The 144179-nt window shown below is 43.2% G+C and overlaps 1 protein-coding gene across 6 annotated transcripts; it reads right to left on the minus strand.

Annotated features, from left to right (window-relative positions):
• Positions 1 to 21200: 21200 nt before the first annotated feature.
• CLCN5 (Cl-/H+ antiporter 5) lies at positions 21201 to 119116 on the minus strand. 6 transcript variants are annotated; one of them, XM_088444260.1, is made up of 16 exons: positions 118991 to 119116; positions 118271 to 118344; positions 118101 to 118163; positions 114198 to 114215; positions 111530 to 111686; positions 102700 to 102845; positions 100645 to 100744; positions 81125 to 81312; positions 75266 to 75388; positions 70457 to 70663; positions 69379 to 69459; positions 65134 to 65676; positions 53250 to 53436; positions 34756 to 35154; positions 27659 to 27875; positions 21201 to 22221 (listed from the first exon to the last, which is right to left on the minus strand). In XM_088444260.1, the coding sequence occupies exons 5-16, from the start codon at positions 111672 to 111674 to the stop codon at positions 22131 to 22133; spliced, it is 2427 nt and encodes an 808-aa protein (XP_088300386.1). In that variant the 5' UTR covers positions 111675 to 111686; positions 114198 to 114215; positions 118101 to 118163; positions 118271 to 118344; positions 118991 to 119116; the 3' UTR covers positions 21201 to 22130. The 6 variants fall into 6 exon arrangements, with proteins under 6 accessions (XP_088300386.1, XP_088300385.1, XP_088300382.1 ...); XM_088444259.1 differs by lacking the exon at positions 118101 to 118163; XM_088444256.1 differs by lacking the exon at positions 114198 to 114215.
• Between the last annotated feature and the right edge of the window lie 25063 nt (positions 119117 to 144179).

Genomic DNA, 144179 nt, shown 5'->3' on the forward strand with positions numbered 1-144179 from the left:
ATTAGGTATACATTAAAATGGTTGGTGCAAATAGCACCAATACAGCGAAATATCGAGCAAAAAAGTGATATAAAGTGAAATTGTGATGAGTGTTAATATATCTTTTTTTATTTTTTAATAAAATAAAGAAAAACCCGCCGTGTTAATCTGATATTGTTCTGGTATGCCGTTAAATTAAACAATCGTATTATCACAATATTGGTGAACAGAAATGCTATATGGATGGAATATACAGTGGACATACAGTGTTCGTAAATTGGGAGATATATGGACGCACCAGTATGGGAATCAACTTTAAATGAAGGGGGCACCCTTCTATTCAATAGTATCACACACGTTAATAAGGTTCCAATATAAAATCTCCTAAATGGTAGTATTGTTGTGGTTCACCACAACTGGTCCTTAAGTCACCCTATAAATATCACAAATACACCTGGTCTATCTCACAATTTATTCTTATATTGATAATTCATTGGATCCCTATGACATACCAAAAAGTGTATGTATTATATATACTGTATATCAACTAGGGGTGTGCACCGGCCACTTTTCGTGTTTTGTGTTTTGGTTTTGGATCTGGATCTTTCTTCGTGTTTTGGATCTGGATTGGTTTTGCCAAAACCACCCTTCCGTGTTTTGGGTTCTGGGTTTTGTGTTTTGGATCTGTATTTTTTTTTTAAAAAGCATAAAAACAGCTTAAATCACAGAATTTGTTGGTTTCTCTGCTCCTATGCTATTATTAACCTCAATAACCTTAATTTCCACTCATTTCCAGTCTATTCTGAACACCTCACACCTCACAATAGTGTTTTCATGTCCAAAAGGTTGCACCGAGGTAGCTGGATGACTATGCTAAGCGACACGAGTGGGCGGCACAAACACGTGACCCATCTAGGAGTGACACTGCAGTGGCAGACAGGATGGCAGTTAGAAAAACTAGGCCCCAAACTGTACATAATGCAAAGAAAAAAAAGAAGTGCAAGATGGAATTGTCCTTGGGCCCTCCCACCCACCCTTATGTTGTATAAACAGGACATGCACACTTTAACAAATCAATCATTTCAGCGCCAGGGTCTGCCACACAACTGTGGCTGAAATGATTGGTTCGTTTGGGCCCCCACAAAACAAGCTGGCAATTAATGTGTCCCTGCACAAACTGGCTCTACGGAGGCAAGATGTCATCCTCATCCTCCTCATCCACCGATTCCTCACCCTCTTCAGTGTGTACATCCTCATCCTCACAAAGTATTAACTCGTCCCCACTTGAATCCACCACCACAGGTCCCTCTGTACCTTCTGGAGGCTGGTCTCCCTGGAAGAGCTGATAATTCATTTTGATGAACATCATCTTCTCCACATTCTGTGGAAGCAACCTCCCACGCCTTTCGCTGACAAGGTTCCCGGCTGCACTAAACACTCTTTCGGAGTACACACTGGAGGGGGGGCAACTCAGGTAAAATAGAGCCAGCTTGTACAGGGGCCTCCAAATTGCCTCTTTTTCCTGCCAGTACAGGTATGGACTGTCTGACATGCCTACTTGGATGCTGTCACCGATGTAATCCTCCACCATTCTGTCAATGGTGACAGTATCATATGCAGTGACAGTAGACATGTCAGAAATTGTTGCCAGGTCCTTCAGTCCGGACCAGATGTCCAAACTTGGTCCTGCCTGCCCTGCATCACCGCCAGCGGGTTGCTTAGGATACCTAAGTTTTTTCCTGGCAGCCCCAGTTGCGGGAGAAAATGAAGAAGGAGCCGTTGACGTGTCACGTTCCGCTTCAGCTGACAGTGTGTTCACCAGCAGGTCTTTGCACCTCTGCAGGCTTGTGTCGGCCGGAAAGAGAGACACCACATAGGCTTTAAACCTAGGATCAAGCACGGTGGCCAAAATGTAGTGGTCTGATTTCAACAGATTGACCACCCTGGAATCCTGGCAAAGCGAATGAAGGGCTTCATCCATAAGTCCCACATGCCGAGCGGAATCGCTCCGTCTTAGCTCCTCCTTCACTTTCTCCAGCTGCTTCTGCAAAAGCCTGATGAGGGGAATGACCTGACTCAAGCTGGCTGTGTCTGAACTGACTTCACGTGTGGCAAGTTCGAAGGGCTGGAGAACCTTGCACAACACGGAAATCATTCTCCACTGCGCTTGAGTCAGGTGCATACCCCCTCCTTTGCCTATGTCATAGGTGGATGTATAGGCTTGTATGGCCTTTTGCTGCTCCTCCATCCTCTGAAGCATATAGAGGGTTGAGTTCCACCGCGTCACAACCTCTTGCTTCAGGTGATGGCGGGGCAGGTTCAAGAGTGTTTGCTGGCGCTCCAGTCTTCGGCACGCAGTCGCTGAATGGCGAAAGTGGCCAGAAATTTTTCGGGCCACCCAAAGCGTCTCCTGCACGCCCCTGTCGCTTTTCAGAAAATTCTGCACCACCAAGTTTATTGTGTGAGCAAAACATGGGACGTGCTGGAATTTGCCCAGATGTAATGCCCGCACAATATTGGTGGCGTTGTCAGATATCACAAATCCCCAGGAGAGTCTAAGTGGGGTAAGCCACTGGGCGATGATTTCCCTCAGTTTCTCTAAGAGGTTGTCGGCGGTGTGCCTCTTACTGAAACCGGTGATAACGAGCTGGCGTTTCTGAGATGCTGCTACTGGTGACGCTGCTGCTGTTGCTGCGTAAGGTGATACATCTACCCAGTGGGCTGTCACAGTCATATAGTCCTTAGTCTGCCCTGTTCCACTTGTCCACATGTCCGTGGTTAAGTGGACATTGTGTACAACGGCATTTTTCAGGACACTGAGGACACTTTTTCTGACGTTTCTGTACAGTCTCGGTATCGCCTGCCTAGTGAAGTGGAATCTAGACGGGATTTGGAACCAGGGACACACTACCTCCATCAATTGTCTAAATCCCACTGCACTAATGGCGGATACCGGACGCACGTCTAACACCAACATAGCAGTCAAGGCCTCAGTTATACGTTTTGCTTCAGGATGACTGCTGTCGTACTTCATCCTCCTCGCTAAGGACTGTTGGAGGGTCAATTGTTTAGTAAAAGTAGTGGTGTTCCTACTTCCTCTCTGGGATGATGAACGACTCCCAGCAGCAGCAACAGCAGCAGCGGCAGCAGTAGGCGTAGCAATGCAGGATCCTCCGGAGGAATCCCGGATAGGAGAGTCAGTCATGCCAGTGACATGGCCTGCAGGACTACTTCCGATCCTGACTAAGGAGGAAATTGACGAGGAGGGAGTTGACGGTGTGGTTTGCAGGCGCTTGGATACAACAGGACAACGAGATTTAGGTGTCCCTGGACTGCTTACGGTCTTAGCCAAAGTTTCTGAACTTGACAGTAACTTTTTATGAACGCGCTGCAGGTGCCGTATAAGGGAGGATGTTCCTAGGTGGTTGACGTCCCTACCCCTACTTATTTCACCTTTACATATGGTACATATGGCAAGACAGTTGTTGTCCGGATTTGGATAGAAATATTGCCAGACCAAAGAGGTGGAATGTTTGGTCTTCTGCCCAGGCATGACCGTGATGGGCTTTTTCATCCCACGGACAACAACTGTCTCCCCCGGAGCCTGATTTAAACAAACCACATCACCATCAGAATCCTCCTCGCCAACTTCCTCCTCAGCGCCAGCTACACCAGTATCCTCATCCTGTTGTACTTCAACAGTGACATCTTCAATTTGCATATCAGCAAGTGGACTGTGGGTGCTCCTTTCAGCACTTGCAGGGGGCATGCAAATGGTGGAAAGAGCCACCTCTTCCCGTCCAGTGCTGGGAAGGTCAGGCATCGCAACCACCACCACACTTGGACTCTCCTTGGGGATTTGTGATATCTTCTTAGAAAGCACAGTTCTTCGCTGTGCTTTTGCCAGCTTAACTCTTTTGATTTTTTTAGTGGGAGGAGGGCTTCCATCGTCATGTGAAGCTGAACCACTAGTCATGAACATACTAGGGATCGACCTTAGCCGTTCCTTGCCACTCCGTGTCGTAAATGGCATATTGGCAAGTTTACGTTTCTCTTCAGCTGATTTAAATGTCTTTTTCAAGGTCATTTTCCTGAACTTTGCCATTTGGGATTGTATGTGCCCTCTACTATGACATTGGGCATCGGCCTTGGCAGACGACGTTGATGGCATGTTATCGTCTATGTCATGACTAGTGGCAGCAGCTTCAGCACTAGGAGGAAGTGGTTCTTGATCTTTCTCTATTTTATTTTTATCGGAGAAAGTTTGGTCCTCCATTTATGTTATATCGATTTGATATATACGTGCGGCTAAACACAGAAAATAATTTTTTTTTTGGTTTGGACTGGAGTGTACTTTGGGGGTTACAGCACCCTTTAATGGTCAAGCCAGCCGGCCCTTTACTTATGACACAGGCGCACGCTTGGCACTACTTTGTTGATGCACGTGCGGCTACTGCGCACACAATTCACAAACACAGAAAATAATTTTTTTTTGGTTTGGACTGGAGTGTACTTTCGGGGGTTACAGCACCCTTTAATGGTCAAGCCAGCCGGCCCTTTACTTATGACACAGGCGCACGCTTGGCACTACTTTGTTGATGCACGTGCGGCTACTGCGCACACAATTCACAAACACAGAAAATAATTTTTTTTTTGGTTTGGACTGGAGTGTACTTTGGGGGTTACAGCACCCTTTAACGGTCAAGCCAGCCGGCCCTTTACTTATGACACAGGCGCACGCTTGGCACTACTTTGTTGATGCACGTGCGGCTACTGCGCACACAATTCACAAACACAGAAAATAATTTTTTTTTGGTTTGGACTGGAGTGTACTTTCGGGGGTTACAGCACCCTTTAACGGTCAAGCCAGCCGGCCCTTTACTTATGACACAGGCGCACGCTTGGCACTACTTTGTTGATGCACGTGCGGCTACTGCGCACACAATTCACAAACACAGAAAATAATTTTTTTTTTGGTTTGGACTGGAGTGTACTTTGGGGGTTACAGCACCCTTTAACGGTCAAGCCAGCCGGCCCTTTACTTATGACACAGGCGCACGCTTGGCACTACTTTGTTGATGCACGTGCGGCTACTGCGCACACAATTCACAAACACAGAAAATATATTATTTTTTTAGCACTTGGGGGGAGCACCCCTGATGGACAGAGCACCCCCTGGACAACACTACAGCACTCCTTTAGGACTGGGACACTGCACAGGACTTTGGAGTGGACACAGCCCCTATGGAGAACTGACTGCACAACACAGTCCAGCCAGCCCCTATGGACTTTGAAGTAGTGGACACAGCCCCTATTAACAACAGCAGCACAGCACAACACAGCCAGCCCCTATGGACTTTGAAGTAGTGGACAACAGCAGCACTACACTACACTATACTACACAGCCCTAACTCCCACCCTCCCTCTTCACTGTCCACAGCCGAGTGAGAAAATGGCGCCGACGCGGGTACCTTATATAGGATCCAAAACCCGCGAGACTCGGAAGGCGGGATGATGACGTTTTGCCTCGATTTCAGATCCGAGTCAGGCGGGAAAAGTCGAGCCTGACTCGGATCGGACTCGGATCGGGGGGGCTCGGGGGGGTTCGGATTTCAGAAATCCGAACCCGCTCACCCCTAATATCAACCCACCATTAGATCAGTACATCCGCATATTGTGGTATTAATAATATATTAATCGATGATACCATTCATCAATAAGGTATCGATTTTAGGGTGTCTCATCCACAAGATTGTTAGAAGGAAAGAATTCGATGTTTATAATTCACCGTTAAATTTATGCATAATCACTTCATGATAATAGTAATTGAATCTAGTAATATGATTCTTCATTGATTATATGATATTTAATCAATGATTTATTCATGGAACAATGTTTACTATTTATTCAATATAAATTGTTCAAACATTGCTTCTCCTCTCCATTAGATCATAATATATTATAATAGTGAACGCATTCATATTTATTATTCAATCCCCTAAACTCAGATACATAGGATGACTATTCATAACTGGTTTTATATGATGTTTGTAGGATTGCAGGTGCATGCAGCAGGGGGATTTTTCACATTTTTTAAAAGTGCACTTTAGAGACACAAAAATATGGTAGCGCCCATTTTCAAGTACCCCAAATGTGACTGGATTATTTATTTTCCACAAAAAATACTGTTTTGTCTCATTCTTCATCACATTTATAAATATGCTTCTAGAAAGCTTTTATTACAACTTAAGGACACAAAGTGCTTTTATTAGGGCTAATAGTACACATCTGTAATGATTTCCAGTGTCAGTGCGTCTTATTTTGGGGTACAGACTGATTCCCCCAATCTATTCAGTACTTTCCACCCATTATGCATTCACCTATTTGCGTTTTTACCTGTTCTGTAATTGAATAGGGCGAATCGTGGGGACGCGCATGCTGCGAATTTGTGTCTCAAACAGGCAAATGCGGCGGAAAGTACAATAGGCAAAAAATTTCCGACTTTTCACGTCTAATTGAATACAGGCCTATGCAGTAGCGGAGCCTGCGCCTATATGCTAGAATCAGCCCTCCCCCTGGTGTATGAGCCTGCATTTGACTGTGCAGGACTGAGAAGCCCACTTTGAGCATCCTCAGAAACTGTAATAATTAGGACGGAGTGCATTTCATATGCAAGGAGTTACAGCAAACACATGAGCCTGTGGGTGTCGGCCTCTAGACAAGAAGGGGCTAGTTGTTTAGTGAGGTAGTGTTGTTGGGTTGGGTTAGGTTTGGTTAGCCTATAGGATTGGCAGAGGGTGGGTCAGTGCTATTACAGAGTTGCTGCTTGGCAGCCATTTTATAGAAATTTCTCTGGTCGGCTGTTTGAGCAGGTGCTGTGCTAGTGACAGGTGCTGTGCTAGTGACCGGAAAACTTTACTTTATGTAACTTATACTTCTATTTATTATCTCTACCTACTTCTATTTCTTCTCTCTGTCTTGTCATCTCCTTCTCTCTGCCCCTCTGCATGTTTTCACTGTTCTTATACCCTGTATTCTGCCTTTTTCTTTTCCCATTTATTTATATATCTGCCTCAATTTCAGTCCTGTCTTCCTTCTTCCCATTGTATAAATATATTTAAGTATCCTCACTGAGGTGATCACTGGTGGTAAACACTCTGTCATGTATAATAGTACAGAATATACACATTGTGTAGTGATAATAACATTGAGCTGTACACACTGCCATGTATGGTAGTGCAGTATATACACAGTGTGTAGTAATAATAACATTGAGGTGTACACACTGCTGTGTATATTGTTACAGAATATACACAATGTGTAGTGATAACATTGTGCTGTACACACTGCCATGTATAGTAGTGCAGTATATACACAGTGTGTAGTAATAATAACATTGAGGTGTACACACTGCTGTGTATATTGTTACAGAATATACACAATGTGTAGTGATAACATTGTGCTGTACACACTGCCATGTATAATAGTGCAGTATATACACAGTGTGTAGTGATAATAACATTTAGCTGTACACTCTGCCATGTATAATAGTACAGTATATATACACAATGTGTAGTGATAATAACATTTAGCTGTACACTCTGCCATGTATAATAGTACAGTATATATACACAATGTGTAGTGATAATAACATTGAGGTGTACACACTGCTGTGTATAGTGCAGAATATACACAGTGTGTAGTGATAACACTGAGCTGTACACACTGCCATGTATAATAGTACAGAATATACACAGTGTGTAGTGATAACATTGAGCTGTACAGACTGCCATATACACAGTGTGTAGTGATAACATTGAGGTGTGCATTCTGCTGTGTATAGTAGTGCAAAGTATACACAGTGGGTAGTGATAACATAGAGGTGTACACACTACTATGTATAATGGTACATAGTATACACAGTGTGTAGTGATTACATTGAGGTATGCATACTGCTGTGTATTATAGTAGAGTATACACATTATAAATACACACTTGCGCACTCACACTGAAGGAAGGCTGCTTAATACCGAAGTGATAAACACCAGATCACAAGATACAAATTCTTAAAAAATAAAAAGGTCCAAGCGCTCTACCTTAAAAAGGTACACCACAACCCAGATGTAACGGGTAAGGATAAAAGGTACACCACAACCCAGAATTAACGGGTAAGGATTAATACATATAGTTTCAAAGATACAAATATAAGATCTTTGATATATAAGATCTTTGATATATAGTCACGTTTTTCATAGGAAGATAATTTCCTCCGGATAGTGATGTCACCAATACTTCAATATGATCCAGAAAGTCATAAAGTAATCCAAACTTGAATCCTCCAAAAAGCAGTTTTCAATACTATGTGTCCCTTTGATATTCTATTGACGTCATAAAAAATATAAGGGGAACACATCCATAGTGTTAAGCAGTAAATAATTTATTGCAACATAAAATACACATGATAAATGGCTGCATACCATTTAAGTCCTTTTTGGAAAAGGTACAAATCAATACATATAGGGGAACTTTTCATTAGCTCCCCCTACTGAGCTGTACCAAAATACTCCACCAATGCGTTTCAACCTATAGTTCTTTTTCTAGGTGTGTTTGTATATCAGACCAGGATCAGGTCTTTATAGGAATTCAAGTCTCCACCCATTTCCTGTCTAGTCTGCGGACATAGGTATAAATAAAAATAAACCTCTACACATCCAAAGTACTAATATATAAACTCACCGCTAGTTAGGTCCCCTTTTGTTAGTGATAATCATCACTTCCTGTAACTCGAGGACGCTTCCTGCGTGCCTAGTAATGGAACGCATACTGCCGGCCACGTGACTAACATTACGGCAAAGCCACGGACATGAAGTGGTGGCGGGGGACTCGGTGTGTGCGCAACGCCATGGAGCACATGACGCAAACCACATGACCACTAGGTCTAACATTACGGCAAAGTACTGGACAAGTCAGGGGGTACGTCTGCGTTCCAGCACTTGTCCGTCCACCGGAAATAACTACCCTGGGGACATCATTGTATAACATGATAAAAATGCAAAATAGGTAATTCTCTACTATAATTAGTATATAGCAAACGGCTTTGGTATTCTAAACAATAAATATAAAACTGCATATCAATTATAATAAAAGTGCATATATGTATGTAAACAGTAATAAGATTTATAAAATAACCAGCATTAAAACACAATATAAAAATAATTTTAAATCATGTTATTATATGAATCAAAACCATTTACCATTTAAAAATGTTAAAAACTATAAAAACCACTTTAGTTCGAAATCTGTATTTAAACCCCACGGCTGTAGTGTTTTGATTTCGTATATGGATTTCGTTTCTGCCTTCGCTAAAAAAAATGTATCAGTACCTTTTGTACGCCAATTGCCTTCAATCTTTATAATCCCTATAATGCTTTTGAAATTTTTGAGGTAATGGTTGGCAACACCTTTTTTAATATTCCGCAGGTGTTCTGCCTATCTGTTTCGGAATCTCCTTGTGGTTTTTCAAATAAATTGGAGGCCACAAACACACAAACATTCGATAAAATAAATACAATTGGTACTGTTGCACGTAATAAAATCTTAAATTTTTAAAACATTTGTCTAGTGGCATAAGATGTGATTTCTTAAATTTTTATGGCTTGATTGCTAGGAGAAATACATACATTACAGGACCCACAGCGGAATATCGAATACTGTGGTAAAATGTCTCAAAAATGGGATCTTATAGAACATATTGCATATAGTTTTTTATATATAGTTATTTATATAGCTATCGGTATATTGATAACACTGAGGTGAGCGCTCTGTATAAGAGCACTGAGTATACACAGTGTATAGTTATAACACTGCTCTGTATAGTAGTACTGAGTTAACATGATATATAGTTGTAACACTGAGGTGTGCACACTGCTCTGTATGATGGTACTGAGTATAAAAATGCACATTGTATAGTTACACCACTAAGGTAAGATACACTGCTCTGTATAATAGTGCTGAGTATAGACAGGGTATAGTTATTACACTGATGATGAGCACACTGCTCTGTATGATATTACTGAGTATGCACAGTGTATAGTGATAACACTGATGATGAACACAACACTCTCTACACAGCGCACTCCGTATAGTGATACTCAGTATGCACGGTTTGTAGTTATAACACTGAGGTGAGAACTGATGGCGAGCACACCGCTCTGTATGGTAATACTAAGTATACACGGATAATGGTCACACACAGGGCTATGTGTGTGTTTATAATTAATTTCTTTAGCTCCTCCCCCACTACTTTTCTCGGATAATTGCACTGGTCACACCACACCGTATAATACACTTTGACCCCGTTGGCAGTAGTGGTAACCGCAGCCCACCCCCTTACGATATTCCATGAAGGGAGCCCTAATACTGCTACAAATGCGGGCAATATTCTTACACTCCTTTGTAGGATAGTGCAAGGTCTACAATAGCTGGTCCTGTTGTTCTTTTGGTTTCTGTTTCTCTTTCAGAGGCTGCGGTTCCAGAGAATGGTGCTCCCGCTCGGGATGGAGATATAGCTGCAGTTTCTGGACATAGCGAACAGATGGTCAGCTCTGATGAGACAACTTTTGCAGATTCAGTGGCGTACTTGGTCAAAGCGACGGAGAAGGCATAAGCCTAGCAGCCATAGTTTTTCCGTATTGGAGGACCTGGATGAAGCCGTACATTGTTCTAATAGTCTATTTCGGGCCAGTCATACCCCTGGTGTTAGAACATGCTTGCCTATGCCTTGTCGCATTTTGATTAGTTGCATTTTTGCGATTTGGCCCTGCTAGCCTAGTTAGATCAGCGATTTTTGCCCTTCTGCTGTACAGCATATTATCAAGCCAGCATGGAGTGGCTAGCATATCAGTCCTTAGCTCCCAGGACCATGCAATTTATCAGGTTGCTTGGTGGGCATGGCGTTGCATTTTGGCCCATGGAGGGAGCCGAGGTAAGACCAGTTGAAAGCTTATTCTTGCTTTTGCGTTGAGCTTCTTTGCATTGGGACAGGTCCAGTGCTATAGTGGTAATGATATTAGCAGGCCTGTCCCAATTTTTTCTGGGTCTTCAGCCTGGAGGACCTTTCAAAGTGTTTCTTGGTCAAGAGAGCTTTGAAGGGGGTGGGACAAGTTGGTCCCTGCTCCTCCTGTTGGTCAGCACCCACTCTATTTGCGTCTTCCTGCATGGTTATTACAAGTTTTTTCGGCAGTTTTTCGGTTTTAGAGTCCAGATGCAGCTGCATTGACTATTGCGTCGGGTTTTTTCCGTTGATCACAGTTAGGCCATGAGCTGAGGAAAGTCTAGTGCTTAAAAACGTACCTTAGACTTCGGTAAAAATTTTGCTTTACATCCTAACTTGAGGACTAGCTACTCGTCATATTTGGGGGTCCTGAGGAATTTTGTTTTACCACTAGTTTATAACTTTGGCTGCATGCCGGCTGGTGGACGTTTTGTGTTTTGCCTCAGGTCAAGTTAGGATCACCCCTCCCCGCCCTCCCTCTCTCTCCCTGTATTAGGCTTCTGTCTTTGCTATTTTCTTTCCTATTTGTGTTTTTGTTGTGTATTTATTTAATATACAGAATTTATTCCAGTTTTGGAGAGGGTTGGATGGTTTAGGGTTTTTGGAGTGTTCCATTTCAGCTCATTTGGGGACGATCATTGCCATGTGCCCCCTATTGCAGAGTTTTGTGGTTTTATATAATTCCACAGCAGGTCTAGAGAACTGGTTTTGTTTCCTGGGACCCTGTAGGTGGTCAGAAGATGGATAAACCTGGCTGTGAGTTGGAGAACTGGTTTTGTCTCCTGGGACCCTGTAGGTGGTCAGAAGATGGATAAACCTGGCTGTGAGTTGCAGTGTCCAGGGTTTTGGAGGAGTGGTCCTTTTACATGCTTTGATTAGGTCCACTGATTTCCTCTTTAAGGATGGATGGTGCATTGGAATGGAGTTATTGAGGAGTTAGTTAGAAGAAGTCAAGGTGTTGTAGATTAGGGTATGGTGGCGGTGCGGTTCTTAGCTGGGAACCGCTGTTGGCGGGAGAGAACGGTAGCAGTCGCCATCTGTCTTTGGAGCTTGAGGTGCTCTCCCTTCCAATACATGGCTTAGGCTGATTTTACCCTACTGGGGTCAGCGGCAACCACCTAACCAGGTGGGCCTCACGTCGTGTCATTGGGGTGGGAGGTGGATACCTTGGGCGTGGTAATGGGCTGGCTGCTCGCCTCCCATTTAGACGATCGATGTGAGTATGCAGTTGATCTTGCATTGTGGGGCCGTTCTTTCTGCGCCACCATACTTTGTCTGTCTTTCTTTCTTATTCTATTAGTTAGTTCAGTTATACATTAAATAGTTTAATTAGTTTAAAATTAAATAAAGCTGACCTTCCTTTCCCCTTATATAAGTCTCTGTGTCATTATTTCATTATGACTATGGTTGATGATTTACCCTGCACGGTTAGGAGAGACCACTCATCAGGCGATGAGGAGTTTATGCTTGGTGTGTCCTTAGAAGCCACCATCTCCATGCTACGAGTATGTGAGTGATTGAGGGATCTATTTACTAAACAGTGTTAGGAGACAGAGGGAAAAGTGATAAGATGCCAGCCAATCAGCTCCTAACTGCCATCTCACAGGCTGTGTTTGAAAAATGACAGTTGATAGCTGATTGGCTGGCACCTTATCACTTTTCACTCTGTCTCCTAACACTGCTTAGTAAATAGACCCCTAAGTGTCTGAGTTGACAACCTGTTCAGCGAAATGCCTGTGACACTCTCATAACACACCCATAAAATGGGCCATCTTTGTGCATCTGTACAGACACCTCCTAGTCACTGCCCAGCACATATCTGGTACATTTCTGGTACCATGCGTCTCAACCGCAACTACGGGTCTCATGTCCAAGGGGGGGGGGGGGGGCGATGATATTTACTTGGTTATTCTTAGAAATATAATAGTCTTAAGTCTATTGGAGTTTTTGTCCAGTTGAATTCTCAGGAACACCTTCAGCAGTGCTCGTGCAGCTAATTACTATTACATGGAAGTTGCATATGAAAAAAAAAGCTAGTGCTCAGCTGCCAGTCATATCCATACATTAGATGTTTGATGTACATAGGTAATATATTACAATACATCAGGGTGGTGAATTTAGTTAAAGTGACAACTAGGCCTCATTACAAGATTTGCTGGACTGGGGGCTATTTCACTGCCAAGTAGGCCCATAGTAATCATGATTTCCATTTGTTTTCTTTGCTTTGTTTTAGAGCATTACTAGTAAAAGTACACAATTTATCCCAGGTCACCTCCGCCTGTGTCCTGCCCCCGCCCACTCTCTCTCCCCCATCACTCCCTCTTTGCTGCTTTATCCCATTCCGCCCATCCCCCCTACCCCATGCTTGGCCCTGCCAGCCCCCCTCATCTCACTTGCATACTTAGCCCATTCCTGGCGGCCGGCTGGGTCCTCCTCTAAGGCTAGGTTTGTCCAGTCTCCCTCGCAGTAAGAGTCACTGAGACACGGGATCTGGCTCCTACAGCAGAAGCATGTTGGAAACGGGACAGATTTTACAGAATTATATTGATAAGGCTCTGAAGTGACTTTTGGAATAGAACCCGGTACACAACCGTACGGCTTTAAAGCTGGGTACACACTATGCGATCCGTCTTACTATATATCGTTCCGGCACAGATTGGAGCTATATATTGTGCAGATTGTATTGTGTGCACGTCCGATCGCACATGCAATGAACAAGGCTATGCTGCTAAATGCCACATGGACTGATCTATTGCACAATCATACACAGAATCATGCAGTGTGTACGGCCAGCGTAATACAGTATATCAGTCCATCATATCCTGCCGTTGCTACGTACTCACATCGTATAGTGTGCACCCAGCCCTTAAGTTCAATGAATGCTAATTGATAGAAACCAGTAGGGGAATATATAGAGGATAAGACCCCTTCTATATTTCTCTGATGCTGTCCACCTACTATAGGACAAAATATGTAGGAATTTGAACACTAAACACACCTCTTTGATGCTAGTTTAACATCACTTGGACTAAACAGACATATTCACTTTTCTTTTTTTGGACTCTGAAACTTGTTCTGGCGTACATTCCAGGACCTACCAAAGAGATTATCCAGTGCAGGATTGCTATTTCTAACTTATACAGATAAGCATTTGATTTACTTTCTCCTTGTATGTTTTTACATCTGCAGATGAAGATGAAAAGAAAAATGTTGGGCAAGGTGGCAGACAAGCACTAAAAAACATCTACAGCCATGGCCAAAGTTTGCTGCTTTAGTGTTGTTAGACCTTTTTGTCAGATATTACTATGGTACACTGAAGTAAAATTACAAATATTTCATAAGTGTCAGAGGCTTTTATTGACAATTACATTAAGTTTATGCAAAGAGTCAATATTTGCAGTGTTGACCCTTCTTTTTCAAGACCTCTTCAATTCACTCTGGCATGTTGTCAATCAACTTCTCAGCCACTTACTGACTGATGGCCGCCCATTCTTGCCTAATCAATGCTTGGAGTTTGCCAGAATTTGTGGGTTTTTGTTTGTCCAAACGCCTCAATGGGATTAAGGTCTGGGGAGTTTCCTGGCCATGGACCCAAAATTTTGATGTTTTGTTCCCCCGAGCCACTTAGTTATCACTTTTGCCTTATTACAATACAAAGAGTGATCTATATAGATTGCACAAAATCACCACAGCAGCCTGTGAATAACCAAGAGCTTTCACCTTAATAGTCCTCAAAACAAAGACCAAAACAAATAATATGTATTCACGATGCTCCTGACGAAGGTGTGTAGACACACGGAAACGCGTTGAGCAAATACAGCTGGACTTGTGGCATCTGACTTTCCAAGCCAAACTCTTCTCACCCTGAGCAGACCAAACATCCAGACCTTATACGGTTCACCACCCTCTCTAATAGGATTCCGGTTACCACACAAACCGGCACGAAGCCCTTATCGGGAACCACGTCTATCCACTGTGACTGCAAAGCACCCGCTCCCAAGTGAGTGTATAGCCAAGCCGGCCGGCGGCTCCGTCAGCAGCTACACAATACCTGACACTGAACAGAGCAACACCACTGAGAGATCCCGTGTTGAAAGGGAGAAAGTTCTCTATTCAATAACGGGCACATGAAGGTATATGCTGCAGCCACTGGGATATATACACAGCAATATACGTGGAATTTTGACTTTTTTGATCTGCAGATCACAGACTGACGTACCAGCCAGGAATCGGGTGAGCTTACTGCATGTTGCAGAAACTTAGCAACAATATACCAAACTGTTGCACATTTTTAAACAAATTGCCACAGATACAGCATATCCAAATATAAGAGGAACACTTGTTTTTCACGTGATACTAACCTAATCGGGAAAATAGACTACACCCATCAAATCTTTTTCTTTTTTTCCGATATTAACTATATGTTTTATATATACATGTCTGTATTTTTACAGTAGGGACAAATATATGTTCCATACAGGTATTATATATTTGTATGAGATTGTTTGATTAAAATATTTTTAAATTTTATACTCAAGTATGATTTATAATATATACATCAAGTGTGATTAATTGAGCGCAGCCAATTTTGTTTCTATTAGCTTTTGAAGTAATTGCACAATTTCTTCTTTTTGGCAGCAGCCTTTCTTTACACTTCAGATCATTTAGGAAGCGCTATTTTCTACAGTTTTTTCCTTTGTATTCACGATGGCGCCTATAGTGTGTCCTTAACAATTCTAGGTTAATCACCCAAAGTGATAAATTGATGATGAGTCTTTACAGAGTAATCGTGATAAATACACTTCTTCCTAAAAGACTCCTTTCAGATTGAAGTCAGCTTGAAATGAAACACAAGAGAATCGCAAATAATAGTGCAACACTGTCTGAGTATCTCAATTAAATAGTTTAAGAATGCACTCACAGGCATAGAAAAAAAAGGCATATATCCACCACATTGAAGATTTTTCCTTGATGTGGACTTGCTTCTAAAGCAGTGTTGGCTAACCTTGACACTCCAGCTGTTATGGAACTACATAACCCAGCATGCACTGCTACAGTTTTGCTATTAGGGCATGCTAAAACTGTGGCAGGACATGCTGGGATATATAGTTCCACAACAGCTGGAGTGTCAAGGTTAGCCAACACTGTTCTAAAGTGATTCAACTCAGGAATTTCTACTTTATCAGATGAAGCTCTTGAATATAAGCACATGAAATCGCAAGACACACAGGGCCTGAATCAGACCCGCTCGCGAGCGGGTCGATGGTGCCCTAGTGCGCATGCGCACAACGGAGGGAGCTCCGTCGTGCGCATGTGCGAGACCCGAATAGCGACGGCCAAGCAGTCGCTATTGGTCTCGCACCAAAGGGGGCGTGCTGTCGATGGTGATTGACAGCACGCCCCCTTTGGGGGGCGTGGCTGCCCAGACGGAGACGTTCCCATGGGAAAGCCTACTGTCTGGGTCCGGCCCCACTGACATCACTAGTGATGTCAGTGGGAGTGCTTTTGGCTGATAGAGCCAAAAGCACTCCTGGGCTTGCGGCAGCGAGACCCTACCGCAGGGTCTCGTCGCAAGCCTGATGGTCTTGACCATCTTTTTGGCCACTCACATAAGCTGTGGGTGGACACCCACAGCTATGCGAGCGGCCGGGAGGCCGCTCCAATAATAGGTAGGATGGCCCTGATTCAGAGCGAGCGCTCTTGTCAGAGCGTCCGGCTCTGAACAGGGGCCGGCTCCTTGTCTCACACTTTCCAGATAAATCCCAGTCATGTCCTTAGCAGTCCTTCAGTAAAAGTCACCAGCCTAAATTCATTTCGGACACAGGAGTCCTTCATCAGAGGCATGGTGACACTGCAATAGAGAACCCCTTAAATACCCACCCTAAACATCACTGAGTTGTATCAGCTGATCCAGTTAAGTTCCGGAAATGACTCTACAATCCAGGATCTTGTGGAACGCATGTTTCTGCAGTCCTGCGTTTCAAAAGGGAGCTAGACACAGAGAGTGTATCCCAGCAGCCGGAAGTGACGTTCCGCACTCCCGACCACGTGACTTCCTTGTTTGCCTTCCACAGTGCGGGTCATGTGTTTATAGTGTTCATGTTTAACAGTCTGGACTTCTATTAATCAGCAGTATGGCTCACTAAATGATATATAGTCCAAATTACATAGAAAAGAGAGGAACAAATTTCATAAATTTAAAACATTAAAAGACAGAATAATAATAATTATAAAAATCATTTGAGCTAAAAGTCTCCATTCATGCCATTTGGCACCAAGGTTTTCTTTTTTAAAACAAAATATTTTATTGGAGGACATTGTAAATTTTCATAAAAAGACAAACAAACAAAACATTGTCTTGAATATGAAATGGATCGAAAAACATTCAAATGTGGAAAAATGACCCTTCTTGACCACAAAGTCTCCAACACATTTTGGGCGTAGCAGGAAATATGGAATGGAGTTTAGTAGTGACTAAATACCAACGGGTATATACTTTATAGTAAGTTTCGCGTATTGAAACACTTATAGAGGCTTTGGCAGTACGTAATCTAATTTCTTCCCATTGATCATCATCTAAAATCACAGCAAGATCAGATTCCCATAGTAATTCATGTGATTCGCGCGGAGGACGATCAGGGCCCAAAACTGAATCGTAAATTGTTGAAATATTCCCTCTCCTCCCAAATGAATATAAACACAGACGTTCAAATGAGGTAGGTTTGTGCTATGAAGAAGATTTGGAGCAGATAAAACTAATAATTCGAAAATATTGGAAGAAACAAGGAGGGGAAGTTTAGGCGATCTTGGTAGTCCTGGAATGAGGAAGGAGCAAAATCGCCTTTGATATGGATAAATCTGTCTACACCTCGAGCCCGCCATGGAGCTGCCATATTTCTATCACACCCTGAAGGGAATTGTGGATGGTCCCATATTGGGGTGAGCGGGGACGGATAGGGAGAGATGTCATAAGTGAAGCGTACTTTGTCCCATAGCTGGAGAAAAATTTGATAGTAGGGACAGAGTACACGGACGCCAGCCTAAAATTTTTGGGAAGCCAAACCAAAGTATTAAGCATACCATATTGAGTCAAGGAATTCTCAATATCAACCCATTTTTTAACTCCTGGGTCAGAATATGATTAAGATGACATGCTTCATAATAGGGTGTGTATAATAGGGAGTCCCAAGCCCCCCGTGATTGTACTTTTGCTAAGAATTGATCTCTTGATATGCCCATACAAATCTGTTACAGGCGCCAAGGTTATTAAATTGTAAATCCACCGCATCTCATACTGAGATAATCTAGTATCTATATTATTTTGTTTCCAGGTACGATTGATTTGTTCTATGGCCCAAAATGATTGGATATTACACTCCTTATACTGAAGTTTATTTTTGAAATGTGCTGAGACAGTATGAGAATCAAGTCCTTTTCTTATATTGTAGATGTGTTCAGATAGACGGGTCTTAAAATTCCTCCCTGTCTTCCCAACATATAGTAAACCACATCTACATTCTAGGGCATATACTACATTTTTCGAGTTGCAAGTAAGGAATTGTTTTGTAAGGTAAGTTTTACCCTTTACTGTAAATTCTTTTATCTTACTTGCACCTTTTGTTGACCTACACATAAGACAAAGGCCACACCTGTGAAAACCATGACTCCTTGTGCTCAAGCTTTTCCCATCTACCAAACTACTCCTCACTAATTTGTTTTTAAGGGAAGGTGCCTTTCTATATATAAAAATTGGATGGTCTTGTAATTGCACTGTGTGTCTTGCAATTTCATGTGCTTATATTCAAGAGCTTCATCTGATAAAGTAGAAATTCCTGAGTTGAATCACTTTAGAAGCAAGTCCACATCAAGGAAAAATCTTCAATGTGGTGGATATATGCCTTTTTTTATTCTATCCTTGCGAGTGCATTCTTAAACTATTTAATTGTGATACTCAGACAGTGTTGCACTATTATTTGCGATTCTCTTGTGTTTCATTTCAAGCTGACTTCAATCTGAAAGGAGTCTTTTAGGAAGAAAAGTGTATTTATCACGATTACTCTGAAGAGACTCATCATCAAGTTATAATTTTGGGTGATTAAATATAGAATTGTTAAGGACACACTATAAGCGCCATCGTGAATACACTTTTGCCTTATGGCAAGGTGTTCCATCATGCTGGAAAAGGCATTGTCCGTCGCCAAACTTTTCTTGGATGGTTGGGAGAAGTTGCTCTTGGAGGATGTTTTGGTACCCATTCTGTATTCATGGTTGTGTTCTTAGGCAAAATTGTGAGTAACCCCACTCCCTTGGCTGAGACGCAACCCCACACATGAATGGTCTCAGGATGCTTTATTGTTGGCATAACACAGGACTGATGGTAGCGCTCACCTTTCCTTCTCCGGACAAGCGTTTTTCCAGATCTGAAAGGGGATTCATCAGCAGTCCAATCCCAGAATATCAGTCTGTCCCTGATGTTTTTCCTGGAGAGAAGTGGCTTCTTTGCTGCCCTTCTTGACACCAGGCCATCCTCCAAAAGTCTTCGCCTCACTGTGCATGAAGATGCACTCACACTTGCCTGCTGCCATTCCTTAGCAAGCAGGCAGTGCCCTCGATCCTGCAGCTGAATCATCTTTAGGAGACTGTCCTGGCGCTTGCTGGACGTTCTTGGGTGCCCTGAAGCTTTCTTCACAACTAATGAACCTCTCTCCTTGAAGTTCTTGATAATCCGATAAATGGTTGATTTAGGTGCAATCTTACTAGCAGCAATACCCTTGCCTGTGAAGCCCTTTTTATGCAAAACAATGATGACTGTTCGGGTTTCCTTGAAGGTAACCAAGGTTAACAGAGGAAGAACAAAGATTTTAAGCTCCATCCTCCTTTTAAAGCTTCCAGTCTGTTATTCTAATTCAATCAGTATGACAGAGTGATCTCCAGCCAATACCTCGTCAGAACACTCACCTGTGTTAATGAGAGAATCACTGACATGATTGTCAGCTGGGCCTTTTGTGGCAGGGCTGAAATGCAGTGGAAATGTTTTTGGGATTAAGGGCCTGATTCAGACCCGTTTGCTAAAATGCGTTCGCAAATCCCGCGATCGCTAGCAAGACATTAGCACGCCCACTGTCTTGCCGTGCGATTGCGGTATGTATTTAGATGCCCACCAGCCTGTCACAAGACGCCCACTTTCCCTTAGTAACATGTAATTTCCAGGAAGTGTATTAAACAATCAGTAACATCAGACGCATACGCAGCACTTGTGGCTGACCATACCCTACCGCAAGCACTGCGAGTGCTGCTGTGTGCAAATCAGCCATGTGACGTGTGTGAACTATGCGTCTTAATTATGCACGCCCCTGAAATGTCATTCAGATGCAGACACGCCTGAGTTCGCACCACCACACCTCCGTTACCATCGACCACCCCGTCACCACCCACAAACGGCACATCCTGTCACTCATGCTTGCAGAGCGTCTGTGTACAGGGTGCGATCGCTTCCTGATCGCATGACCTAGTTCGCGCATGCACACTGCGTCTTATATGCATGCACAGATTGCAAACATCGGCAGGCTACGTGCGAACGCAGCCTAGCGAACGGGTCTGAATCAGGCCATAAATTCATTGTCATGGCAAAGAGGGACATTGCAATTCGTCTGATCACTCTTCATAACATTCTGGAGTATATGCAAATTGGCATCATAAAAACTGAAGCAGCAGACTTTGTGAAAACCAATACTTGTGTTATTCTCAGAACTTTTGGCCGTGGCTGAATTTGGTGTGCAGATTGACACACATTTAGTACTTTAACATTGTGGACCTAATCCTCACCCCATCATCTTATTGAGATAGTGTGATTCCAACCTCAGCAATATGAGGAACATTTGAAGAGTTATGGCTTCCAGTTGATCTCTGCACAACAAAGTCTGTAAAGCTGACAGATACTGTAAGCATAACTTTGTGTCTTTCTGGTACGTGTTTATTTAGCATGCTGCATATGTTGGAGTCGGATTAATTTAATCTAAACCCTACACTATTGGGTGCTCTTTCACTTTATATCTATCTCTATCTAGGTTTATCTCCACTACCTTTATCATTAGGATCTAAAAACTGTTTGATTTTTATTTTGCAGCCTTATCCCAACAGAACACTAAAAATCACAGTGTAAACTATGTTTGCATGTTACAAAAGTTTTATTCAGCGACACAAAAGTTGGTTGGTGTGAAGAACTGAAACAGGTTGGTGTGAACAAAAGGAGCATTCAAATAAAAAAGAAAAGGGGGGGGATTATGCTTTACTTCATATAAGGTTAATTAAATATAACCCTTTATTTGTTTAACCTTGTTTGATAAGAAAATACAAATTGCAAATTTGAATACAGTCTCCTAAAGATAAGAATTAGACAGTGTTACTTAAATAAGAATTTGCATGTGGAATACTGTAGTTTCAATCTGCACATTTCAAACCAATCTAGATATTCAAGGAAGATACATAATGAAAGATTTCCTGGTACAAAAGTGTATATAGTGCTGGTTTAAATCAACGTGAAATACATACCAATTTATCCAAAATAATTAGTTTTGTATACTGCACAATTCATTATGACAGTAAAATAAGGCTGAGTAAGTGGTATTGACATGATAAATAAAATTACTTTCTTGGCACAGAATATTTTATAATCCTTACCAAAGTTCTCCATTACTCCATACAGTGATATTAGCTGACCTTTACAGACAGGTAAATATGTAGAATATATATGCATTCTTCTTTTTAATTAAAAGTATATTGTCTACCAAAATACCATTTGCTGTTATGACTTTACAGCTCTTTCCAAATAAGATTATTATTAAAGGTGCATCAACTCAGAAGACAGATGCACAAATACTGCAGCAAAACAGCACAGGTCTCAGTCAATGCAGAAAAGGGCAGGTGATAACATCCGTAAGGACCCGCACAGGTATCATCAGCAGATCCGCCAACAAGGTGCCAGTAGCTCCAATACATGAAGCAAGACATCTCTTCACAGTCTGAAGGTGTAAGATACACCATAAAGTTATGATTATGGCTTCACAGGATTTATAGCATATAATACATGAATAAATGTTCAGTTAAACAATATAGAGTCTGGATCTTGGTTGGCCATCTGTGCTATGTGCTTGAGGACGTCCTTCTTTGTTATAATGCCCAACAATCTCCTGGAAAGGAACAGATATAGACCTGTTAAAATCAGCAAACAGTTCTCACATTCACTACAGCTGTCTCACGGCTAACTAACCCAACTATAACTTCTAAGAAATTATTTTAATTCAATGGGTTGTGTGTATGAAATGCATGGTCTCCCACCTACACAGGAACTATCATTGGTCATAAATTACAGGCCAGAGTATGTGTTCCGGACATTTGCTATTTTTCATTTTAAACCTATAAAACAAAAACATGTTCTAATAGTCCAACCTCCACATATTATTTCATAATATATTGATGAAAAACAAGCAGCTTATATATAACAGTAAGTTTTGTGACACTGCGCCAAGCATTAAAGGGACAGTTTTGTTGCATTGTGCCATTTAAGATTTAGGAGTTTGCCTCCAGCTATTTCTGTTTTCAGAGCAAGAATTTGTTAATTTATTTAGGATGTGTCATTACTACTTGGTGGACTCTCTTAATGCAAATTATGAAATGACAGTTATTCAGAGATTCCTTGTAAAACGCTGTAATAAATAAAAATGGGAAGCGTTGTACCAAAACTCATATCCATCCTAAGTGCCATACAACTTGAACATGATCCTACTAGAACAAAATATAGTAAGTATTCTGGGCCCATGTGCTAGGATGGAAAGCAGCACTAGGCTAAAATAGCTGGGTCAGTCACACTATAAAGGAGAAAACCATAGTCTGCGATCATCCTGTCATACTGGGAACCAGATCCAGCCTGCTCAGTGAGGGGCTAGGGCCTCCAAAATCATGAAGACATTTTTTTTAAAAATCCCATCTGCCCAAAGACTGCCATTTATACTAAAAATATTTAATACTGAAACACATGAGCTGCTGGTAATGGGATAACAGAAAATAAAATAATCTAAACAAGCAAAATTAACAAACCAGTATCTCAAATATATTGCTATGGAGTCCCTAAGTCTCATCCCCATTTATACAAATATACAGAATTATATTTATTGTACATCATTTTTTTTTACTGAAACACATAAATCACCATTGTAGTTCACTTGCACAGTTGTAAACCAGTTGAAAATAATATAAAATCCAACCCTAACTACTCCATTGGTATTTAAAACATATTAAAAATTATTCGCTCCAAGCCCTGACACACACTGAGCATACAGAATTCACCAGGGCAATCTTTGGCCTCTCAGCCAGTTACAAAATGTTTCCCAAGCTAGCCACTGGTAATTGGCTAGCATGTGAAAAGCCACTTATGATTGGCTGATGGTGAAAACTTGCCCAGGTCAATACAGTTTACAATAATTGGTGGTGGAGTAATTACAAGCAGTTCACATAGCCAGTCTGTTCCAATCCCACAGAAGAGCTACTGTAGCACAAATTGCTGAAAAAGTTAATGCTATGATAGAAAGATGTCAGAACACACAGTGCATTGTGGCTTGCTGCATATGGGGCTGTGTAGCCGCAAACCAGTCAGAGTGCCCATGCTGTCGCCTGTACACCGGGGAAGAAATGGTATGGCACTCTGGTTGATGTTGCCCAAACAAAGACTTGTTTATTTAGAATAAATACAAAGTTTCAGGCATCTCCAGGGGTCTTTCTGAAGTCTGCACGAGAAAGAGCTCTGAAGATGCCCGAAATGTTGTGTCTATGCTAAAAAAACAAACTTATGTTAAAGTAACTTCAAACAGATTTTACCCTTAAGTCAATATTTTATGTACAAAAAGGAAGTAGTAACAGAAAAGTTACGGATGAGGTGCTACCATGCATAGTGTGTATCCAATAACGTAGTGAGCAGCTGTATAATTTCGATAGTACTCTGTATGTCTTGAAGCCGATAATGTTGGGCGGCAAGTTATAGAATACTTATAACCCCTTTCAGATATACAACCTGTGAAATTTCCTGCTCAGACCCGGGAATTTCTCCTGTGCAAATTCCCGGGTATTTGGTTGAGACCCCTCTTTCACACTACAGTGTCTACCCGGGAAATTCCCAGGTAGACCCCTTTCAGAAAAGAGCAAGGTTTTTCTGCTTACCTGCCTCTTCTCTGCCGTCAGCTCCTCCTAGCCTATCCCCTCTCTGGCTGATGATGATGTCATTCAGCTGCCGGAAGCCGGCCAATCATAATGCAGATTTTTTTTTTTATTATTATTTTTTTAAATTTCTTTTAATTCCCTGGTGGTCCAGTGGGAGTGCGGGTGGCCCGCTATGGCTGGGACCAGTCAGTGGTCTCCAGCACAGGTGTTCCCGGCGTCCGGCTGGGGTCCTGTGTCGTTGACACAGCGACCGGCGTGGCGGGCGGCCCGCTGCGGTAGAGACCTGCCGGTGGGTGCCCCCACTGTCCGGCTGGGGTTCTTTGTACACAGCCGGCCGGTGCTGGGGGTGATGACCAGCAGCGCTGAGCGTCCTTCTCCATGTAAAAGCTGCTTGGTGCTGCCCGGGAGTAGTAAAATCCCGGGTAGTACCATTCAGACAGAAGCAGGGTAATTTCCCGGGAAAAACCCTGGTCGATTGAAGGGGCGGCTACACGGGAACGTGTTCCCGGGTAGGTACCTTTCAGACAGACATGGCTACCCGGGAATTTGGCTGAGGCAGGCCAAATTCCCGGGAATCTCGAGATGTCTGAAAGGGGTATTACTGACACTCTCTACATCCCAGATTAATGAGAATTGTACATCAGAATATATGCTGGAACACTATGTGATATGCATGAATTGCATTGCTGCTGTGAGTACCTATTCTAAACCAAAAGTATATTATTATTTATTATCCACTGATGAGATATGTATAACATATGTTTAAATATTTTATGATATGCATGAACAATATTGTTGCTTAGAGTATGCATCTCACATTATTAACTTGTTACTGGTAATAGTGGGTGCTGGGAGATCACAAACCAGTACATTGGGATGATATATTGACTAATGTATAATCAATTATTTTGCTGATATTTTAAGATAATCATTCCATCACCTAACTTACTTAGGAATATAGATATCGCTCTACCTACTGGATAGGACTACTGCCTAAATCACTGAGTATTGACACTCAGAGAATTATAGTATAGATAATCAATATTTCTGCTACTTTATCACTTACTACTTTTGATTTCATGTTATTTGTCTTAGTGTTAATTACTTTTAAATGCAATTAATAAAAGGTACATTTTATTATTCTGTCTAAGTGTGCCCCCAAAAAGATGAGAGTTCCCTTTTTTCTTTTTGACTATAGCGCTTGCACTCTCTGGGGAGCATCCGCACACGAGTTACTGTTATCTGAGGATAACTACATTGCTGCTAAAAGTGGGTTATACAATATTGTTTTGCACAAATCTGTGTTATTTATTTTTCTTTCCACCTGTGCTTGGGTATCCCCAACTTACCCTTTCCCCCATTATACTCATATGCACAAAACGATAAAAAAGCACATATAAAGTGTATATGTAAAACTATATCTCCAGACTGATAAAGAATAAAATTAGAAGGTAAAAGTCACCACATAAATTAATGGTAGAAGTTTCCGGCAATTTAGTAGTATTGGGAGCATGCATCCGGAATAAAGTCCATAATCACAAGTGGTCTTTTGGTGTTTTATGAAGAAATATATCCAGCATCTATATATTTATATTTGCTTTTTATTGTTTTGTGCATATGAATCCTTTCGAGATTAAATTCTGTATTATGTGATTTATGTTTTATAGTTATCATTTAGAGCGCTGTTTTTTTCTGTTGTTTAAATATTTTATTTACACTTTATTAGTTTAATGGAGAAGGGGTCCACTGTACCGAGTCCATTGGGTGGAAACGTAGGCATCCACAGACCAGGGTTGCTGGGAAAAGCCAAATCACTTTCAGCACAGGGCTGGTAGTTGTTATAGGGGGGGAGGGAGGATTGAATGTTTCTTATGCCCAGCCCCACTTAGACTCCAGCTCTGTGATGACCAGGTTGCTTTCCACTGTTATAGAGTGAATGTCCGAGTTTTTCTAGCCTGATGCTGGCATATATTTTAGTAGTTGGCCACCACATTCACTGTTGCCCTGTTTTAGTGGAAACAAGAATAGGCTGTATATTGCTGGTGATGGTTACACATTAAATCTTCTCATTCATATCTATGGGGTTTCCAGTGTCTGCATAGCAACTGCTTCAATATGACATTTGGTGGTATAAATAGGAGTACTGCATGTAAAAAGAAAAATGTCACTTAATACTGTGTAATATATACAGTTTTGAATAAGGGTAAAATGAAGTGTTTAAACGATAAACGAGTACGCCTTGACACCATTGGTTATCAAATGTTTTGAACGGTTAGTGAGGAGGTATATCCAGTAATACTTTTCTGCGGAGTGCTACCTTTTTAATTTGCATATTATGTGAATCACTCATCAGATGATGCTGTGCTTACTGTTTTGCATTCTGTACTGACCCACTTACAGCAGAGAAAGTCTTATTTTAGGATTTTGTTTGTGGATTTAGCTCTGTTTTCAACACCATATTGCCAAATTGCTTAACATCCAGTATGTCTGGATGGTGTGGCCATTGAGGTAGTAGAGTCTTAAGTTCTTGGGAACTCTGATTGCCTTGAATACGTTTCTATTTAAAAAAAAAAAAAAAAAAAAGGCCTGGCAACGCCTCTTTTTTTTTTTTTATTGAGGTGGTTAAGGGCGGTGGGTGTAGATTTGAGGCACTCTTAAATTTTTAATGAAGTACAATTGAAAGTGTCCTGACTTTTGGTATTACGTACTTGGTTTGGTAACTGTACTACAGCCGAGCGAGGTGTACTTCAACATCTGGTTAGGAACGCAGGAAAAATTATTGTGGTACAGTTGCCTAGTATCCAGGAGCTCTATGGAAAACAGGTTTTAAAAAAAGCTTGGGGTATAAAAAAAGCTTGGGGTATAACCCTAGCCATCCTTATTGTGGGTTGTTTAACAAATAACATTCAAACAAAAGGTTTGGAACTTGTATGGCACGCTCAAAGCGGTTTTTCCCTCTGCTTTCCATATGCTGATCTAAGGAGGTTTATATGGAGAAGTTATGCCGCATGGTTTTTGCTATCTGTTTAATTCCTGTACTGGGGTATTTTTACATTGTAATTTCATTTAACAATTTGTTCTGTCTTGTTTAATGACAAAGTTGGATTATACTGTATACTTTACATGATGCAATGTGTTCTCTTCAAAGTGTTATGTGCTGTTACATGAATGGCAGCATGACGCACCAGGTGTCCCTTTAGCATGATTTGTATACACAGTGAACAAGTGCTGCATTATTTCACACAGGCAGCAATAATGGACTAATATAATACAATATATAGAATATAATATTGTATGTGTACATACTGTACACATACAAGGTGTGCACAAACAGCAACTGCATAACTACATATACTCATGGTAATTGCTGTCATTATCTCTTACACAAGAACACAAGTCCTTATCAGACCTCACCCGTTATGTGTCACCAGGCACTGGCGCAATCCAAGTTTGCGGAAAATGTCCACCACGATTTCCATTGGTGTCTGGTCAGTGATGGTGAAAGGACTGAGGTCCATAATGGTGCGGAGTTTAAGGCTGGGCGGTGATGTAGGTGGCGGTGTAGGCGTGTGCTCCGTGAAATAGATCCTGGAAGCGCTCACTACTCCATCCTGCTTCTTCCTGGCACTCTCTGAGATAGAGAAACCGGAGAAATATGACATTTGGGAAGGAAACAGTATTTACGAAGCAATGCACTTTGTATGAAAAATGTATGATGTCCAAGAAAGCCTGTAATACTACTCTACTAAAAAATAGCAATATGGATTAAAATGGACTTCTCCTCACCAAATAATACTGCATTATTAGTAAAACATGAAATGAGGGTTACTGAAAAAAATAAAAAGAAGAAGAACAATAATCCTGATTGTATTTCCCAAAAATAATCCCATAACACAATTGGAATGCTGCTGAATCTGTCTTCTCCCCCCATCAGTGTATGGGAGCCAATAAGAATTAAGGTGGAACATAGGTATTAAACGTCCTGTTTTTATTTATGGACATAACGATATGGAATTCAACATATCTAATAAAGGTAAATAACCATTGGGGAGTATCTCTCTCTACTATTATTATTAAACTTTATGTATGGGGCATCATAAGTGATCCGCAGCACTATACAAGGGACACAACAATAAGACAGTACAGGGTAAAACAGGACAGTGCACTACAGTAGACAAGTAATAAATTGCACTACAAATCTCAACACAGCCACTTATGCAAAGGGTGCAATGGAAATAGTCAGCGTAAGCTGAAACCTGCAGCTATTAGAGCGGGTGCAGATAACGGTTCTAAGTCACCTGGCGAAACAAAAACAGTGAAGTGGTGAAGTCCGGGGGCAGAGAGGAGGATGTGTGCAAGAGAAGTGGGTAATGAGAGAGGAGGACCCTGCTCATGGAGCTTACAGTCTACAGTCTTTACAGTACTAAACTGCAAGTCTACTGCGCACTTCTATGGGGTGTGAGATGTAATTTGGGATGTTGCTGGCAGCAACTTTCTAGAACAATTAAAGTGCCCCCTATGTAAAGAAGTAAAATTAACATATTAAAAAAAATATATATAAAAAGTAAAAATATTTAGCATCAAAATTAATTGAACAGTTGGGAACACCAGGCGCGTGCTTACACTACATATGGTGACATGTTATGGTCTTCAAACAAACATTCTTTTAGCAGGGGATTCACATTGTAGAAACAAGAGGCGCTAATGTGGGGCTTAATATATTGTCAGGTGGGATTCAAATTAAAAGAGCATATAAAAAAGATACATAATGCAGTAAATAAGATAGGTAGTGATTTTCATGTAAAGGCATTAAGAAAGCTATTCAGAGCTTTGCCACAAACTGTGCTCAGAACATTTTACAGTGTATTTTTTAAGCTTACAAATGGGCCAGGTTTGCTAAAGGACAGTTCAATATCAGAAGTTATAAAGCAAACAGTCACACTAAACTATATTACATTAATTAGATAAAGAGAGATGCAGATTTATGAATATATATTAAAGGCATACACTATGTGGTTTGAATGTTATTTTATTTTTTTACTTCAATATATCTTTTCTATACCATGTTTCATGTCTAATTAAAATGGATATGTGATCATGTCTAATGCAAGTTTAAGCCATATCCAATACCAAACCTTTTTAATATCTATTGTCTAGTTCACAGGTTCTCAAACTCGGTCCTCAGGACCCCAAACAGTGCATGTTTTGCAGGTCTCCTCACATAATTACTAGTGAAATAGTTAGCTGTACCTGTAGATCTTTTAAAATGAGTCAGTGAATAATGAATACACCTGTGCACCTGCTGGGTGACCTGCAAAAAGTGAACTGTGTGGGGTCCTGAGGACTGAGTTTGAGAACCACTGGTTTAGTTGGTTGTATTGCTTTGTATAGGTTGAAACTGGGAGGTGATGCACACACCTGTCCTAAGATTCTGCAGCTTTAATATTCAGTTCTAAATATAGGACACTAGTCTTGACAATGGGCAGAGGGGCTGGCACAGGAGTATAAGCATTAATGGGTTAAGTATAAGCTCCTCCCCCTCTAGCCCATCTCACCTCCACCGAACCTGCATATCAAAGCCGCACAAGGAAAGAACCACCGAAACTATGCAACAAGGGACCAACCTGATCATAGAAGACATAAGAACAAATCAAGGAGGGAGTGCAGTGTCCCCCAGAAAGGATTATATTTTACGGTAAGTACAAAAATCCAATTTCCTCTTACATCCTACTTGGGGGACATTGTAGTCCTGACTATGGGACTTCACAAAGCAGGCATAAAAGCAGGAAAAAGACGAATGTAAAACCTTATGCCCAAAACTATTGTCACCGGAAACAAAAGAATGGAACCGGTAAAATTTGGTAAAGGTATGTACATAAGACCAGGTCGTTGTTCAGCACAACTGTTCAACTGAGGCTCCATGGCGAACTGCCCAAGAGGCCCCGACTGCACAAGTAGAATGAGCCCAGAGGGAATTAGGAACAGGCTCATCCGAAGACAGGTAAGCCCAGCGGATAGCAGAGCTAAGCCATCTCGCAATGGAACATTTGGATGCTGGCCGACCGCTCTTTAAAGCAGGGGTGGGCAATAAGCGTCCCTCCAGCTGTTGTTGAACTACAAATCTCAACATGCATTATGACATTTTTAGCATGGCCAAATAGCAAAACTGTGGCAGGGCATGCTGGGATGTGTAGTTTTACAACATCTGGCGGGCCGCTTATTGCTCACCCCTACTTTAAAGCATCAACCAAAACGGGAATTCGTACACTGAATTGAAGATGCATGTTCAATATAAATCCGTAAAGCACGGATAACATTAAAAAAGTCATAAGGATTTGAAAGTAGAGGACGAGGCTGATCCCCAGAAAGGCCAGGAGATCTATATCTTGGTTCAATTGGAATTTTGAAACCACCTTCAGTAAAAAGGCTTTATGTATTCCAATGAGCACACAATTCTGTGAATTAGCAGCTCCACCATTTTGTGAGTGACAGCAATCTCATTCTGTGAGAGTGCTGAATCTGCCGTTAACCACAGGGTGTGATGGCATACCATATCTGTATTGCGCAAGGAACACGTCCATTAAGGCGTCAGCCTTAATGATCGTAATTTCATTGCTTTTTGGAGTTTGAGTGGCAGAAAATCAATAGGTTTTGTGAATTTTCAGATCATGTTTAAGCAGCCTTAATGGGACATATGAAACCATAAGGTTTTTTGTCTATGGAATTTCATAGCATTTTTAAAATGTATTAACTATCAGGGTTTGGATGAGCAAACCAGGCCACCTGCAGGGAAGAAGGGCAACAAAATGGTACACTAACGCAGGTGGAATAGAGGACAGCACACAGGAGGTTGGTTTGGGAGGTGCAGAGAGCGAGACGGCTGTAGGTGTGTGAGGCTGCAGCAGCAGCAGTGGTGCAGTGCAAAGGGGGCATCAGTGGGCGACAGAGGGTGGAAGACGGGACCGCACACAGGAGGTTGGTTTGCATACCTTCCAACTGTCCCGCTTCCAGCAAAACAACCAGCCCCGGGCTTTGGAGCCCCAGTACTGGTTGTGCTAAATACAGGGGACAAACGACGTAGGGGTCCCCTCTATTAAGCACAACCAGCACCAGGCTTTTGAGATCCTGTCCTGGTTGCCAAAATACGGGGGACAAATGACATAGGGGTCCCCCGTATTTGGTGCAACCAGCACAGGGCTCTGACCCGGTCCTGGAAATACAGGGGGGGGGGGGGGAAATGCATACAGCCCCCCTGTATTTTCCAAAACCAGCACCGGACTCCCGTCTAGCAGGGGTGTGATGCCCTTTCACCGGGCCCCCCAGCCGCAGCATCACCCGACCGCTAGTTAGCTCCAAAGCCCGGGGCTGGTTGTTTTTCTGGGTGGTGGGGCCATGCCATTTTTTTTAATTTTTTTTTTAAACACAGGCAGCCAGTCATGGGTGTGCTTAAATGCAGGGAACAAATGACATAGGGTTCCCCCATATTTAAGCACAACCAGCACCGGGCTAATCAGAACCAGCCCTGGTTGCCAAAGTACGGGGGACAAATGACGTAGGGTCCCCCGTAAGTTGTGCAAGCAGCACTGGGCTCTGATCCAGTCCTGGTTCTGGAAATACAGGGGGGAAAATGAGTAGGGTCCCCCTGTATTCTCCAGGACCAGTCCCGGACTATTTCTAACGGGGGCTGATGCCATAGCCAGGGGAGCCCTTTCACCGGGCCGGGTATCCCTGAGGAGCCCGGGACCCCCCCCCAATAAAGGGATCCCCCTCCTCAGGGCACCCCAGGCCCAGGCTGATAGTCCGGGGCTATCCCAGCACCCCTGGGTGGTGGGTGCTGGGTTGATTGTGTTGTGTGGTGCATTTTAAACAATATTTTCTTTTGCAGGTGAACTATAGGTCCCAGCATGTCTCCCTGCATGCTGGTACTTGGAAAACCACAAGTACCAGCATGCTGGGCATTAGGGCCCACTGCTACTCTGAAAATGTTTTTTTTAAATAACACAACAGACTTTAATATTGTAATATTTTATTTTGCAGGTCTTCACCTGGGAGACGGCGGCCTTTAAGCTCTTTTGCATGGCCGCCGCCACGCCAGAACTTAGGCATTTTCGCCTGGCGGGGACTAACCCGCCAGGGATTCGGCCTCTTCACCCAGTGGCGGCAGCCTGTGTCAGGTCTTTTGCATGGCCGCCGCCCACTAGAACTTCCGGTGTCTTCGCCCCGGCGGGCGCCAACCCGCCAGGGCTTCGGAATCTTCGCCTAGGGGGTGGCTGCAACTTCCCCAGGGCTTCTATGGTCCTCTGCAGGTGCCGCCGCCTCCAATGACGTCACGAGTCGTGATTGGCTTGCGGCGGCCATCTTTGAAAATCAAAGATGGCCGCCGCGAGCCAAACGCGGCTCACGACGTCATCGGCGGCGGCGGCTGCAGGACCGGCGCCTGTACGGGTGTCGGCGACGGGCATGGATCCGAGAGAATCTAGTCTCCGCCAGCCATTCTGCAGAGTACGGCAGCGGCGCCCATTTTAAAATTCAAAGATGGCTGCCGCAAGCCGTGATTGGCTAGCAGCGGCCATCTTTGAATTTCAAAAATAGCGCAGAGGCGCCATTTTTGAAATGGGCGCCACTGCCGTATTTGGCATAATGGCTGGCGGAGTCTGAATCCTCTCGGGTCCATGCCCGCCACCAACGCTCTCACCGCCGCTGGACCCTCCGCCGCCAACACCCGCACCCCCGACGACAACCGCAACCCGCCGAGGTCCCCACCGCCGCTGCTTTGCCCGCTACCGCCCGCAAACGACGGCCATCTTGCTGCACCCAAGTGAAGCCACTATGACTACACCTGCTGGAAGCTCCTACTGCGGCTGCGCAACAAAGTTGAAAAGTCCTATCTTTATAATGGCACATTCTTGAGGTAATAGTTTGAAAACTGTAACTTTCCAATTCACCTGAACCCGAAAAGCATGTACCCTGGCACAATAGCTACCTAATAAAACAAACCCAAAGTCTAAATTCCACCCCTAATTTTAGTTTTGCCTTCCCAAAAATCCCCCATAGACAACTGCACAAAAGGTTTCCTAATTGACAATGTCAGAAAAACTGACAGTTGGAGATTTAGATTACTCCCAAATCCTCATTTTTTATGTTTTTGCCCTGAAATTTGGCATGCAGCACCGTGCGACAGTTCTACCTGCCCCTACCCAATTTCAGATCCGTATCTCCTATAGCTTTTGAGGTGTAGCCCCTTGAACACCCTGCCCCCCCCTTCGGAATTCGCTATGGAGAAATCCGTTTTTTCAGATGCAGCCTTAATGTAAAGGCACGACTGTGCCCTTATAATATATATATATATATATATATATATATATATATATATATATATATATATATATAAAAAGATAGGGTGCCAGTCTCAATCAAAATAACAGAGTTAGGTTCCCAGGACTGCACTCCTATCTAATACACATCCATATAATAAACCCACTGGGGCTGGGTGTACTTTCAACGTTTCAAGAAATATATACTGTATATATATTTTAAGGTAAAAATCTGTGTATGCAATAAACACTTATGTGAAATTAGCCTATATCACTCAGCTAAACTCTGACAAATATAGACGTGAACGATAGTGCCAACCGACCAGGTACTGTATATTTATTTTAAATATTGGCAGCTTGACACTTGTCTTTGGCAAAGCCCATCAGGGAAAATCATTCCCTTCGTCTCTCTCCATTTCATGTGTATTAATTTGCCACATCTTATGAGATTGGTACATTCCAATTCACTTCCAATTGTGATTTCCTGAGACAATGTTTAACAAACTAAGGGCCTGATTCAGAGATTTACGCTAACATAATCGCAACTGCATTCTCTCACGCATCGCAGTGGCTAAAATATACTAATGCCTTCCAAAGCATAGGAGAGTATAGGGGCACCCACTGCTGCCTTCTCATATCTGCCCGACGATGTGCAATAGTGTAAACACTGGTAAGTAACGCGGCATGTAAGCAGAGTCTGGCCAACACCAAACACTGCAGTTATCCTGACACGCAGATAGCTCTCATGCTGTGAAGGAGATTGCAATAGCTAATTTATGCACGCCAATGAAACAGCATTTAAACGTTCCAACACGCCTGCGTTTTTCTAACCACTCCCTTGTTACCACCCCCAAATGCTGACTACCTGTCACTCACTTTGAGGTTGTTTCCCCTGTACGAGCGTATTTACAATGCAATTGCGCCATCTGTGTAAATATCATCTTTGCAAAAATCTCTGATTCAGGCCCCCAGATTGTTGAGATTTCCTTCTCTGTATTAAGAACAAATTGATAAACATGCAGATGTGCCAGGTAGGTTTCTGAACACCATGGTATCCTCTGGTAGCACGTGAAGTAATGTAGAAGTACAGTGATGATACCAGAAGGGTGAAGTTATATATTTTTCTTACAGCAAATGGGGGGGAAACAAAATAACAAAACTGTGCAACTTATGGGGCTTGTTAAAAGGTGCTCTTACCAATGGAGATGATCAAGTCTCGCCTTTGTACAAAGCCCACAAGTCTCTGAGACTCTCGAGAAACTACAACAGGAAAGCCACTATATGTCGTTTCATTAATTGCGGTCTCAATGTCTGCTACGGTCATACTGTCCTGAGTAATGACGGTAAGACTTGGGTCATTACGTCTTGGGCGCATGACGTCCATGGCAAGTGTTTTATGGCTAAACTCTTCTTTGGCTTCTAGAAAAGGGTATCCATTTAGGTGTATGTGGGCATCATAAATGCTTTCTCTTCCCAAAGCATCTGCCACCCACTTGCTGGTCATGGCTGCAGCCATTAATGGTACAATGTATTCCAGTCCACCAGTTAACTCAAACATGATGACTACAAGTGAGACGGTCATGCGAGTAGCTCCACCTAGAGAAAACAAATGTAATTGAAAGGTCAGATGGTTTTAATCAGCAAAATAATGCATAAAATAAAACTGTAGGAATAGCAAATGCCAAAACTAGACCTTCGTGCAATGGCATCATGAGGAGGGTGCGGGCCACACCCTTGGAGGGGTTGATACCAAATGCAGGCTCCTCTGCAGCAACAGGAGCCAGGTGCTGCAGTGTGACATTCTCCTGCAGTACCCAGCTCCCGTCATGGAAGAGGAGCCGACAGTGCTGATTCCCAGTCTCCGGGAACAGCCCAGCATCTCAGAGTGCGCAGTGGTGTCACCAGACCCCGTGACGCCTCTGCCTACGTGAACATATTTATTATCAAACAAGTCTCTCTCTCTCTGCCTCTCTCTCTGTCTTTCTCAGATAGTGAAATCTTTGCTTTTTGATGGTTTAATGTACACAAACTTTGTTTAAAACACCAAAGTATTAAAAATATAGTATAAAATAACCTTCAGGCTGTATGTATGAGGTGTATATCAAACATAAATTCATTTCATGTATGTACACAAACTTTGTTTGAGCCACAACATTATTAAAAATATTGTATACTATTATCTGCAGGCTGTGGGGGTCATTCAGACCCGCTCGCGAGCGCAGGATGCTTGCAAGCGGGTCATTGTTCCCCCAATGCGCATGCGCACGACGGAGGGAGCTCCGTCGTGCGCATGCGCGAGACCCGAATAACGACGGCCAAGCCGTCGTTATGGGTCTCGCACTAAAGGGGGCGTGCTGTCGATGGTGACTGACAGCACGCCCACTTTAGTGGGCGTGGTTGCCAGACGGAGGCGTTCCCATGGGAACGCCTACCGTCTGAGTCCGGCCCCACTGACATCACTAGTGATGTCAGTGGGAGTGATTTTGGCTCTGATAGAGCCAAAATCACTCCAGGGCTTGCGGCAACGAGACACTACCACAAGGGTCTCGTCGCAAGCCCTATGGTCGCGATGGTCTTGTCCATCTTTTTGGCTGCTCGCATATGCTGTGGGTGGTCACCCACAGCTATGCGAGCAGCCAGGAGGGCGCTCCATTTTAAGGTAGGAGGGCACTGATTCAGAGCGAGCGCTCTTGTCAGAGCGTCCGGTTCTGAATCAGGCCCTGTGTGTATAAAGTGTATATAAAAATGAAAGCATTCTGTGTTTAGATTTGGGTCCCATTCCCAAGATATATCATTATGGTATCCAAAATACTATTAAACTAGGGATTGGGGTTTTTGGAAACACCTCTGCACTAGGCTTAGGTCAAGAAAAATATTTGTATAATAGCTCCAATTAGACAGTCTACAACAATATATAGTCACTCTATGGGGGTGCTGCCAAGGACAATAGATAGAAGTATACAAAGAAAGAAGAGAAAAAAGTGTGGTCTCTTTGTTGGCGCAGATATAAAGAAATAATAAATAAAATATAACTTATTCTATGAATGTTAAAAAAATAATTTTGCCTTATTAGTGAAATATTCCATGAAAAAAATAATAGTATTGAATAGTATTGAAACAAACGTGTATGATCAATTATTGTTATTAAATTATTAATAGTACATTTGTCTCTACTAATAATTTAACAACAATAATTGATGATACACGTTTGTTTCAATACTATTATTTTCATGGAATATTTCACTAATAAGGCGAAGTAAAAATTTTTATTTTTTTTTCTTAACATTCATATAATAAAAGTTATATTTTATTTATTATTTCTTCATATGTGCGCCAACAAAGACACAATACTTCTTTCTTGATATCCAAAATACCCCTTGTCCCAAGCATTTTGGATATGGGAGACTCAACCTGTATATTCCAGGTTGGTTAGAAACTAGTTAAACTGAGAAGACAAACTGGCAGCTTAAAAACAAATACAGACCAGTTTTACATACCTACTGCAGATTTTAAATTTTACAACATTAGTTCAAATACATTTTTATTAAAATCCAGAATTTTTAGAAAAAAAAACATCTCACAAGCAAAATACTGAGCTTTCGGGAAACGATCTAGTGCATACACATTGTGCAATGTAACAAACGACCAAACAACATATCTTGCATCATTTATTGGTTACATCGTTAACTATATAATGTAACCATATTGCCTGATCATCTGGTAGTGCATACACACTGCACGATCTAAGGGGAAGCACTAAATAGATTGACAGATCTTCCTGCATGTACAAAAGATCTGAAGATGCAACGAATGACCAAGCAGAAGCTGCATAGTGTGTTTGAACGATTTGTCGTCCAGTCGGGATCAGCCAAATCATTCAAAATATCGTCTAGTAGTATGTAGGGCCCTTCAGATAAATCAGATACAATTTACCTTCTGAGAGTGCTAGCAAGTTTACAAGGTTAAATTGTATTTGTGTATCTACAACTGTAATATTATTAACATTTATTTACAGTATATAGAGCCTGTATATCCCATTGCACTTTAAAATTGGGATCAGAACTGTAATGAAATAAGACTGGGAAATAATTGATAAATACAGAGAAGCTTTACAGATGAAGCAGTAACAAAAGGGTTTCCCAACACTGCCGGGTTTTCTACTTGTAGCCAAGGAAATGCATCGCTTAATTGGGTTTGCCAATGCAAAACCTGGAAACACAGGGCCTTATTGAGCAAGGAACGCAGATGCGAATGCAATAGTCTCACTGCGAAAGTATGTTGATCCATTGCGATCGCAATGCAATCTCAACATAACATAAGGATGCCCACTTTACCTTACACACATCCTTACCTTACACATGTTTAGCAGGGCTGCGAAAAGGAGAGTTATGGTAAAACTTACCTTTGTTAACTCTCTTTCTTCGAAGTCCATAGGTTCCACAGGGAGACATTGGGGTGTAGGTAGGACCTGGAGGACCGGACAGTCTGCAAAGCTTTTCAATCCCAGGATGCTCTGGTCCTTCCTCCTATACCCCGCCATCAGCCTGAGGGCCACTCAGTTGTGTTAGCAAGCCCAAGGTAAGAGCAGGAGAGGAGAGAAGGAAGACTGGTACACTGAAGAATTACACTCTCACACAGAGAAGGAAACAAGTGACCAAGGGAAGAAACCCATAGAAGCCAGGTGTGTCAGGGCGGGTGCCCTGTGGAAACTATGGACTTCGAAGAAAGCGTTAACAAAAAGGTAAGTTTTACCTTAACTCTCTTTTTCTTCTTCAGGGTCCATAGGACTCCACAGGGAGACATTGCGGATGTCCCAAAGCAGTTGTTCATGGCAGGGAACGCTCCTGAGCTGATAGGAGAACCCTACGCCCGAAGGAAGCATCCTGAGAGGCAAATTTATCAAAGGCATAAAACCTAAGAAAGGTGTGGACAGACCAGGTGGCCACCTTGCATAGCTTTTCAGCTGAGGTGCCAAGTCGGGCTGCCCACGAGGGACCCACAGAGTGAGTAGAATGAGCAGATACTGTAGCCGGTAGAGGAAGGTCAGTCTGCATGAAAGCCTGTGAGTTAGTCATGTGAATCCATCTGGCCAGGGTCTGTTTATTAGCTGGCCATCCCTTCTTGTGGAATCCATATAGGACAAAGAGGGAGTCAGATTTCCTGATGGAAGTAGTACGGTCCATGTAGTTACTTCAGAGCACAGACCACATACAAAGAGGCCTCACCTGCCGAGAGGTGATTTAAAGGCCGGAACCACAATTTCCTCATTCAGGTGGAAGCGAGAAACCACCTTGGGAAGGAAGCCTTGGCGTGTTAGAAGAACAGCCCTATCCTGATGAAATATTAAACAGGAAGAGCGACATGAAAGCACTCCTAAATCAGATACCCTACGGGCAGATGCTATAGCCAGAAAAAACAGTCTTCGCAGTGAGCCATTTGACATCCACTGATTCCAGGGGTTCGAATGGAGGTTCCTGAAGTGCTTGTAGCACCACTGACAAATCCCATGGAGCCACAGGAGGGTCAAAGGGAGGTTGTATATGTAGAACACCTTGCAAGAAGGTGTGAACATCCGGTATAGGAGCAATTTTGTGCTGAAACCAGATAGACAAAGCAGAAACCTGCACTTTCAGAGATGCTAGGCGGAGGCCTAGATCCAGTCCAGCCTGAAGAAAGGCAAGAATTCTAGAAACTTTAAAGACCTGAGGGTCATAGGCCCTCATTCAGACCCACTCGCAAGCGGGCGCACGTACGTTAGGCGTACGTACAAAATTATTTAAATTCAATGGCTCGCTCGTATTTTCTTTCGCATCTAAAATTCCTCCCTAAACTCAGGCGACTCCTCCTCTAACTAACGAGCGTGCGAAATAGCGAGCGTACATCCCCGAAATGGCTTGAAGGGAACGCACGCACAAGTGAAACAGGAAGTGGCCTTGTCAGATGTCGATTACCTGCTCCTTTATTCTGCCTACCTCCCTCAATCGTATCATGCCAATCAATGTATCAATTAGCTTAATTGGTTTTTTTTTTTCAACACAATGCAAGAAACTTTACTCTTGTCCGTGTTTGTGTTTACCCGCAGAATACGTACGGATGGAACATTCGCTTTTATTGTTCAAAAAACATGTGAACCACAATTAAACAATTGTTCTATTGCTGTGGATCCTCGCATATTTTCCGGGGTTCATTTCTTTATTTAAATTTGCAAACGCATGTCACTGCATCAAGCCTATCATAACTCTCCAGAGATTTCTGGCCCTGTTGAACACATGACTCATACACTAACCAATAAAATTGCTCCTGTTAATTTCCAAAATACATTAGCCAATCAGAAATTTATTGCACACTTTATCAAAAATGTTTTGTATGAAAAACTCCATTGCCATCATGAGAGCCTCCGCATTCACCAGGCGCGAGCTGCTGGTGCTTACGGAGGTGATGGATCGCCGTATCACCAGCCAGCCTCCACCCATCACCAACCGGCAGAAGCGCTCCGCGTATGCGGAGGCACGGTCCCGCCTGCGGTCCTTAGGTTCACGCCGCAACATCGGGCAGCTGGAGCGCAGGTGGTCAGACCTGCAACGGCGAACGCCCCGCTTGCTGGCATGCTTTCGCATGCAGATCCTGGAAAGTAAGTGTTATGTATTGTGGTTTTCATGTTTGTGTTTGTGGGGCAAACTGCGTGTGCATGTTTTCCTGTCTGTCCTATTTATTATTTGTCCTCATATCTGCGTGTGCATGTTTTCCTGTCTGTCCTATTTATTATTTGTCCTCATATCTGCGTGTGCATGTTTTCCCTCTATTTCTGTTTTTTTCATTCTACTCCTATTTGCATGTTTTTTGTTAGTGGTTTTTTTTTTTTTTTTTGGGCCCCGGATTTGCCCAGAAACTAACCTCAATTTGTTTGACATATTTTAGGAGGACAGCCAAGACTACGCCGTCACCGTCCGGCCAGACAGCGTTCCCGGCCACTATCCCCAACCCCCAGCCAACACTCCACCCCAAATATTTCCCCTATACCCCACTCCTCCCCAGCCTTCCAAGACCCTCTCCCGGAACTGTCGGGCCTCCTTCCCCTCCGTCCCACTTCCCCCTCTCCTCCACCCACCCCTCTTCCAATTACCCCCTCCCCGGAGTCCGTCATTACCCCTCCCCGTTCTTTGGGGAATGAAGGCTCCTCCGAGGAAGAACATGGAGGGACTTCCGGAGCTCCCGTTTTGGCTCCCGGTATGTTTTTCTTTCACATTTTTTTTAACCACAAACTGTTTGTATGTAATCATGTGTCGTGCCTTTATTCGTGCTTGTTTGGTTTACTTTTGGTGATTTAGCAGTTTGCCTTTACCTCTTCCTGCTGATTTCAACATACACATATCACACCTGTGGGAATTTGTACATAGGCCTTGTATTTTTGGCAGCACCCCCTTTTTGTTTTGTTTGGTTTTTTTAGGTTTAGGAGTGATTTTGTTGTGTTTTTGTTTTTTTAATGTGGATTCCCTATTGTTTTATTAATCCACACACTTTTCTCACCCACAGAGGAACAGAGGCGTCGACAAAAGGTGGACGAATGTGTTGGCCAGATGCGCCAACATGTCATTGGCATTCTTGTGGGCCTTGACCGGCTGTCTGGCATCCTTCGCCAGTAGTTTTTTTTGTTTATTTTCGTTTTCTAAATAAATTTTATTGTTCTAATATACGTTCTGGCTCATTCTTTTTTTCCAAAACAAAAATAGTTTTCCCTGACATAAGTAGACTGTTCCTGCAAGGATTTCCCTTTTTTAAAAGTTAGATTGTGTTTTGTATTTGTATGTTAAACAGCCACAAGAAACACATAACAGTAACAATGTCATTTCCCTTTTTGGGTGTAGTGTCAATTAGATATTTCGACATTTTACAGGTTCCTAGTTGGTGTGCAAGCTGCTTAGGCCAATCTTCAAAATCCAAAGGTTTGGACAGGCTTCCTTTTGGTGTTGGTTGGGAACCTGAAAACATATTTCAGTTTACATCAACTGGTGTCAGTACTGAATGTAAGGTGTGTTAACCTGGTTACACTTGCTGTTAACGTCCAAAAAAAGGAAGACCATTTCACTCTCCAAACATTTATTCACAACATAAATGAGAAATCAAAGTGGTCACTCCCAAAAAAAAAAAACAGTGATAATCTCAAATACAACACATACAAATAAAATATTTAAATAAAAAAAACAATCAAGAACTGGTTGACGAAGGACCATGCCAACATGATTCCACAAACATGGCGTTGCGATATGGGTTCCAGAATATATGCCCAAAATCACCAGATCCAGGTTTGGTAAGGGTAGCAGGAAGTAGTGAGCGTTGGAGTGGCAAAGATTATGTGAACAAACAGAAGATGGTGAAAAAAATAAAAATAAATTAGATGTTCGCAAACAAACACAAACACATTAGGTATAAACACTGTAGTTTTGGTCAAACTTACCTAAAAAATCTGGCCACCACATCATCGCGTATGGCCCCCCCACATACTGACCTCCGACCAACCTCGGGGGGGCCATCCTCAGGTAAGGCATCCTCTGGCTGCATTGGGACACCACTCCTTATGGCGATGTTGTGAAATATCCCACACAGGACCACAATTTTCGACACCATATCCGGCAAATACATGAGCTCGCCACCAGAGCGGTGGAGGCATCTGAATCGGCCTTTTAAAAGGCCGATATAGCGTTCCACCACTTGCCTGGTGGCTGTAAGTGCGGAATTATACTCACTTTGTGGGCCTGGTGTGGGAGCCAAATAAGGAGTGAGCAGCCAGGACATGCAAGGGTATCCACTGTCTCCTGTGAAAAATAAGAGACAACATCAGGAACACTGTGTATCAAGCTTAACATTGTTATGTACTAAAGGTCTCCACTTACCCAGAAGCCACGCATCACCAGCTTGTAGGTTGGTTAATTTCTGCCATATCCCTGACTGCCAGATGACGAAGGAGTTATGTGCACTTCCTGGTAATTTAGCATTCAGGGACAGGATCTGGAGGGAGGCATCACATAGCTGGAGGCTGAAGTGGTATGTGAGTACCATCCACAACCCCTATGATGTGTGGGAAGCCAGCTATTTGGTAAAAATTGGCCTTGGCCACACTAAGGGCACCCATATCCAAAGGCATTTGAATAAAATGATGGAGGTGCTTGAAAAGTGCCTCCATCACTGCCCTCAGGATCCGGGAAAAGGAGGATTGGGAGATGCCCGCCACTATTCCCACCGTTGTTTGAAACGATCCTGAGGCACAGAAATGTAACACCGCCATAAATTGCGTCAGTGGTGGTATTGCTGTTGGACTGTCAATTTGCCGCTCAAGATCACTTTCTATTAATGAGAGAGTGTCTATGATGATTTTGGGAGGTAGACGGTAGCGTCTTAAAACCTCATCATCGGGCATTCCAAAAAGGGTGACACGTGTTCGAAATATCTGGGGCCTTGCATGCCTACGATGCCTACGCCTGGGATGAGATTGAGGTTGGTCGGCTTCCGGGAGCATGGCCAGAACAATCCGCCCCAGATCAACCTGAAATTCAAAGATTTCAAAGTAAGGCTTTTGACCCACCCCAAAACTATATTAAAACAACTTAGCTTGATGATACCATCCATTGCTGCTTACATGCCGGGGTATTGTCATGATACGTCCAAACTGAAAATAAACACCAAAATTACTTGACACATTTCACTCTGTGCATTTTTGTTTAAAGATTTTGTGCTAGACCAAAGTTAAAATATGCCAAACACCCATTTAGCAAAACCGCAAAGCGACATTTAACACAGTACATCAAAACGGGTCGAAATGTTGGCTCAAAAAGCGAAAGATAAACCACCAAAAAGTTAGAATGATTATTAAGCTGTTTAAAATGCGCTAATTAGTTCGCTAATACAAGTCACAAGAGTAACTACTAAAAATGCGCTAATTAGTTCGCTAATACAAGTCACAAGAGTAACTACTAAAAATGCGCTAATTAGTTCGCTAATACAAGTCACAAGAGTAACTACTAAAAATGCGCTAATTAGTTCGCTAATACAAGATAAAAAATGGACTTACCAAGAGCAAATATCTAAGATGCAAAATCAAAAGGTCTTTGGGGTCGAAAATAAACAAAATCTAAAATAGAAAAAATTAGGGATCCAAAAATTACAAAATATACGAAACACAATGAAACAACAACTGAACAAAAGTTAGACTTCACAAAACTTACCAAATCAAGAAACGAGGTCCCAAAAATATAAACCAACAAAGATAACGGAAAAAAAAAACGCAAATCTAACCAACAAACGAATCTCCAACCGCCAACTCCTTTCTACGCAATCAATAAACTCCAGCCAAGATAACCTCCAACAATCCAAAAACGCCACCTCGACTTGAGACACACCAAGCCATAAATAGTGTTTAGTTTCCCGCACAAATTAAGGAGGGATCATAGGGCCGCACAATCAATGATGCGGCCGCAAAATAAGGACGCATGTATAAATATGTCACGAAAACACATTCAAATTCTGGTGTATTTCTTGTTTGGACCTCAGACATGGCGACAGACCAGGGAAAAAATGGCCAAGAGTCAGGCGGTAAGTCTATCAACGATTAATTTGAAACATAAGATTAGGCAAGTTGTGATTTTGTGAATTCTGTAAATTTACACAAATAGGTGAGGAGGATGACATGGAAGAGGCTGCTGGGCCCAGTATTCCGGCCAAAGCGGGCAAAAAAAAAAGGCAGCCACATTTCACAAGAAAGGAGATGGAGGTTTTGATCCAGAAATGTGTGGACATCCTGCCACAGGCAGACAGGAATATGAGTCTAAGCCAGAAGTGGAGAATGTGGGAAGAGGTAGCCGTTGCTGTCAATAGAGTGGGTGATTATGTCCGTCTAGCCCGGGATGTCAAACGGCGGTAAGTAAACCCTTGCCCCCCCTAAAAACAAACCCCATTTTAAACCAAAGGATAATGGCTTCCATTTTTCCCCACAGATGGGGCGACTTCAAATATCGCCTAAAGCAAAAACTCGCGGACAGGGCTAGGCATGCAAGGGGGACAGGTGGGGGTCCCACCCCTGTGTCATTGGAGTTGACGGATTTAGAAGAGCTGGCACAGGGGTGTGTGCAGCCTGTGGAGGTGTTTGGCGTGTCCAACATGGATACGGACATGCCAGACTTTGCGGCTCCTCATGTTGGCCCAGGTAAGTATTGTGATGTCACCAACTCTGAAATGCTATTGTGCCAATATGTAGATTCTAATGTGACTCTTTTCTCATTTTTCCAACAGAGACACAGGCGGATGAGTCTGCTCCAGAGGGAAGCCTTGGCCGCAGAATTTCTGCTGGCTCTGCAGGGGAGGAACCAGTACATCCGGCTGAGGACCCTGCAGAAGCCAGTCCAGGGCGTGCCTCCTCGCAGGCAGTGGGCCTCCTCACAGAACTCAATTTAAAATCGGATTTCCATACGGAGATTCTGCAGAGGATGGACGCCAGTCTGATACGGGTGGCTGAGGCCCTGGAGCAAAATGCTGCGCCCAACGTGACCATTGGTCGGGCCCTGGCGGAAAATACCAGGGCCAACATCCGCATCGCCGATGCCCTGGAGCAGCTCGTTCGCCAGCACATGGTGGAGCAGACCTCCCTTCCTGCCAGAACATCAGGATCCTCCACCTCTGGCACAACATCAGCCAATCCTCCAAATGTGCCTAGCCCTGTGCCTAGTCCAGAGGCCACAACATCTGCCTCTGGACAGGCCAGCCCGATGGCATCCCGGACCCGGTCTGGCGCCCACCCTCCCCCATCCAAACGGGCGAAAAAACGGTGACAGCAATGGCGACTTTTCCCACACTCCTTCTGTGCTTGGCTCATATTCCTTTCTGGTCAAAACTTCCCTCTCCTTTCTTGTGAAATGTTTTTAATTTATTTTTGTACGTTTATGTTAGCAGTTATTGATTATTTATTTTTGATAAAAAGTATCTTTGCCAGAAAAAACAAAAACAAAATATTATGCCAATTGGTTTGTGTTTAAACAATACATTTATGTTAAAAATCTGACATTGTATTGTGACATTATTGTACAAATGGGTTACATTTAATCCTGGCCCTAAAGGCAAAAAAGGACACCAAAAACCATTTCATTTTTAAAAAAAAAAGGCCTCTTGAAGGAACGTTTAAAAAATCACATAACGATGCAAATTCCACATTAATAAAAAAAAGGGGAGCTAATTAAAACATGATGACATTATTGTCACAATAGGCCATAAACAACAAATTGAGGCCAAAAAAACCCCCCAAAAAATGTACGCCAATTGATTGTGTAATCCTGACATTAGCAGGTATGATTTCCACCTGCGTACGGTTTTGTGCTATCCCAATAAACTGCTTTCCAAACACATACCAAGCCGGTTTTCAATACAACACTAATTGCTTTTGTGACCACCCGCGATTAATCGCTGCAACATCATGGAGTCCCGGGACGGAGGAGAAGGCCATCGCCAATGTGGTCGAGTAATCCAGATCCTAAACTGTGCGAGCATTTTGAAGGGAAAGAGGATGTTCCAGTGACGTATGTGACGGTCCGAACACATTTGACGTTTGCATCTGCTAATGTATGTACGCCCCAAAAACGCCTCGCCACGCCTGCGTTTTTCCATCTCCACCCCCGTCAACACCCAAAAACGCCCTGTTCTGTCAATCACATTTGACATGTCACTTCCTGTACGCTATTTTAGGAACGAGAGAAAAAAAGCTCGCAATCTGCCGTACGCACATGCGCAGTGTAACACCGACGCATGCGCGGTTAGTCAACATCGGAACGCAACGAGCGTACTGTTGGTAACGTGCGGCTCTGAATGAGGGCCATAGTTTCTTGGAGCACATCATTGGAAATATGAATGCCATATTCTGTCATAAATTTTGGCTGAGGCTGGTTTACGTGCTCTGAGCATGGTCTGGACCACAGAGCAGGAAAATCCCTTAGCCGTTAGGAGGGATGTTTCAAGAGCCAACCCGTTAAAGACAGACGGGCTAGGTCCAGATGTAGACATGGACCCTGAGACAACAGGTCTACTCATAGAAGAAGTTGAAGAGAAATGTCTATGGAGAGACTGTGAACATCGGAGTACCAATGGCGTCTGGGCCAAACGGAAGCTATTAACAGGACTGTGCCCCCCTCTTGTCCGAACTTTTAAAGTACTCGAGGAAGCAGGGATATTGGAGGGAAGAGATATGCCAAATGGAAGTTCCATTTCACCGACAATGCATCTACGAAGGCTGCATCGGGGTCCCTTGTCCTGGCTCCAGAAACTGGAAGTTTGTTGTTGTGTCTTGAGGCCATGAGATCCACTTCTGAAAGACCCCATTTATCCACCAGAATCTTAAAGACTTCTGGATGTAGAGACCATTCTCCTGCATGCACGTCGTGACGGCTGAGGAAGTCCACTTCCCAGTTGAAAATCCCCAGGATGAACACTGTGGAGATGGCTGGGAAATTGCGTTCGGCCCATGTGAGAATGCAAGACACTTCTGTCATTGTTGACTGACTTCGAGTGCCCCCATGGTGACCAAGGTAGGCCACAGCCATGGCGTTGTCGGACTGTACTTGTTCTGGTCTGCTTTTCAGAATGTTCTGAGCAAGAGTGAGAGCTCTGTAGATGGCTCGAAGTTCCAAGATGTTGATTGGCAACACTGCCTTGACTGGGGACCATCAGCCCTGGAAGGAGTGCTGGCCGGTTACTGCATCCCACCCTTGGAGGCTTGCGTCCGTGGTGAGGAGAGCCCAGTCCAGGATCCAAAACAGATGACCCTTGTTCAAATGGTATGTCTGTAGCCACCAGGCAAGGGAGAGGTGAACCTTTGGGGGGAGGCTCATCGTCTGGGATCGGAGCAAATGGGGTAGCCCATTCCACCTGGAGAGGATCAGATATTGTAGGGGCCTGGAGTGACTCTGGGCAAACTCCACCATGTAGAAGGTGGACACCATTAATCCCAAGTGCAGAGTGAATTGATACTCGGCGATTGTAGAGCAGTCTGCATAGTCTGTGCTGTATTGCTTAAATCTTGTCTGCTGTTAGGAAGATTCTCTGAACCTGAGAGTACAGGAGGGCTCCCAAATGCACCATCCTTTGAGAGGGTGTCAGGGAAGACTTTTTCCAGTTGATCAGCCAACCGTGCATTTGTAGACAGGCAATGGTTACCTGCAGATGGCGGTGAAGAATCTCTGGGGAGCTGGCCAACAGCAATAGATTGTCCAAGTATGGGAGCAGTCTGATCCCTTGATGACGAAGAGAGGCCGCCATAACTGCCATGATCATGGTAAAGACCCGAGGGGTCATTGAAAGGCCGAACAGCAGAGCCTGAAACTGGTAATGTTGCTGTAGTTAAGCAAACCGGAGATATTACTGATGAGAAAGCGCTGTAGGTACATGTAGGTAAGCGTCCTGAATGTCTAGAGATACCATAAAATCCCCAGGCTCCATAGCTAGGATAATAGAGCGGAGGGTTTCCATACGAAACCTGGGCACCCTGATAAACTTGTTCAAAGATTTGAGGTTGAGGATAGGCCGATGAGACCCATTGGGCTTCTGAACTAAGAAAAGGGTAGAATAGCCCTTGCCCCGTTGTGAGGAGGGGACCCAAATTATTACTCCTGAATTCAGTAAGGACTGAATGGCTTTTTGGAGCAGCAGGGCCTTGGTTGGGTCCGATGGCGGTCCTGTGCAAAAGATCTGCTTGGGGGTTGCCTCAGGATTGAGAGGGTACATCCGTGGGAGACCAGTTCACTTACCCAGGCATCGGACGTGGCTTAATGCCACCCCTGGGCAAATTGAAGTCGGCCTCCCACCCTGGGAGCCACCAGAGATAGGCCCGCCTCGTCAGGCTGATGGTTTGTCCTCAGACTTGGCAAGTGGACATCTAGTAGCTCAGGCTTGTTTGGCCCTAGGCTCGGAGGCCTTGGCTGATACCTGCTGCTGTGGAAAGGACTGACCCTTAGCTTTTCCTTGAGGGCGAAAGGACGATGTCCAAGGCTTTTTATTATATGCAGAGGACAGGAACGCCATCTTGGAAGCTGCCAAAGTAGTCACAATTTTATTTAATTCTGGACCAAATAGGATATCTCCAGAATAAGGCAGACACTCCAGAGCCCTTTGAGGCAGAATCTGCTTTCCAGGGCCGTAGCCAAACAATACGGCAGGCCACTACCGAAGTGGCAGATATGCTGGAAGCCGTATCCATAGCTGCTTCACCCAAGTAGGAGGCTGCATCTCTAATGTGAGATATGTAGGATAGTTGTTCCCTTGAAGCATCAGGGGGAAAGAAGTCGGCCTCCCATCCTGGGAGCCACCAGAGATAGGCCCGCCTCGTCAGGCTGAAGGTTTGTCCTCAGACTTGGCAAGTGGACATCTAGTAGCTCAGGCTTGTTTGGCCCTAGGCTCGGAGGCCTTGGCTGATACCTGCTGCTCTGGAAAGGACTGACCCTTAGCTTTTCCTTGAGGGCGAAAGGACGATGTCCAAGGCTTTTTATTATATGCAGAGGACAGGAACGCCATCTTGGAAGCTGCCAAAGTAGTCACAATTTTATTTAATTCTGGACCAAATAGGATATCTCCAGAATAAGGCAGACACTCCAGAGCCCTTTGAGGCGGAATCTGCTTTCCAGGGCCGTAGCCAAACAATACGGCGGGCCACTACCGAAGTGGCAGATATGCTGGAAGCCGTATCCATAGCTGCTTCACCCAAGTAGGAGGCTGCATCTCTAATGTGAGATATGTAGGATAGTTGTTCCCTTGAAGCATCAGGGGGAAATGTCTCTTCTAGGGTCTCTGCCCAACTCTCAATGGCTTTTGCCATCCAGGCCGAAGCTCTAGCAGGATGAGTAATAGCTCCTCTAAGCAGAGTATATGGATTGGTGACAAGCTTCTATACGTCTACGTGTAGTATCCTTCAGGCAGGTTGCAGTATGGATGGGTAAGATGGCATTCTTAACCAGATGTGTTACATGAGAATCCACTGCTGGGGGGAACTTCCCATTTAGAGCAATCAGTAGCCGGAAGAGGGTAAAAGGAACTTAAACGTTTTGGAATTTGAAACATTTTACCGGGGCATATTCCGTGCTTCCCTCATGTAATCAGATAGCTGGTCAGAGTGAGGGAACTCTGGTAAAACTAATGGAGCATACACACGGTCAGATTTGTCAGATGAACGATTGAACGATTTGAGCAAAGTTTTGAACGATTTGAACGATTTTTGACTGCATTAAAATGAATGGAATCGTCCAAGTCTGACTGCAAACACATCAGATGTCAGATATCGTTATCTGACAAACGGGAACGCGTATCGTTCATCGTTCAGGCATGTCAGATTTTCCTTCAGATATGAACGATTTTTAAATCGTTATCGTTCAGATCTGAGGGAAAAATCTGACCGTGTGTATGCACCATAACTTTTGTCGTTCAAAAAGTGGTTGTTTTTTCTTAGGAGCGGGTTCTTCCTCCTGTTTGTAAAATAGATTTTACAGTTCTCACAAGAGCAGGAATATTTAAATTTAGAGGGTGGCTCCTCGTCTCCTGATACGGAGTCAGAATGAGAGAGGTCTGCATCTTCTGTCTCCCAAGATGATATATCAGAATCAGATAACTGGGTGGACTGGGAAGATAACACAGCATGTTTAATAGGTTTTTCCTTTTGCAGCATTTGCTGAAAAACTGTAGAGGTATTAGCCAAACTCTGTACTGAAGTAGACAGTACATCTACCCATGGGGGAGGCAAAGGATTTACAGGGAGTACTTGCTGTGGTAAACCCACAGGGGGAGCTACCACGGGAACTGCTAAGTGGTCTGCAATCTTTGCCAGCACCTGAGAAAAGGCAGCCCAGGGTGGTTCCTGAGGGGGGTGATACCGGCGTTGAGGGGCCTGGGGTTGTGTAACAATTAGTCCAGACCATCCTGAATGAGGTCCTCTGGGGCTAAGCCCGCTCAGCAGGACTTACAAGATGCAGTAGCATCAGCCTGCTTGTTATTCTTTCCTTGACATAGCCACAAAAATAATAATAATAATAAAAAAAAAAAACACAGTATGATACAGTGCAGTGCGCACCCTGCAGTATGTGTAATATGGCACAGTGTAGTGTGAAACTGTACTATATAGTATGTGATAGCCCTCACAATTATATAGATGTGAGGTACAATTAACCCCCTTATACCTTAGTATGTCAGGGTATAGTAGAATAAAGGGAAAGGTATAGCTGGACAGTATAGAAATTAGAGATCAGCGCTAGCACAAGTCAAATACAAACACATATGAAACGTTAACTTCACTGTCGAAGTTAACGTTTCATAGCGGAGTTTTTTCCTGCGTTAAAGTCTGGTGCGCGCTCCCGCTTATCCCCGTATTCAATATAAAATTAACGAAAACGGGAAACTCCGAAGTTGGATTTGCGTAAAGTTACGAATTTTTCCTTAAAATAATTGTAAGACCCCCCTAAAGTTGTAAAAACATGGGGGGGAACACTATGGGTACCCTCGTTTTAGGCTTTAATTGAAAGTCGGGGATTTAAATAGCCGCAGCAGGTGTTTTTTTCCCGACATTGAAGAAGTGATGCAGAAGAGCACTTAGTTTATTTTTTTTCGTTTTTTTTAAGTGGTCCCATCAAATTTGGGGTACATGAAAATGGGTACTAGCATATTTTAGTGTCCCTAAAGTAATTTTTTTAAAATTCTGCATTTGTGCACCTGCCGCTATAATTCTATTCTAGAAAACACCTGTCGCATACTTGCAGAATAGCCCTGAACCTATTTCCCTATTGTTTAACAAATTTTTCCCATTTTTTTTTTGCACCCCAATTTTTAAATTAATTTTTTGGGGTGTCCCTATTTTTTTTTTTTTAAACTTTTTTTGACACAGTTCTTTTTTAAATGTCATTCTCAGGGGTGCAGGCAATTTTTTTTAAGCCTGCACCCCTAAACCCCAATTCTACACTTTTTTTCGACACCTATTCAATGGTGAAAAGTTATCACCGTTTTTTATCAAAGACTTGTCAAAACTGCGATAAGTCTTTGAAATTGAATAGGGTGTAAAAGTAAAACCTGTGATAATGACGTCATAATTGCGATATTAACGCAAAAACTATGTTATCGCACCCATATTGAATACCCCTGTATATCTGCATTTGGCACTACAAATCGATTACACAGACCGCAGCAGATGGTATGATTTAGCGCTGTATAACCTGGCCTGTGGGAGAGCTATACTGGAGACCTGTGAAGCAGAAAATGGTTGCCGCGCGTCTCTGAGGAGGCGGAGGTGAGGGAGGAGCAACTAAACGAATGGCTAGACCGCAGTGGAATGGCACCCTGAGCTGGGGGAGGAGCTGCAGGGAGAGCACCTTCTCCCTGTGCTGACGTTAACCACCGGGTCCCCATGCCTCTAAAAATGCCCTGCGCCAGTATATTAACACCCCGGTGGTCTAGTTGAGTCATGGGCGCGCCAGTGTCCACATCAGTGCCTCCGGTCCGTCTCCTGTCCCCTGGATTCTGGGCTGCAGTCAGGGGAGCCTGCTAGCTAGTCCCCCCTCAGAACCCCGCTGGAAGTACCTAACCGGGCTTGGTGTCACGGCGCCGCAGAGCGGTTAATTTCTATATTTAATTAGAAATAATAAATCATAAAAATAAGCTTGGGCTGCTTGAAGCAGCCCCACTGTTAACAATGGTGATCCAGCTCCTGCCTAACACCAACGAAACGAAGTTGCCCTCAGGCTGTGGGCGAGGTATAGGAGGAAGTCCCGGGGCATCCTGGGATTGAAAAGCTTTGCTGTTGGTGTCTGGTGCTCCAGGTCCCACCTACACCTCAATGTCTCCCTGTGGAGCCCTATGGACCCAAAACAAGAAAACATTGGTACAATCGAGTACCATCGTAGTCTCACGTACACTTGCACAAGCCCTGACCTTACTTAGAAATTGCTAACTTCAGCGCACGCTACCAGGTCTCATGCTGCGTAGGTCATCGCAGTGTATAATTTATGCATGCTCCTGCAACGGCGTTCAAGCGCACTGGCATGCCTGTAATCGGCCGAGCACCCCTCCGTTACCACCCACAAACGCCACTTCCTGTCAATCACTCTGCGATGGGTTTGTGTAGCCGCTGTGATCGCAGTCCCGATTGCAATGGCTAGTTCATGCACGCGCAACAATTGGCCGATTATGTGCGTATTAGCAACTGCATTCCTTGCTGAATCAGGCCCACAGTTTTCTGTCATCAAGAAGACATAACGTGCATGCAGTGTGAGAGTTGTACTACACATACTAAATGAATAAGATGTATGCAGTGTACACTGGGTTTTTTTTTGCAACCCCACCACATTTGAGGCAGCAGGGGGGGCCCACACTAGTGGCACAGTTTGGGCTGAATAAGAACTTAGCGTTTCATAATTATCTGTCTGTTTATATATTTATAAATAACTGCAAATTATGCAGTTACCTTCGATATTGCAAACAAAACTTAATGGTTCAATGAACTTAACATTGTACATGGAGAATTTATACATTGCAGATCACATAAAAAGATTTGTCAAAAATTGCAATACAATATGATGAGTGCTACAACTGTATATAACATACAATACAATACATACAATAGTCAACATCTACTAAAACCCAACTACTAAAGCCTATTTACATTACAAGTTAGGTGCAACACTTACCTAGGCAAGCAGCTGCTCCTACCATAGCATAAAGACCAGGAGTAATGCAGTCGGCCCCCTGACTACACCACCCTTTGAAGATGGGCCAGTTGTGGTGGTTAAATGCCAGTTGTTCCATGGTCACTCCCATGAGTCTTCCCATTATGGCACCTACAGCCATACTTGGGATGAAAAGTCCAGAAGGTACCTTTATGCAAGCAGATAAAGCATTAAGTTTACAACTTCTAATGGATAGGTTCTGAAGACAGCTTATCTTAATAGACTTCTGTGTCAACAATTTACTGCAGGAAAGTGTTTGATGTACAGGAGCAACACAAGAGCAACACTGGGCAGCGCTATGGCTGAAAACGGTTCAGTATTTCATGCACAAACATAATGGCAACATTGGGAGTTATTACATTTCTGCCCACAGCAGTAATAAATTGCAAAGGATAAGTCACTTTGCTGACAAATGATAGAATGAAGTTGACTATTACATAAAATACAAACGTAAGATGGGCAGCACAGACCCCCACAGCACTGAGGTCATGGGTTCGATTCCCACTACGGCCCTAATATATATTCTCCCTGTGCTTGCGTGGGTTTCTTCTGGGTACTCCGGTTTCCTCCCACAATCCAAAAATATAAAGATAGGTTAATTAATTCCCAACAAAAGTGAACCCTAGTGTGTATGTGTGTGAGCATGTGTTAGGGAATATAGATTGTAAGCTGTACTGGGGCAGGGACTGATGTGAGTGGCCACATCTTCTCTGTAAAGCACTGCGGAATATGTGTGCGCTATATAAATAACTGGTAATAAATAAATACAAATAGACAATGTGTTTCAAGGGGGTTTCCCTCTGTCGGGGACAGGAGGGTAACGATAACGTCCATTTATATTGCAATTTAAAAACCTATAGGTTAAACAAAAGAAGAGATTGGTTACCTACAAAAGAACTGAAGAAGATACTCATTTATTTTATTATTTACTACCAGTTATTTATATAGCGCACACATATTCCACAGCTCTTTACAGAGAATATCTGGCCATTCACATCAGTAGCAACCAATCAGCTTCTAACTATCATTTCATAGATTGTACTTGGTAAATACTACCTAGAAGCTAATTGGTTTGCCGGTGTGTATTGAGTTCTTGCAACAGGGTCTCTCATTCAGACCTTCCAAAAAGCAGATCCATTAACTGCCTTCTTTATATAAGGCACAGGTTTTCCTTGCACTATCATCTCCCTGTTCACTGCTAACTCACACAGGCGGCAGCAGAAACAGGAGAGATACCTAAACCCGATACCTAGTTATACGCACAATCTGTATGTTATTTTTTTTAAATATTGCTACTACTATCTGTGAAACACAAGTGTTTTTTCAGAAGTGACATCACTTTAATTTGAGACCTACAAATAAAATAAAAGTTTTCCTCAGCGCTAATAGAAAAAGTTCTTAATGTATAATAAAAATCAATCAACGAAAAGAAGTATCTGTGAAATAGCGTGTATCCCCTGACTAGTTTCACTCCCGTTAGAGGGGCTTTATCGGAGAGACATGCCTCCTCAAACGGGGGCAAAACTAGTCGTTATGCTTTTTTGTTTGGAGTGGGGACCCCACTCCATTTGTTTTCTCATTTTAAACCCTTTTTTTTTAACCTATAACACAGAAGCACTGCACAGAAATAGATCACACTGATCTGTGCAGTGCTCAGTCTATTGAGATGGGGCCAATGTGAAAGAACTCACACACGATACAACACGAACGTTATCATCAAATTAAAATAGACAGGCAAACACAATTCTTAGTACATTCGTGATCTGTGGCGTAAAAAACGAATGAGTCCCAACAAGGCCCAGCGTGTTTAAACACTGCCAGACATGATTCTAAGTAATTTTATCCCACTGACTGAAGAGATTAGCTTTTCCATTGAATTGGATTTAACCCAATTTGTTTTTGTTTTTTTTATCTATTCTCTTTATTAAATTCCATAGAAACATTTTTTCATAATCATTACAATTTTAAGAAACATCAGAATTGGATTACATTGTTGGCATATTAACAAGAGATGTACATGTCACATTTTTAACCCTTATTTAAAACAAATAATGTCAAGACTACTAGTGCCTTCTATACTTCTCTAGCATAATTCTATTCCTTTCCCTCTCTCTTTTCCTTCTTTTACCTTCCGAAAAGGACTCCCTTTCTATCTATTCTCATATACTCCATCTGTCTATTAATTCATTTTCCATAGTTATGGGTGGTTCTCCTAAAAGGATTCTTGTCTCATACCACTCAGATTTGCCAAAGCAATTATGTAGTTGAATTTTCAAGGAATTTGGTAATGAATTAATAAATCCCTCCCAGGTATCAAATAACCTCTCTACATACTTTTATTTTTGCAAAGAAGATTCTATTCTTTCCATTCAGAATACAAAGAATAGCTTACTTAAGAATAATTCTAATGTGGGTGGTTGGGATTCAATCCATCTTTGTTATATACGGAATCAGTACGACTTACCGTCGACAGCAGCAGCCCAGCAGGGGTGAAAGTCCCGATCGTCCAAAGGTAAGTATTTACTAACCCTATTCTACCCCCTACCCCTCCCTTAGGGGTGCCTAACCCTAACCTCCCCCCAAGTGCCTAACCCTCCCTTAGGGGTGCCAGACCCTAACCTCCCCAAGTGCCTAACCCTAATCCCCCCTCTAAGTGCCCAAACCTAACCCCCCCTTCCCGGCCGTCTAAACCTAAGTGGGGGTGACTAAATCTAACCTCCCCCCAGGGGTGTCTAACCCCCCCTTCCCCTAACCTCCCGGGGGGTGCCTAATGCCTAGTCTCCCCCAGGAGCCCCTAAACCTAACACCTTCGATGGGTGTCAGACTCCCGGCGTAGGTCTAATGACAGGTGTCAGGATTTTGCCGCCTGTCATTAGACCCCTGCAGGGATTAGACAGTTGGGAAGCCAGTGGTCAGGATTACGTCTGTCGGCTTCCCGACTGCTACCCATAATATAAATTTTTTGCCACTGCTGATACTATTGTTAGTATTTTCCTACTTCCTTTGGTAAATTTAAATTTAGAGACAAGAATCCCTAGTGTTGCCATTCATTCATCGGGACATAGTCCACCAAATGGGTATATGGAAAATCTTTTATCTGCTCACAGAAGTTCTTTATCATGGGGCACTCCCATAAACAGTGAAGAATAGAGGCATTTCTTCCCTTACATTTGATGCACTCATCTGTCTCCACCTAACCCATCTAGTATCTCCTTTGAGGAGAGATATATCCTCTGTGATACACATTTAAAAGCATTTCTTTGTATGATATGGCCTGTAAACTTTTACACGAGTATTATAGTGTTCCAAATAGCATCTCTATTAAAACATTGGGGAAAGTATCTTGCCATCTTGCTATTCCATTTCTTACTTTCGATATATCTAACAGATCTCATGTGATAGCAGGTCTACCTACCATTCAAAGGTTGATTTAATACTTTTTCCAGATTATTATTAACAACCGTACCCGATAGTTCATTTAAAACCTGGGGCCAAATGTAATAGGGTGAGAGTTAAGAAAATGTAAGTTTAGCAGTAAACTCTCACATTGTTCGAGTTTTATCTTCAAAATGGGAAAAAATCTCGATGAGATTTTAAATCATGACAGTTTTTTGAGTCTGAAAAACATATAAGTTTGCTCTTTTGCTTTGTTTTTGGACTCTATTACATTGGCTGAGTTTAAAAAGTGTAAGAAAACTCACATTTTCTAAACTCTCACCCTATTCCATTTGGCCCCTGCTGTGCATAATGCACAGCTTGATAGAACGCAAACTTGTCTCTGGTAGTTTATATACCTTAATAATTTCATTGATTGACATGATCTTCCTGGTTTTATTTTCAAACAGGTTCCCTATGTTATTAATTCCTTGACTCTCCTATCTCAAAAATGGCATACCAGCTTCTCCCCTTTGAAAATGAATATTTTTAATGAATGGTAGAAACAGAGTATCCGCTATTTAGACCCTGATGTTTCCATATATTTTTCCATGTCTTCCATCCAGTCATTAATAATGGGTTACTTTGTACGTCAATGGTTAGATCTGACCTTAAAGAGTGAAGGAAATATATTGATTCATTTTCTAAGAATTTGTGTTCCAGGGTAGTATTAGCATAGTTATCCCTGTTGTGTATCCAATCTCTGATATATCTCATTATAAAAGCTAGGTTATATCTTCTAATATTAGGGAGATTTATTCCTCCTTGCAATGTCTTTTGCTGCAGCTTCACAAAAGCTATTCGGGGCTGTTTATTATTCCAAATAACATTTCTAAATTCTCCTTCTAGAAATATCTCGTCTTTTTGTCATCAATATTGGTAGAACCTGTAGGGGATACAATATTCTGGAAAATAGTCATTATCAAATTCACTCTTCCCATATACGTAGGAGGAAGCTTTTGCCATCTCCGTAGTTCTGCCAAACTTGTCTTATTAATGGTCCAATATTATGATCATATAAAATTATCGATAACTTTTGAAATTGTAAAGCCTAGATATTCTATTGAGGACCCCATCCAGTTCAATACCGGACCTCCCACCCATTTTGTTTTTTTATCTTTATGTATCTGTAACGCATTTGTTTTCTCCCAATTTACTGAGAAGCCTGATATATAGCCAAATTGTAAAATCTTTCAAATATGCAAGGTATAGATTGAGGTGGATTTGATATAAATAATAAATAATCAGCAAATTCAGTAATTTTAACCTTGTGCTTCCCTATTTTAATTCCTTCAAATCTATAATTCATGTTAAGAGTGCACATCAGTGGATCAAGAGCTATATTAAATAATAAAGGTGATAATGGACATCCCGTCTTTTTGTTAGTAGTGGTGTGCTTACTGAGTCATTAAAAATGAAAGATGTCTCAGGTGTTGTATAGATAAACTTAATAAATTGTGAAAAAATCCCTCCAAACGCTGAGCTCAAACATTTTTTGTAAATGATTCCATGATACTTTGTCAAATGCTGTTTCCGCGTCTAAACTTAAAAGTACATTTGGTATTTTAAGGTTCGGTAATCTTCTTGAAGCTATTATAGCTGCTTTTGCTGTCCTAACCCCTTTAACTGAAAAACGATTCTGCATAAAACCTAACTGATGTATAGTTATCAAGGAAGGTAATATCTTTTGTAGCCTATTTGCCATCACCTTTGCTAATATTTGAAAGTCTTGATTTAGCAATGTGATTGGGCAATATGACGTTACTTCTTCCTTTAATTTTTTTGTTTTAATACAAGGCTCGTATGTGCTACATTAAAATGCGGATAATGGATACTTTGTTTATGTAATCTGTGAACAGTTTAGTGAGATATGGTGTCAGTTGTGGCTCTAATAATTTTAAAAAAATCAGCGATATACCTGTCCGGGCCTGGAGATTTATTATTATTAAGCGCCACTATCACCTCCCTCACCTCTTTATCCATAATATCTGAATTAATGATTTCTCTTTGCACCTCAGAGCACTTTGGCAGGTGGGCTTTGTATAAAAACAAATCGTGTAATTGTTCGTGTACAGGTGCTTCTTTATAAAGTGACTCATAATATCTGTAAAACTTTGAAACTATCCTAGGTGTCTCTGTGTGTAGTGTTCTTGAATCTGGATCCCTTATTGTGGCTATCCTGTGTTTTTTGTTAAGATTTTTAGTCATATCAGCTAGTATCCCCCCCCCCCCCCCGACATTGCTGGTTTTCTATGGGAAAAAGTATCGCGCTCGTCCCCGCTTATCCCTGTGTTCAATTAGAAATGGGCGAAAAAGGGACCCGGCGATCGGATTCGGATACCAAGTTTGTAACAGGCTTTATATATTTGTTGTACGGCAGTCAGGCATTTATTTTTCAACTTTTATCACTGCTTTCTTTAATCTTGGTCCAATCTTTGTCAGCCGAGCTTCTATTTGCAAAGTTGTCAGCCTGTCATATATCCGTTATTCACAGAAACACAGCTTTGCACTTAAAGTGGCAGTTAGATATTTCAAAAAAAATTTCCGTCTAATTAGACTTCAGCCACCTTGCCTAATAATATTAAAAGCTGGCAATTGAGTCTCTCTTACAAGGGGCCAGTCTTAAGATACCCATACATCTGCGATGGATTGCCGCGATCCTGCAACCTGGCATTGCAGGAATCCAACATGTTGGATTTCCCCGAAATGACGATCGCGATCAAAAAATGATCATTATCGTCAAATCGTGGACATTTAGCATGTAAAATTTCAGTGATCCTTGACTGATCGTTGATCGATGGTGGCCGGGCGGCATTTCCGATCGCATCGCGACGAACAGTCGTAGATGTATGGGTACCTTTAGGTAAATACCGCTGGTTATAACAAAATTATTAAAAATTCCAACATACAAAGTTCTGAACAATGTTCACATATTGTTTCCTTTTTCCTCCCTCCCCTCTCCCTTTCCGTCCCCCTTCTTTTTTCTATGGCAGGCTTTGCATATTGGTATTTAATGATGTGCAAACAAGCAGCAAGTGTCATGTCTTGTTAAACCTCCTTTCCAAGCAGCCTTCTTTTGGTCAAAGGCCAGTCTTGATCACATATAATATTGACCGAGTCTATTTTAGAGGCCACAGACAACAGGTGGTATATCTCATTAAACCTCTTTTCCAAACAGTTTCCCTCTCTTTTCTTCCTTTTAGTAATTGGGGCCCAGTCAGATAAGCTTTTTATACCCAAATATTTCAAAAGTCTCCAATATACAGTGGTGGCCAAAATTGCGGACACTTTGAAATATGAATGTTTTTCAACTTCGATTGCTTATAAAAACTGTTACACTTCATGCAGTGCAATGATTCATATATCAAATTAAAGGAAATGTAAGGATGAATTCAATACAATAAACAGAGGTCAAATATTTGCATTACAAGGGAAGTTATGCAGTGAAAACAACGCTCAGGGTGAAAATCCCTGTGAACTTATGATGTTACTGTCCTATCCTTTATTTTTCAAGACAGCAGCACAGCGACGTGGTATTGAGCCAACCAATGTTTGGAGCTCTTCCTTCTTTATTATGTGGTGCCATGAGACAATTATAGGCTCAATTAATTGTCTTTTATTGGGTGGACACCTCAAATGTACCAGTTTTTTTCAAACAGAACCACAAATGTTCTATGGTGTTCAGGTCTGGGCTGTTTCCTGGCCATCCCAGCACCTGTATGTCATTCTCCATGAACCACTGTTTGCATATCTGTGCAGTGTCACAGGGAGCTGAATCTCCTGGAAAAAAAATGGGGCATTATCTGGAAAAAGATACCTGATAGAAGGTAGAAGTTTTGGTTGTAGGATGGTGTCAATGTACTTTCTGCTGTTCAGTGTGCCATCTATGACAAAGGCATCTACTGTCATACATGCCCAGATTATAACAATTGTAGGATTCTTTGTTGTCTCTTGAATGAAATCTGGATGTACCTCTTCCCTGATGAGACGTCTCACATATTTTCTCCCATCACTACCAAATATCGATATCTTAGTTTTGTCACTCCATATCACTTGTTTCCACTGACATTCTGTCCATGCAATTTGTTCTTTTGCCCACTGTATTAGTTTCTGCCGCTGCTTTTATTCAGCAGCGGCTTTTTTCGGGAAATTCTAACTTTTAGGCCAACCTCCGTTAGTCTTCTCCGTACCGTTCTTGCACTGGCAAAAACACCAGTTGCACTCAGGGCCTGATTCAGAGCGACTCGCTCTGACAGAGCGCTCGCTCTGAATCAGGGCAGGGCTATTTTTTTTTTTTTGAACGGCCTCCTGGCTGCTCGCATAGCTGTGGAAGACCACCCACAGCTATAGCGAGCGGCCAGGAAGATGGTCATGATGGTCAAGACCATCGCGACCATCGGGCTTGCGACGAGACCCTTGTGGTAGGGTCTCGTTGCCGCAAGCCCCAGAGAGATTTTGGCTCTAACAGAGCCGAAATCTCTCCCACTGACATCACTCGTGATGTCAGTGGGGCTGGCCCCAGACGGAGGCGTTCACATGGGAACGCCTGTTTGGGCAGCCACTCCCCCAGCCCGCCCACCAAAGGGGGCGTGCTGTCACTCAACATCGACAGCACACCCCCTTTGTTGCGAGACCCGGAGCGAAGGAGTGCCCGTCGCTATCTGGGTCTCGCGCATGTGCACGACGGAGCCAGCTCCGTCGTGCGCATGATCACTGGCCCACCATCGACCCGGTTGCGAGCGCACAGCGCTTGCGACCGGGTCTGAATCAGGCCCTCAGTTCACTGCTAATGGCCGCCGTTGACATCCATCTGTCCCTGACGCAAATTCTTTTTATTCTCCTATCATCAACAGCTGTTGTGCACTTTTTCCAGTCTTTTCCTTCTTTGTTTTGTATAGATTGTGTTTCCCGAGAGAGTAAACAAAACATTCGTACTCCTGTTGTTGTCACATTCCCACCAACTTCTCTCGCAATTGCTGCATACGAAAGACCATTTTCACGTAACACCACAACGCTGGATCTCTTCCTTGGTGACCAACATCCTCTGTGAGCAGCTCAGAAAAATGGATGCTGCAATGCAAGCACAAGATGATGCCCGGATGGAGCGTTTCTTTGAAAGCGAGTGAGCCTTGCAAGATTCTTTTGTGACACAAGTCAAGTCTATAAGAGCGCATGGCAAGGCAAATGGCGTTTCTAGGGCAACCCTCCTCAAACCCAACACCCTCCTTAAGCCCAACACCCTCCATACTATTCAGAGGGTATTTATGACAGAGGGTCAAATGTTTCTGACCCATCTAATCCACCACCCAATACGTTCAAACCGGAGTATTCTTTTTAAAGAAATTTAAATCTACTGGTTTTGATAATGCACAGCAGCATACCTTTGTTTTAGTTTGTGTTTATTTATACTTGGCTGCATTTAAAATATTTTTAATAACACAATGAATGCCTTGTGTAAAGCAACATGTATGGGGTTAATACATGACAGATTTTTACATTGGCATATATAGTAAATACTATCATTTTATTTATTTTATTTATATATACAGCAAATGTATGTGTGTAACCGCACAGTTATATTTAAGCAAGTAAGTTCTCTTTAAATTTACATTTTTTATGTAAAAATATTGTATTTGTATACAGCAAAACTTTCTTGGGCCTATGTTCAACACTCATTTTTTGTTACTGAACCGTAAAAAATCTATTGGTTATCAATAAAAATCACATTTGAAACAAACATTTGTTGTCTTTACTCTATCAATGCTAAGTTTTCAATGATGTCATTATTGCGAGCTAAATCAAAGTGTCCCCTTTAAATGACACACCAAATTCCAGGGCAGACCTGGGTTCAGTGTGAACGCATCCGACCCGGGAATTTCCCGGGTTATTGGTGTAGTGTGAATGGTGGTCTCAGGTAGAGATCCGGGTTTAAGCCGAATTGAGAGACCTGGGTCGTAGTCGTGTATTTTCTGGGTCTGTGTGAAAGAGGTATGAGAGAGAAGAAAGCCTTTCAGATTGCTATTGTCGCACCCAGGATGTGTACATGCGTCAATCCCGGGTGCAACCCGCCTGAGACCTCTTTCAGACTGGCGGCCCCGACCCAGCAATAATGCTGAGTCAATGACGTCACCATCATCGCTGCTGAGCCGGCGTTTGGATATGATCTCATCTCCAAGAGCCGGCTCTCCCTATGCAGTGAACGGGACCCGGGTCGCCTCGCACCACGAGCCGGGATGAACTCGTGTTTAACCTGCTCGTTACCCAGGTTGAAATACCAGATCGCTCGACCCGGGTTATTTCACCTAGGCCCTTTCACACTGCGCGGTAACCCGGATTATTTTATGGCAATGTGAAAGGGGCATAAGAGGAAAAAATGCAGGTTTAAATTTAGAAGAAAAAAATACAATTCGCTAACCTAGTGCTGACCTCTCCTTTCAGCAATTAAATTCAAATGGAGGAAGTGGTTGGAGGGGAGAAGCTTAAATTCCTCAAGAAAAATAGTTACTACTTACCTACTGTATTAAAAGCTGCCTCCTGAATCCTCACTATCACTAACCCCCAAGGTCTAGAAGTGTCCTCCAGATGGATGAAGGATAAATGCATATGCCATTATTATTGAATATATTTAACAGGAACAGTTAAAGGCTATTCTAATAGTCATCAAAGGGACTATTCTACAGAGCAAGAACAGAAGACATGATGACTTATGTTCCCACAACATGACATGTATAAAACTGGATATTATTACGCTTTATTTATATAGTTTCAATACACAGCATTTTCAATAAATGTTTATACCTTTCATCAGTCCCAGCCTCAGTAGAGGCTGTAAACAGACTAGTATACACACACACACCTAGGCATACTGTACAGTAATGGTGCGTACACACTACACGATATGCTCCCTGAGCGATATCGTCTAGTGTGTCCCCGGCAGGATGTGCTTAATGTCGTTCATGACACTGAGCACAACCGCTAAACGATATCATTAACGATATCGTTCAGCGCCGGGCTCTCTTCCCCCATTCCCCAACCTGACGACATCATCAGGTTGGCCTGCATGTTAACCCGATGAACGATGATGACGAATGACCCGCCGGAAAGTGCGTTGTCGTTATCGTTCATCGTTTTTGTGTTAAAAATGGACGATAAAGTGGATGACTGAACGATAAAAAGATATCGTTATCGTTCAGTCGTCCACTTTAATCGGCCAGTGTGTACGCACCATAAGGGGGATTGGTATTTTCTATATATATTTTTTTTACTCACCATTATTAAAATGGAAAATACTTTCAAGGTCTCAGATATAAAAATAGTATATGCAAATACAAAACAATAGGGTCAAACTATGGGCAGTGATAACTTGCTATGTATACTGTATGTTCCTTTTCGCCAATCATTTGGAATGACACTGCTGTTGACAAAAGTGGGACATTAAATCAGTATATGTTCTCCAGGAATAGACTGAGGTGCCTATCCACTAGACGATTAAGTTGAGTAATTGAACGATAACGATCGTTCAATCGTTCATAAATAGTTTGCAAAAATGTCTAAAACGACCAGCGATGCGCGTGCCCGCTGGTCGTTTAGACATCTATCATCATGCAAACATGCTGTTCAACCTGATGATAACGTCAGGTTTAGCATGTCTGCAGATGATTGATGAGCCTGCACTGAACGACCGCTCGTTCAGTGCAGGCTCATCACAGACTGACAAACGACTGCACGATTACAATGTCGTAATCGTGCAGTCGTTTTCATGTCTGCTAGTGGATGGGCATGCAAGTCAAGAGCTGTCAGAAGATAAAACATTGTGCACATTAAATACTTATCAGCTACACAATGTTATAAGGAGATTTTCCATTGTTTATCTCCACTTCATCAATACACTTGACATATGATTATTACTAGGGGTAAAGAGGAGCTCTGTACAAAAAATGGCACTTGTGCTAAAAAGAAACTACAAAAGACAGCTTCCCAAGAGACACAGTCATGAAATAATGTATAGAAAATAATACTTTCCTACTAAAGCCAATATGACTCCACCAATCAAGAGGATTATATTTTGGCAACTTGATGGTATGCTTAAAGCGGCAGTCCTATACGGAATATGCTATTAACAAAGGAACTGAGAAACTGTCATGACGATAGAGCGGTTTGACTTTGATAGCGTAAACAAATTAAAAACAAAAATAGAGAACAGCTGCTAGTATGGAAATTTATATAAAATTCAGCAGCCACCAGTGAACAAAAAATTAAGGCACTGTGTACTATACACTATATTAAACATAATTCATATTTTAGTTGATATTTAAACTATAAGGAAAAAAGAATCACCTATAAACAAACAATACATACAGATTATTAATATCACAAAATAGCAAGATAAACGGACACAGTCCATTCTTACCTTCATACCAAATGTGAAGATGGTGATAACAGCTTTAAAGATTAATGCCAATGACAGCTGCCACAATGCAGTGTAAACTCCACTGCGGGCTGAACGGTCGGGGAGGTGGTCCACATTTGTACTGTTGAAATCATTATTGTAATCACAAAGTTTGGAAGAATCCAGCAGCCCACAATCATTGAAAAGTTCAGATATCAGTTCACTAGAGCTTGTTCGAGTGTAGTCATTAGGAAAAGCTAAAATTGCTGTGATAGCAGTGACCACCAGCACCTCTATCACAGGATACTGTCCCAGTTTAGTAGTCTTCCTTCTATGGCACCAAGCAATATTTCCTTTAATGAAGAACGCTCCCCATAAGCCTCCAAAGATTCCCAGGAGAATGAATGGGATGAGCTCTAGTAGATGCCAAGGAGTGTGAAACTCAACGTAGAAGAGAACTAACCGACTGTTCCCAAAAGGATTGATGGAGCGTAATGTGAAAGCTGCTACTAACGCAGCAAAGAATGACCTCCACAGAGTCTTCAACGGGAAGTAATAACTCACCTACAAGAGACACAGCAAGGACAGTTGGGAGAACATTACGCAAATTTTTATTCCCTCAACACTGTGATCTACTATTGCTTTCTCATATCCAGCAATTACATGTGTCCACATACAACTATCCTCAAATCTCTGTGGCATGCTGCGCAGGGCTATTTGGCGCGTAACATACTTTGCAACTAAGCCGCTCCATGCGCCCAGTCATGCAGTTTTCTACCGAATGTGTCTTACTTGCATCACTAATGCGAAAAAATTAGAGTTATGGTAGACTTACCATGAGAACTCCTTTTCTTCTAGGTCCATAGGGTCCACAGGGAAACCATGGGTAATGTGGTTGGAGAGATCCACAAGGTCCCCGGGCAGGGGTCCAGGTCCAGAGACCCATCATCAGCACTTGTGGACGCACTGGCAGTAAGATGGGATTTCAAGCTGATGTATCTCTTTCCTCCAATTTCCCTCCTCCCAAGAGTCCTCAGGAAATTCAAGCAGGAAGGCGGAACAGTAATACTAGTGGCTCTGGCTTGGCCCAGACGTCATTGGTTCAACGACATACAGAATCTATCCATAGACAGTCCGTATCCTCTTCCTCTATGGCAGGAACTGTTAACGCGGGGCCCCTGTCGGCATCCGGACTTACCTCGTCTGGCTTTGACGGTGTGGCTCTTGAATCTTCCATCTTCAAAGCCAAAGGTTTCTCTAGCTCTGCGATTCAAATGATGCTTAGGGAACGAAAGCCTGCCTCTGCCTGCATTTATTACAGGGTGTGGCATTCTTTTAGTCAATAGTGTTCCCACAGGAAGTATGACCTTAAGGTGTTGAGGGTTTCCCAGGTACTGGCTTTTCTCCAGGCTGGTTTAGACCTTGGTCTCCGCCTGGTCACTTTGAGAATGCAGTTTTCTGCATTGTCAGCCTGGTTCCAGAGAAAGATTGCTTCATTACCAGATGTTAGAATTTTTTAAAGGGAGTACTACGAGTTAAGCCTCCTTTTGTCCCACCGGTAGCATCGTGGGATCTCTCTTTGGTTATTAAAGGGCTACAAGCTCCCCCATTTGAACCTTTGGACTGTATATTTTAAATGGTTGACAGCGAAGACACTTTTTCTCTTCGCTAGCTCTTCTGCATGCAGAGTCTCTGATTTGGCAGCGCTCTCTTGTCACTCCCCATTTTTCACCAGGATAGAGCAGTTCTTCATACAAGGTAGTGTTACCTTCCTAAGGTAGTGTCCAGTTTTCATGTAAATTAAGAAATTGTAGTTACAGTTTTTCAGGCTCCAGACCTCTCTGTAAGAGAAGCCTCCCTGGCAGTATTTCATGTTCTCTGTATATATTTGGAGCGTACAAACTCTGTTCGAAAATCAGATGCTCTTTTTGTGCTATATAATTTTGACAAACGAGGATAGCCAGCTAACAGACAGACTCTGGGTTGATCTCCCTGTCCCAAACAAGGTGACAGTGCATTCTACTATGTCTGTAGAGACATCATGGGCCTTTAGTCGTGGTGCCTCTGCTGAACAATTGTGCAAGGCAGCCACATGGTCTTCTGTCCACACTCTTCTTAGGTTCTACGCCTTTCATACTGTCGCCTCTCAGGATGCTTCCTTTGGGCGACGAGTTTTCCTTTCTGCTCAGGAGGGTCCCCCACCCTTACGGGAACTGCTTTAGGACATCCCCATGGTCTCCCTGTGGATACCTATGGACTCTGAAGAAGAAAATTAGATTTATGGTAGACTTACCTAGATAACTCCTTTTCTTCTAGTTCCATAGATTCCAGGGCACCCACCCTGAAGCACGTGGCTGCATTGGGTGAATTTTCTTTTCTTTCGGTCACCGGATTCCCTCATCTTGTGTTAGAGTGTTTCTGGTGTACGATTGTTCTTTCTTCTCCTGCCTTGAGGCTTGTTTACAAAACTGAAGGCCTGCGGCTGGGGGTGGGGTATATATGGAGGAGGACCCGAGGCATCCTGGGAGCTAAAAGCTTTAACTGTTTGGTGCCTGGATCTCTCCAACCACATTACTCATGGTATCCCTGTGGATACCTATGGACCCTGAAGAAAAGTACAATGCACAGGTGCCCTGGACACTGACACTGCATGCAGTAGCTATGTGTAACTCAGACGCTAAACTGGGTAAAAAGGCAAAAGACTCAGGACCGATGTGAAGGAGCTGCGCCATGCATTGTGCCACACAGTGCTTAATCTGCAACATTATACCAACTCAATTGTGACAAAAATACTAAGTACCCAGGACACTATAAGTCACTTTGGATGCAGCTACGATGTGACAAAATTGCTAAATTGAGAAAAAAAAAAAAAGGGAGTGTAAAAGTCCGGGAATCGCTACCCATTGCACAAACAGGCTAGATGTATGAGGACACATCTGTATTACTACTTATTCTCACCTCTTCCTATTTATGCTGATCTGCAGTTCTACGCTGGTTTCTGCACACAACAGTTTGAGGCGAGTACACATGGAGATAAAACTGGGTAAACCATATGGAATACATACATAGGGGCAAATGTAATAGGGTGAGAGTTTAACAGTAAACTGTCACACTAATACATTGGTGGAGTTGTATCTTCAAAATGGGAAAACATCTTAATGAGAGTTTAAATTGAGAGGTTTTTTTTTCTATTACATTGGCAGAGTCTAAAAAGTGTGAGAAAACGCTCACATTTTCTACACTCTCATCCTATTACAATTGGCCTATAGTATTTACTAATACTATGCAATGTTTTGGAGTGTATATGCACATAACAATATGTATAATAGGTTTTGATAAAACACACAAAAATAAGCATAATGTAGAAAAGCAATAACCACCTTCTTCTCCCACTTGCATTACTAGGTTAATTTACAAAAAAATGTATTTAGTGGAGAAAATGTAAACTATACCTCTGCGTTCCAGGGCGGGTTGGGTATGATTTCCCGGCTGTCGGGATGCCGCTAGTCAGAATACCGACAGCAGCATCCCGACAGCCAAAATCCAGACACCCATAGCAGTGAATGGTAAGTAACTTTCTAACCCTAACCCTCTCCCCCTAGTGCCTAAACCTAACCTCTCCCTCCCCGCACCCTAAACCTAACAGCCCCTCCCCGGTGCCTAAACCTAACCTCCCCTTCCCAGTGCCTAAACCTAACCTCCCCTTCCCCGCACCCTAATACTAACCCTCCCACCCCAGTGCCTAACCCTAACCCTCCTCCTAGTGCCTAACCCCGCTAGCTAACGCTACCCTCCTCCTGCACCCAGATATTTACCTTCGAGATGTCGACGGTCGGGATACTGGTGCCGGGATCCCAACCTGTCAGGATTTCGGCGCGGGTATTAAGAAAGTCGGCAACCCGCATGCCGGGACGCCAACTACAGTCGTCCAAGGCAATGTTTGCACCTAAATGTGGTATACAGAAACCAGCCCTTCTGTCTAAAATTATTTTCTAAATGGGAGCAGAGACGCTTGACAAGGCTAGACAGCAGGATACATAATATGTAGGAGGATACATCTGAATGAATAACTTCAATGTAAGTAAATGGACTGGCAGCCCTAACATGAAATGCTGTATGTTCTGCTACATATGTATGATGATAAAATAACAAACTTGGATAAGGATGTTCAGACAAGAGGTTCTTAAAGAAATAAAATGAGGACAAATGCGTTTGTCTTAACAATAGAGAAAATGGTAATGGTGGTATAGCAGAGACGTAATTTACCTCCTCCAGACTGAAAAGGACTCCTCCAATGGGAGCACCAAAAGCGACTGATACTCCAGCGGCAGCTGCAGCAGACAACACCTAATTTCCAAGAGGAGAGAGTGTCAGCGCTGAAAGCACGCAGAGTAATATTCTACTAATAAGCTACAGCAGGTTACACCCCTCAGGAGAACAGATGATCATCTAATAAAAGCTAAGAATAGGACTACAAAACTACCTTCATGTCACCTCTGATGCCTTGTTCTTTATCTTCCAGCCTTTTCTGTTTCCACCTACACACAATTGTTCAGACAGAACCTCATTAACTGGGTCTGCATGCTGCTGTAGAAGTTTAAATTACTTATTCTTTGGGAGCATAGTAAGCATTGTCTGACGCTCAATAACTTACAGTGCTGCTGTAATGCTTACCTAGGAACTAAAAATTACACCCCAGCAAGTGAATATAGAATAAGGGGCATTGCACCAAATGTACAAGACGTTTGCAACCATAAAAAAAAAAAAACAGTTTGCGTGCATACAATTAAAGTTGCTAATTTTGAAAAGCTAAACGTTTTCATCAGAATAATCTTTTGTCAGAATGCACTTTGGCCCAATTCTCATAATCAGTTAAGCACACAGCACCTTCAAATTTCCTTCAGAGAGAGGTATTCAATTAGCCCCGATAATTTTTCGAAGACAAAAAATTGTACTTTTCCTCGTTTTTATAGCTTTGGGCAATTCAATTAGAGCCTGATTTTTTTTTCCCCCGAAAAAATTATCCGTTTTCGGGCAAATACAGATAGAATCCGTGATAAGTTCACTGACCTGTTTTTTTGGGAACGGTTTCCCAAAAAATAGGCGAATTACCAGGGATTTTTTTTCTCTGAACCTGCTGAGGTCCCGAAAAAAAATCCGATAAATGCTGCAGGCTGCCGCATTTCAAGGATAATTAAATAGCCCAGGGGATCAATTAAAGCGCTATTATGTACCGTCTCTTACTGAATTCCCCCCACAGTGTTTAAACATATGGACTAGTGAATAAGACATCGACAAACAATTGATATACTGAGTGAATAAGCCTAATCATATGTGCTCTTACCTCCCTCCTTTTGGCCTCATTTTTGCGGTACTTGGTGAAAATATGACACAGGATATTGCCACAGCAACAAGCCACATGAATTAGGGGACCTTCCTTTCCCAGACTGAGGCCTGATGAGACAGCCAGCACCAGTGTCATAGACTTGATAATCAATGTCCATTTGCCCAGATATCCACGGATAATAAAACCACTCAAGATGGTCTTAATCTAAAGGACAAAAATATTAGACGTGTCATGTAAATGAAACAATGATACTAAGTAAAACTGTAGGATAACCTTATATAATTGCAACCAGGCAATACATTAAAGTGCCATAGCATTTATAGAAAATTATTTTTGCAACTTAATGTAGTATGTAAGAATATATAGATCTTTTCTATGTTCCATTCACACATAACAGAGTCTAAAACAAGCATCTTGAGACTCTGGCCACTTCACCATTTTCACACTTGCAGGAATAACCTGGGTTTTTGCACGTGAACGCGTGTTACTGTACAGTGTGAGAAATAAGCCGGGTAGAGCTACCTGGCATTTCAACCCTGGTCATGAGAAGGGTTGACACGCATGTTCAACCCAGTTCGTGATGCAATGTGAACAGGTAACCCGGGTCGACTGCATAGGGTGAGCCAGCGCTTGGAGATGAGATCATCTCCAAGCGCCGGCTCATCACGTGATGCCAATGACGTCATCGACCCTCCATTAGTGCCGGGTCAGGCCACCAGTCTTCAAGGGTCATACCCGGGATGGGCGCGTGAACATAATCCCGGGTGCAACCCGGCATTCAGATGTAAAAGAGGTATTACAGGCAGCATTCTCCCTACATCAGATCTCTCCCACCTTGCAAGTGAAGTCAGTGAGTAGAGTGGCCACACAAAGCAGAGATCAGTACACAGCTGAACTTTGTTGGCAGAGCATTTGCATATAGCTTTTACTATACTCGCCCCTGGGTGATTGGAGCATGTACAAATGCATTTATTACATATTGTAAGTATTTCTTATAAACCATAATAGAACATCTGATGCTTTTCTGTCATACAAAAATAAATATGAAGTCACAGAGCAGGGAACTTCCTGATTCTTTGAATACAAAGCAGGAAAACCTGTTCTATGCTCTATCTTTAACCTGTGATGGGGTTATGTACTTAATGAACACTCCCTCTCAATGCTGCAGCGAAAGACAGCCAAACATCAATGTCATTTTAAAATGAATATAAAGGGAAAATTATGCCTAGACTGTGTAGTAATAAAATCGATGTTAATCAATATCTAATGTGATTTTGGTGAAAAAGGACACCAGACGATAGCCGAGTAGCAAGGGATCTGGCGGTTCATTCATGCCAGATAAGTCGCACTGCGTGACGTATTGAAGCTAGATGTATGAGGACATATCTGTATCTGTGTGTTGTGAATAAAGAGAATAGATTAGTAAAGGTATTCAGCACCTCGATAACGGTACCTGCTATATGGTGGCAAATACTGAAAAATAAAGAAGTTAAAACAGTGGTGGATACTAATCTGTTCAGAGTTTTTTTTTTTGTAAATAGTTCAAGACAGTGATATTAATGAAAAAAAAAATAATCAAAGTAGACGACAATGAGAAAAGGGACACTTACATTGAACACGACATGCAGACACGCTAATAGTGCAATGCAAAGCTTTTTGACCGTGTTAGTTTTAGAAATTAAAACGTTATGGTAAAGCAATATGTTTTAAAACGGACACTGTCAAAATGCTTAAAATTGCATAATTAGCATGTCGGCACACCGTGTTCGACGTAACAGTGTCCCATTTTCATTGTCAACAATTTGAATGTCGATATTGTAACTACATCGCCTACAGTTTTTAAAAGTACATATTAGCTAAATGTGTAACTTACCTATTAATATACACAGAAATTAAGAAACCCATGAAAGCTTGTCCAAGCCTCATTAATGGAGCAATTATTTTGTATTTTTTGTGCTGGATCATGCAGCCAAGGCTACAAAATTTGTCCAGTTTAGCTTCAAGTCATAGTATGGACCCAAATGGCTGTAGCTTATGAGTTGAGTGCAGGAGAGATATTTTGTCGATTTAGCTGTTTGCTTTATACAAAATTGCTGCTTTAAAATTTAAGACCAACCTGGTTTTGTCTTCTAATAAATTGTGGCTTTAATCTAGAAGCTAAATCCCTGAAGTCTTGCAGGCTATATTATGGGCCATGGTGTCTCTGCAAGAGTATAAAAATGGTCTAACCTGGTGACTACGCTTTCTCTACACAATTCTAAAAAACATTCACTTAAAGACACACAGACACAATCATTTACAGGTTGATTTCCTAAAAAGCTCAGTGACAAATTGATCCTATAATATATTCCCAATATTGATCAAATCTATCTTGGAAATCACCAAAAATAAATTCAATGGTTTCAGACACTAATGATCAAAATTGAAAACCAGTGAGATGGAAAAAAACAAAACACTTCTGAATGAATGTACAAACACATTAAATTAACTGACCCACTCACTTTAATGTGGTTTCCACAGGTGCTGTAATAACATCAGTGAAATGAATGTGAAAATAACTGTCTATTCTCTAAAGCTGGGTACACATTGTAGACGATATATTTGACGACTTTCCAATTTCCGACGGATCAGAATGAGAAATTTTCCACATCGTCCTGTGTGTACGTACTATTGCGCATTCCCACACATCGTTCATCGCATCTTCAGATCGGCGTGCAGTGCAGGCCAATCTGAAGAATCGAGGAACGACACCATGCTTCTGAATGCGGCACAGGAACGACCAGATCGTGCCATGTGTACTGATTGCCCGATACATTGTCCAGCCACATCTGCCATTGCTGGGTAACCAGATAGTCTAGTGTGTACCCAGCTTTAGGTTACTAGCTAAACAAAAGAATAGTATGACATTTAGGGGAGTATTTTTCAAAGCTCAGAGAGACATAAAATTGTGAAAGATAAAGTAAAATCCAAATCAGCTCCTGTCATTTAGTCTGCAAAATGTAAGCTAGAAGCTGATTGGTTGGTACTTTCGCCCTCACAATTTTATCTCTCTCCAAACTTTGATAAATATCCCCTTTAGAAACCGATCTGAAGTTGTCATTTGATCTCCACATGATTATGACTGCCCTTTCTTATGTTTTCAGAGTGTCCCAGCAGTGGCAGCTGTTCAACTCCCACATCAAAAAGTGGGAGATCTATGAAATGTACATTTTGTTCAGAATTTAAAATCAACCAAAATCACCATTAAAAAAAAAAAGTTACTTAAGTCTTCATTCATCACTTAATCTCTTCTATACCTATACAGTTTACTCAGTGGAATAGTTTGTTTCCATTTGTTTGAATAAGTAACGCATTTTGATGGGTATAAAAAGCCTATTAAATGCATTGCTCATAAGCTAACAAATACTCGGTCAATTATAATCCGTGTTCACAGGTTGGCCACTTGTGGCTGGCCCAGATGGTGCCAACTTCCAGCCTCTTTGAAAACAATGGAGCATACAGCCAAGCACTGAAATACTACTGCAGAACTGCTGCAGCCTGCCCTGTTAGCAATATCATTATAGTTGGGCTCTCTTAATGATGGTATTCACCAGCACCAAATTCCAAATTCCATCACCTCTTTTTATTCTGGACACAGGAAGTTCTTCTACTGCCATTGCTAGTATATTTTAGCACTTCTATCTGCAACTTGAACCACCAGATTAGTTAATTTCAGATACTAAGTAGAGCAGGCAGACACTGACCTGGCTACAGAGGACCTTCAGAAGTTTAGGTGAGTACCGGTACCTTTTTTCTTAGTGCCAGCACCTTTTTGCATAGAAAAAAAAGCACTGCATAATAGTATTTAAGCTTTCATTTTTGTTTTATTATTTATTTTCTTTTGCACTTTCCCTTTCGTTTTAACCAACAATGCATCTTTATGGGCTTTCTGCACTCGTAATAATTTTAGGCAATGTGCACTGCCTGAAACTGTTTATAATACTTTTATAATTTCCATGTTTTTTTTGTAAATTGTCCTTATAGATTTCCTACGTTTCATTTACAGTGCACAAATCAATGATTTTTGTGATGTAAGGAGATTTTTTTGTTTGTGTTTTTGGAGGTTTGAAAAAGTGTAAATTCACATTTGTTTTTAGTCGATTTGGTGAATTGGTTATAGCCACGTATACAATCTACAGTATTACTAAGGAATGATAAATCCATCAAAATCAGCCTAAGTGGTTATTTAAGCTTTCTACTACTTAAAACAATTGCAATGATATAAACTAATTTAGAGGGAAAGGGGTGCTCTGGGGACATAAACTGAAAAAAAAAAAAAAAGTATAATTTACCTCAACTTCAGAGGAGCTATTCTGTAACTTGCCCAATTGAGTAATGGAAACCTATAGAGAGCGAGTCAATTCTTGGTGATGTCCATGTAGTGTTGACGGAACACCAACACCACCAATTTTTCTCTGCAATGTGCACAGCCAAACATCATTACCTCACTAAAGCAAGAATTTATTTCCGCCTCAGAATGAATGAAAGACTTTGAAGCATGGCTGTTTAATTTAACTTATTTAAAAGAAATGATGGAAATTATTGCTAGACACTTGGGACAAATGATTTTTATTATCTTTGGTGATAGTGATTTTGATTGATAAATAAAAAAAAAAAAAAAAAGATTGTAAAGACAAAAAACAAAACCCTTAGTAGAGTCTCCCTTACAGAGAAAGTCATGCAGTTCGCTAAAATTTTAAAACAAAGATAGCCATTTAAAATGTGCCCCTGATAATATCACAATTAGAATACATATTTTGTACATACCTCAGGGATACCAGAGCCGCAGGCGTATGGGGCAAAGTTGCGGACTAACAAGACGGCAAGGAGGGAGAAAAGAAGAGCCCATAGAACATACATGGTGTAATTCATTATATAGGGAAAAGCACCCTGCAAAGGACAAAGAAATATCATGAGACAAAGACTTCCTCAAAACAACTCAGTCATCCTCTCATGGATGTCCCTAAATATCAAATATTTTTTCTACATGACAGATGGTTAAAAATGGAGGGAAAATATTTTAACCATACTTTATATCCTCCCTAGAAAAAGAACAGTAGTAGACGCCATCTTCATTTTTACATTGTTAAAATCAGTCTTCTCCCTTCCATATTAACTCTGCCTACAGGTAAAAAGGTACAAGTACAGGAAAAGTAAGTAGAAAAAAATAAATACATAGTGGAGGTCAGAATCAGGATCACATATAAGTTCCCTGGATGGAGTCCTGCTCAGCACAAAGGTGTATAGGGCTTGTGCGTTGTGCTGATGTTGTGGGCTTGTGCGATGTGCTGATGCCGTGGGCTTGTGCGATGTGCTGATGTCGTGGGCTTGTGCGTTGTGCTGATGTCGTGGGCTTGTGCGTTGTGCTGATGTCGTGGGCTTGTGCGATGTGCTGATGTCGTGGGCTTGTGCGATGTGCTGATGTCGTGGGCTTGTGCGATGTGCTGATGTCGTGGGCTTGTGCGTTGTGCTGAGGTCGTGGGCTTGTGCGTTGTGCTGAGGTCGTGGGCTTGTGCGATGTGCTGATGCCGTGGGCTTGTGCGATGTGCTGATGCGATGTGCTGATGTCGTGGGCTTGTGCGATGTGCTGATGCCGTGGGCTTGTGCGATGTGCTGATGCCGTGGGCTTGTGCGATGTGCTGATGCCGTGGGCTTGTGCGATGTGCTGATGCCGTGGGCTTGTGCGATGTGCTGATGCCGTGGGCTTGTGCGATGTGCTGATGCCGTGGGCTTGTGCGATGTGCTGATGCCGTGGGCTTGTGCGATGTGCTGATGCCGTGGGCTTGTGCGATGTGCTGATGCCGTGGGCTTGTGCGATGTGCTGATGCCGTGGGCTTGTGCGATGTGCTGATGCCGTGGGCTTGTGCGATGTGCTGAGGTCGTGGAATTGAACAGAATCCTGCTCAGCACATGATCCCCTGGCACATGAAATTCAACCAGGATACACACATGCCGACACCCTAGTTTAAAGCAAGTATGTAACAATTAACTCCTAAAAATCAAGATTACTTTAAAATACACCTATTTTCATAATTGTAAAGTGATTCTTCCTCATAAATTTTCTTTTTTCCATTCCAACACCCCAGGAAGTGAAACATTAAGGTCCTACACCAGATTGCGTAGCGTGCCTTCCGTAAAATCTCAGAAAAGCAGCTGGTGGCATACATTCCTATGCAGATATGCATGACATTGGCACGGATGCCTGCTATTGCCTAGTTGGGAATTGGGAGGGAAGGGTCAGTCTAACACAGATTGTGTTTGCGAATAAATGCAGACTGACATAGTGACGCATACATACCTGTGAAAAAGGTTTCATTTTTGGTTAGACACGACTAAGTGCAAAACGACAATGATGACTGCAGTCTCCAGCACTAGCATACAGCTTCTGTTTGGCTAATTGCATCGCTCATGTAGATAGAGTGCTTTCATCCCTGCTCAAGCATTGTTTTTGATTGTTTTTGAGATTGTGTTCAGTTTTATTGACACCAAAATACCGAATACGTAATTTTTTAAGCAAAATCAATGGTGAAAAATAGGTGAGAAAATGAGACATGCCTGGTGTAAACTAGGCACTTATTCTACTAGTGCCAATTGTGACAGGTTTGGCTTTGCATAAGTACATAACTGCTAAGTTTTTAGCGAATGCATTTTCCATCTGAAATTTGGGGCCCAACTGAATTTAGCCCTAAATGATCGAATTTTCTCAATACAATAACAATGTTCACAACTTCCAGCCATGCCCACCAGCTCGCCTTGATCTCCAAATGCTGCTGCTCCCTGGCCTACAGGTGCTCTCATACTGAATCAGTGTCTTACACCTCCAAAACATTGCCCTCTCATTACTCTCTCTCTAATACAGTCAACATGCAATATCTATTTCATGGAAGGATCTGCAGGTACAAAACTGAAAAAAGCAGCATGTTGGAGACCGAACAGAGGGATTTATGTCAGATTTCTCCAAGATTGGTCAACTGGGAAGCTTTGAGGCGTGAGCACTGAGTGATCACGGGTAACGCATATAGCTGAAAAGAAGGTTAGTATTAAAAGACCTTGCTTATAAATGACTAAGGGGAAGATGTATTAAGCGCCGATGTAGCATCAGCGCACGTGATGCAGCATCAGCTCTTCTCCCCCATCTATGATTGGGGGTCTGGGCGGTAAATGACAGGGGCGCCATGCGATGCTTGCGAGATCCCGCACATGCTCAGTGGAGCCGGCCAGGAGTGAGACACAGTGTATCAGCACTAGGCTGATGCGCTGTGTGCTCAGGCAGGGATCGCCGGAGGGGGGAGATTTCACTCCCCCACTCCGGCCGATGAGATGTTAATACATCTAATCGTTCCTGCTTCCTGCTTCGCATCGATAAAGAGGCGAAGCAGGAAGCATTATAGCGGCACAATAAGTGCCACTATAATACATCTACCCCCTAAACCCTTTAGATACTATTTTATATGGAGAACTCTTAATAATTGTTACCAGGAAACACAGTACACATCTTCTATTACCTCTTATATTACCTCAGATAAAGGTAATGTGAAATAGAATCCAGTAAAACCACAGTGAAATAAGGGCAAGAACAAAGTAAAATAAAAGCACATAAAAAGGTGCAATCCCACATAGATCATATGAAGAAGGTTCTGTGCCCGATTCAGGGGGCGGACGCTTTTGTGGCATTGGACACATGCGGCTAATGTTTTCAATCTGCGCATATGTAGGAGCAGCATAGTGCATGTGTCCCGATGGCACACATGACACAGAGGCAATTTCGGTGGGCGTTCCTGGAATGTAGTATAGACAAACGGAAGAAAAGGAAACTCTCTTGTGTGAGCACTCTTGATAAATATGGATAAGGGGGCAGCTAGAAATATAAATTAGCCCCTAAAATATAACTTTTAATGACAGCAATTAAAACGGTAGGTCATCTATATATTGATGACCATATCTGACCCAACAAAGACATTTAAATTATAACATACAGAAACACATACAACATATAACACAATAACAATGGCATTAAATCAATACTGTAATATTCTCTGATAGAGATAAAGAAGCAAATACAATATCCTCCTCAATGGCGAAATATGAAAAAAGGTAATGTAATCAGCATTTCAATAAAGAATTAATGAATTAACTGCATACTAGTTTGTGTCCTTTTTAATGCATCATTCATCTGACTTTTACGTATGGAATCAAAAATAGAAAAAGTCAGAGCATAGGACTGCTACTCCTCATTCTACTGCTCTTCACCTCTGCTAAAAGCCATCTATGAAGAGTGAGAGATTGCCAGAGAGCAGGTTACCCTTAGAAACAACAGATAAACGGGGACTTTACTCACATTTCATTTCTGCTTTTGGGTGTGATACTGTCGCATAGGACACCCAATGAGAGAACTACTTTAATGAGATTGCCCGCAGTTTAATAGACTGAAAGAAGCAATAGTAGACAGTTATGTTTACATATGAATTCATCAGTCTCGCACGGTGAGATTATCCGGACAGCAAGGATAAATTTGCTGCATGCCCGCATATGACTCACATACTTTGTATATACATAGTTGCCTTTTATATTTATCTCACACCATCAGAACACATATAAATGATTCCATTATAATTGTGATCACTAACTTTAACATGAGATCTATTAACCTATGGGCGCAATATATGTGTTTTAGCGATACACGTGTAAGAGCTAATGTGTTAAACTTTTTCCTTTGAACTTAGAGGCTACATTACGACAAGAGACAATTGCATGTTCTCTTGTCTTCCATCTTATCAAGGGGATATAATTGTATAACACACGTGCTCTTTCTGTGGTCCTATACGAATTACATTAACCCTTAGAATTTTTACTATATTAATATCAACTGCCTGAATGGGTAGCTAGCGGTATTTACGGATGAGTTTTCAGAAGATGCATACTTAAGTGACAGAGGTTTGCACACGTGGATTTCCCCTCACTATGTTATGTAATTATTAGAGAGATCCAAGAGCAATATAGGGTGTAAGAGAATATTCCTTTACTGATTTTCATATATATATATATATATATATATGTGTGTGTGTTTCTGTTTGTTAATGTCTCTTCCATTTTGTTGAACTATTAAATATGACTGTACTAACCCATAGAACTCATGTTGTAACACTGCTGGCAGCCTAAATAGGGAGTTGGTATGTAAATAATTGTGTTCATATCTCCTTGATGATATTACTCTGTATTTACAGGTGATTATTTATGAGATGGATATATAAGTAACAGAGATATACATACAGAATTCCCACAGTATGTTTAGCATTTATCAGAAAGACCCGAGCATTATATTGGGTGTTTTACATTTTTTCTACTATTGAATTCATATGTAAACATAACTGTCTACTATTGCTTCTTTCACTCTATTAAACTGCGGGCAATCTCATTAAAGTAGTTCTCTCATTGGGTGTCCTATGCGACAGTATCACACCCAAAAGCAGAAATGAAATGTGAGTAAAGTCCCCGTTTATCTGTTGTTTCTAAGGGTAACCTGCTCTCCAGCAATCTCTCACTCTTCATAGATAGCTTTTAGCAGAGGTGAAGAGCAGTAGAATGAGGAGTAGCAGTCCTATGCTCTGACTTTTTCTATTTTTGATTCCATACGTAAAAGTCAGATGAATGATGCATTAAAAAGGACACAAACTAGTATGCAGTTAATTCATTAATTCTTTATTGAAATGCTGATTACCTTTTTTCATATTTCGCCATTGAGGAGGATATTATATTTGCTTCTTTATCTCTATCAGAGAATATTACAGTATTGATTTAATGCCATTGTTATTGTGTTATATGTTGTATGTGTTTCTGTATGTTATAATTTAAATGTCTTTGTTGGGTCAGATATGGTCATCAATATATAGATGACCTATCGTTTTATATGCTCTCATTAAAAGTTATATTTTAGGGGCTAATTTATATTTCTAGCTGCCCCCTTATCCATATTTATCAAGAGTGCTCACACAAGAGTTTCTTTTTCTTCCGTTTGTCTATACTGCATTGCATTCAACTCTAGTGAGCACTGCCACTCTAGTTATTAGAATAGTACTATTAGTTAATATTACAGTGTACTTAGTGGCTTCGTAATTCTTTAATATAATACTATATTAATAATAGCCTGTGCGACGTATTTCCTTCTCCCCACATTCCCTTTTACTGCGTTCCTGGAATGTAACATGGGGGTGGCTAGCCAAACGTGGGTGTGTCACTGCCAGCGACTGCGTCTTTCAGTTGCACTGTCAATCATGTTCAGACGGACATGCTGCGCCTCCATAGGGCTGGTGCAATGTCCAATGGTGCAACCCTTTGTACGCACATAGACAGATTACTGCCGCAGCCAGTGGACGTCTCAGTAGGAAGCCCATCAGCTTGCGGTGTTAGCATAAAGTCGCAGTCATGCTGCATACAAAGTCCAGGTCGCGGCTGCTATAGCTTCCACCCCTGAATCAGGATCTATGTGTCCTAGGGCCTGATTGACAGTTGTATGCTAATAATGCTCATAGAACAGTCTTAACTGGTCTTTTCTGAACCACAGACTACTATCTGTACGAAGCCAAATTCCCTCCAGATTATACACAAGGGCTTCAGTGAATGCCTTACCTCAGTTTGGCCAGTTATCAATTGAGACCAACTTCTCCACTCTGGACAGTTATTTCGGTCCTCAAACGTCACATTATCAGACTTCCAACAGCACTGCTCATGATTAAACCAAAACCACTTTACACAAACACCTTCTTTTAGGTCTGTCATCCAGTGAGAGGAAATGTCAATCAGGCCAGCTATGGAACCTGCCGATAGAAGATACCACACTGTCCATTACAGCATTTCTGTGATGTGCAGTATATATAATTATACCTGCAGTTCCACGTTCATTATACTACACTGTATCCACAAACAGGACCAAATTCTGGAGGATTACTCAGTTACATCTTTATTATTGTCTATGGGCCTGAGATAGAGTTGTACACAAGCCCGATGGTTTGAGTACAACTCTGATGTTAGAAGATCTGTACTGGGCATGTACTGAACTCTCTCTCCAGATGCTGCAGCCAGATTGGCAGACTGCGGCCGTGTAGGGGGTGGAGAAGGGGTGGCGTCATGCAGCATCCCGGAAAATGGGAGCGTGTCGGCATTGTACGTGGCATCACTTACTTCAGCGGCGTGACACCTTCAGACATTCAGAAGAGTTATTCAGATGACCAATGGTCACGCAAGTCATCCATTGGCTGCATCCTCAGACGCAGTTGCGGATCACAGAAGCTTCCTGCGGCATTACCAAATTATTGCACAGTAGCTGCATCCAAAGACACTGAACTGAATCAGGCCCCATCTACAGATTAGAAATATTCATCTACAGTCCTGACAAATGATTTATATACATTTATATGCCTCATAACATTTCTTGCTGATGGGTGCATTTAACCCTGAGGTTTCATTTGGGTCTATTTGGCCCAAAATAAATTCCACTAGCTCATAAAGTAATAATCCATGCATATTGTTAAGATACTAAAAAACTTTTTGTTCTAAGTAGTTGTCATTGTTATGTTAGGATGTTTTTAATTTGTCCAAATGATTTCAAAGGAGAAGAAAAAAAGAAAATAGAGTGCACTCTGAACCAACAAATATTAAAACTTATACTTTTATTGTTATCTATTTAAAATCATATACTTTCAAAATATTGGTGAAATATTAAAATATATAGCTGTGTAAAGATCAGAAAACAGTATTAAAATAATTAAACTATAACGGCTGTTGTCTTAATTATATGATCCTGTTCACCTCCTTCCATATAAATGCTATATTGCTAATTTTGTTCACATGAGGTTGTGCTGATTATAATCATTTCATAGCCATTTGCAGCAGAGTATGAAAAGTGTCAAACTTAACCATATATAATTACGGGATATCCTGTCCCTAAAGTTTTCAACTCCAGCTGTAGGCATATCAATACTTATTATTGGATTTATTAATGATCTCACAAGCCAAATATATTCTAGGAAGATTATTATGTCCACAATAGGATTTTTATGTGGATCAGAGAACCTAGTCTATGTTTTTAATTTGTGTTTGTGATTTAAATTCTTTTTTTATACTAATATAATATTTGGATCACTATAAAAAAAAATTAAAAAATAAAGTTTTAGAATATTGCCATTTATAACCGTAACAGCATGTTACATTTATACATTAAATAATTGTACTATTTAGTTTGCATTCTTAGCAGTGGAGTTCAAACCCTCCTCCCTTAGTGCCCAACCCCTCTACTTACCTTCGGGATACCGGAGGGGTCGCAATGCAAGCGCCGGGATTCTGACAGGTGTCAGGATTCCGGCGCCGGTATTCTAAGCACCGGCATCACCTGTGCCGGGATACTGAACATATCCCGCCTACACACGTCATTGCAGATGAAGCTCCTGCTATATATTTATGACCTTTCGTGATATGATGGAACCTCAAACAGGTCAAAAAGGTGAGAACATAACTAATCCTGCCCAGTGTGTAAATCCTCACAATTACTTTACGTACAGGAGCTCTGCAAAGCTGGAGCTCATCCTCTTCCTGATTTATTAGATACTAGCAGTACCTACCCATCGTTGCCGAATGATTACTAATTTTATTCAATGAAAAGGTGATAGCACCCTGGGCGCTCCCGATCACTCCCCAGGTGTCCGCTCCACTGTGCATGGTCTGATGTTCCCAGGAAAGTTTCCCGGGTAAGTTACAGATACATAAGTCACCCTGGAAATGCTGGGCAGGATGATCCCAGAGGTGGCGGTGTGCCCAGTGCTCAGAGTGGCTGACTCACCAACCAGCAGATAGGGAATCAGTAGCAGCAGCGGCCCCGGGAACTCATGCTCGTAGAGAAGGAAGGACGGCACACACTGGTGGAGACTGGGTGGGATGCAGCCCCAGCAGCGGTGCGTAAACATCCAGATGGAAGAGGCTGCTGAGGGGCGCGGCAGAGAAACAAACAGGCAAAAGAGACACAATAACAGCGCTGATCACTTGGCGGACACCCCTACGACTCCCTGAACACAGAGCAAGGAGCTAAACGTCTCCCAGCACACCACACAGCCGGCAACGAACGGGATGCTCCGTGTGACGGGGCACAGGCTCCCGGCCTCAGCGGAAACTGTCAGCTGGAAACGGCTGTGTGGGATCCTCTGCTCACGAGAAACAAACGTCTCTCCTCTGCCCTCATCTCTCCACAACTGGTTACATTAACATGCAGTTTCACACTCCTCCAGCTAACTAGAGCCCGGCCCTGCCCCAGCCATGCTAGGTAAGGTGCGTTACAGCCAATCACCGCACCGCTGTCCCAACATGGTGTCATGGCATTGCAGGAGCCAATCATCACCCTCCCCTTGTCGTTCATGAGAAAGCTTTCCACCCGGGCTGCTTAGCGTTACAGCCAGCCAATGAAAAGGTGGAAAGGGAGGGGCCATCTGGCAGCAGAGAGGGGAGGGTGGGAGACAGAGTAATAGCTCGTGAGGAAAAATAAATAATCACCGATGCATTCACACTTCAAAAAAGGCAGCAAAAACCAAAATGATAAACACCTAATCATAACATAGGGGCATATTCAATTAGCCGCAAAAAGTCCCGTACTTTTTGCATGCTGGACTTTTCACAGACATCGCTGGTTTTCAATGTGAAAAAGTATTGTGCTCGTCCCCGCATATCCCCGTATTCAATTACAAATCAGAAAACTGGAACCCGGCAAAACTCTAACATGCGATAAGTACTGTCAGATTTGGGGAAATCAGCCTGACACACCCCAAAAGATGCACTGACATTGGGGATCACTATAGATCCCCTCAAATAGATTATACAGAGAGAAGACAGAAAAGGGTAGTCTTTGTTGATGCACAGTATTTATTAAAATATAACTATTGTTATCTTAAAAATTGTATTGTATTCATTAACAGTCCGTGAGATATTAAAAGGAACAGAAAAAAGTGTGATTCAAGTTAGAAATGGTGTATTAAAATAGATTGTATGGCCAGTACAAGTCTGTATATATATTTAGTAGTGGGGGAATAGAGCTAGAATTATATATTATGCTAGATGTCACATATGTGCTAGTCAATCTATTCCTTCCCATCAAGTGTCATTGGCTGTTCCACACAGAAATACATACTAATGATATCTGACTATGTATTAGAACGGAGACAGTCTATAGATATAAATACTCCAATTGTATGGATACAATTGTATTTATTACCCTTATTGGCACATTTAAGGATATAGATCAAAGAGAAACAATCTTACAATTGGGAGTGTTCCAGGGAGTCCGACAACTCTCCTTTGTTCCATAAATTTATACACTGTGTTCATTATCCAATCTTGTTCCAAAGCATGTCAGTTGTTTATGTACAATAGGAATATATATGGTGAGAATAAATAAAGGGTGACTGTCCTACATACATCAGGTGTATTGGATTTATTCAATCATTGTTGTCTATATATTGGACTTATCACCCTACAATATATTGAACACACCATAAGGGCTCCCAATTCACAGCATATAGTATATAGCTTCTCCTATTCATTGCATATTTTATTTATCTGACATAAATGTTAGACATTAGGTGCAACAGGTGCAGCAGTTGTATAAAACAGATATACAGGTCTTCACACAGGGCTGGAAGGTATATCTTTGAGCAGCTATCACTGTTAATTTATTATAATTCAGTGCTGCAATTATATTAACCTTCTGTCAGCTTATATGTGATATAGGGCTCATGAGCTGTATCTCCTATTGTGTTGCCACTGCTACACTGCCGTTATTAGATTATATGGCTAGATTCTTATAAACCCATTATTATTATGCGGCCAATGGGAACTTACAATTAGTGTGTTATCCACATATTTATATAGTATAATACGGTCTAGTGCAGGTATGTGGAAATTGGAGGTCATATAGTATCTCATGAGAGACTATCACTGCTGTAGAAATGCCGTGCAGCGCTGCGCTAGCACTAATCACTGACACCCTCCTGTTGTTTCTAACTCCCACGCTGTCATGGATGAGTTGTACTAATGGATTCTCAGAGGTCAATGGTTAGATGATTGTAGGGATTGATTCTCCCAAATACTGCGAGTATGCCACGCTGGTGCAGCGATATAAATTCCAGAGATCCTGTCTCAGGAGAGACTTTCACTGCTGCCGTATAGCGCTGCGCTCGTGCTGAAAGCTGACAGCACCTGCCTCCATATAACACACAGCTTCCTATCTGTTCACCACTAACATACTGTGGTTAATGTATATTGGGAAAATGTTTCCATGAGTACAGACAATGGGCCTGATTCAGACCCACTCGCGAGCGGCTGTCCGCTCGCAAGTGGGTCGATGTTCTGGACTGAGCATGCGCACGACGGAGGGAGCTCCGTCGTGCGCATGCGCCAGACGCGACGAGCGAAGGAAAGTTGATTGTTGATTGACAGCACGCCCCCTTTGGTAGGCGTGCCAGGGGCGTGCCTCCCTGACGGGGGCGTTCCCATGGGAACGCCTCCCGTCAAAAGCCGGCCCACTGACATCACTAGTGATGTCAGTGGGAGTGATTTTGGCTCTGATAGAGCCAAAATCACTCCGGAGCTTGCGGTTGAAAACCTCAACCGCAGGCTCCGGCTCGCAATTTCGATGGTCGCGATGGTCTCGACCATCGCGGCCATCAAAATGCACGCTCGTATAGCCTGTGGGTGGTGACCCACAGCTATACGAGCGTCCAGAAGGACGCTCCATTTTCATGGAGGCCGGCCCTCATTCAGAGCGTGCGCTCTGCTCAGATCGTACGGCTCTGAATGAGGGCCAATGTACGGCCGGTGAAGCCGACGTACGTTTCACAAGTGACTGCTCAGACCTGTGCGGATTACATATGCCTTTTATTTTTGCATCCCCTCGAATAACCCTGCTGAAGGTATTTGGGGTACTTAAATGCTCTCAATAGCTTTTAATTAGCGTCTTTGCATAAGTGGTGAAGAATAGCATTTAGCAGGTTTTTTGGGTGAAAATAAGTAGTCCCAGCAAATTTGGGGTACACGAAAATGGGTGCTAGCATATTTTAAAGTTGCTAAATTGTTTTAAAAAAACATTAAAAAAAAAAAAAAAAATCTCCCTGCCGCAACCACCTGCAAACTTAAAAACACCTGGGGCATACTTGGGGACAACCCTGGAGTCTATTTCGCTAGCTTACAAGTTTGTTCCCCAACTTTGGACTTTTTCGCCCCCAAAATGAAAGTACTTTTGGGGTAATCAAAAGTATTTTTTAAACTTTTTTTTTGACGTATTTTACCTTTGGGGGACTGTCCCAAGGCTGCAAGGGGGTTTTCCGAAGTTTGCACCTCAAAACCCCAATTCTGCACTTTTTTTCTGATTGCTATTCATAGGCGAATCTTTTTCGCCGATTCAAATGCATTGACTTTCCGCAGCGGCGAAAAGTCCTTGGAATTTAATACGGAGGAAACTTTTAACAGAGCAAAATTACGTCACTCGCGATACTTTTCCGCAGAAACTGACTTTTCGCGGTTAATTGACTACAGTCCATAGACTATACAAAATAAAAGATGGTCAAGCCCTCTTTTTCCAAGGGTATATCGAACCCACCTTAAATGGGAGAGTCAGTATCTCCACATATAAAAAGAAAATAAATAATTAGTTACGGTAGACTTACCTTGATAACTCCATTTCTTCGAGGACCATCAGGCCCACAGGGATACCATGGGTAATGTGGTTGGAGATATCCAGGCACCAAACAGTTAAAGCTTTCAGCTCCCAGGATGCCTCGGGTCCTCCTCCATAAATACCCCACCCCCAGCCACAGGCCTTCAGTTTTGTAAACAGGCCTCAAGACAGGAGAAGGAAAGAGGAGAAGTAAGAACAATCGTACACCAGAAACACTCTCACACAAGATGAGGGAATCCGGTGACCAAAAGAAAAGAAAATTCATCCAATGCAGCCAGGTGTGTCAGGGTGGGTGCCCTGTGGACCCTATGGACCTAGAAGAAAAGGAGTTATCAAGGTAAGTCTACCATAACTCTAATTTTCTTCTTCGGGGTCCATAGGGATCCACAGGGATACCATGGGGATGTCGTAAAGCAGTTCCCCTAAGGGTGGGGGTCACTCCTGAGTAGAAAGGAGAACTCGTAGCCCAAAAAAAACATCCTGACTGGCAAAAGTATCAAAGGCGTAGAACCTAAGAAAAGTGTGGACAGAAGACCACGTGGCTGCCTTGCACCATTGTTCAGCAGAGGCACCACCACTAAAAGCCAATGATGGCCCTACAGACCGAGAAGAATGCGCTGTCACCGTATTTGGGACAGGAAGATCAGCCTTAATATACACCTGAGAGACAGTCATACGTAACCATCGAGCCAGGGTCTGCTTATTAGCTGGCCATCCTCGTTTGTGAAAACCATACAATACAAAAAGAGCATCTGATTTTCTAACAGTTTGTACGCTCCACGTAAATACGGAGCACGAACTACATCCAGGGAGGCTTCACCTACAGAGAGGTCTGGAGCCTGAAAAGCTGGAACTACAATCTCTTAATTTACATGAAAACGGGACACTAACTTAGGAAGGTAACCCTCCCTTGTACGAAAAACAGCTGTATCCTGGAGAAAAATTAAAAATGGGGAGCGACAAGAGAGTGCTGCCAAATCAGTGAGACTGCGTGCAGAAGAGATAGCGAGGAGAAAAAAATGTCTTCGCTGTCAACCATTTCAAATCTACAGAGTCCAAAGATTCAAATGGGGGAGCTTGTAGCCCCTTAACAACCAAAGACAGATCACATGGTGCTACTGGTGGGACAAAAGGAGGCTGAACTCGCAGACCTCCCTGAAAAAAAAAAACTTTAACATCTGGTAATGAAGCAATCTTTGTCTGGAACCAGACTGTCAATGCCGAAACCTGCACTCTCAAAGTGGCTAGGCAGAGACCAAGGTCTAAACCAGCCTGGAGAAAAGCCAGTAGCCGGGAAACCCTAAACACCTTAGGGTCATACTTCCTGTGTGAACACCATTGACCAAAACAATGCCAAACCCTGAAATAAATACAGGCAGAGGCAGGCTTTTGGGCCCTAAGCATCATTTGAGTCACAGAACTTTAAAAACCTTTGGCTTTTAAGATGGAATATTCAAGAGCCACGCCGGCAAAGCCCTAAGTCCCGATGCTGGCAGGGACCCTGTGTCAATAGATCCTTCCATAAAGGAAGAGGAACCGGACTGTCTATGGATAGATTCTGTATGTCGGTGAACCAATGACGTCTGGCCAAGCCGGAGCCACTAGTATTATTGTTCCGCCTTCCTGCTTGAATTTCCTGAGGACTCTTGGGAGGAGGGAAGTTGGAGGAAAGAGAAACATCAGCTTGAAGTCCCAGCTTACTGCCAGTGCATCCACAAATGCTGCTGATGGGTCTCTGGACCTGGACGCATACCAGGGGACCTTGTGGTTGTGACGTGATCCCATGAGATCTATGTCTGGTAGACCTCATTTGTTCACCAAGAGCTGAAACACTACCAGGTGGAGAGATCACCCTCCGGCATGTATGTCCTGACGACTTAGGAAGTCTGCTTCCCAATTGAGGACTCTCGTTATGAATATTGCAGAGATGGCTGGAAGAAGACGTTCTGCACAAATCAGAACTTTTGTCACTTCCTTCATTGCTGCATGACTTTGCGTGCCTCCCTGATGATTGAGATAGGCCACTGTAGTTGCGATGTCGAACTGGATCTGGACCGGCCTGCCCTGGAGCAGGTCCTGTGCCATGATAAGTGCTTTGTATACTGCTCGCAGTTCCAGAATATACAGTCAGGTGCATAAATATTGGGACATTGACAGAATTTTCATATTTTAGCCTCTATTCACTACCACAATGGCTTTGAAATTAAACAAACAAGATGTGCTTTAACTGCAGACTTTCAGATTTAATTTGAGGGTAATTACATCCGAATCAGTTGAACGGTGTAGGAATTACAACGGTTTCTATATGTGCCTCCCACTTTTTAAGGGGCCAAAAGTAATGGGACAAACTAAAGAATCCTAAATCTAACTGTCACTTTTTAATACTTTGTTGCAAATCCTTTGCAGGCAATTGCAGCCTGAAGTCTGGAACGCATAGACATCACCAGATGCTGGGTTTCATCCCTGGTGATGCTCTGCCAGACCACTACTGCAAATGTCTTCAGTTCCTGCTTGTTCTTGGGGCATTTTCCTTTCAGTTTTGACTTCATCAAGTGAAATGAATGCTCAAATCGGATTCAGGTCAGGGGATTGACTTGGCCATTGCATAACATTCCACTTTTTAGCCTTAAAAAACTCTTTGGTTGCTTTTGCAGTATGCTTCGGGTCATTGTCCATCTGCACTGTGAAGCGCCGTCCAATGAGTTCTGAAGCATTTGACTGAATATGAGCATATAATATTGCCCGAAATACTTCAGGATTCATTCTGCTGCTTTTGTCAGCAGTCACATCATCAATAAATACAAGGGAACCAGTTCCATTGGCAGCCATACATGCCCACGCCATGACACTACTACCACCATGCTTCACTGATGAGGTGGTATGTTTTGGATCATGAGCAGTTCCTTTCCTTCTCCATACTCTTCTCTTCCCATCACTCTGGTACAAGTTGATCTTTGTTCCAGAACTGTAATGGCTTTTTTAGATGTTGTTTGGCAAACTCTAATCTGGTCTTCCTGTTTTTGAGGCTCACCAATAGTTTACGTCTTGTGGTGAACCCTCTATATCGACTCTTGTGAAGTCTTCTCTCGATTGTTGACTTTGACACATATACACCTACCTCCTGGAGAGTGTTCTTGATTTGGACAACTGTTGTGAAGGGGTTTTTCTTCACCAGGGAAATAATTATTCTGTCATCCACCACAGTTGTTTTCCGTCGTCTTCCGGGTCTTTTGGTGTTGCTGAGCTCTCCGGTGCGTTTTTTCTTTTTAAGAATGTTCCAAACAGTTGATTTGGCCACACCTAATGTTTTTGCTATCTCTCTGATGGGTTTGTTTTGATTTTTCAGCCTAATGATGGCTTGCTTCACTGATAGTGACAGCTCTTTGGATCTCATATTGAGAGTCAACATTAACGGATTCCAAATGCAAATGTCACAGCTAGAATCAACTCCAGACCTTTTACCTGCTTAATTGATAATGAAATAACGAGGGAATAGCCCATACCTCTCCATGAAATATCTTTTGAGATGATAGTCCCATTACTTTTGGCCCCTTAAAAAGTGGGAGGCACATATAGAAACCATTGTAATTCCTACACCGTTCACCTAATTTGGATGTAATTACCCTCAAATTAATTCTGAAAGTCTGCAGTTAAAGCACATCTTGTTTGTTTTATTTCAAAGCCATTGTGGTAGTGAATAGTGTCCAAAATATGAAAATTCTGTCAATGTCCCAATATTTATGCACCTGACTGTATATTGGCAAATGACTTTCCTGATTCGTCCATCTTTCCTGAATGGTGTGATGACCCGTCACTGCCCCACCTCCGTGAAGACTGGCGTCCTTGGTGAGAAGCACACAATTTGGAATCCAGAATGGGCGCACTTTGTCCAGATGATGATTTCTTAGCCACCACAGGAGGGAGACACAAACCTATGGAGTGAGAAGGATACTCTGGAATATTATTAGAGGATACTTTCCGTTCCACATGGAGAGAATCACATTTTGCAGAGGCCTGGAATGAAACTGAGCATATCCCACCATGTCGAAAGGGGATACCATTGATCCCAGGACCTGCATCGCCGATAGGACGGATACCCTTCTCTTGCGTAGCAGTTTGAGTACTCAATAATATAGGGCCGCAATCTTGTCCTCTGGTAGAAAGACCCTTTGTGCCTGAGAGGCCAGAAGTGCTCCCAGATGTACCATCTGCTGCGTTGGAGAAAGAGATGATTTCTTCCAATTGATGATCCAGCCGTGCTTTTGTAGGCAGGCTATGGTGAGCTGAAGATGGTGTTGTAGACCAACTGGAGTTTGTGCCAATATCAGAAAGTCGTCCAGATATGGTAGTATTCTGACTCCCTGACACCTGAGATAGGCTGTCATGACTGCCATTATCTTGGTAAATACCAGAGGGGCTGTTGATAAGCCAAATGGCAGCGCCTGGAATTGGTAATATTGCTGTAGGACAGAAGACCGTAGAAATTGTTTGTGGGATGGCGTAAAACAAACATGCGGATATGCATCCTGAATGTCCAGGCAAAGCATAAAATCCCCAGGTTCCATTGCCAAAATAATTGACCAGAGAGTTTCCATACAGAATTTGGGTACATGGATTAAACTGTTGAGTGTGTTTAGATTTAGAATAGGGCGATAATACCCATTCGGTTTCTGAACCAAAAATATATTGGAATGATAATCCCTTCCTTGTTGCAACACAGGAACCGGTATTATTACCCCTGTCTGCAAGAGGGAGTGAATGGCCTCCTGAAGGGCCACTCTGGCCGCAACTGATGGAGGAATTGTGCAAAAAAAAAAAAAAAAACTTCTGTGGAGGATGCCTCTGAAAAGTAATGGCATTCCCCTAAGAGACTACTTCTCGGACCCAGGCATCTGTTGTTGTTTGATACCAGTTATCCGCAAACTGAAGAAGCCGGCCCCCCACCTTGGTATCTCCCAGGAGAAGGCCTGCCCCATCAGGCCAAGGGTTTGTCGTCCGGCTTAGAAGCTGGACGCCTGGCTTGCCCAGACCTCTTAGTCTATCGACTGGTAGTCCTGCGAAAACTAGATGGCCTGGAGGAATACTATTCCTTTGCTCGTCCCTGGGGACGAAAAAAAAAATGCTTAGACTTCAATGTAGTCGCATGTGGCAGCCCTGCAGATTTTGAAGCTGCCAGAGTAGCCATTATCTTCTTATCTAACTTTGCTCCAAAAAGTATATTTCCAAGAAAAGGTAAGTATTCCAGAGCCTTTCTTGATCCTGTATCAGCTTTCCAGGATCTTAACCAAAAACCCTACACGCCACTACTGACGCTGCTGATGCTTTAGTAGCTAAAATTCCAGCATCTACTGCAGCTCCTCCCAAAAAGGAGGCCACCACGTATTTGGGAGAGATACTTCATCTGTTTTCTGGTAGCATCTGGTAGAGAATCTTCCAATACCCCAGTCCATTCTTCAACAGCTTTGGCCACCCAGTCTCCAGCCATAGCTGGACTAGTAACAGCTCCTAATGATGAAAATATTGCCTTAAGACTAACAGAAGAGGCACGTAGCATTTCTGACTGTCACGTGAGCATCCACAGTAGGAGGTACCTCCCACTTAGTACATTCAGAAACTGGGAAAAGATACAGATGTGCCCAGCAAGTTTGTTGCTCATAGCGCGCCATTCAGGCCTCCTGTGTCACGCCATGGAACGTTACGTGATGGCTGTACTGTGGCGTACCGTGGTATTCTACAACGAAAGATAAGCCATGGCATGTAATACACTGCTTAACCTCTAGGTGGCGAGTGCTCCACTGATAAAATTTGTACTGCGGTGGGATGTTGAGAGAAATGCTTTCAGTTCAGTAGAGTTCTTTAAAATAACTGAACTTCAGTTGCTCTGTCATTATGTAATGCTTAGTGTTAGTTTTCTTGTCAATGTTAGCTAATATACGGCTGTTTTATTGTGACTCGGTACAGTAATATGCATCTACTGTAGGGTCACTTTTGGGGACAGGTACTTTACAGCACAGTAATAGAGATGTGTCCACATACATCTATCCTCCGTGCACTACAAGTTGCTCCACACATAGCGCGAGTGTCTTTTTACCCTAAAATGTGTCTTATTAGCACAAGCAACTTCTGCTGATTAAAATGATATGCAGCATGCCTATGTTATGTGAGCCAGCACGGGTGTATCTGCAAGCAAATCACTATGTTAAAGTGTTATTGTCGCTATTAGTGTAACTTAACATTTCGCATGCAGATACACCCTAACTGGCTCTCAGAATATAGGCATGCTGCATATAATTTTAATCAGCAAAAGCTACTTGTAAGACGCATTTTAGGGTAAAAAGACGCATAAACGACGCTCGGCGCTACCAAGTCACACAGCACTCCTGTGACCTTAGACTCAAAAAATTCTCTCGACATACCATCACTTGGATCATGTCAGGTTCAATACTTTTAAAATACACTATTATTCACATAAACAATTAGAAAAGTGATAAAAATTATCTATATGAATTAAGTGGTGACGATGGCCTGGCGCTTATTCATATATTTGCAAATGTATGTAACTAATACCTCTGAATCTCTATTATCATGAAGGATTTAAGTATTTTTTGTTGATTTTGCTGCAGTGTGCTGGAGGGCAAATCCCTTTTTTCTGTGTTCAGTGTAAACCCTGCCCTTTACAAGCACTTGTGCTATATCATTAAGCTGATATGAGCGACCACCATACTTTTTGTTTGCAGTCTTGAGAGGCATGAAGGGAGCCAGCATTGGGAGGTGGTGCTGGTCCTTATAGTGCCACGTGGAGGTTTCTGGGGTACCTCCAAGGTGAGTCAGCTGTCAGCTTATACATGTGCTGTTATTATGCAGTACACCAATTTGTAATTATATGACCCAGAGTGGGTGCTATTATGTAGCAATAATTATTTTGGGGTGAGCATTTGGGAGGTCTGAATCGCTATTATCATGTAGGATTTAAGTATTTTTTGTTGATTTTGCTGCAGTGTGCTGGAGGGCAAATCCCTTTATTCTAAGTTCCTCAACAGACCTGGCTAATGAACGAGCCCAATCTGGTTCTGAAGATGTCTGTCTGATCACCTCCCTTTCTCTGCGAGCTGCTTCCAGCTCTGCAGACAGATTAGACATAACTGAAGTCAATTGATCAGACCATATAGGTTGAATTGGTGAGTCAGCAGTCTGAGAAACACACTTGTCATACAGCAGAGAAGTATTAGACTGTCCCTGTTTGAATGTCTCTGCACAATTCTTGCAGGAGAATGATTTTTGTGCAGCCTTAGAACCTTTGGTAGACATGCTTGCCATACACTGTCACACACACACAGACAGGTGAAGGGACAGCTGAGATTAAAACAGAGATCAATACAGAGACTGTAAGAAATGTAAAGGGGCATAGAGAGAAATATGCTATGATCCTTGCAGCACTATGCTGAATAGTGCTGTAGCTGTAATAAATGCTGTGAAACAGAAGTACTGGCCTGACTCTGTGTCACAGCGCCGTTTTGCAGACAGTCTCCACGTGCAGCATGCTAAAATGGCCTCCAGCTTCTCTATGGAAGCGCTGAGGCTGCTGGGAGGCTTGAGCAGAAGAAAAAATTAGACGCCCCCCCGCTATGGCGCTCTATTTCAGAGCTAGCGGACCGCACTTATTGTATGCCCGCCTGACATCCTGGCTCCTCTGCTAGTCGGGGAGCCAGGACACACTAACCTTGCTCTGCCTGTGCTGCCAGCGGCGGGCACTGCTATGGGAGCCCGCGATGTGCGCCGCATGCAGCGCATCTGGGACTCCCCAGAGACTGAGATCTCTGTAGCAGGAGACCTCAGCGCACGCCGCAGGCAGCTGCGGTGAGGTCTTCCCGGCAGCTCACACGGCGCAGACCGGCAGGGGCAGTGAGCTGCCTGTCTGTGTCCTCTTGCTGATTGCAGATTCGATTTATGTAGAGCCCTAAGGAGCATAGGTCTAGTTCCCAGGGCACAAATTTTAGACTGACCTGTAGGGGGGTATAGAGCGGGAGGAGCTAGCTACCATTCAAATTTTTTTTAAAGGTGCCAGCTCCCGGTTAACCCACTTCTATACCCCATTGTACTGAGACTCCAGTGTCCCCTAGTGGATGAAGGAGAAATATAACTTGTGTTTAGGTGCCTTAGTAACTACCGGTCTGCTTGCAACCGGTGACCGAGCCATACTCTGACTTGAGTGGGCATAAGCATAAATCCAGGAAGGATGTACAGATGTAAACATAGCATGCTGTGGATACCCCATACAAGGTGGCACTATGGGAGTAGCCATACGATCCACAAACTGCTTCATAACCTGAGACAAGGAGGACACCCAAGATGACTCTTGTACAGGGACTGGTATACTGGACTGGTGATGTGGCTCTTTATAACAGACAGCACACAAACCACCCTTTATCAAGTCCTGAGAGGTCAAGCTCGCTAAACAGGCTTTACATGAAACCAGCACAGGGGCCTCCCCCTCCTGATTTCCTTTACTTTTTGACATATCAATTGTAAAGGTAACAATGCAATGTAATGTGACAACCTTCACAAATAACAATTAAATGTGAAGTATAAGAAAAAAAACCACACACCTGCAACAGGGATGAGGAGAAAAACAGTGATAGTTACAACTTAACAGTCAGATATAAAAGGCATTATCAACACAGCAGCTAGCAAACAGTCACATACAATGCACATGCTATTTTGTTGCAATGGGCTCTGAATCAACTACTAAAAACACAATGCTTGGTATACAGGAAGACTGACCCAAAACCTCCTGAGATCAACAGTGCACTGATAGTGGACTTTGAGTGTCTCATACACGAGGCGGGTAGCAGGAGTGACCCAGGCGCGTGAAAACCTTTGATGGGTCGGCGGAGGAGCTGCTGGGGGAGCGTCTACCTCCCCTAAGCTGCATCAACCAGCCGGGTACTTTGGCCTCGTGGCAGCAAAAGCGTCTGCTGCCAATCCCCGGCATCAGACAAGAAGGCCCCAGCAGTTTAGTGAGGGCGCGGACAATCCAGGCCGACTGCAGCCGCTTCCGATGCGTCTCTCACGCCGGAAGCAAGGACTGCCGCGAGTGATTCCCCGTAAACAAGGAAACGCCTTACCTGACATTTCCGTGCGTCCGGTTACAGTCTGGGTCGCAGAATTGCTTCTAGCAAGCTCAGCTGAGACCCGCCGAAATCACCAGCTCTATTACTGGTGTTGCGGCCTGGCAGAGGTACATGGAGTCGCAGTACATGAGTCTTAATTCAGACGCTCAGTACTGCCAACCCAAAAACAAACAATAAAATAAAACACAAAATAAAAGCTTAGGACTGCCTGAGCAGTCCCGTTTCAAAGGTGCGTCTGATCCTGCCACACCAAATGAACAACTAGAAGCCTGTGGCAGGGGTATATATGGAGGAGGACCCGAGGCATCCTGGGAGCTGAAAGCTTTAACGGTTTGGTGCCTGGATATCTCCAACCACATTATCTCATGGTATGCCTGTGGATCCCTATGAACCCTGAAGAAATTCAAAATAAAGGAATGTTCTTATAGTCACATATTATCTGGAACGATCTTCCTCACACTGATGGTCAATTAATATGCTCCAGGAGAATCCAAAAATGTCTCATATGTAAATAAAGTACATTTACTTGAAGGAATCAGGACTTGTTCAACACTACGAGTCCCCCAGTGCCAAATGGTTCCTCAATTATAGGTCCATGTGTATCCTTTTGAGAAAGGTACAGTATATAACATATAGGGGTATTTTTGCAATAGCTCCCCCTATAGAGCTGTACCTCAAGGTCCCAGGTGATGCTGCCAGCAAATAGGTGTTGATAAAAGTACATTTACTTGAAGGAATCAGGACTGGATTTATTTACATATGAGATTGGATTCTGCTGGAGTATATTAATCAACCATCAGTGTGAGGAAGATCGTTCCAGATAATATGTGACCATAAAGACATTCCTTTATTTTGAATATTTATTTTCTTTTTATGTTTTTTATTTGTGGAGACACTGACTCTCTGCCATTTAAGGTGGGATCGGTATACCCTTGAAAAAAAGAGCGCTTGACCATCTTTTATTTTGTACAGAGCAATAGCTGCCTGGCTCCAGTTCCTCAAAGTAACTTGGGACCAAGAGGCTCCACCCCCCAGATTACACAAAAAGAGCTGCTGCTAGTGTACCAACCTCATTAGGGACGGGACCAGGATCATAAATGTGTACCAGTCGGCACTCAAATGTCCCAATGGTGGTTAGTAGTAATATAGCGAAATCCATCCAAAAAGGAAATTTAAAACAAATACTGTGATACTGTCTGATTGATGGCACACACAGTAAGTACAAATAAAAAGAGAATTGTGCTCCCAACAGCACCCCACCACTGAAGGCAGGAAGTGTAATTCTAACCTATATATTTGAATGTTACCTGCTAGAATGAATGCTTACACAAGCTACCAGAATATCAAGCCCGCAGTTTTTTTAAATCCTCTGGCATGAGACTAGTAGACCCAGATCAGGCTCGGCCTGGGCCTCCGGGGAGTCGGGTAAATCCCCGGTGGGCCCCCCTGCTTTGTAACTCCGCCCACTTTAACAAGGGAGCGGGGCCTTGCAGGGCAGAATGGTTCTATGGGCAGGGCCACAATCAGGTGTATTGGGGCACAAAGTGACAACAAGGAAGCCCCAAGACCAGCAGCGAGACCCCCTCTCTCCTCAGCACCGGCAGTAGCAGGCCATCCCCGTCTCCACTGGCTGCAACATCGGGACCCCATCGTGGCAGCAAGAGACCCCCCCCGCCTCCTCAGAGCTGGCTGCAGCGAGCCACCGGCGGCAACATCGGGACCCCATCGTCAGTGGCAGTAGCAAGCCCCCCCAAGTCCTCAGTGCCGGCAGCAGCGGGGCCTTCCCATGGGTCCTCAGCCCCGGCAGCAGCTGCCCCCCCACGCATTCTCAGTGACTGCAGCAACGGGCCCTTCCCCGCACCAGCAGGAGCCCCCCCCTCCTCAGTGACTGCAGCAGCGGGGCCCTACCCCGGATCATCAGCACCGCCACTTCCTCCATCCTCAGTATCAGCAGGACCCCCTGCGTCCTTAGCAATGGCAGAAGCGCCCTTCTCCCCTGCAATCATCAGTGGCAGCAGCAGGTCCTGACTCCTGCAGAGTGAAGGCTGGGCTGACTCGTGTATATTACAGTCAGACATTAACCAGGTACTGTACGTGAGGCTCTGACCCCCTACACCCCACTGATCCCTTCACTGGTCTCTTATCCATACCCTACTGACCCCCAATACTTCTCTAAACTCCAGCACTAGTGGGCCCACCTGTCATTAGTTACAGAACAGGGGGTGGTAGTTGGATGGGCGGGACCTCATCTCTCTGAGGGGCTTCCAGTCCAGTTTCGCTTCCTTTTTCCCATATGATCCAACCCCTATCTCTAATCTTTCCACTGCTTCCATTGGCCAGACTTTGAATGTGCACTGTAAATCCCCAAGGACAGTGTGTCTCTAGTCCCCCCTTACCAGCAGTGCTTCTGCCCATTCACCAACTATCCCTCTATCTACCAAGGCTGTCCCTTTGCCCCCTTTCCCAGCTGTCCTGTTATCTTCTACTGCTTTCCCTCTGCACCTTCCACAGTTGTCCCTCTGTCACTTTCCCCATCTGTCCCCTCTGCACCTTACCCATGTGTCTCACTACACCTTCCCCTGCTGTCCCTCTGTACCTTCCCCAGCTGTTCCTCTGCCCCAGTGTCATTTGTGCCTTTGCCCACTTTTCCATCTGTGCCTATTAATAATAGTATTAAACCTCACATTCAACATCACCAAGGGGGATACTTAACAACGGAGCAAATTATCATTGCTCCGGCGGGGGGGATAGCTGCTCCGAAAAGCAGCCGTCCCCACAATTAGTAACACTGCTACAGAAGTAGCAGCGTTACTTATCTCCCCCCTCAGCCGGCTTCTGTGTATGTGACCTGAGGTAACACAAGCGCAAAGCCGCTGGGGAGTCAGTGAGGAGATGGTGGAGGGATCCGCTCGGATCCCTCTTTGCAGAACTCCTTCCCATAGGAAGAAGCGGGGCTCTGGTAACAAGCACCATCTGAAAACTTTACGTTTTCGGAGTTTGCTGAATATTAGGTGGTCCTAGTGGACCCCTGATGATGGGCCATTTTATTTATGATCCATATGCCCCTCTGTCCTCCTACACATTAGACCAGAGGTTCTCAAACTCGGTCCTCAGGACCCCACAAAGGTCACGTTTTCCAGGTCACCCAGCAGGAGCACAGGTGTAGTCATTGCTCACTGGCACATTTTAAAAAGAACCACAGGTGGAGCTAATTATTTCACTTGTGATTCTGTGAGGAGACTTGGAAAACATGCACTGTTTGGGGTCCTGAGGACCGAGTTTGAGAACCTGTGCATTAGACTAAATTGGGCATAGTGCTGTATGAGAATGTATAATGTTATGATGTTTCCTTTGTGAAACGGTCGCGCCCCTCACGGTAATGAACATACGTACCCAATGGTTGGTCACACCCAATAAGCGGGCCCTGCCTGTGCATTCCCCTGGTGGGCCCTTAATGCTCCAGTCCGACACTGATCCAGATCATGTATATTCAATGCCGTGGTGCATGAAGAACAACATCATGGTGTAGTATGGTTTATTAAACCATATGAGGTCTTTTAAAACACAGATAAAAATCCAAACACAGCGAGGATTCACTGCCTACCAGATAGATAACAGTCTACAGCATATAAGAACATCGGCTCTGGACGCATATGGAACTCATGTAAGGTGTAAACCGGAGCCTTCCTACAAAAATACATTTCAAGTTTCTCAGTCTCCAGCTTACTCCTGACCCGAGTTCCATGTGTGTCCGGACAATTGAGAACGACACATTTTGTGTTCCTTATGTATGTTTTATGATAATTTGGTGGTTCTCTTGTGTACAGGTGGCTGCTCATTAGTTGCACCTTGAAAACCTATTTTCTGTCTGTATAACCTCCTGATCATGACAAACCCACAGGCGAGGAGTGATAGAGAGCCATAGCTAGGCAAGCATAAACACAAACTATTTCCTGTACATTATTCAGCTTAGTCATAGAAACTCTTTGGTACTATAGATCCAGTTAGGAGCAAATTACTTACACTACCACTGGACTCACATATTTTAGTTTGCAGTCCCATGAGCAAAAATGTGCGAGTCTTGGGTGAGATTGGGCCGCGAGAAGGCAAATTGTACATAATTAAAACGCCAACTTGCTCCTTAATGGATCGAGCTCTTTATATTAATTAAAAAAAATAACTGTCTTTACTGGCTCTTAGTATTACACACAATGAACTACTGTACAAGTGTATAGATAAAGTAAAGGAGGAGTTAAATATTAAGAATGAACAGTTTTATTTTTATTTTGCACAAATAAAGTTACCTGCCATAAGGCCAATCAATAGCATTAAGAGCCATCCAGAAAAGGCATCACTGACACTGTTCAATAGGGCCCATGTCGATTCTTTACTCTTACTAAGGATCTGAGGAAAAAAAAAAGTTTGAATTATTCCAGAAATTCAGTGGTCCTGAGCCATAAAAGTGCTCCCTTACCTGCAATAATTTGCATAAATACAGCATAATTACAATTATTATGGAGCAAGCCACAATTTTCAAGTGCAGATATTAGCAAGATACAAAGACAAAAGATTTAAGGGTCACTTTACTATCTTATTTAAAAACATACTTAGCCGTCCATTTCTCTCTTCTAATGCGATTCCTATTATTAACACTAGTCATTTAGTCACTGCATTCCCATTACCACTCCCAATTTGTCATCTCAGCTTTCTTTATTCCTATTTTAATAATCTATCATCATTACTTTAAACACAATTATTTCTATAACAATTTTATTCATATTCCACATTTAACGTCTTACCCATTCACCCTACATTATAAATCACAGGTTTGTGTCCCCCACCACCCTGCACCATTTCACTTTCTCCCAGGTTCACAAGTTTATTTTTCAGCTAATATTTAGTCCTTATAATATATCTTTCTATCCCAACTAGCTAACACTGTCCAGCTAAAAATAAGTCTACACCTCTCTGTTACAAATAGCCCTATAGGCCCCTGGTATCTGTGCAACTCCACTCCAGACATCCATCTTCTCCACACATCGTTCCACAAATGCAAATGTCTTATGCTGGCTACACACTAGACGGTTTGTATCCAGCGACGTCACGATGTATCGGGCGGTCCGTACACACTGCACGATCTGGTGTATGACCACACAAAATTTAGATGTTTATGGCAATGTAAACACAAACTATTGGAGCATACACACGGTCAGATGACCGATTGAACGATTTGACCAACGATTTGAACTACGAACGATTTTTGACTGCATTAAAATGACTGAAATCGTCCAAAACTGACTGCAAACATATCAGATGTCAGATATCGTTATCTGACCATCGGGAACGCGCATCGTTCATATATGTCAAATATGTCAGATTTTCCTTCATATATGAACGATTGAATGATTTTTGAAATAGTTATCGTTCATATCTGAAAAAAAATCTGACCGTGTGTATGCACCATATCACTACTATATCCAAAGTCTGGGCCTGATTCAGACCCGGTCGCAAGCGCTGAGTGCTCGTAACCGGGTCGATGGTGGCCTAGTGCGCATGATTGAGCCGGCTCCGTCGTGCGCGAGACCCAGATAGCGACGGGTACTCCGTCGCTCCAGGTCTCGTACCAAAGGGGGCGTGCTGTCGATGTTGAGTGACAGCACGCCCCCTTTGGTGGGCGGGCCGGGGGAGTGGCTGCCCAAACGGAGGCATTCCCATGTGAACGCCTCCTTCTGTGGCCGGCCCCACTGACATCACGAGTGATGTCAGTGGGAGAGATTTCGGCTCTGTTTGAGCCGAAATCTCTCTGGGGTTTGCGGCAACGAGACCCTACCACAAGGGTCTCGTCGCAAGCCTGATGGTCGCGATTGTCTTGACCATCGCGACCATCTTCCTGGCCGCTCGCTATAGCTGTGGGTGGAGGCAGTTTTAAAAAAATAAATAAATAACCCGGCCCTGATTCAGAGCGAGTGCTCTGTCACAGCGTCCGGCTCTGAATCAGGGCCTCTGTCTCCTCCCCTGCAGAGAATCCCCAGTAATGATGTCACCGGGACTTGCATGTGTGGCAGAACAGGGAGATGCCACCACGAATAAGCAGACTTCAGCGTACAGTATGTGTGTTATGTAACAGTGAACCGCAGTTTCCAGCTGGTGCACATAAACCAGAGCTAACAGCTCAGTATCTGGACAGAGGAAAGAACCTGGTGAACCACAGAGAGCCATGACTTTTTCCCATGTCTACCTATATTAACAATGGAAAGAAATGACAGAAATATACTTTTGAAACAAGAATTAAAGTTTAAAAGCAGTTGGTACTGTTCTCACATATGTGAATATGTGTTGTCAAAAACTGGACTGCTTACCTCTCTATGCCGGTCTCTGTCTCTGGACTTCTCTCGCACCCAGTCTATAGTGTTAAAGTCTTCATAAGTCCCCACACCTGGAACCTCCAGGAAATCCATCACCGTGGCTGTGCCATGTAACCCATTCCCATTATATGAAGCAAAGCCTGTAGGCAGACATAACAGCAGCACTGGTAAGAAGTGTCATCATATTAATCACATACTACATCAATAGGGTTATTCTCATGTCTTCACAGCAAATTATATACACATAGATTTTATAAATTACAAACCTCATTTTTAGGCTCTTGCACAATGATGAAGACAGAGATGGTTATAGGGGAGGGGGATAGCAGGTAGGAATCAAGGATAGAGATAAAGGGGAAGATTGAGTTTACCTGTTAGATATAATATGATTTTACAAGGCATTCTAAAAGAAATTGAAGTAGATGTGGTTCCTGTAGTAAGTGGCCCAGGTTTGCAGTATTGTGACGGGTTCCATTCAATATTTATGTCAGGTTCGATTGTAGAAGGAAGGAAAGGAGAGTGGATTTGGGTTTCCAAAGAATGGACAATTTGGCATTTGATGGTACAGGTGCGCGCTATACAGGCTTTTTCTTCATTCAAAAAGTATTGGAATTTTCTACAATCCCAGGTGGTCACTCTATTTGAAAGAGGGAAGTGCTCTCCTTCAACCAAGGGTACCCCTAAATACGTGTGTGCTGGGATAGAGAGCCCATTTAATGCTTCCTTCCTGGTTTTTAAGAATGTGTGCAATGTTTACGATGGTAGAGGTGCTGCCTTTTTGGTAAGTGCCCCCCTTATTTAAAACCTGCAGCGCTTAGCACACATCCCATTTGCATTCTCCAAGATTTATCAATGTGTTGTGGGTGATTCTTTTTTCACAAACACAAGTAGTTCGTTTTCACTGACACCTAATATTTGTACCGGATCCCTAGAACAGACCAAAATAGTTACATTGTAATGTTAGAAAAGGTCAATAAAATTCAATATTTCACAAACTCTAACTGCGCTGATGGTAAGGAAGCAAAACTCCTAGTGCAGACGTTTCAAACTCGCGGCCCCTTTTGCATACTTTATGGCCCGATTTAACTATTCTAGTAAAAGTGCAATGAGGCCTGCCGGGTGAGTTCCTGCTGGCCGGCTGCTGCGATCGGAGCTCAGATCCGATCAGGCAGCATTCACCGTTCTGCACATGCACTATGGTAGCGATGGGGAAAATGTCCGGCTGACCTTTGCTGTTCCGACTCTGCCCCCCTCCGCATCCTGCCTGCTCAGGAGCACTGAAGACGTCCACACCCTCAGTGCGAGCAGGCTGCCCGCGAAGAGCGGGAGCTGGAAGAGGAGCAGACAACGGTGTTTGAATAACAAGAAGGTAAAATGGAGGTAGGGGGAACAGGGGTTGGAGGGGGACAGAGGGACCAAGAGGGGGCATGTGGCTGGACTGGAAGGACAGAGGGGGCTGGAAGGGACACATGTTCCACGTAAGGCTTACCCATATGGTGGTTTCTCTATTATGTGTCCCTTTCAGTACCCTCTGTCCCTCCAGATATAGGAGGGGGAATATATCTAATATATGAGGGGGAATAACAGCTCCCAGCTCACACTGATATGAGGTATTATTACATAGGGAAGAGGGAACCCTACCGTGATATATGAGGGGGAATAACACAGCTCCCCCTGAACATGTGGTATTCTTATTATATAGGGGAGAACATGTCCCCTGCTAGGTCCAGATTGACAGACTTTCAGCTAGGTTCAGTTTTTAAAGATATCACATCCAATAAAATTTCTCCTGAAATAGGAAAATTGGTGGCAGAATAGAGATAGGAAGTATCAGGAAGAAAACATTATACTTTATTGTTTTTTCCTGATTAAAAACCTTACAAATTGCATAGAAGACTTTTCCTTTTGGCCTACACAAGCTTAGACGTTGATTATTTGGCTCAATTGGGATTTTCAGTCTGACTGGCCATTACAGGGGCTTTCTTGTAAGAAAGGTAACATTATTGTTAGTGAATTTGCAATCATCCCCTCACCATGCAAGATATTCCAGTTTAACCACCATTACAGTAAAGTATCCCAGCCTCTGCCAATATTTGCAACTGATTCACTGTCCTTTGTACTTTCCTTGGTGATGCAAAGTGTGTATTTTTATTGAATAGAACCTGTAATTTACTTTTGTTTGCTGTTATATACAGTAACTATGCACATTCCTAGCTACTACCTTACCGGCTGTGCACAATATTATACAGAATATGAAGGTGGCATTTTGTCAGGTATTAATCAGCTGCAGAGTTTTCAAGTGTCAGGAAAAAACATCATAGTGGCACAATGGCAGCCATAAGAGTAACGTTATTCCTAGACTGGCCTCTTACAGACCTCATCTGGGTTCCTTGTAACTTCGGCATAAAACCCCATTACCATACTTTGTCCTGTTGCATTGTGAAGCGATACATGTAGTAATATTCTTACCTGATGTTCCTGCAGTCATTCTTATTCTTTCTCCATTCTGTCCTGTCAAGTAAGACTATATAACTTCCTGCCCGACTAAAGGTTACTTCTGCATCTCCTCCTCTTTCATTTCAGTAATCATTTATATTCCACCCTTCACATTCCTATAAATCTCTCATACTGTAAATAATTCCCTCTTTAATTCTGCCATGTCTCATGTATCTCCTCTAATTCTCAATCTGCTTCGTATCGTTACCCATACTCTGACTACACATTGCAAAAATTAAATGCTGGACGTAAAATATATTATCATCAATGTTTATTTATGCTTTAAGTTGGCTACTAAAGCTGTTTTTTTGCAAATGTTTTACTAATCCATGTAGCAGTATTAATATACCTTCCTAGTACAAGAACAGCAATCAGGTGAAATACAAACACACTTAGTAATAGCAATAGGTTTACATTTCACCCCTGACTCTGACAGGGGTATTCAATATGGAACGAAAATGCAGTTTCTGCGAGGATTTCGCTCGCATTACATCATTTTTGCCGCTTTTACTTTTACACCGTATTCAATTTGAAAACTTTTCGCCAGTGTGAAAAGTATATTGCATTCAACCCTGCGAAACAGTATCACCAAGGAATGGGTGGCGAAAAAAAGTGCAGAATTGGGGTTTTGGGGTGCAACATTTTGGAAACCACCCTGCAACCTTCAGACAGTCCCAAAAGGTAAACTGTCAAAAAATTTCAGTTAAAGTTAAAAACTAGCGAACTACAATCTAGGGGGGTCCCCAAGTATGCCCCAGGTGTTTTTTTTCATTGCAGGTGGATTTTTCACATTTTTTAAAACTTCACTTTAGCAACTTTTAAATATGCTCACCCCTATTTTTAAGAACCCAAAATTAGCTGGGACTACTTTTTTTTTGCCGAAAAAACTTCTAAATACTATTCTTCACCACCTTCCCAAATCCCCAAAATAGCAGCTATTGAACCTGTTTAAAGACCCCAAAAACCTTCAGCAGGACTATTCGGGGGTATCCAGAGTGATCCCCCGTGTCAGACCATCTTTTTGGGGGTGTTAGGGTAATTTCCCCAAAAATCAGCGAAGTTTTCGCTGATTTCACATTCGCCGGGTGCCATTTTCGAAGATTTCATATTGAATAAGGGTATAATCGGGAGCGCGCCCGATACTTTTTCGCCAGCAAAAGCTCCGATGTGCAGCGAAAACTTCGACCCGCATAGACGGCGAAGTTTACGTTTCATATTGAATACCCCTGAGTGTGAAAATGTTATTAAATATTAACAAATGTAATGAAATATAGTCTGTGGATTGGTCAAGAAATTATATAAATATTTTAAATAATACACTTTGCAACCAATATTCTTATTTTGCAGATCTGCTACATCTAACTGCAGTGCTACCAGAACCACCCTCTGTCCATTTTTCCCAAATATAAAAGAAATAATAAAATACAAGGTGACGACTCTGGATATAGAAGGCACAAGTTCAAAAGTATGTTGTGTTATTGGAGCATGCTGACCTAATGTGGTAATGTAGATATGTAACTTATTAACAGGCAGTGTTCACCAGCTGATACAATGAATATAAAGGAGCATAAATTTAGCGTTTTGTTACATTATTTAATGACTATTTACAGTATAAACAGCATAAAACATGCTTTATATAATTGCTGGCATAGATCATCAGATTAGCCATACACAAAATTTACAGTTCAATAGCCTGGCAAGCAAAATGAAGTTATAGTAAATACTCTAGCTCCCGTTCATCGTCACAGAAACAAAGACATATTTGTTTATTCCATACTTGTCTACACTCTCGTAAGTCGCAGGAGGCTCCCGATTTTTCAGGTAGCCTCCCGCACCCCCGGAAGTGTAGGTAGTTCTCCCCGAATCCTGCCCACTTTCTAGTGAAGCGTGCAGTATGGGGATATTTAATGGGGAATTTGCAGGTCTGTAGAGAAGGGGTGGGGCTAAATGACGCAAATTGTGTCATTTAACCCTCTCCCCTCCTTGCAGACCCGCGAAGCACGGAGTTTTCCAAAAAAGGGGCGGGATCTAATTACTCTATTCTCTCTTGCACCTCCTATCTGCCATCTCCTTCTGGATTCCTACTGCTCTTCTAATTTTCTTCTCTTTATGACATCTGCCTCTCTATTCTGCAACCAGCTTCAGTGGTTCCCAATCCCCCTCACTTACAGAATATAAAGCAGTAACCACTTCTTCCCGCCACTCACCTTTACATCTCTAACTTCAGCTGGGAGCACACCTGAACGATTTCACAAACAATGCGACAGTCCTTCCAATTTCACAAACAATGATACGATCCCTGAACACACGGTTTGAGCGTACACAATCATTGTTCCATTCACACAAAACATATATTGTCCAACACACTACTATTCGTACATGGTATTGTACATCATATCTTCCCATCTGACGTGCAGCACAACACGACCTGAGTAGTGTTTACACAGTAAATGGGGGTACACACTAGAAGATGTTCGTGCAGAATGGTTGCAGATCGGATGATTGTCCAATATATCGTGTAGTGTGTATCCACCACAAGTCTATGGGCCTGATTCAGCATGGATTGCAACTGCAGCAGCGTACGCAGATCGATCGATGGTGCGTACTGCGCAAGCTTATGTAGCGCAGTGCGTGTGCATGAGTTAGCATTGCGTAATTCTGCATGAGGGGCCGATGTTACCGATGTACAGATATGTCCTCTTGCATCCTTGCCAATCTCGCTAAAAACGTTTACCCACAGCAGTGTACGCTACGGTATGCTATGGCGTGCACTGCGATGGCACCATGCAATCCTATGGAGTCACGGGGATGAACGCAGTGCGCATATCCGCTCGCAGACGCACACCTCACACCATGCATTGCCCGATTTGCCGCGTACACAGCAAAGATGCAAGAGGACATATCTGTATATGCAGGACTGCAAGGTATTACGAATGTGAGATAGTGGTAGCGGGCATCTTTATGCTGGCTGTGAGACGGCTTTGAGTTTGCATTAATTAGCATATTTTTGCAGCAGACCTCCAGGCGATTACAGAGTTGCGATAACAATAGCGATCCATGCTGAATCAGGCCTTATGTCCCAATTCCCTCCTGCACACTTCACTCCTCCTCTGATGGCCTCTCACCTCAACTGTGGTCACCTCCTCTCCAGCTTTAAATGCGCACTAACAACACACCTCTTTACTAAACGCTACCCACCCTCCTGAATCCTAAATAACTTCCTCCACCTCTCCACCATTTTTCCTTCACAGGTGACCTTCCAAATGTTCACCCCCTCCCTAAGCTATCAGACAGGAACCTCCTCTCCTTCTCCTATCCTACTGAAAATATGCCGTCATTTGATTGACAGAAGCTCAAAACTTTGTTTAGAATTCACGCCAAGCAGAGTATTAGTACACAAAACCTACACAATAAACAAGGGAGTGCTAATGGTGCCCCATATCATTCTGGAGGGACCCACGGCCAGATGATGGTTGTTCAGTGTGTATGAACAACCATTATCTGCAGATATATCTTTTAGGTGTGTACCCAGCTTTATGTCTTAAATAGTTTACCACCTAATGTGCCAGGAAAACTCTGCTTTTGCTGTGGAACGCCTCAAAGAGAGGTTTGTGCCAATAAGGACGTTGTTGCAGCAGTCACACACATAGAATTATATGGGTGTTTTAGCTGCAAGATTCCACGTCATCTAAAATATAATTTTACAAGTGTTTTTTTCAATTTCATCAGACTCATCACCATAGGAATCCCTTTCTGAATGGCAATATCTATCTTCTACATCAGGGGTGGGGAATTTTTTTTCTGCCGAGGGCCATTTTGATATGTATAACATTATCTGCGAGCCAGGTGCAGGCCACGCCCCTCCGCGTGATGTCACTAGGGGCAGCACCACAATTGTCGGTGATTACAGCAATGCCCGGAGTCCGGAGTATCCCGAAGATGCTTCAGGGAGCAGTAAGGGCAGCTGTGTGACCTTCTGAGGCAACCTAAGGACACCCCAGGTGGCACTGCTGCATAGATTATGGCTGCTGGGTGCCAATCTAGACACTCTGCTAGCCAGATGGGGCTAGCAGGAAAAAGCTCAGAGGGCCAGACCAAATGATTCCGAGGGCCTTATACGGCCCCCGGGCCTGAGGTTCCCCATCCATGTTCTACATCCACACTCTTACCATATCTTTACCTTATAACACCATGTCAAATATAAAGGTCTTCCTTAGTGACAAAGACTTTAAAATTGTTTTGGATGTTGAAAGGGGGAGTGTCTATAAGAAGCTAGGCTGTTTTAGCGGGGTGCGGCGCCCTGCCCTCCATCTGGAGCGCCCATGCGCCCTGCCTGCCGCCGGAGCTAGAGTGAACACTAGAGTCTGGCAGGTTAATTATGAGCAGACATAGTTCAACCACAGACAGCATAGATTTATTATGTTGTAACTTTTCTATCCTAGGTTATACAAGATTAATGATAAAAATAAATACACTTTTCAGTTTTCACTCATTTAATTCTCTTGCTCCAGTGCATGAAACCAACCCTAATTTAAGGGCTTACCTCAAGTGTCTGTAGGAACATCAGTAGTGCTGAGACAGAGACTGCTCAGCGTTCCTGGCTCCTTTTAGCCTGGGGCACTATACACTGGACTTTAGGTGCTATTATTATTTTTTTTAAATTATTTATTTATTTATTTTTTAAAAGCTTTACAAACAGATCTGGTCCCAGAGGCAGCAGACTGGATACCTGGGTTAGCCAGCTCATCCTCGGCTTGCAGCATCAGACGGTATGTCGCCAGGATGGAAGAGAAGGAAAGACAAAGGATGGAACTAGGAATAGTGATCCCGCTAGCCTGTTTTAACGGGGTGCGGCGCCCTGCCATCCTTCTGGAGGGCAAAAAGCACCCTGCCCTCCAGAAGGAGGGCAAAAAGCGCCCTGCCCTCACAGCCTGCGGGTGCCGTCTTCACCCGCGGGAGGCAGTGTCCCGCGGATGGAGAAATGTGCGGTGACCCGGTCACCGCCGGAGAAAAGACGCCGGGGGCGTCTATTCTCCCTGTCTGCAGCGCTTGGGGGCTGCCCAGCGTGTCTGTAAGTGCCAGGCACACCTCCAAGTATGACGAAAAAGGGGACGCGTCTTATAGACACGCCCCCTTTTTAGGGCCACGCCCCCTTTTACTGTGATCAGTACCACCAGCCAGGCTGCAAGGCTGAGGGGATGGCACCATTGTTGTCCCTTGGCACCCTGCTGAACCGCTTAATGTCCTGGTCACAGCGGAGTTGCGGTCCCCTTTATGTGACTTCACGTGTGGGGAGGCAGGTATGACCCAGGGAGCATTATTGCCCTGCTACAGGGGGGGAAAAAAAAAAAAAAAAACTTGCCTGACCTATCTGCAGTAGGTTAGAGACAATAAAAAAGACACAGGGTTAGAGGAGAAGCCTCATTATACAAAAACTGGGAGCAAGGTTTTTTTTTTTTTAAACACCTATCTATACCTAACTTAGAAGGGAGATAACGCAGTGCTGCCATGGAGCTTCAAATAAAAAGGAATAGGTTGTAAGAACTGCCGTGAAACACTGAAGGTGAAATGCAAAGTGTTCAATAAAATACACGAAGGGGTAAATTTACTAAGAATCGTGTTGGTCCCGATTTGTCCCGTTTTTAAACTCTGATAGGATCGATCAAAAACAGCAGGTTTTTTTTCACTAATAAAATTAGGAATTTACCAAGCACCCGGTTTTGACAGGATGCTGTTGTTTGATGGTGTATTTGAGCGATCCTGTCCGTGTTGAAGCCCCGAGTTCCCTGCCCGACTTTCCCTCCCGAACAAGCAGCCTGCACATATCAGTGAAATATGTGCAAAAGCATAACCAGCCCCGGACTGCTCAGCCAGTCCTGGCTCCTAAAATTACGGGGGGAAAAACGTGTAGGGTCCCCTTGTAATTTAGGAACCACAGAAGCCAAAATAAACTATTTTTAACAGATGTGAAAGAATTGTGGTAAGTAGAATTCAGTAATTAGATAGAATTCTAACAAATTTTTGTTTGATACTAATAGGCGGATAGCACCTTGGGGTAAATACACCATGCAGTGTTCTTCTAATCTGCCGAATGTTCAGCCCCAGAAATAAAAGAGGCAATGATATTAAACACAAAATCAGGAGTGTTTTGTATCAATATTAGTGCTTCTATAAAATCCAACAGACAAAACCGCGTAGTAAATGTATCCCTTAGAGGAGAAAAATGTTTTACTGCTAGGCACAAGTACAATTCCTGTCAAATGCTAGAGGCCCTTTACCAGCAAAAATGTTATAGCTTATCACCATTAGAGTACAATCAATCCCCTACCTTCCGTCAAATCTCTGTCAAGAGGGGGGACGTCATCAGATATGGCAAAATCCAGGGTGGCTTCTGTAATCTCAACCATGTCTTCATCGCTTGTACTGCTATGAAAGCTGTTGAGGCTGGAACGGCGGAATCCCTTGTTCTCCATACCAAATGATCCCTGAAACAGATTTACACTTGTAATAAGTACAACAAAACCAAACGCACTGAAGAGAAAACGATACTCCTAACATAACAAAATGAATGTATAGCATACAACCTGTTTAAGAACAAAGGGCCTGATTCAGAGTTGGGAATAGAGTGAGAAATAGCACTTACCTTACCTGGACAAACCATGTTGCAATGCAAGGGGTATAACTTATATATATATATATATATATATATATAATATTTTTTTGCATGTAGGGTAAATACTGGCTGCTTTTACATGTAGCCCACAAATACTGCACAGCTTTATTATTACTCTACAATTTAGATGTCAGTTTCATAGGCAAACGCAGGGGGGGTTTCCGTCTGCCTGGAAACCCCCCTCCCCAGCCCACACCATGATCACAATAGAAATAGTAATATAATAGATTGTTACTAGTGCTGCATGTTCTTCTCAGTATCACAAATGAAATAATTAGCACCACCTGTGGCTCTTTTAAAATGTATCAGCCAGTAATAAATAACCTGTGCACCAACTAGAAGATATGGAAAACATGCACTGTTAGAGATGCACTGCTATAGAGCCCAATATGTACATATATGTCCATGGCATTGCTAGGTTCTTCTGCTGCTCCTCCAGGCTCCCGGACTTTCTCCAATGCTCTGGAATGGTGCCCACATCTAAAATAAATACGCTCAGCTCAGGCGGGATGGCCTACTGGCGCATTTAATGGCTTACTGTGATCACTGGTTGTGTATATGCTGGAATTAATACACGCAATACACTTTGTGAAGTACTAATTCTGCCCTCTTCATTGACAGGCCACACTCGCTCTAAAATTAAGCCTTTGGAAACCCCCCTCTGGAAATCCTGCGTTTGCCACTGAGTTTGGACACCAACCCTCCAACAATCTAAATCTCTGCACATTTTAAATCTGCCCCACCTGCAGTGCAACATGGTTTCACCAAGATGATCAGTGGAGAGAGATATCTCACTCTATTTCCAAAGCTGAATCAGGCCCAAAGTCTTTTCACAAGTAAATGTTATAAATGTGTGCTTTCTCATTATCACTCATTGTCAATTGAGAGAGGCTTAAGGTGTGGCTAGTTCTTACCACTGTGTACAGTAAATGAACTAACCGGAATGGGATGGTTATGCCGACAAGGCTGGCCTTGTGGGACGGAATCCCGACACCGGAGGTAAGTAACCCAACCCTCCCCTCTCCCCCCATCCCTAACCCTCCCTTAGGGGTGCCTAACCTCCCCCCCCTAGAGCCTAACCCTAACCCCCCCTTCCCCTAGCCCAACCCTAAGTTTCCCCGGGGAGGGTGCCTAACCCTAAGTTCCCCCGGTGTGCCCTGAACATAACCCCCCCCCCCAACATCCCCGGGGTAAGATACTTACCCCGATCCGTGACGATCGGGATGGTGGTGGTCGGGGTTCCGGTGTCGGATTTATGACAGGCGTCGTATCTCGATGCCTGTCATGAATCCCTAGCCGGCATTCTGCCATCGGGATTGTGACCGGCGGTCGCATCCCAACCTACTTTTTATTAGTGACAAAGATATAAAATAACATGTATGAATCCAAATCACACTGAAGAAAAAACATTGTCAACAGTGCAGGAAGTGACAGACTACAAAAGGAAGGAAAAGCCGTTTCCTGCTTAGTCTTAAAATGCTGATGCACGGTTCACAAGAAATATAAAATGCTGCAACATACATCATCTGTATGCAAATGTTAGTCAATTAGGTGAAATGTAATGCCATCTGAACAGTGTCCTTTTATTCATGTGTATTTTATGTTTCCACAATTTTATTGATCTAACCTTATGTACCAATTCTGAATGCACAGCTTGTAAAGGTTAAAAAAACAAAACCTATAGATTGTACTATCTATTTATAAAGACATAGGCCCTCATTCAGAGCCGTACGCTCTGAGCAGAGCGCACGCTCTGAATGAGGGCCGGGCTCCATTTTCATGGAGCATCCTCCTGGACGCTCGTATAGCTGTGGGTCACCACCCACAGGCTATACGAGCGTGCTTTGTGATGGCCGCGATGGTCGAGACCATCGCGACCATCGAAATTGCGAGCCGGAGCCTGCGGTTGAGGTTTTCAACCGCAAGCTCCGGAGTGATTTTGGCTCTATCAGAGCCAAAATCACTCCCACTGACATCACTAGTGATGTCAGTGGGCCGGCTTCTGACGGGAGGCGTTCCCGTGGGAACGCCCCCGTCAGGGAGGCACGCCCCCGGCACGCCCACCAAAGGGGGCGTGCTGTCAATCAACATTGACAGCACGCCCCCTTTGATCGGACACAACGAGCGAAGGACTTTCCTTCGCTCGTCGCGTCTGGCGCATGCGCACGACGGAGCTCCCTCCGTCGTGCGCATGCTCAGTGCATAACATCGACCCACTTGCGAGCGGACAGCCGCTCGCGAGTGGGTCTGAATCAGGCCCATAATGCAATGGGTTAGCCTATGGGGAAAACTCATACATATAATTAAAAAAAAAGATACTTACTATAAGAATCAGTTACAACTGAAAAAATGAAAAACCAGAGTTAGGCAGGAGACTCACTGACATTTGAACATGCAACAAGCACAAGTGACACCACATAGCAATCAGTGAAAGCGTTTCACATGCAGTGGCCAATGAGCATTCAGTTTGGTTATGGGAGGATATTTCATTACCCACAATGCATTTGACTTGTGTTGGAAGCAACAAATGGGGCAGTACTACAAGGCTCCCAAAAGCAAGTGGGTTAGAAGACATTGGAAATAATGTATTCCAGTGTCATCCCGGTGTACATGTGTTGTACACTAGTAAACGTATGCATTTATAATCCAGTTGGTACAAAATCTGTAGCTAAGATAAGCACAAAATAGTTGTAGAAACTAAATCCCTGTTTAGGGGTTAGGTACAGGAGCCTGATGGTCAAAGCCCAACAGCGGCAGCCCAATAGTCAATATCCTGACAGTGGCATCCCGTCGGTCAAAATTCAGGCGGATTTAGATAAGTATTTTAACCTTTACCCTAACCCACCCCTCCAGCAGCCTAACCCTCACCATCGGGATTGTGAAAGTCAGGATGCCGCTGGCAGGATTGCGACAGTCAGCATTCTGATGCTTGGGATCCTGACTACATCCCCTTTTTAGCTAACAGGGATATCTGCTAAGAGAAAGCATCCTATTGTAAGCTGAAAGCAAACAGGAATAGAACCTGCTCTATCCCATCTCCAGGATAGTAGGTAACCAAAGATCTATTTATTCATCAGTTTAAGATATAAATTAAAAGCTTTTTTTCAAGGCTTTTCACATCACAAGCAACAAAAAATATTTATATATATCAGAAGGTGTCTAATTTAGGAAGAGGGGTGTAAAACAATTTTATTTTGTTTTAAACCAAAGCTACAGTGGAACAGAAGCATATTCTTATGTTTTCAAAAACTTAAAAATAGCATTTACTCAGAAATAGATTTAAAAGTTCTAAGTTGGCATATTTATGTGAAATGCGCCCTGTGCCAGCAGTGGAATGGGATTGAAATGCCGGCGGTTGTGTGGATTAATAGATCGGCCATATCTAGATAGACAATAAATAGGTCGACAACGCTAGATAGACAGGGAGTGTAAATAGACTTACCGTAGATCAACAACGGAAAGTCTGACAGTAACAATAGATCGACGCTTCCTAGATCGCCATATATATAGGTTGATAGTTAATAGATCGACATATACAAGATCGACGAGTCCAAATTCAACACCAAATAGTTCGACAGTTAATAGATCGACATATTGAAGATCAAAGAGTCCCAGATCGAAACTAAATAGGTCGACAGATAATAGATCAACAAATAAATGATCGACACGTTACAGTTAGACAATACAAAAAGGTATACATCCTAGATGCTGCCCCGCTAATAGCACATTCCCCACCGCTACTTTGAACCGTGGCACTACAGGTCCCAGCCAGCCCTTACATCCCTGCAAGCACTCCTGGCAATGCAAGCTCCTGCAGCCCTTGTCCCTAATTGCTGGGCTCCCCCATGCTCTGCAGTGCACCCCTTCATCAACCCCCCTCCCCCTCCCTGCGCTCCCAGCTATTCCTGGGCGCCTGGACCTGGGAGCACCTTCACCCTGGCAATAACAAGCCTGGACCTGGGGCATCTTCTCCCTGGCAATAACAAGTCGTCTAGATTAAGATGCTGCCGTCTAGTTTAAGATGCTGCCTGTACCCCCTAATAGCCCTGCTAAAGGTATTTGGGGGTTTTAAATGGTCTCAATAGGTGCTATTTAGCGTCTTTGAGCAAGTGGTTGCATTTTGCAACTTTTTTTGGAGAAAAATAAGTAGTCCCATCAAATTTGGGGTACATGAAAATGGGTGCAAGCATAGTTCAAAATCACTAAAATCAAGCTTTAAAGTGCACCAAAAATAGCACCCAGCAATTAGGGACAAGGGCTGCAGGGGCTTACATTGCCAGGAGCGCTTGCAAGGATGTAAGGGCTGGCTGGGACCTGTAGTGCCACGGATGAAAGTAGCGGCGGGGGACGTGCTATTAGTGGGGCAGCATCTAGGATGAATACCTTTTTGTATTGTCTAACTGTAACGTGCCGATCATTTGTCGATCAGTTAACTGTCAACCTATTTAGTTTCGATCTAGTACTCGTCGATCTTTTATATGTTGATCTATTAACTGTCAACCTATTTATATGTCAATCTATTAACTGACGACCTATTTAGTTTCGATCTTTTATTATCTCTATCATGTGTGTTGTCGATCTTCAAATTGTCGGTATGCTATGTTTCGATCATATGTAGTGTCGATCTAATGTTCGTGACGATCTTGTGTTTGTCGATATAGAGGTGCGGTCGATCTATAGTTTGTCGACCTCGATGGAGTCGATGTACGGTAGTCGATTTATGTTTTGTCGATCTAACTGAGGTCGATCAGACAACGGGATACCGTAGCCGCCAGTTCAAATCCCGACTGAGGAAATCCTGACAGCGGAGGTAAGCAATCTAACCCTCCCCTCTCCCCCCCCTAACCCTCCTTTAGGGGTGCCTAACCCTAACCTCCCCTCCTAGTGTCTAACCCTACCCCACCCCTGTTGGTTCCTAAACCTAACCCCGCCTGCCCGCACCCTAACCCTCCCGGGGAGGTGCCTAACCCTAACCTCAACCCCTAGTGCCTAACACTAAGTCCCCCCGGGAGGTCCCTTAACCTAACCCCCCCATCTCCGGCTACATCGCTATTTACCTCCGGCGCTGGACGATCGGTCTGGCGTCCTGTCGGGGTCAACATAGGCGTCGGTATTTAGACGCCCATGTTAAATCCCCTGCCAGGATTGTATTGTCGGGATTGAGACCGTAACTACATCCCGCCAGCAGTGCCTCCAGGACATGTTACATCATGGCATCACATATAGGGGGTGGGCCACAGGGACCAAGGAGAAGTCAACTGCCCGGCACTAGAGAAATTCAGCACCCGTAACACCTTAAGAACATTCCAGGCACAGTAAATGTACTTTTCTGACTCAAAGAATTACACACACAGATATTTTACAGTCTTGAGCAGATTTATAACACAATCTTTACCGACTATGCATATTTGAACTAATACACAATGTTTCTTTTTTTGCTAAACTACTCCTCATATGACCTTTATATACAAGATAACAACATCAAGGGAACCATATAAATGTACAATAAGGCAAAAATACCATAAAACATGCATTTAGTGGACTTCATTAAAAATCCTTACAGCTTCCCCCACTGAAATGGCTCAACGTTTCCGAGTCCTAAAACTAGAAACAGAAAGCATATATAACTACTCATTTATTACTTTAACACTGTGGTTCCCAAACGTTCTTAAATCACGGTACCACAAGGCAAATAGTGGTAAATTGTGTTTCTTTGTCATCTTAGGTTCAGTTACATGGTGGACAGGGTTGCAATTCGGTTTGTCCAAATATTTTATGATTGGCAGCCATGACCACTAGCTTTGCCTATCACATGGATCATAAATCACAGGGCCGTAGCTAGGGTAGTGCGGAAGGTGCCATCGCACAGGGCACCACAGGTCAGGGGGCGCTGTTTGGGCCCATCACATTTCTGTTTATTATCATTCTTGCTTTTAGCTTCCTCTCATTTCATCCCCCAGCATCTCCTGGCCTCTCCTTTCTATTCCGTGGCCCTTCCCCATAAAGCCATGGCCCTTTTTTTGGTGCATTATGTCCCTTTGAAAAATGAGGGGGGCACCAATGCTCTTTCTGGCACAGGGCACCAAAAAGTCTAGTTACGGCTCTGATACATCATATAATTTGGTTCTGGACCACCAACCCGTGGCACACTTGCAAGTGCCCCGCAGCACCCCAGTTTTGAAACTACTGTTTTAACATTTATAGGTTATTAATGGAAGTCTCTTACCTGAAATGTTTTCATTATAGGTTTAATACCAATAATTTCCACGGTTATACATTTGTTAGAAATCTGTACAGTAATTAGAAAGCAATGGCATCAAAACAAATAAATGAACAAAAACAGCAAATGTACTGTTATGTGCACACAAACAATCATTAATATCCTGTTGCTCTTACCTCAACAGGTAGATCCACCTATACAGAATTTGGAACTGAGGCGTGAATTACCCATGTAATTTGTCATACTTGATCTAAAAAGTGAAAGATAAAACCAGGAATGTGAGAGAAAATGTATGGCTACAAAAAACAAATTGAGATATAACCAAATTACTGGGGTTAAAGAACAGATTGTGAAGTCATCATTATTTAAAAGCTATAGATTGTAAACTTTCAAGCAGGACTAATTTACCCCACTGACTGTCTAACACCTAGTCTTATTTTGTTACTGTGTTCCCAAATGTAAGGGGCAACGGAATAAATAGGTGTAAGGAGCAAAACAAACCATTTCAAATGAAAGCATTAACCCTAAGAATACAAGGCAAAAATATGTAAGAGACAGGCAGCATAGGACTCTCCATACAGTACAGACAGGCAGCATAGGACTCTCCATACAGAACAGACAGGCAGTATAGGACTCTCCATACAGTATAGACAGGCAGCATAGGACTCTCCATACAGTACACACGTATTACACAATCCCAGGCTGCCCACAACTAATGGGATGTGTGAGGAGGTTGCCATTGAGCTGTGGCTCTCCCATACCTTTGGTGTGTCCGTACATATATATATATATATATACACAAGGCAGACAAGTCCTTCCGAGACTCGGAGGACACCTATATAATATATATCACATAGCTGCTATATATTATTATATACAATACATACTCTGCTTACCCCACACTGTAAAAGAGGATACTTAGAGCATGTGACCAGTACTGATCAACCAGCCCACTTCCACGGTTCCACCCTGTCAGAATCTGTAGCCCACCCATAGCCTACGTCACCTATCTTGCGACATTGTTCCTCTCATAAGAGCGCGAACTGCTGGTTGCTGTTGTGAATTTGATGGTTCAGTCATGTTGGTTGTGTCCGGTTTCGTCCTTAACCCACCTACAATGATGGTCTTCGCAAAAATGGCTTCCTCCTTACAGTTTCCGTACAAAAGAAACGGAGTCAGGTGATCGTGCTGCGGCTCCTGTATGTACGGATCGTTTGTCATTTAACAACACAGAAATAATAGAATATTCTTGTTCATTCATATATATCCTGATCTTCTTATAATCTGTGGACACTGCCAGTCACTCAATAGCGTTACTGTCACTGACTCTACTGAGTTAATCCTACTCCGGGAATACTTCCTCACCAGGTTATCTCACACAACAACGTGGGTAGGGATCATTCACTTTCCTCTATTTGCATTTAAACTACAAAACAAATTGTTAGAACGAGGTTACTCCTCCTACAGGGGCCAAATAGGAAGCGAATTATATGCACTGTATTTTAGTATACAGTATAATACCGCTCAGGGAGTACATTTCTGTGTGTTTGGGTATATTGCATTATGTAATGTATAGTAGTGATATTAGGTATAGTAAAGTACAGATCAGCTGCGGTAACATTGTAGTGGGTATATGGGTATTAATTTAGGTGTATGAAGTTAACGGTGAGAGAATGTACGGAATAAATCAGATCAATGATGGTAATTGTGTGCAGATAGATATTAATGCACTGCATATTATAGTCTTATGGTATACAGTATAATGCTGTTCAGGGAATTACAGCGTATAATGGTAATAGACATCAATAAGGCAGTAAATACATCAGCATCGCACCTTTCACACTAGTCTGTGGTCCGCACAACCATTGCCAGGACTTTTCAAGGGTGCATAAATAAACATTTTTTTATACGTTTCTCTGTGATGCATGGGTCGGGGATCAAGGAGTCCACCCAAGGCAGGTATAACCCTTCCCCCAACCCCACAAGGAAGAAATTCGACACATACACAGTGACATAAGCACAGTGCAATGTCTCTTCTTTTTTATTTATATATATATATATATATATATATATACTGGGTGTCGCCTCAACTGTTCTTAACCTGAAGATATTGCGGTGGGGGTAATTGGTATTGAATGCATAGATAATGGTGCAGTGCAGCTCCTGTTACAGGTTGGAGGGGATAACTGTAAAATGCAAATTCGCTGCGCCTGGATCGATAAGCAGAGCATTATTCTCTGCCTCCTTAATCACCTGGTTACAACTTCCTATATTCCTCTTGATAAGTGTAAAGCTGGAGTTGTTTTATTAATCGGTAGGAAGGGATAATTAGTACACAGTATAATTCCCCTCGGTCAGTCAGTGAGTGTCGACGATCTGGTGGTATTGATCTATTTGTATAGATAACTGGCCAATATCAACTCAACTTGTTCATGTTATGGGTAGCTATCTCAATATTATTAATCAGGTTGCATGGATAACCACACAGTACAACTTCCCCTGTAACCATCGGGGGGCTATTATCTGGTGTGTGTATAGATAGGTGCACAGGGGAACTTCCCTAGTTCTATAAGCGGGGCAGCATCATGAGTATTAGCAAAGTCTCGTTAGGTGACTGCATAGTATAATTTCTAGTTTCTATGTGCGGGGCGTAGTCCTCTGCAAGTGTTTTTAATTGTACGTATGAAAAACTGGTGAAAACAACTTCGTAGGTATGATATGTGGGGCATAATTCTCTGTAGGCTCTGAATATGAAGGTATGGGCAGTGGCGCAGTACAGCTTATTAGGTTCTGCATGTGGAGAGGGGGGGTAATACTCGATGGTATTCTTAAAATAGCACATATGAACAGCTTCACAGTGCAAACTAACATTACTATTGTTGCTTCACAGGACAACCTCTCATTCTTCAGGCCTGGTTGTAGGCTCCGATTTCAGCAGGCAGCCACGGAATCCCTGTACAACATGTGGCAGAGATGCCGGTGAAAGGAGTGCCATTGGTCGTCAACAGACCAAGATTTAATGGTCCCCCATGGGACAAATTACATTCATATAGCATGTTCAGAAAATGTTCAGGAACTTTATGTCACGACCAGGGCTGTGAGAGGTCGGGGTCAGCGACACTTACCTGTCCGGATGCTCTGGCGAGGTCATTCTGGCAGGGGTGCAGGCACATGGAGGTCCGTGCTGCATGCTACAGGGGTCTGGAGGGATAGTGTCCTGGCAGCTAGTGTGAGTATTGCACACCTTGGCAGCGCTGCAGCATGACATGGGCGCCACCATCTTGGATGTGGTCAGGTCACTCCTTTCGGGCCAATCCAGTCAGAGCATTCCTGGGAGCCCCTAGCAACCAATCCTGCACTTCCACTGGGTATTTAAGGGCTGATCTGCAGTCCTTTCATTGCCAGTGCAATGTTGTTCCCAGCCTAGCTGGATGTTAGTTCTCTGACCTCCCTGCTATTCCTTGTTCCTGCTGAGTCTCACATATAAGTATATTGCTCCAGGTTCCAGCCTCCTAGACGCCCTGCATACCAGCGGTGCTACTCCCTACTACCACCCCCAGAGGGAGCCCTGCTTAAGCTATCCTGACAGTCTGTGATCCTCCCGGACGTTCCAGTTACCTGTTGGGTGTATCCGCAAATCGTTCCGGTTGTATCTCGTCTCCAGCATCTATTCTTCATCAGTGGGCCATTCATGAGCAACACACATCTCAGATCAGCGTCCTTTCAATATCAGACGTCTACTCCTATAAACTCCCCTGAATCCATCCCGGGCTCACCTCCACAATTACTTAACCCTCTTGTGACAGTTTGCACTGGCCCCATGGATTCGGCCAGTGGTCAGGACCCTAGGGCAGACCTCCTCCAAGGCATTGCCAACTGCCAGGAGGGATGGGAAGTGACGCAGCAAAAACTGGCCCAGTTTCTACAGGAGATGTCTCGTCGCCAGGATAACCTTCAGGCTTCTCTGGTCACGGTGAATTTACCAAATGTTCCAAATCCACAGCCCAAACTAGTCGTCCCCACTCCTACTGCTCCATCCCATCTGCATCTGCCGACACCTAATAAGTTCAACGTGAACCCCAAGTTATGCCGGAGTTTCCTCAACCAGTGTGAAGTACAGCTCACACCTCAGCCAGCGAACTTTCCCTCCTCCAAGGCTAAAGTGGCTTACATTGTATCCCTTCTTTTTGGTTCCGCCCTGGACTGGATGTCGCCACTGTGGGAAAGATCCGATCCTCTTCTGGACAATTATTCTGAATTTCTGGCCTCCTTTAGGAGAAACTGAGCCAAGAAGAACGACGTCAGCTGCCGCTGAAATTCTACGACTACACCAAGGCAACAACCCCGTTGAGTCAGTATGTAGTCCAGTTCCAGACGCTGGCTTCAGAGCTGAGTTGGAATGAGGAGGCCTTGATCGCTGCATTCTGGAGTGATCTTTCTGACCAAGTAAAGAATGATCTCACCACTAGGGATCTTCCTTCCTCACTGAATGAGGTCATCTCACTTTGCAACAAAGTGTACCTTAGACACCGGGAGCGCCAAGTGTAGAAGACTAAGGGAGATCGCTATCGGTTCCGCCTGGCCACCCTTCCTAATACTCCAGTTCCTGAGCCATCCAATGAGGAGCCGATGCAGATCAATAGAGCTCGCTTATCCACTGAAGAACGGCGAAAACGTCGCCGAGACAATCTTTGTCTTTATTGCGGAGGGACTGGCCACCTGGTGGCATTCTGCCCTGTTCGTCCAGGAAACTCCCACTCCTAACTGGCATCGGGGACACCAGGTTAGGAGTTATGTGTCAGTCTCCATCTAAAAAAGTCTACCTTGCCCCTCTCTCTAGAATTTGAGCAGTATTCTAAACTAGTGCTTTCTCTCATTGATTCAGGAGCAGCAGAGAGCTTTATCACCACCAAATTTGTCCAGGAGCTCTCAATTCCAGTCACTACACTTGAACACATCATCACCTTATCCGCAGTGGATGGCAGCCGTATCCTTAACGGGACTGTGACCTCATTGACTTAACCAGTACAAGTCCGGGTAGGGGCTCGTCATACTGAGCTCATTCGATTTCTGGTTATTCTCAAGGCTTCTCACGGGGTTATCCTTGGCGGTTCGATTCCCGTCAGCGGCAGCCCGACAGAAGCAGAGTGCGACGCAGCAGAAGCCCGACAGCGCTGGAAATGCCGATCGTGGATAGGTAAGTATCCACTAACCTAACCCTCCTTAGGGGTGCCTAACCCTAAGTCCCCCCCGGGAGCCCTAACCCTCCCCCCCTGCGGCTGTCCGCTCGCGGCGCCCGGCATCCCTACGATCGTGATGCCGGGCGCCGGTCTCCCGGCGTCGGGGAAATGCGGGCATCTACATCTAGACGCCCGACATTTCACCCTTGCCAGGATAAGACAGTCAGGAAGCCGGCTGCCGGTATTTAGGCAGTCGGCTTCCCGATTGCCTCCCTCCTAGGCTATCCTTGGTTGAGTAAACACAACCCCAAGATTGAATGGAACACGATGCAAATTCTGTCCTGGGGGCAGTGAGTCATGAGTCTTGCCTACCATGTATCAGAACTGTCAAAAAGATTGAATTGTCCGTATCATTCTTTCTGTGATGTATTTAGTAAAGCCGGGGTGGATTCCTAACTGACGCACTGAGACTGGGATTGCCCCATTGAGTTGATACCAGGGAAAACCTCACCACGTGGCCGCACCTATCCTTTGTCCCTGCCAGAGACCAAGGCCATGTCTGAGTATATTCAGGAGAATCTGCAAAAAGGCTTCATCAGACCTTCTACCTCCCCAGCTGCTGCGGGCTTCTTCGTAACCAAGAAAGACTGGGACCTCCGTCCTTGTATCGACTATCGGGGATTGAACAATATAAAAGTGAAAAATCGTTACCCTTTACCTCTCATCACTGAGTTATTTGATAGGGTCAAGGGATCTACAGTTTTTTCAAAATTGGACTTACGAGGAGCATACAACCTCATTTAAATACGACCTGGTGATGAGTGGAAAACCGCTTTTAATATTCGCGACAGACATTTCGTGTTTTTAGTTATGCCTTTCGGGTTATGCAATGCTCCAGCTGTTTTTCAAAGCTTCGTTAATGAGATTTTCAGAGACTTGCTCTATTCCTCAGTGGTAGTGTTCCTTGATGACATCCTGGTTTTCTCTTCCTCATTAGATGTGCATCAGAAACACATGAAAGAAGTCCTGTCCCGTCTCATAAGAAACCATTTGTTTTGTAAAATGAGGTTCCTTCCATTTCTTTTTTGGGATATATAATATCCAGATCTGGGCTGAAAATGGATCCTAAGAAGGTTCAAGCCGTTCTGGACTGGTCCCGTCCTACTTCCTTGAAAGCAGTCCAGAGGTTCCTAGGATTCACCAATTATTACAGACGTTTCATTAAGGGATTCTCTAACCTAGAGGCACCCATATCCTCTCTGGCTCAGAAAGGAGCGGTTCCCGCTCGATGGCCTCCCAAAGCTGAATCAGCGTTCCAGTTGCTGAAACAAGCATTTATCTCCGCTCTCATAATAAGTCAACCTGACGTTGAGAGACCTTTCTTCTTGGAGGTGGACGCTTCTACCGAAGCGGTTGGAGCAGTACTGTCCCAGAGGTTCGAGGACAACTGAATCCATCCTTGTGGATACTTCTCCAAAAAGTTCCTACCAGCGGAAAGAAATTACCCCATAGGAGAACAAGAACTGCTAGCAGTCAAACTCGCTTTTGAGGAGTGGCGGTATTTACTCAAAGGGGCTAAACATTCCATCTCAGTGTTCACAGACCATCGAAACCTACTTTTCTTAAAGAACATCCACTGCATCAGTCCTCGTTTGGCCCGGTGGGCAATCTTTTTCTCCCAGTTTGATTTCTCTCTAACATTCCGTCCCGAATCACAAAACTTGAAGGCTGATGCCCTATCACGTTCTCTCTCCTCTGAGAACACTATAGAGGAATCAGCAGTGTTTCCAGTTCTAGAGCCTAAAGTTTTTGCTGCCATCAACGTTCAACCTCCCCCAGGGAAAGTTTTTGTGGTTCCCGAACTCAGGAAGCCGCTGTTAACATGGGCCCATAAATCTCGCTTCTCCAGCCACACAGGGGTTCGCAAAACCTTACAATTTCTCCAAAGGTCCTATTGGTGGCCTTCCATGAAAGCCAAGATATCTGAATTTATTTCCTCTTGCACCCAATGTGCTCAACACAAGACATCCCGTCAAGCTCCTGCCGGAGAACTTCAACTGCTACCCATACCAACCCGTCCCTGGACTCATCTATACATGGATTTCGTAACCGACCTCCCTGTCTCTATTGGGTACACTACCATCTGGGTAGTGTTCGGCCATTTTTCCAAGATGGTACACTATATACCACTACCTTCTGCTCCTGATCTGGCTCAACTCTTCATCTCTCACATAATCCGTCTGCATGGGTTACCGACCAAAATAGTTTCAGACCAAGGAGTCCAGTGGAGATTCCCGCACACCTACCCAGTTTAGATATTGCAACAAGGCAATGGATATACTGAATTAACGAGTTGGAGCGTTCTCTGTGGTTTCCCTCCAACAGGTGGAGCACAGGCCGGTGGCGAGTAGTGCTCCTCGGCGGCCTCTAGTAGCGCAATAATGGTTCACCGGCACTCCCCCCCGGATAAGCGGCGAGTTTGTCATGACCTCAAGGGTCGACCTGGCTGTCATTTCAAGGATGGGCTAGTGCTAAGCCAAGGGGGGGGGGGGGGGGAGTGGTACTGCTCAGCTCAATTGCGCAGGAGCAGGAGGTATATCCCTCTCCAATTAATAAATGTTATAATTTGAGTATCAGTAGGGGGCTATAGCCCGAGGGTAAGCACTGCTTTGTCTCGTCACCCTTAATTACCAAATTAATTAATAAATTTGTCTGTGACCTCTTTAAATAGCAATTCAGTTGTATGAGTCTTCATTTCATGCGGAGTATAGCTAAGGTGATGAAAACAATAAACCAATTGACGGCTTATTGACCATGGCCATCATAACAATGCTGAAGAATCCCTTGTAATTATAATAGGATCTGCTGTTGGCAGATGGGGTTACTCTCACATTGTTCCAATCAATGGCTCCACTGCAGTAAGGGAATTTCCATTGTCTTTCAAATTCCTCAGCAATACTTTTCCATTCCTCCATGGTTGTAGGGAACTAAAAAATAAATTAATAAATTGTAAATACATGCATTGAACATATGTTTAATATTTTTACAATCTGCAACACCTGGCCTCCTGGTCAAATTGGCCTCGGGTACAGCCGATTCTGAAGTGCTGTCTAACCTCTAACGCCCAAGAAAGCCGCTGCAAAACCCAAGTCACATCCTGCTGCACAACTAGTGCTGCAGAAACCACCTGACAAGTGGGACATTTTTGCCACTAATATTGCTTGCAGGATGCGGAATATGTCACCTGACCAGCGTGTGGAATTTGAGCGGCTGGTGGTATGAGTTTGTGGTACGCAGTATAGGCAGGCGTCTGACACCAAACACCCAAATTACAGAGCCACCACAACAACCTATAACCAGCACTCTCAACCCATAAGCAGTTAATCCCCCACCCACCTATCAGTCTGCCATATTTAGTGACATTTACACAGGCATCTTACCCCTGAACCCTCACCTGTTGAGGTACATTTTTACAATTTATTGTTTTTAAAACTTTATTGTTAAAAAAGGATCCATTTGTCGACAAGTTTCATCATTCACAAAAACATTTTTAGGTCTATGATATAGGTTGTTCCCACCAATCAGTTAGGAAACACATGACAGTTAAAGCACTTGATTGGAGCAACATATATGTTAGACCACAAAGTTTGCTGTGCATGACAAAACTTGTTGACAATTGATCCCCAAAAAATTAAAGTTTGTAAAAGCAGTGCAAATTGTTCTTGGCTTGTAATATATTTTATATTGTATTTTAACACTTTGTTCTATTCTGCACTTTATAAACAGAAAATAACGAAATAAAAACTTTTTTTTGCATGTTGACGTGCTTATATGTTGTACATTTATCGACAATTATTATTATTTATTATTTATTAACAGTTTTATATAGCGCAGCATATTACGTTGCGCTTTACATTTTGGCTATCTGCCTCCTTGGTTCATTTTTATATCCAGCTTCTTGATATTTGTCATTGGAAATTTATTTGGATACTTTGCTACTTACTTCGCTACCTAAGTCCTCCCAGCTAATCACTGAGACCGGACGCTGCCTTCCACGTGCCTCATCTGATTACCACTACAGCTGGTGGCACGGTGGACTTGTGGAGACTTCCGGCTATCACATTCTGCTACGGTGAGGCCACTCGTTCCCTCTCCGCCGGCGAGAGAATGGGAGAGCGAGACGACAGTTGCAGACATTTAAGGGATATCCAGCCTGCTGAGCTATTTGCCGCTTGTGGATCATTGGACTGTAACCGCTCCGTGAGTAAACCATCTGCACCAGGGTTTATCCGCTATCCCCGAGTGGTTATACCCATCTGAGTGGGTGCCATTGGATCCGTCAAACTGCCCCTTTCTTTTATTCACATTACATTTGCGGGCTATGAGTGTTCACTATCCAGTCTTATAAAGGAATCCAATATATATTTTCTATATATATCAAGTGCTGGATTTTTTTTTCCCTTTTTTTTACTATACGGTTGTCCTACTCGTGTTTATGTTTTCATTTGTACGGGGCATTGTTGTCGTCAAAACCCTTACTGGGTACAATTGTGTTTCCTAATACGTGTATTGCTATTTATTTGTATATGGGACATACTGTCATCTAGATCCCCATTAGATACCATTGCGGGTTTATTGACACTTAGTATTCCACTGAGTTACTAATGTGTCACATCTTAGTAAATTTATAACATTTATGAGGTATTGCTGAGATTAATTATCACTATTTAATGTGTATGTGTATATCCAACTATATGATAATTTTTAATAAATATATGTGATATTTATTATTGTTTCAATTGATTGTTGTTTTTGACAGGGACACACCAGCGCAGTATTATTTTATTATTTTTCTGTGTATTTTTGAGGCTGGCATACCTCTTTCTATACTGCTGCAGGGTGCCTCTTAATTACCAGTTTCACACAGGTTCAGTACCTCCCTTATTTCTTTACAATATGAAACAACATTGATAGAACTAGACTGTGATGTAAGAGACAGACATAAAGGTAAAAGGGCCCTGCTCGCAAGCTTACAATCTATAGGGAAATAGGTGTTGATACACAAGGATAGGTGATACATATTGCAAATTGGTCCAGCCAGATTGCAGAGGTTCTTGGTGAGCTGTATGATCCAGTCACACTGGAAAGGTGGCCTTGAGGTAGGAGGATGTGAAATTGAAGAAAGAGAAAATGTGATATGTGTATATTGTAAGAAGGGAGTTAGATAGGGAAGCTATGAAGGTTATGAGGGCGATTCTGGGATCTGATAAGCTTGTCTGAAGAGGTGAGTTTTCAGAGAACGCTTGAATGTTTGGAGACCAGTGGAAAGTCTTATTGTGCGTGGGAGGACATTCCACAAGGTGGGTGCAGCCCGACAAAGGTCCTGTAAGCAAGTAATGCATGGGGATGTTGTGCTGAGTGGAGTGGTCGGGTTGGGAGATATTTTGAGATGAGTGAAGAGATATATATTGGTGTGGTTTGCTTAATAGCTTTATGTGTGAGTGTAAGTATTTTATACTGAACACGGTAGAAGGCCGGTAGCCAATGGAGGGACTGACAGAGTGGATCAGCAGACAATGAACATTTGGCAAGAAAGATCAGCCTCGCAGCTGCTTTCATAATGGATTGTAGTGGCAAGAGTCTGTTTTTGGGAAGACCAGTAAGGAGACTATAGCAATAGTCAATGTATTAGAGTTTTTGCAGTGTCTTGTGTAAGATATGGTTGAATTTTGGCTATGTTTTTGATATGTAACAGGATTTTGAGACAGATTGAATGTGGGGAACAAAGGACATTTCAGAGTCAAGGCTGACACCTAGGCAGCGAGATTGTGGGTTGGGGTTGATTGTCGAGTTATTCACAGTGATAGAGATATCAGGTTGGTAACTATTGGCCGGTGGAAATATTAATTCTGTTATATTAAGTTTGAGGTGGGGAGATGCCATCCAAGATGAAATGGCAGAAATACATTCAATGACATGGACCAGCACAGATGGTGACAAATTTGGGGAGGATAAGTAGATTTGAGTATCGTCCGCGTACAGATGATACTGAAAACCAAAAGAGCGTATTCGTTTGCCAAGAGAGGGTGGTATAGATTGAAAAGAGCAGAGGACCTAAGACTAAGCCTTGCACTTCTCCAACTGATAGAGGTAGTGAAGTGGAGGAAGAATCAGAAAAGCAAACAGTGAAAGAGTGATTAGGTAGGATAAGAACCAAGAAAGGGCTGTATCGTGAAGACCTAGGAATTGTAGTGTTTGTATGAGAAGAGAGTGGTAAATAGTGTCAAAGGCAGCAGAGAGATCTAGATGAGTTAGAAGTGAGTAATGTCCTTAAGTCTTGGCAGTGACCAGGTTATTTACTACCTTAGTGCTGTCTCTGTGCAGTGTTGGGAATGAAAGCCTGACTGAGGTGGGTCCAATAAGTTGTGGGTGTTAAGAAAGTGTGTAAGGCGAGTGTAGGCAAGTAGCTTGGAGGGGCAAGGGAGCTGGAAGATAGGATGGTAATTTAAGAGAGTTCAGAATTTTGTTTCTTCAAAATGTGAGTGATCACTGCATGCTTGAACAATGGGCCTGATTCAGACCCGCTCGCGAGCGCTATGCGCTCGCAAGCGGGTCGATGGTGGCGCATGCGCGAGACCCAGATAGCGACGGGCAAACCGTCGCTCCGGGTCTCGTACCAAAGGGGGCGTACTGTCGATGTTGAGTGACAGCACGCCCCCTTTGGTGGGCGGACCGGGGGCATGGCTGCCCAGACGGAGACGTTCACATGGGAACGCCTACCGTCTGGGGCCGGCCCCACTGACATCACAAGTGATGTCAGTGGGAGTGCTTTCGGCTCTGTTTAAGCCAAAAGCACTCTTGGGCTTGCGGCAACGAGACCATACCACAAGGGTCTCGTCGCAAGCCCGATGGTCGCGATGGTCTTGACCATCACGACCATCATCATGGCTGCTCGCTATAGCTGTGGGTGGTCACAAACAGCTATGCGAGCGGCCAGGAGGCCGTTCTGCAAAACCAGAGGGCCGGCCCTGATTCAGAGCGAGCGCTCTGTCAGAGCGTCCAGCTCTGAATCAGGCCCTGTGATGGAAAGATACCAGTAGAGAAGGAGAGATTACAGATTTTAGTTAAGGGTGTGATGAGCACAGGAGACAGAGCTTTACTGATTTGTGAGGGTATAGGTTCAAGAGGAGAGGTAGTAGAGTAGGAGGATGAGAAGAGTGTAGATGCTTCATCTTCATTAGTGGGGTCAAATGAAGAGAATGTGCCAGTGGGTTCAGGTATGAAATTAAGCAGGTCATTGGCCGAGGAAGAGCCAACCATTTCATTTTCGATATTATCAATCTTATCCTTAAAATAGGAAGCAAGATCTTGTGCACTGATAGTAGCAGGAGGGTTGGGTGAGGGAGAGGTAAGTGATTTAAATATATTAAAAAGTCACTTGGGGTAGGAGGCTTTGGCATGGATGACAGATTGGAAATATGTTTGTTTGGCAGTATCCAGTGCATTACGATAAGAGTGGTAGATAGTCTTATATGTGAGGAAATCGCTTGCATTACGAGATTTACGCCACTGACGTTCTACTTTGCGTGAGAGTTTTTGTAGGTGTCATGTCAATTTGGAATGCCACGGTTGACATCTAAGGGGGGTATTCAATTTGGAGCAAAATGTCCGTGCTGGACTTTTCGCTCCACATCGGAGGTTTTTTGACGGGGATAAAGTATCGGGCGCGTGCTTGCATTATCCCCGTATTCATTTAGGAATCATCGAAAACGGGAGCCGGCGGAAAGTTAAGTATCGCCAAAACACTGGCATTTTCGGGACTTGTTCTTGGTACCCCCCTCTAGATGTCTAGACATGGGGGATCACTATAGGTGCCCCCATTTTTGCCTGCTGAAGGAAGTTGTGGTTTGTAATAGCCGCGGCAGGTGCATAAATACACTTGTGAAGAAGTGATGAAGAAGAGCATTTAGGAATTTATTTTTGAAAAAATAACTATGGCCATCAAATTTGGGGTGCATGAAATTGGGTGCAAGCACATTTTTAAGACCCTAAACTTATTTTTACAAATTCTTAAAAAATGCACCTGCCGCTACTAGCCGCAATGAAGAAAACACCTGCCGCATACTTGGGAAACCCTCTGGAATTAATTTCAGCACTTTAGAAGTTTGCTCTTTTTTTTTTTTTTCACCCCAAATTTAAACTTAATTTTTTTTTTTGGGCTGTCCTGATTTATTTTAATTTTTTGACACAGATCATTTTTAGGGGACATTACCAGGGGTGCAGGCTATTTTTTTTAAGCCTGCACTCCTAAACCTCAAATCTGCACTTATTTTCGCCATGTAAAACAAGGTTAAAAGTTATCCCCGTTTTTTAACAAAGACTGTTCGCACCGGCGAAAAGTCTTTGAAATTGAATACGGGGATAATTGTAATAGGTGAAAATGACATCATCGGCTTTTTGCTGCCAAATTGAATACTGCCCTAAGTCTACGGGGAGTGTAATGGGTAGCTGGAGCTACTTCATCAAGGGCTAGTTCTAGAGTCTGGTTCAGCTGTAATACAACAGTCTCAGGAGAAGTGAACTTAGAAATTGGTAAGAGTAATTATTGCAGAGAGGTGGCTAGTTGTTGAAAATTAATAGCATTAATATCTCTGTGGGTTTGAGGAGGCTTGGTTGATTTGATTGAGGTTGACGTAATGGAGGGGAGAGTGCAGGTGATAATTTTAAGATCTGAGAGAGGGAAAGAAGAATTTGTGAAATCAGAAACTGAGCATAGTCTGGTGAATACAAGATCAAGGCAGTGGCCATCCTGATGAGTAGAGGACTCAGTCTATTGGGCGAGGCCTAGAGAGAAAAGTTTGGAGGCATGAGGAGATTGTGGACTGTCAATCGGGATATTGAAATCACCCTTGATGATGGTGGAGATGTCAGAGGATAGGAAGTGAGGGAGCCAGGCAGTAAAATGTTCCAGAAATTGATTTGGGTGGTCCAGGTGGGTGATGGCAGCAATGCGCAGAGAGAAAGGGGTAAAAGTCCTAATAAAATGTACGTCAAATGATGTAAATGTGAGTGATGGTACCTGTGGGATAACTATGTATGTTACAGATAGGGACAGTAATATTCCTACTCCACCTCCTTTACTGGTACCAGGCCTGGAGGTGTGGGTGAAGTGTAGACCACCGTGTGATAGTGCTGCAAGGGAGAAAGTGTCTGTGTGAGCCATGTTTCTGTTATTGCCAGAAGGTTGAGGTTATTTGAAATAAAGAGGTCATGGATGGATGTTAATATGTTGCAGGCAGAGCATGCATTCCATAAGGCATATTTCAGTGTTTTGGAGGGTGATGGGAGGCATGTGATGTGTCTGAGGTTTGCTGGATTTTTATTCCGTTGTGAGTGGGGCATGTATATTTGGTGATATGTCACCAGCTAAAAGAAGTAGAAGGGGAGAGATATAAATATAGATGTGGGTTTTGTATGAAAGTTTTTTTTTTTTTTTTTTTTTATGGCAACAGGTTGTAGATGTTATTGTCAATTTATAAAGATAAGTAAATAGCTCTTGTGTGTATAATATTTTGTACATGGTGATTTAGAATAAAAAGTGAAATTCTTAGGGGGCGTGGCCTGGAAGCCGAGGAGGAAAGCTGCATGGAGTCGGGGCTCCGTTACGACTGAGCCTGCTGATCCAGTCCCTCCGGCCGTGCGCGGTGCTTCTTGGCTCTCCTACCGCCACAAGCCATCTCTGCCCCCAAGGCGGGTGTTCCCATTGCCTAGCGGGATCCTGGTTCCCGGACTCGGGCTGCCGGACCTCGCGGCCTACTGCAGACGCGGTGCGTGGTGCTGGATTCCGGCCCTCGGCTCCCGGCTCCTGCATCGCGCCTGGTCCACTGCCAAACCCCGCGACGCTGGCTCACAGACAGTCAGCTGGTGGGTGCGAGCAGCAAGGGGAACACACGGGGACGCCGCTGGACGGGTCCCCGCGACCGCATATCATAATTGCAGAAGGCAGACGCTGGCTCCTTTCAAGGTCCTTTTACAGACGGCGCCATTTTGCAGACACTGCATATACAGGAGACAAGGTACTGTGTGTTACCAGTTAAAGCCCTATACTGGAGAACGTACAGCTGCTTATAAACAGAAGTCTTGCAACTCTATACTTCTTTTGAATCCCCAGCTATAGCTGATGATAAATTTGGCAATATTTATGTACATATCCTTTACTCTGGGGAATAGTTACAGTGCCAGCTTCTACCACCAGATGGTGCTCCAGCCCTATTTTTCAAGTTACTTCACAATTATTTGAAATGTAAAGGATCTCCTGTCTGTGATCACAGCCATTTCTAAGCAACACACTCCTCAGTATTATCATAACCTGGTGAAAATTAAGACCAATCTCTACATGGATAAGTTCATGGCTCCACAGCCCACCCCCAAGGCAAATCGAGCCAGGGGTAGTAGCAAACGTACAGATCAACCTACAGACTCTGTGGAAAACATGCCACATACACATAGTTCCGAACCCGCTACTACCCATAACACAATGGGCCCGGTTCCTGCTCCTCTCTCATATGCAGAGATAGTTAGAGCCATTAAAGAAACAGTGGAACCACTACTGCAAAACCAAGCGGATAAATTCATGGGGGCACTGGCGGATATTAAGACGCAAATGTCCTCTGTCTCACAACAAGTGCGTGAAAATGAAAACAGGATCGGAGTCAACTTTCATGAACTTTCAGAACTAAAACAACAAGTTGCTACCATGTCGACCACACAACAACAATTACTATCCAAGGTAGACGATCTGGAAAATAGGTCCAGACGCAACAACCTGCGACTTCTGGGTCTTAAGGAAACGATTAAAGGCAACGATCTCACTAAATTTCTTCAAACCGATCTCCCTGAGCTACTCGGCATCTCGGCTGAACTGAATAATTTTGAGATAGAACGAGCACATAGATTAGGTCCTTTTCGCGATTCTAACATCTCACGCCCTAGAGCTGTTATCTTCAAGTGCTTAAATTTTCGTCACAAGGATCTGATATGGTCAACTGCTCGACAGAAGGGCCCTCTTCAGTGGAATGGCCAACGTATCCTCTTGTTCCAGGACTACTCCGCGGAGGTTGCCAGAGCACGCAGAACTATGTCCCCTGTCTGCTCTCAGCTCATCCAATCAGGGACTCGCTTCGCGCTCTTATTCCCAGCTAGACTTCGCATTTTCTCATCTCAAGGCCCTAAAGATTTCACAGAAGTTGCTGACGCCCAGGCTTTCCTTAACGAAGTAAAAGAGTCCTCGGACCCCTCCACGATGGACCATAATGATTGATTACGGGAAGATGTCCCATACCTATTTTGATGCCTTTACCAGGTTTTACCCTTTTCTTCAAAAATATGTTTATAGTCTGATTTAGGATTATAATTACATATATACTTGTGACGTTGCTTTATAGTTATTATTAAGACTATTGTCTTTTTTTTTTTTTCCTTTTCAATAGGCTGAGATCAATGACTATAGTTTTGGTTATATGTTTGCATTTGATTCGCAATCTCTGCATATCAGCGTCTTTCTTTATTTTCTTTTTATGTCTATGTCCATTTGTTTATTTGTTTCTTTATACTGTATGAATCACGAAGCTCATGCCCTTCATAGCTTATTTATGACTTATACTAGAGCCGACATTCATATTATTATGAACCTACCTAACACCAACCGGTATTATGGGGAGTATATTAACATTTATACTACACTTTTTTACTATTTGCATTACCTAATTTCCACACCTTGTGATGCATTCCCACCTTAGGTTTTGCACCTGGAATGTCAGGGGGATTCACTCACCAGTGAAAAGAAAGCGCATATTGACATATCTTAATAAGCTTAAATCCGATATCACTTATTTACAGGAGACTCATTTAACTCCCACAGAACACGCCAAGCTAAACACACTGCACCACCAGGTACTGGCGTCATCATCATTTGGTTCTAAGTCACGTGGAGTGGTAATCCTAATACGCAAGGGTATTCAATTCGATATTCACTCCTCTGATGTAGACCAAGAGGGCCGATACATTCTTATGGATGTCACGCTAGACGGCACTAGATATTGTTTGTGTAATGTCTATGGTCCCAATATATATGATAAATCTTTTTTCTTAGGATTGATTAACAAATTATATTCTTTTGCAGATTCTAAGATTATATTAGGGGGTGATTTCAATCTGGTCGCTTCCCCAACCTTAGATAGGAAAACTTTCTCTCATTCCTCCCCCAAACAACCAAAAATAGGTTTAAATTATATAGCCAAAGAATTGAATTTATTAGATGTGTGGAGAATGAGACACCCCACTGATCTGGAATACACGTACTACTCAGCCACTCATAACGCCTTTTCTAGGCTTGATTATTTTTACTTATCTAACTCAATATCCCCAATGATTATCGATACATCGATTGAAACTATAGCTATTTCGGATCATGCGCCGGTGTGGGTGGATGTACAGGGGAAATTCCTTTTGGGTTCATACTCCCAATGGCGATTTCCGGCAAAATTAGCCTCATCCCTTAAATTTAAGTCAATGCTAGAGTCTGCTTGGGCCAATTACGAAATGAACAACCAAATACATAAAGATAACCCAGGTTTATATTGGCAAACTGCTAAGGCGGTGATTAGGGGGGAAATTATCTCCTTTATGACAAAATATAAGGCTGAACAGGACGCCACTTATAGATCTGCACAGACGGCCTTAACATCCGCATTTCAAGCTCTAAGAGCTTCATCCTCACCGGTGACTAGAGCCGCATATGGTGAGTGCAGGTTACACTTTGATCAAATCCTCACTCAAATGGATGATAAATATGTATACTCAGGTAAATTACATTTCTTTCGATACGGCAACAAACCTAGCCGACTCCTATCAAACATGCTGAGAGGTACCAAGCCACATAATAATATTGCAGCTCTCAAAGATGAAAGCTCTGCCATACAATTCAATGGCAAAGATATCGCGAATATCTTTTTCCGTTACTACCAAAACCTCTATTCCCAAGACCCAATAGATATCACTAAAAAGGAGGCTTTTGGGGAATCACACACCCTGCCACAGATTTCATCTGCACAGGCTGATATATTGATTGGCAAAATTACACATGAAGAGGTAGATCAGGCTGTTAAATCTCTCAAGACGTTCAAGGCCCCAGGCCCAGATGGTCTGAGTGGGGAGTTTTTCAAAATATTACGTCCCCAAATCACAGAGACTTTAACTAATGTATTTAACTCCATAATGGATAGTAAAATAATCCCTCACTATTTTAATTCGGCCATTATAAAAGTTCTGCCGAAGTCAGGCAGAGACCCCCTTTTGCCTTCATCATATAGACCCATTTCTCTACTTAACGTAGACTATAAATTATTGACAAAAATTTTAGCAGAGCGGTTGAAGTTGATTCTCCCGTCTATCATACACCCGGACCAAACCGGGTTTATTTGTGGCAGAAATTCTGTCACAAACATTAGGAAAGTCCTTACGGTGCTGCAGTCTCTGCATATGGGCGAGACGGGTGATCCCAGGTTCTTGTTGTCTTTAGACGCAGAAAAAGCGTTTGATCTGGTAACCTGGGATCACCTGTTTGAATCTCTGCGTCGGTTTGGTATGCCCGCCCTTTTTGTTGAGATCATACGATCCTTATATACTTCTCCCCTTACTCAGATTCTCACTAATAGATATTTATCACCTGTATTCTGTACACAGAGAGGGACGAGACAGGGTTGCCCGCTTTCTCCACTTTTGTTTGCAATTGCGCTAGAGCCATTGGCAATAGCAATAAGACAGGAAACGGAGGTAAAGGGTATTACTATCAGAAACCAAACATGTAAATTGTCTTTATTTGCAGACGATATGATGCTTTTTATATCTGATCCCCTACGATCCATCCCTACACTTCTGGATCTAATTACCACATTTGGATCATTTGCAGGTTATCGCATCAATGTGAGTAAATCTGAGTTGCTCCCTATTGATGCAGCTACTTTTTTAGCTACACATCCCCACATAGCCTCTCTTTTCACAATTGCAACACATAAATTAAAATACTTAGGTATATTTATACCAGCTCAATTATCCTCTCTATATGCTTTTAATTTCTCTCCATTGCTAAATAGATTAAACTCCCAACTCCAGAATTGGAAAGATCTTAAACTCTCTCTACTCGGACGAGTAACTGTAATAAAGAGTGTGGTGTTCCCGAAACTAGCCTATCTTTTACAAACTTTACCCATTACTTTAACAAGAGTGGATGTACTGAAGTTTACGCAGATCTTTTTTAAATTCATTTGGCAGTACAAGAAACCCAGAATGCCGCGTTCCCGAGCTTACCTATTGAAACTGAGCATCCCAAGCATCTCTGCATTTGCAAAAGCTGCCATATTCCGATATATAACTGATTGGTTATTACATACCGATCACTATACTAATCCTGACTTGGAGGAAGCATTATTTCACCCATATGCCCCAGCAGCCTTGTTACACACCCCTAAAATACACATTCCTAAGATATTTCGTTCTAATATTTTATTCTGGGACACTTACACTACGTGGTTGAAGGTTAATACACATTTGGGGAAAAATCCTTTTTCATCCCCGTACATCCCCTTATGGGGTAATCCCTGTTTTCCCCCTTCACTTGACATTCCTCTTTTTAAAATGTGGAATCAAAAGGGAATCATGTCCATCAAAGATGTATTTGATCCGGGTGGCAATTTGCTCTCCTTTGTACAATTACAGGATAAATATGACATCCCTCGTACACAATTTTTTATGTTTCTACAAGTACGTCATTTCATTCAATCCTTAGATAATCCTTTATGGATCTCAATTAACACAGATACAATGGGTCGCATTCTACTCTTATGTCGCTCAACCAAATTCAGAATAGCTCATTTATATAAATACCTGATTGAAATTCCTATACATGCTTGGGCACCAGTTGCGGAAGCTTGGCACACAGAGATACCCGAATTATGTGACTTGGAGCCATTTGTTGCGAATCTGGATTGTGTTTTACCCTGCCTTAAGTCAGCGAGACTTCAAGAAATTCATCTTAGAATTTTAAATCGTACATATATGTCCCCGGCCCAACGGAGACATTTTGTGCCACTGGAGGAGGGAAATTGTGTGAAATGTGACTGCTCTAATGCCTCTCTCTCGCATAACCTCTGGTACTGCAGAAAGATCCATAGATTTTGGAATAAAATTTTGTGTTATCTAAATAATACGATACATCTTAAATTGTCCAAAAATGCGGCAGCTCTTATTTTCGCAGAATTTTCAATATGGGAGTCTGAGTCCTCCTTGGGCCCATGGAAACCTGCTCTGAGAGTCATGGTTACAGTAGCTAAACAACTTATCCTTAATTACTGGATCTCAAAATCAGCACCTACACTAATGAAATGGAAAATTGCGCTGCTGGAGGTTATTTATGCGGAGAGACATATGGCTATCTTTAACATCGAAAGAGGGGTACGGATTTTTTCCAAAAAATGGGAACCATACATACAATGTTTACCGGTCCAGATTCAGAATAACATATGGAAAGTCTTTGATCACACGGAATGGTTTATGCTAAGAAATATCACTTAAAATGCCCCTATTTGTGCTATTTATATGTAGCTCTCTGTGAATCCCCCCAGACAAGGTATCTCTCACCTTCTGTCAGTGATTCCCCCTCTATTTCTATTTCACCTTTCTTTCTTCTTCTGTTTCTTTTATCATTTTATTCTAACTCTCCCCCCCTTTTTTCTAATATAATTCTGCATTGATGTAGATTATATTGACGCAACGATTGACTGATATACCGAAGTTGATGTGATAATTGGTTAACTCAAAATTCAATTGCTGCTTACACTGGCTCTATAAGTTGCATAGTTTGAGTGACATTGATTGTATATTTACTTGCATTTCTATACGGTGTACTATATTGATTTTTTTATACAGTATTTGTAATTTTGTAATTTTCTACATTATATTATATTCAAGTACTTTGTTTCTTTGTACTTTGACATAATTTCAATCTATATTTGTACTATTTTCCAAAAAAGTTTGAAAAGATTAACAGTAGTTTGTATATTGTTTGTTCCAAGAAACAGACTAGTCGTTTATCAGACAATTTTATTTTCTCTAATTCTTGGATTGTGCAATGTATAATTGTTTTATTGCTGTTCAATAAAAAGATATTTAAAAAAAAAAAAAAAGTGAAATTCTTAGAATACTACATAAATATTATTTTGACAAGTTTCACTATGCGCAGCAACATTTTGAGGTCTATGATATACAGCGGGTAAAATAAGTATTGAACACATGAACATTTTTCTCACTAAATATATTTGTAATGGGGCTATTGTAATGACATTTTCACCAAATGTCAGCAACAACCCATGCAATCCACACATGCAAATAAATCAAACCATAGATGTCCATAAATTAAGTTATGTGTAATAATGTGAAATGACAGAGGGAAAAAATATTGAACACATGAACAAAGGGAGGAGCAAAAAGTCATGAAAGCCAAGACACCAGCTGAGATCTATCAGTAATTAGAAAGCAATCCTGCCCCTTGTCAGTGTAAATTAATATAGGATGGTTCAGTCCCAACTGATGGCCTATAAAAAGTTGTCTCATTATCAAGGTGTCACACCAGAAACATCTCATGATGGGTGAAAGCAAAGAGCTCTCTCAAGACCTTCGCAACCTTTTTGTTGAAAAACATACTAATGGCATTGGTTACAGAAGGATTTCTAAACTTCTGAATGTTCCAGTGAGCACTGTGGGAGCCATAATCCGGAAGTGAAAAGAACATAATTTCACCCTAAACTGGCCACGACCAGGTGCTCGTCGTAAGATTTCTGACAAAGGAGTGAAAGAATTATCAGAAGCCTTGTCCAAGAGCCAAGGACCACTTGTGGCGAGCTTTAGAAAGATCTGGAATTAGCAGGTACAATTGTTTCAAAAAGTAATGCACTTAACCGCCATGGTCTGTATGCACGCTCACCACGCAAGACTTCATTGCTGAAGAAAAAGCATGTTGAAGCTCATTTAAAGTTTGCTGCACAACATTTGTGAAATACTGAGACTAAAATGTAACACTTTGGATGCCAGAATACACACCATGTTTGGAGGAGAAATGACACTGCACATCACCCAAAAAACATCATACCAACAGTGAAGTTTGGAGGTGGGAACATCATGGTGTGGGACTGTTTTGCAGCATACTTCATGTAACTGAAGGAAAGATGAATGGAAAAATGTACTAAGACATTCTTGATAAAAATCTGCTGCCATCTACCAGGATGCTGAAGATGAAACAAGTGTGGACATTTCATCAAGACAATGGCCCTCATTCAGAGCCGCTCGTTAGCGGCAGTACGCTCGTTCCGAGCGATGTTTGCACATCTGCGCATGCGTACGGTTTTTAGTACGCATGCGCGAACCAGTCAGTGCGGCCAAAAATCGTTGGTACGCAATATAGCGAGTGCCTGCTATTTTGAATGACAGAATGAGGCGTATGTGGGTGGTAACAGGGGAAGGTGCTTGAAAATGGGGAGTGGAGATCCGAACGCAGGCGTGCTTAAAGGTCAAAACGGGCGTTTTATGGGTGTGTATATTTAAAACAGCAGCGTCATTGTTCACGTCACTGGGTTATTTTATAGCCAGAACTGCTCGCAAATTTGTGGTAGCAAACACCAACCACAAGAATAGCGAGCAGTTCATACGCTGGTCGATGTACTCGATTAATCTAATAAATAGCGGACATGACGTAGGATGCGAGCGGCCAGGGGGCGTTTTTAACAAATAAACGAGCGTATGTTTTGCTCGCTCGTTCAGACTTAGAGGTGTGAACAGACTACAATGTGCGTACGGATCATTTGAATAGCCACCCCTTGTTTTTAAACGAACGACCGCAAATAGCGAACGGCTCTGAATGAGGGCCAATGATCCCAAACACACAGCCAAGGACACTCTCAATCGGTTTCAGAGAGAGAAAATAAAGCTGCTAGAATGGCCCAGCCAATCACCTGACTTGAATCCAATTGAAAATCTATGGAAAGAACTAAAGATCAGAGGGCTCAATTCAGACCAGGAGGCTGCGCTCGCACGCTATGGGCGATTGCCACCCGTGTGCGCATGCGTTTGCGGCAATATGCACATGCGCGAGCCACTCACTGCGATTGGGAATCGTGCGCTCGTATTACACAGGCTGGATGCTACTTTGAGTGACAGTGCCATTTGTGGGTGGTAATAGGGGAAGGTGCTTGTTAACGGGGGAGTGGTGCTGCGAATGAAAGCGTGTCTGGGCGTCAAAATGGCATTTAAAGGGCATCCATAATTAGCATAGAAGCGTCATTGTACACGTCACCTGATTGTTCTCGATGTTCCTGATTAATCATACACTTCCTGGAGATGACGTGTGCTAAGACAGAAAGTGAGCGTTTACACTGGCGTGCGATCACTCTGCCGTCACTCTCTAAGACATAGAGAGCGTCCTTTAGCCTAGGGCATCTAGAATGCCTAGGGGCATACCACGGCCCTGAATCTCCCCCTATGTGCTGCTGTCAGTCGGAGCTCAGTTCCGGCAGTACAGCGGTAAGCCCGACCAAGGTGACTGTGGTGACTGAGACAGTCACTGACAGCCAGGCTAGAAGAGCTTTGCCGCCTGAAGCCCCACCCCTGGGTCTTAGCAAACTCCATCAGCAGTCAATCCTCAGTTGTGGTAAGCTCCGCCCCCACAGTTGTATTCCATGTGTTGCCTAAAGGTCCGTCCGCAGGTCTGCTGAAGGAGGACTGCCCTCCCACCCAGCTTTCCCTTGGCAACTGAATTGGCATATCTGCAGCTAGATGAGGTGGGTACAATGCCTGGCATCTGCATTAGTATGTGTGTCTGTGAGTGTAAAATAAATATATATATATATATATATTTATGTGTGTGTGTGTGTGTATATATATATATATATATATATATATATATATATATATATATATATATGATAGATAGATAGGTGTGTGTGTGTATATAGATATATAATATTTGTACATATAGATTAATAAATGGAATCGATATGCAACCGGCGGATTAAATACGGATGCTGGAAGCTCGGCAAGTGGAGATCCCTACCTGGGTAAGTATTAACCCTAAACCTCCCCTCTCCCCCCCCTAACCCTCCCTTAGGGGTGCCTAACCTTAACCTCCCCCCGGGGTGCCTAAACCTAACCCCCCCTCCCCGCAGCCAAAACCTAATCCTCCCGGGGGGGGGCTAACCCTAACTTCCCCCTGGAGGTGCCTAACCCCCCCCCCCTTCCCATAGCCTAAACCTTCTGGGGGGGGGGGTGCCTAACCCTAAGTCCCCCCTGGAGTCCCTAAACCTAACCCCCCGCGGCTATCCACCCCCAGCACCCAGCAGGAGTTTGTAGGGGGCCAATTCTTGTCACCGAGGGGACCAGAGCTAGGACTGCAAGGGGTGACAAGTGAAGAAGGATTCACAAGCCCTCCATGCATCGTATAGAGGGCCTGATTCAGCTGGGATCACAAGTCTGCGGACGCACGCATGCACCTAGTCAGTGTTTGCATTCTGTGCACGCATCGCTCATGTGCGAACTGGCCGCTGTGATCGCAAAAGCGAACACAGCGGATATGCGTTTGGGTGGTCGTAGGAACGCAGGCGTGCATGTTTGAACGCCATTACAGGGGCATGCATAATTAAACCCCTGCTACGGCATACGCAGCCAGAGGTCTAGATGGCGACAGGATGCTTCTCAGTTTGTGGGTCAGGTCAAGCTCTTTATAAGATGGTGGGCATCTTGGTATAGTGCTGCAGTCGTGGTGCAACCACATTTATTTGCATAATTTTGCAGCGGCCAGGTGCATGCATCCGCAGACTTGCGATCTAAGCTGAATCATGCCCAGAGTACCACCAAACCTCCTCTGTGCTGTGTGCTGTCGCCCCTTACCACTTTCAAAGGGACAGTGCTAGCACACACAGGAAGAGCAGCTGGGCCTGGATTAGCCTTCAAAAGGGCACCAGTCATTTGACTTGTGGGGGCCCCTTAAGATCCCACCCTCCTTCCCCGTGCTCACCATCCCATCCCCTTTGCCGTCCATCCAGTTTCCACTGTGCTGTACGGTTCTGTGTAACATCGCAGGCATGCTGCTCTCCAAGTTCCAGCTGTACTGCACAATCGCGCTGTGGGCCTGATTCAGACTCGCGAGCGCTTAGCGAGCGCAAGCGGGTCGATGGCTGGGCACTGCGCACTGGGGCTTGCGACGGACGAGACCCTACCACAAGGGTCTCATCGCGACCATCACCTGGCCGCTCGTAAAAGCTGTGCTCACCCACAGCTTAGCGAGTGGCCAGGAGGCCGGCTCCTAAAAAAAAAAACCCGCCCTGATTTAGAGCGAGGCTCTGAATCAGGTCCTGTGTACAGGTGTTATATATATATATATATATATATATATATATATAATATTTTTTTTCTTTTCTCCTGGCTGGTCTTTAAAATGATATTTATCTATCTATTAGGGGGCACCAGCCAAAATCTTGTCTAGGGCACCAAGTTGGCTAGGGCCACCTCTGGCTGCGAGAGAGCGCAGCTTAGCGTCCGGGTCCAAATTGCCCCCAGAGTTCATTGTAGAGGCCCACGGAACCTTCAAGATTTGAAGACTTTGTGTGGAAGAATGGGCTAAAATCACACCTGAACAATGCATGCGACTAGTTTCTCCATACAGGAGGCGTCTTGAAGCTGTCATTACCAACATTATTTAATAAATTGCTATTTATTTGTGATTCCTGCAGTATAAATCATTTTGACAGTCTATGCAGCCCTACTTATTTCTGTATTAGCTGTATCACATTAACATTGTACA

Source organism: Taudactylus pleione, unplaced genomic scaffold, assembly GCF_031769625.1.
Source record: "Taudactylus pleione unplaced genomic scaffold, aTauple2 ptg000352l, whole genome shotgun sequence".
Taxonomy (NCBI): Eukaryota; Metazoa; Chordata; class Amphibia; order Anura; family Myobatrachidae; genus Taudactylus; species Taudactylus pleione.

Bases quoted from the DNA above. Each gene is read 5' to 3' on its own strand.
- CLCN5 (XM_088444256.1), bottom strand. The intron at 69,460-70,456 runs GTAAGAGCACAT...CTTGGAAATTAG, and splicing joins ATGAGGCCAAAAGGAGGGAG to GTGTTGTCTGCTGCAGCTGC. The intron at 35,155-53,249 runs GTAAGTGTTGCA...TGTTTTCTCTAG, and splicing joins AGGAGCAGCTGCTTGCCTAG to GTGGAGCTACTCGCATGACC.